Below are 144,179 nucleotides of genomic sequence, written 5' to 3' on the forward strand. Positions count from 1 at the left end.
ATGCAAGCGCAGGATAGACAGACAGAAACATTCACACATGTCTGTTAGGACAGAAACATTTTCAAATAAATAAATAAAATAGTTTGAGTTATTATTGTCTTTCTAATGCATTTTCTGTAAAAAAAACCTGCTTATACGCTTTTTTAATTTAATTATTTACGGAGTTCCTTTAAGTTATTATGTGGCTTACAATTTTACCTTGTGTCATAAATTTTCACTGACGTTCTGTTTAGCACGCTTACTAGTTATACATTATTTTTTGTCTTTTTTTAGTTATTGTGGCAACACGGTTACTGTGACTTAAAATTTACTTACGTGAATAATACAAGTAATTATATACTGGCTACCGCCCGCAGATTTGTGCGCGTGTGTGTCTGTGGGAGGGGTGTTTGATATATTTTTCCGGGATAAAAAGTAACCTTTGTGCTGTTTTAAAACATAATCGATCTCTGTGCTAAATTTAATGCAGATCCACTTATCTGTCCTGACGTGATTAAAAATTAAACATCCATCCATCAAAAAGATTAAGATGATTTACATTTCGCATAAGAGATGGTATAAAATAAAGCGTGAAATAAATAATATTGGTTGGCACGGCATACAATTATATCTTAACCCCGAGCACTTCATTCGATATTTTACATCAAAACATTCAGATGTACATAGATGACCAAATTAATCAATATAAAAACTGTACCATCTTGATAGTAAGGTCAGAAGTAAAAGGAAAAATCACTTACGATAGTGTTTTTACTTCAAATACGGAAATTAATTCCCTGATACATGACATTTACATTAGCAGACTGTAATCTTCCCACTATTGGGCTAAGGCCTCCTCTCCCTTTGAGGACAAGCTTTGGAGCAGATTCCACCACGCTGCTCCAGTGCGGGTTGGTGGAATACACATGTGGCACAATTTCGTTGAAATTAGACACATGCAGCTTTCGTTCACCGCCGAGCACGAGATGAATTATAAACACAAATTAAGCACTTTTTCTAACACAAATTAAGTGTCTTTCGATATATATTTGTGGGAGATATTATTTTTTAATCCATTTTCGGTCTTATAACACGGTTGTGTAATTGACTCAAATGTCTTTATAAGAAGCTCGACAGATGTCAACAGATTGGAAGTGGTTCAGTGTTGACGGCACTATCGGTGCACTGAACTGTCTATTTGGTGATTATAAACACTAAAATGCGCTCATCGGCAGTACTATTACGGTTATAGCATAGCAACTGTTCCTATCAAAAATATTTGTTGCGACTACAATACTCGAAATATTGCAAAACGTGGAATATAATAAAATTAATTTCCTTTGTACAAAATATTTGTTTTTTAGAATTTAGACTAATGTAATTAGATTGACTTATGTATTATATATTTATAGTTATACAAAATGCCCAGTTCACCATAATTCATATTATTAACACAATTGATATTTTGTAACAGCTGTTTATAAAAACGAGGTTAAAAAATAAGGATCCAAAGCTCACAAATTGGACATTCCAGCAAGATACAGTAAGCACATAGATATAATCTATCTACACTTTTTGACATCGCACATATAAAATAAGATTTTATACCGTTCTTATTTCAACCAATTTGGTAATCAGCTTCGCCTGGTTAAGTACCACCCATATATTTCATATTCTACAGCTAAACAGCACTATTTATTATTATAGTGTTTAGGTTTAAAGGGTGAGTGAGACAGTGTAATTATAGGCACAAGAGACATAACTCCTTAGATACCAAGATTGATGGTGCCCAGTTGATATAAGCAAATAATATTATTTTTTAAAGTTTCAATGTATATTGGCGGTGTTGATCGCTCACTAGTTGGCTCATTTAACTAACTTTTTAGAATTAGCAGCCTGTAAATTTTGCCACAGCTGGGCCAAAGGCCTCCTCTCCCTTTGAGGAAGAAGAAGGAAGAAGTTTTGGAGCATATTCCACCAAGCTGCTCCAATGTGGGTTGGCGGAATACACATGTGGCAGAATTTCGTTGAAATTAGACACATGCAGGTTTCCTCACGATGTTTTCCTTCACCGCCGAGCACGAGATGAATTATAAACACAAATTAGGTACATGAAAATTCAGTGGTGCCTGCCTGGGTTTGAACACGAAATCATCGGTGAAGATGCACGCGTTCTAACCACTGGGCCATCTCAGCTTTAACTATCTACTAATCTATAATAAAAAAAATCTATAAACAGTAATGCTCTCGTAACTTTTTAATACATCATACAGAGCATATTATCATACAGCCTTGCGTATTTTACACGAGCTTATCTAAATATTTCGTATATCTAAAATCTATGTATTAATTACTGCAAAATTGATAGGCGACATTTATCTACATAAAATGTTTCAAATTAATGAATCACTGATTCTGACGACTATTAATATGGTTAGATTAAATTTAACTAATGTTGTTATTATTTTTAAGCATAATTTTATATTTCCCTTGAGTAAAAATAATGAAAATTAGTTGAACAACCTGGGAATCACCCATATAATCCGAGTTTTAATTATATTCTGGACGAAATCCCAACACGGTCATAATGTTATATATTATAATACTAACACATACATGATACATATACATAAAGACATGGACCATCATGTGACATGGACCTAAAACCTACCTAATTGAAAGTTATCTGAAAAATTAGTACAGTTGTTTTTTCAGAACAAATATTATAATTGTTAATTGGTGAATAATTCAATTAGAATTTTATGTAAATAAATATTTTTTATTTAATGAATGACCAAATTAATTATAAATGTCATCATTTAATACGAAATGTTTATTTAATAATTGTAAACTGAATTTGTGACCATATTTCGTCGTATTATTTAAAATTAATGTACCCATTGACAGCTTTTATTGGCAATTTTACTTCAATACCAGGAAATCTGAATCGGGAGATTTCAATTAAATCGAATAAATATAATTCATTATTTATTTATGTCAATCAAAATATTAAATACAAAAGAGGTACTTTAATGTTTTTGAAAGTTAAATATTTTCAGAATGTTCAAGATATATAAGTTATACTTAAAATTTTAATAATTAATAACATTAAGTCCTTAAATATATACAAATATGAACTTAATAAATAGTTACTATATAAATCTTGACCGCGTAGAATGGTGGCAAGAATTCTAGCACCATTTCCCCTTTGAATCGCTATTCCGATCCTCTGGGCAAAAAACGAACCAGCCCTGTCACCAGGAGAGGCAATAAAGCGAAGTAGTAGTATGACTATAGTAGACTATAGTATACTGATATATATATATATCAGAACTGGAAACAAAATAAGGAAATCACAAATTAACGATAGGCCTCGCTACGCTGGAATAAGTAATTCTGTCAAAATGTATGTCAGGGTGGCTGCCAGTGGAACGTTCTAACGACTTTCCTTAATTAACCCTCAACTCCCTCAGTCATTAGATACGGATATTTAAAAAATATTTCTCCGGAGCTAATTAAATTCTCTCATATTCGCTATGAACAAATATTTATCAGTAGACTTATCTTATATTTATAAAATAAAATATAAAAAATAATCTGAGCGCGCCCTGTGTCTACACCATCCGTTTAGGCTTATTCATCTATTTGTATTAGAATATTTATTTGTTTGTAATATTTCTTTGTTAAAAAAGTATGAACGAAACAACAAAATTAACTTAAACGATGTACCTATATTGCGTCATTACTTCGTTATTATAGAAATATTCAACAGATCTCGAGTTATATTGAACCGAAGAAATTAGTTCAAATTTTAACGTATAAAAGAATTTTAACAATTATATAACCCTCACTAATTAATAGTGAAACAATTATATTTTGGAATAACAGCAGTCAGAATTAAATTAATGGGGACTAAAGGCATATTGTATCAACGAATACCAAAATCTAAAATCCTTCGATCATTCTGTCTATAATTAGCACGAGTACGTACGGTATAGTAATACCTACCTACATATATATACCTATTGTTTAAGCTTCAATGCTGAATGTTGAGTCAAAATTTGCACTTCAATTTACTCTCGCAACGCATATCACCCGTTGTTAATGCAGAAAAATTTTAGTACTTTAAATGAACGCATAAATATAATATTATTTATTGAAAAAGTTATGTACACCATCAACTTATCACTAAGCACTTAAAATTAATATCCGATGTGGGTAACATTGAAAGTGCTTTAACGTCTACGTCTATCTAAAAACACTCTTTTTGGGCTGGAGCCCTGATTCGTCTCACCTCCGTGGTTTCTGATGGGTATAGATAGCTTAAGATGGCCGTAGAAAGAAAATGTATGTATGTAATGTAAATAATAAATAAGCTTTTCTTAGTTTAGAAAAACCTTGCCAGTTCCAATTGATTTATATACGTAATGGATGAAAAGTCAATTCATTTAAATCTAATCTTCTTTTGTTAGCGCGAAGTATCGACCTTCGTAAAGTCAAATCAAGTATGACTGAGTAATATTTTGCCGACAAAGTTTAAATTGGGTTATAAACACATTAAATATAGTATAAATAAAATAATTCAAATCAGATTTGAAAAATTATTTCGTACAAGTACAATTATTGAAAGCTTAAAAAAAATATATAAATTCCCGATCAGTTAATTTTGGCTTGATATTTATTTAATTGGAAAAAGCTAAAAAACTTGATTACTAAAAATGGTTCACATTTGCATTATGGTTAAAATTATCGCAAACAGTCATCCCTATCACCTCCTGGATCACCAGAATCCCTATCAAGGGATGACTATTGGCGAGTGGTATCGATATACTCGACGTATTCCCGTTTCCTAACGGGATTTCCTAACGGGATCCTAATTACCAATAACCCTGTATATCTACAAACTAATTGTTGTCTTAAAATTTATTCTAACAAAACATCAGCCCTAAAATTGGCTCAAAGTAATATTTTACTGAAGTTGAGATACGGCACAACACAGGAAATAATAAATTTTAACACGAGAACATTCAATATGAATCGATTTCCTTATTTTGTTACACAGCTTTCCTTTTTCGTATCGCTTTTGTGATATCGGCTTCACAATAAGATCGGATATATTTTCAATTTCACATTTTATATTTGATATATTTCATAAAACTAAACCATTTGAAGTGTATATAGAAGTTCATAAATAAAGATTAATATTATTTGATACGATGACGCACACGTTAACACGAATGAACAATAATAATAAGAGGTTTAATCACAATTATTATAATTATTTCAAAGCCAATATTATGGTACAATTACAATACAAGGATACGTGAATCTTAACCAATAATTCCTAGCTAACGCGGTAGCGTAACTCGGTAGAGTTTTCATATGGATTAATTATAATCCTTCAGTTAAGTTTAAATTGAAAAATATTGGAATGACGTAGTAATATTCCGAACTTACACCCACCCTTAACTTTAAGAGGGCAAGGTCATCCTCAGTAGTGAGGAAATTTACATGTTGTTACTTCTTTAAATTGGAAAAAATAATTTGATTTTCATAACTGTTAGATAATTCGTTAACTTCTAAGCAACCACGTTACATTATGGTGCCATTACTTACATTGTCTGAGTAAACTATGAAAGAAATATCACGTTTTACTTTTCCTAGTAATGAAAATCATAAATAAAAATATTTATAGAGATTTCGGTGATGGTAGAATAATATTTTCCTTTTTTTTTAAGATAAGTCACAATGTCAATTTTATATCAAATAAAATGTGTAAAAATGGCTCGTTATTTTTGTTTAAATTATTTATCAAAATATATTCTACCTTATTAAATTAATAAAGTAATAATTTCAAGCATTTTCCGTGAAAACATTTTCCCTTTAACGTTTTTCTACTTGGTCATTATTTTGAGGGATAATAAAAGATAATAAATTAATAAACGCGTGAAAAGGCATGTGAGGTGTGCATAATACGAGCACGTATTAAAACACGTGGGATAAATCTTTATGGAGGATATTAACCTAGCCACAATAATAGTGTCAATCTGGTAGCTTATTTTGAGAAGTAGTTAAGTGCATACATACTCGTTGTCGTCCTTCCTATATACTATATATCCTATAAACTTCTATGGCCCTGCTTTATGCACAAGACAAAACAAGATTAAGTCTTCTAAGTCTGTTAAAAACGGGCGTTCCACAAGGCTTAATTTTTGGTACTTTCCTATTTTTGATATACATAAATGGCCTCCCATTTTATTTAATGTTATCTGTGATATTAAACTATTTTCTGATATTTTAATAGTTTTTTAGCTTATAAATAAAATTACATATTAATAATACCTTGTCATTGATACATAATTTATTTACAACTATTAATTTGTTAGTAGAGACCAAAAAACAACTAATGTTAAACAATGGAGATGCAATGATATTCACACTGCCATTATATGTATCCTTATAGATAAACTCAGCTGAACTCGTCAATACTGCTTGATTACTGTATGTTGTTATGTATGTTATTTTCAGTGAGCTGGTAACGCTATTGGGGCAATCTTGAATTTAATTTTTAATTTGTGCAATAAGATTATTAGGTACTACTCTTTTACGAAGAATATCCTTAAACAGCAAAATAATATGAAATGGTTTTATGGACCAGAAGTTTCAGTATAAATTATCTATATATTGTCTAATCCCAAATGTCATAATAAATTGGTAGGTCATCAACCTGACGGAAAACGTATTCACGTAACGCATACGTTATAAATCACTTTGTCACATGTCCGTCTAAATTTCGTTACGTTCACAGCGTGAATTTCTGATACATATTTAATGCAGGCTTTTTTAAAATGCATTATCTAACAAGTTTAACTTGAATCTTAAAATAGTCAACAGACTTTCAGGCAGACTTGAGCTATTGTTATTTCTTGTCCTAACATAACATTTATTGATACTGCTGAAAAAGAAAATAAGAATATGCGTAATTATTTATAAAAAGGCCTTACTATATATGGAATAATAAATAGTTCCTTTGACCCACACTTATGAACATGTATTCGGCCACGGCTTTATCAACGCAATAAAAATGTCCGCAATAGTAAATTACTGCTAATAACAAGAGAACTCGTCCGAATCGTAATATATGGCGATCGTCCCATAAAAGAGCCTTAATAGCCGATAAGAAATTTTGAGAAAAAAAATGTAACAATCCCTTACTATTTTACTATATACAATCTTGAGATCAGATATACAAACAACATATTTTAACTTTTAAGTTGAATGAAATTCTTGCTGATTTCAGTATTTTGTATTAACTAAACCTGACTTCAAAATATTTTTTATATTTTGTAAATGATATGAAAATATGTTACTTATCATTAAGCATTGATAACATCACACCGTGTATTCAAAATCTATTAATATTGTAACGTTAGCTAAGACACATTTAATATTCCAAGTATATCCAAAACTTTAGATTTGTATTTGTCCACAAAATGGTCATATTCGAGAATTATTTTCGAGTAAATAATGTCATCAAAGTGATTTAATGTCAAAGCTACCTGTTGAAAACGGTCGTCGTTATTTGTGTAGCTATTTTAATAATTAGTCCTGGCAACTGTTTACACTGTGACTTCGATCGCATTTAGCAAATAAGCAACGAGTAATAAATGGACAATTTTATATTTGAATATTATAAAATTACAATACATAAAATTGTATCCTTTGAATAAAAATATTAACATTTAACATAGTATCCTTAAATAAATGAAAATCAAAATTAAATTATACTTTCTTCAAGTAAGTCTACTTTACAAGCACCCTTGAATGGTCAGATTAAATTTTATGCAAAACTACGGCCCATTCGGAAAGTAACTGTCGAAGAGCAGGCAATAAACAGCAGTTAAAATGTATGTAAGCTTATTCATCATTGATAAAAAACTTATCTTACCTATTTCTTAATATTTTTTTTAACATTATAATTAATTATATCGGTAAATGTAAAACTGTGGAAATGAAACCTATTTCATGAGGAATTACCATTACAACCGTTGCAATCAAATTCGACCCCTAAGCCATACTTCCGACGTCTCGTTTCGCTTTAATTGTTAGCTAAAGTAAATAACGACTGCTCTATGGAATCTGTTATTTTTATATTGTTGACATTTAATATTCTTAAGTGGCCTTTATTGTAGGTATTGTGTATAAAAATCCTAGTGACTTATAAATTTGCTCAAACCGGTGAATAACTTGAATAAAAAGTGTCAGAGGAAAGAAAATTACTATTAATTCCGTGGAGAGCTTACAGTGCGCGGTCGCGGTCGTGGAGGGCGACATAAAAGAGGAAAATGTGTCCAGTGCAATTAATTCGACGTTTTACTTTCCTTTTTTTAATTCTTGTGTAGGTTTCATTTATAGGTTTACTCATTAGACAGTCAACATCAGCCCGTGTTAGTTGGAATTTAAATGTAAAATATAACAGTAATATAAAATTAAATATACTTTTAACAAATACTACGTGAACCTATTAGAGTCAAAACATGTTTACAATCGACATATTTTGAAAATGTCATTCATTTATCTGTAATAAAAATAGCATCGTTAATATGAATTTACCATATTTCATTTTTTATTATAAATGAAACAATTTCGTTCAATTCGGGATGTAACGTCGTATAAGACAATATTATATTCTAACATGTCAAGAAATTATGGCAATTTTGACGTCAAATATAAAGCTATATTAATAGATAGTGCATTTGTTTATGTTTCTTGTATGAGTTGATTTTACTTACTAAACATAAAAACGTACCAGCCTGTAAATGCTGGTTTTAATCTTACTCTTCTCTGATAGAGAAAATTTTCGAGTATAGATACTCATAGGTCAGAATATATTGAATACTAAGCACGTGATGAATGATTTTGAGCACAAATTCAGCTGCTAAAGACATACAGTTTACAAATAATCTGGATTTATGTGACGCATTGTGGTCAGGATAAACATTTCCATATAAGATCATTATGTACTAGTATTAATATATAATCAGTGGTTCTACGACTCAAAGGGAGAGGAGGCCAGCGATGGAAGATTTACTTTTACACTTTACTTTTGTAGCGATTTCGAAATAAATTATAACATAATGTCTAATATTGTTGCGTTCGTGTACAACTCAATATAAGAAGGATGGGTATGTTATATGACCTTTATGCAGTGAAATGTAAAGACATGTCACTACGAGCAGATTTATTGAATGACACTATTTTTTATCTCGATAACTTTCCAAAGCAAGTGTAATAAAATCAAAGACGTTGTTTATTTGCTATTAATCTGTATGTACATATAAAATTTCTTATTTTACTACAAACCAAATTTGAAAATAAGTATTTTTAGTACACATATAATATGTCATACATAAAAATATAAATATTTATATTCAAGCACGATTATATTTTTCGTACACATAACGAAGGACATGATGCAAAAAAATATTTAAAAAAAAATGAGATAAGACTAGGAAAGTCTTTTGTAAAAATAATCACTTCGAAGAAAATACACTTTTTACCAGCGGACATCGTATAAAAGAGCTATAAATCGGCTTCTTTTCGGACATCGTGGTGTCAAAAATGAAAGACTTTCGCCAATGATTCAAGAGCTAGCGAATACCTGTTAAAACCACGCCAATACGTATGGCATAAAAAGGCTAATGGTCGAACATTTATGAAATAATCCGCTGACTTTAACGCTTTACAAATATAAATCTCTTTTAAGTCTTACATTAGCAAAGCAAAGGGGAAAGCTTTTAAAGGAAAATCTACTATTCCATTATGTTAATAATTTACATATATAATTAACATTGTATCTTATAAATTTAAGATATACATAGCTCAGTTTGTTGACTAATTTAATAACTGCATCTAAAGATATAGACATGTGATTTTAGGTTTCACTTCAAGGTGAAATGTTTAAGAAAATATCTTGTGAAACCTTGTGTTTGATTATGATAAAACTACAGTGAGTTATTACACGTACGCCCGAAAATATAAAAGATATAATATATTTTCTTGGAATAATTGTACTTCAATTCTTTCGGAATATATATTCCGAAAGAATTGAAGTCAGGACGTGTGACTAGCTTATTACAAATTAAAAAAAAAACAACTTTAACAAAAATGTCATAGCTACTAATTATGTTGACAAGTTTGCTAGGTTGAATCTGCACTCCAAGCCGATGAATACTTTACTTTTAACTTAATCTCGTTAAGTGACGATTCTCTGTACCTAATGGACATCATGTGAATTATGAAGAAGAAACTTGTTTATATCTTCCACAAAGCGTTGTAGCTTTAAAAATATTGTCGCAAGAGTAGCATTGCCTCTTTAATTTTTTTGTAAACAAATTTTCCGATCAACTCGCCCGTCGTTTTGGTGATACTTTGCCAGGAAACTTCACGGTGTCAACAACAACTGTACAAAGTTTGATTTCGATTGGATGAACGGTATAGGAACGTGTATGGTTCAAATAAAGCAACGTTTATTTATGTATTATACATTGTTCTGTTAATCTGAGCCGAGATGGCCCAGTGGTTAGAGCGCGTGCATCTTAACCGATGATTTCGGGTTCAAACCCAAGCAGGCACCACTGAATTTTCAAGTGCTTAATTTGTGTTTATAATTCATCTAGTGCTCGGCGGTGAAGAAAAACATCGTGAGGAAACCTGCATGTGTCTAATTTCAACGAAATTCTGCCACATGTGTATTCCGCCAACCTGCATTGGAGCAGTGTGGTGGAATATGCTCCAAACCTTCTCCTCAAAGGAAGAGGAGGCCTTTAGCCCAGCAGTGGGAAAATTTAGAGGCTGCTAATGCTATGCTAATGTTAATCTCTATTACATAAAGTGTTCCACTGCTGAATTAAATGCCACGTATTATTTTTTTAGAAGAAGGTTAATGATTATTCACCACGCTGGTCCAATGCATTGTTTCCGAACATTGTTTTTTTTTTTACAATTGAGCTCAAGATTAATTATTAGCACAAGTTAAGCACACGTAAATTTAACGGATCTTGTCCCATTTTTGATCCGGAATTTACGGGTAAGATTCACGTGTTCTAGATACTTCTATATAGATTAAAAGCATGGATAAGCTTATAGCCTTACGATACACAATACATTGCACTTCGTTTATGTTACCAACATACATAAACAGTAGTAATTGACATCATAAACTATCAGCTTATAATTACAATATTCGTATAAGAACAAGGTAGTAACGAGGTACGTAAATATAATGCATTGAAATTGAAAAAAAATAAACGCTTTTAAGATTGAAACAAGCTTTGCTCTTTGATACTGAGAACAATAAAGACGCCAGGTTGACAGGAACGACAGATTATCTCAATAATGTTACAATAGATAGGCAGGTTCAAAATAAGCTGATATGTTTAAAAATAACAAATTTAAAGGATTGTTTATTTTACTCAAAATAAATGTAGAATACTTGCATATTATATTTGTAATGTATTTTAATATTGTCGGTTCTGGTACGTAAATTATATTATGATATATGGAATGAATATTTGAATATATTGTTAACTAAATATACGTATATGAATATAATGTTAATCGAAATTATACGAATATATTGTTTACTAAATTTAATATCGACCTCCGTGGTCGAGTAGTGTGTACACCGGTTTTCATGGGTACGCCACTCCGAGGTCCCGGGTTGGATTCCCGGCCGAGTCGATGTAGAAAAAATTCATTAGTTTTCTATGTTGTCTTGGGTCTGGGTGTTTGTGGTACCGTCGTTACTTCTGATTTTCCATAACACAAGTGCTTTAGCTACTTACATTGGGATCAGAGTAATGTATGTGATGTTGTCCAATATTTATAATATTTACCAATATCTAGTGAATCAGTTCCGAACATTCTTAAATGGGGGGAAGGCCTATGCCCAGCACTGAAATATTTACAGGGGTTTACTACAAAGCTTATATTTTGCAAAAATACTTATAATTATTTTATGATAGTCTAGCTCGCCGCCTAGGCTTTTTGGCTAGACTGAAGGACAAACCTTAGTAAAATGTTTTATTTCGGCAACGAAAGTTGAAATTTTCGGCTTTTCTCTACTATAATATGTATCTTTTAAAAATACTTTACGTACACGGCGGAAAGTGACTGTGTTTGATAATAATTCATATATACAGTCTATTTATACCAAAAACATTTATAAATAGCTTGTTTAAACAGTTATCCGGCTACACGTAACGACTTTCCTACAAGTTCAGTTTATTCAAAAAATCAAAAGCTTGTACATTGATTACATCGTAGAAGCGGACTTCTGTTACTCGTTTTAGGATAGTAATTAAAACTCCATGTACGAAATAGGTTTTTTAAAGTCAGAAATGTAGCAGATTTTTAAAGCAACCTGTTTATTTGTCATGCTAGTACCTACCTATTTTATGATATAAGTAGGCATACGAGCAAATTGGCTACCTGATGGTAAGTGGTCACTATCGACCACAGTTTCTGGCGATCTCAGACATATTAACCATTCCTTACATCGCCAATGCCTTGGAAACTAAGATGATGTGTCCCTTGTGCCTGTAGTATAGTGCCGTGGTTTCATTAAGTAGTATTCTACCGTACTCAGTACTGCTGTTTAGCGGTAGAATACTTATCTGATGAGTGGGCAGAGCCTACGCAGACATGCTAGACAAAGCCCTACCACGTTCCGTGACTGTTAGCTTGCTCACCTTTTGAGCAACGATGGATTTCAATGTATTTCCAACATCATTTAAATAATTTATTCCGTAAAGTTATAGTTTATGTTTTCATATGATTTGGAATGGAATTGTTCATTTCTTGTAGCGCTTGTTTGTATCGCGAAACAAATATATAAATCTACTTAACTAATCATAACTAGTTAATTTAATTTCTCGCTTAATCTTATTCCTTATAATAACATTTTAGATATAATTCATGTTTAACCATATTTTGAAACGTAAATTCATTAATTTAAAAAAAAAAATACTTTAAAAAAAGGAGAAGTTTCTCAGTTTTGCTGTTTATATGTTCGGGGCAAAACTCCGTCGTATAGAAAAAAAGAAAATTTGCATAATTATAGTTTTTTTCGAAAGAGGATTATTTTGTAATGATCCATTTAAAATTCGTAAAAGATCTGATGATGAGTTTCACAAGATAACAGAACTCTTCAATAAATGCCAGCAAGTAATCCGCTGCTGCTATATTATTTCTAATTGCTATTCAAGTTGGTTATTATTTGTTAAAATATTTTTATTTGTTTTTGTTAAATTTATGTTTTAAAATATAGACAGACACTTGCTATTGTAAGGGTGGAAATTGTTTGTAATTGTTTGATAACTATTCTTTATGATAATTTAAATAGGGCTATCCACACTGTGATGAATTCCTAATCATAATTAAAATAGTCGTCTTATGGATAGATTTTTTTCTTTAATATACAGAACCACTGTTAATCTATTGATTATAATGAGACCATTAAAATTTCTTCACAATAGGCAAACATATCAACTATATAAAAATCAAAATTAATTACTATCTACTTTTCTACTGTTACTTCACTCTTTTCTGTATTTTTATCACATAAATGTGCACCAGCCTTCGCCGTTAACCTATCGAAAAAAAAAACATCAAAATCGGTTCACATTCGGCAAAGCTATTGAGAAACAAAAACTCGAAAAGGCCGAATTGACAACTCCCTTCTTTTTGGAGTCGGCTAAAATAGAAGTCAATTTCAGGTCGGACAAGGCGGCCGTAAGGTTGATTAGCTCAGTACGGACGGAGGTATTGCTTTTTTATATATTTCATGATTCACACTGAGACTGTGGTCTACTATCTGATAGTAGGAGATATTCAACGTTTGCTTTTTTTTATAGGACCCACAACAAATCATCTTTAAAGCTATCGATTTTTTTAAGCAATTTCGTCATCAAGCAACTAGTTATGTTATGGAACAATAATAACTTTAAAGACTACGAATACTAACCAGAATTCTAAAGTAACCTAGAAGAGATATCCTTTTAGGGGTAATAATATTAGAAAAATTAAGAAGCGTTGTAATAAATAAGCTTTTATTTTTTCAGTACAATAAAGAGCATAAACAAGATTATATTGTCGCTTAAAATAAACGAAAATACTTTTATTGCACAGTCTTATAATCTACACTAAAAATGTTTTAAAATGAAACAAGAGCAAAAACCTTAAAGACATTGAATCGGCTTTACGAACTACGACCGCTTAAACCATAGAATACTTTTGTAATAGTTCAGCTGAAGGAACAATTCATTTTCACTTTAAACGTTTTTATGAAAGCCGTGTTAAACGTAACTTCAAATTAAAATGTTCAAATAAAATGCCTTACTCTACGTAAATGGTTTTTACGAAACGTGAAAAATTTCTCACGCCCGCGTTTTGCTTTGCGAGGAAAAAACGTAAAAAATATTGTCGCGGTACGATTAAAATGTACGACATCCATCGCAAAAAACAAACTCTCGTCTCCGTTGGATGTGAAACAAACATTCCTTTTTAAAAATGTTTTCCTTTATATAAGCGAACGTCTGGATTTTTTTTACTCTTGTACTCGTAAATGCTTACTTGAGCTTTGAATTAAAATAGGAACACACATGGACTGTTTGCACGTCTCAATTTACTATGTGTATGTATATCAGAATGGTATTTATAATCTCCTACCCTCCACTAGTTCTTGGGAACTATGAAATCTGCAAATTTAACATTTAGCAAGCAGATTAACTCCCAAGTAAGTACAAGGGGGGGGGGGATAAAACTTTCATTATCTAAAAATAAGTCTTTATTAAAAAAATATCTATATTAATTATCTTTTTACGTGAAATTATAAAATAATAATATTTTGTATACGTTGTGAAACTGAAACAACTACGTGTTAATTTTCGATATGTGTATAGAAAACATGTATTGGAATTTTCATCGTAGAATATTCACTTCGAGTGCACACTCCAATCAAATAAAAATATTCGTAACAACTCCTAAAAAACTAGGTCTCAACTTATTCGAATTCTATAAATATTAATTAAAATATATATATATTTTTTTCAAATATACACATGTTGCTTGAATTTCAGACTTTTACATATACAAATTACTTATAGCAACTCCCCTCTTTTATATTTGAATATTTTAATTTGAATTAGGTCTATTAGAGTATACAGAACCTTAAGCAAAAACCGCGTTTTATCGTCAAAGTAAACACAACGGAGGTTTTCTTTGTTAAATTTGCGTTGATCATTCATCTCGTTGGAGAAAAATATCTCCGGGAAGCTTGCAAGCAACGGTTGAAATATTCGGATATGTATAGACACTAACCTGCGGTGAGACAGCATAATAGATTAAGCTACAAAGATGGACGGTAAAGGTAGACGAGGCTGTTACCTATACAATTTTACACGAGATATATATATAGTAGATATTTTTTTTAAATGCTCTTTTATTAACGAATGCATAATTGTGTAATTTAATATAATGCAATATATATTTTGAAGTAAAATAAAATTAGTTATATCATATTCATTTATGTATTATTTATTGAAGTAATCCTTCTTTTGGAATGGTTTGAAATAAATGATGAGAGTGAATATTTATATGGCACGCACAGGGTGACATGAAAACTACCCTGCAGACCAAAAGTTTAAGACCACCTTAATTAAAGTAGGAAAATAAAGTAAAACGGTGCTAACACCAAGTAAAACATTAATATTGAGTGCGATGTATAAAGAGAAATAAAATTTATCAATTTTTGTAATTGATAAACTTTATTTCTAAAGCGAAAGTTACAACAACAAAATCATCACTTTCTATTAACTCAACTCTTCTTTGAAACTATACCTTGATGAAATTCTAAACTTCACAAAACATACCGAATAGTTGTTTCGTTTTTGAATCATTGCACAGATCATCTTAAGTAAGCCCGCTCACTGATGAGCGGGCTTACTTAAGATGAATATCTGAATATTCTACCACCAAACAGCAATACAGTTAGCATTAGGATTCTTGTGTTCTAGTTTGAAGGGTGACTGAGTCAATGTAACTACGGGTACAAGGGACATTATATATTAGCTCCCAAGATTGGTGGCGCATTGGTGATGGGTAATTCTCATATCGCCAATGTCTATCGGCTGTGTTGACCATTGACCATCAGTTGGCCCATTTGTTCGTCCAACTACCGGTAATAATTTTTAAAAAAGATATTATTTTTAACGGTAATATTTATACATTAAATTTGTTAGGAAAAAATAAATCTGGAACACATTTAGATCGCTGTATAAATTACCGACACATTATTTATGATCAATAGATATTCATAATAGAACCCAATGCCAAGCCGGTTTAAGAAATAATTATTGTAAACAATGAATGTCCTTTCAAAAAATTATTTTAAATAAAGAAAAACGTAGTTATATAAAAATACACTGACTTGAAAATTACAAACGAAATATACTCGTGTGCCGTGCTCGTTATACTCTTGTCGTATTTGCAAAAATACGTTTTCAATTTATTTTAATGCTGTAAAGGCTAACTTTATCAAAAAACAGTTTTTGTACAATGATTTTGACATTTATCGGATAAAACAAAACTTTTGAAATTAATAATTTACGAATTTTGATGCCCAATGATATTTTATATTAATGTACATACATTTGTTAAAATTTGCTTATATTGAACCAGCTGTATGTACCTACCGATTTGCTACGGGTAAAATTCATGCTCCACTTGTATTTGGAATTTTTAAAAAATCCTTTCTTAGTGAGCGTCTCGTCGGGAAAGGAGTGCCCAATTTCTAGTCGAGCTTATTAAAAATCACATAATGCGTATGTCGCTTGTACACAAACATATAGATTACGATTTTAATTATCATTTACCGGTGTCAAATGTTGACAGAATTTTATTAACCGGTATGAGCTACATGTTTGACAGTTGAGATTGAGTACGGTCAGCCGGTAGCACTATTGGAGTTGGAAAAATAAATATATATTCATATTTTATTTTATTGCTATATTATTATAAACCTAGTTTAATAAGCTTTTTATGAATGACAAGATAAAGGTAAATTAAAATCACCTTATGTATGTATCAATATTGTTTTATAATGATTGCCGTAAAGATAACACAGCAGTTTCCAGCGATTTGTTTAAAACCAGTTTCTCCTGTTGCGTTTTTTGTTCAACGATCTTTCTTTGGATTTTTTTAATGTAATTTTTCATTCTTACCACGAAACTACCTACTACCTAATTAAATGTATTAATCATGACACACAACCTTTTGTAGATTATAACTGTAGGCAATTCTCACAATTCGGCATCTAAATTGGCATATGAGCATATAGTTTTCACCTTAAATGTCCAGTATTTTTTTGTATGTGGTCGAGTAAACTCTCGACATGGTTGTACTTTACCATATAATGGTCGCCTAGAGATATTGGTTCCATTAGAAATATTAACGATTCCTTACAATAAGAATACGCCATCTACCTTGTGAACTAAGATGTTGTCTCTTATGATGTAGTAACATGGTTTACTCACTCTTCAAATCGGAACACAACAATGGGTACTAAACATTGTTGTTTGGTGGTAAAGCGGACAAGCCAGAACAGAGCTCTCAGAATATATTATTATTATTACAACATTAAGGAGTTCCTTTTTATATAGGTAAATGTATTTGATAACTGGTATATTACTATACTGTTTAATGAATCAATAGTTTTTAATTTTCATAATGTTCTACCAAATTGGAGAATATTATGTAATATATAATACTCGTTGTCTTACATAAGAGCTCCTAAGGACTACGACCGGTCAAGATGCTACGAAGGATTATCATTCCGCCCTACTAAGACTCCTAATAAATTGTGAAAAGGCTTAATATGTTCATGAAATAGGAATTAATATAAACTATTTCTCAGAAGGACTTTCTATGTCTTGATTAACTAACCCTCGGCCTCTAACATTTCGGTAAAATAATACCAATCTAATTTTTAATCAATGCTATTATTATTATTTTAATAGTACAATCTACATATATTGCGCCAAACCATTTTCGTGTTTAACTAAGTACTGATATAATGTAAAGTAACGTTCCCGGGACGTAAGTTTTGACTTATTTGTTTAATTTTTCAGTTAACAGCGTTCCTACGCACGTGATAAGCAGGCAAATTCCGCGATTTCTGTCTACTATACCTTGATAAACCTACTGTACGTTGACAGACAGATCTTAGCTCTATAGTACGTTCGTAAACATCTACATAAATTACTATGTATGTGTAAGTTTTACACTGTCATGATCATTCGGTTTGAAAATCATTTATCGCCTTTTATTTTTGATGGCGTATTAAAGTATATTAAATTATAGAAGCGATACTTCTAATTTTTTGGCGTGTGATGTTAAAAACAATAAAAATATGCGACTACTTTGATCATTTTTTACTAAATAATGTAATATTTGTATGTGATTGTTTTTGAAAGTTAAATTGAATTTCATCCACGAGTTTGGGCATATATAATTATTGCTAAATACAATATGCTTGATTTTTTACAGTAACACAAGAATAACAGACACATATTTTATTTTTAAGGGAGTAGAATAGGACGTTCAAAAAACATACCTTTTTTATCTGGGTCTAAGAATGTAACTCTTGATCTCGGTCGCTCGGTCGTGTCTCTCATGAGGTCGTTGTCTTGAATTTACGTGGGCGATACCGATGTGAAATCTCGGCAGTATTTCTCAGCCTGTCTGGTTGATTGAGTATAACACGTTACTAGATTATTGTAGGCACGATGCGGAACTCAGCTATGATAATAGCCGAATGATACTATAATGTCAACCAGTAGTATCTACCTACGGATACAATGTCGTATTCGGAAATTGGTATTAATAATGTTATTAGAATCAAATTCAGTTTCAGAATCAGAAATATTCGATACGCTTTTTAATAAATAAGCCGTCAATTTAAGGGCGTTGGTATGAAATTGATATGCTTAGATTATAGATTTATAATTACAGATTGTTTTATTTGATAATATGTACTTCTAAAATCTTTAATAGCTGACACATATTAATAAATATTATATAGCGCGTTACTTCAAAATTGTGCTCGGAAGTTTTACGGAACACCATTTGGATTCGAGCAATTAACTATTTTAATATAAAACATAGCACACATGAGCACGGAACTTGTAAACCTTGTTACTTGGTGGTAGGGTTTTTTGCAAGCTCAGTATTCAGTATTGCTGTCTTCCGATTTTAAGGTGGGTGAGCTATTTGCGGATGTGACCACTTACCATCAGATGGCCCATTTGCTCGTCCGCTTACCCGTGTCATAAAAAACTAAAAAACAATCGATACAAAGTAAATGTCCAATTGCAAGCGCTAAGGTCTCCTTTCCTTTTGAGAGGAAGGCGTGGGGATTATTCCACGACACGGTTTCCATGTGAATTAGTGGCTAAATATTGGACAGATTTTTTATCAGACTTATGTAAATTTCTTTCCAAATTTGAGTTGAATTATAAACACAAATTAAGCACATGATAATACAGAGGTGGTTGCCTGGATTTCATCCCACAATACTTGGTTAAGATTCACATTTTCTAACCAATTTTATCTAATATCTTAAATAATTGAAATGAAGAATTATAAGTAAAGCAGAAAATGAAGGTATAAAATACATTCATAATTTAAGTCACATTTGTCGAAATATGCGTTGGCACAGAACGAATAAATGCTACTACGCGAGGAATTATTACATATAACGGTACTTCAGGTCTGTGATGTTGATTGAGAGAAGTGCTTTACTTGCATAAGGCCACCTGACGGTTATGAATTTCACTGATGAGAGAACTACATCAGTGATTCGAGGAATTCAGTCTACTACGTTAAATTGTTGATGTGGCTTCGATCTTTTATCTACCTATATTCGTAAGGTCATTAACTTATTTTATACATTTTATTAATTGTTTTTCTTTCGGATTCACGCCAAAATTACAAATCCTATCATCGTTTCAAAATGGCTAATAGTATATTAATATGGCACTTTTTTATAATAGCTTTGTATGTCGAAGTAGCCGAAGAAATAATTGGCTTTCGAACCGTCTGCTTTTGAAGCGCTGAACGAATGCTGCCAAAACTATAATTGATACACAAAAACTTTGTATGAGTGATTTCTAGGTCTCTAACATGTCTACAACAAATATAACACAAGAATACATCTATCTTGGATAAATAAGTCAAAACACTGGTGCAGTATTATTGTTTCAAAATAAAATTATATTTTTGTTATTAATTGCTGTCATCAAAGGATGTTTTAAATATTTTTAAAAAGTTCTTATCTTAATGAATTACCTCAATATGTTTAATGGGTATTCCCCGTCGCTGTAACGGCCTCATTTGGCAAGAGTATCCGATGAAATTTACAATTTGCAGCAATTACGTTAAGTCATACACTTATTGACTGTTTTATAATGATGAAATAATAATTAATAAATGCCCGTCGTTACGTATAATCGATTCGAATTATACATCGATTGCAGAACGCTTAATGTCATTTTTTATCGAAAAACGCCCAACAGAAAACGAAGCTAATATTTTACTCGACCAAAATTAGCTAGAAATAACATAAAATACAGGGTCGAATTGATTTCCTCTATAAAGGTAAACTTTCACGTTATTTGAACGTATTTCTACAGTAATATCGCCGCTTTCGTATTACTAACAGCCCGTGATCATTTTTAAATTGTTCGATAGTTGAGAAATAATCCAAAACCTCTGTTTGTGGTGTTATTTCAATATTTGTTCCTTTAAGATTATTACTCGTAGAAAGCGATGGTTTTAAATTTAGATCGCAAAGAGATATCGGTTTTTATTTACACCTGTTGAACTTGTTCCATTTCCAAGAATGAGTTGATCCTGAAAATTGTAGGGAGCCATGAAATATAAATTTTAATCGTTAATAAGTATTAACCAAACGCGAAAATTATAATGTTTTGCAAACTAGTAATGTTTTTTTTTATAGGGTAGATAAAAAAACCACGGTCAATCTTATAACCTCTTTGGTTTTAGGCACGTGCTCAGCGGTGACAAAAAATGTCGTGACAAAATGTCTCATTATAATCTAGCACTGGAGGAATATGAGAATAATTAATTTTATTATATTAGATGATTCGAATCTGTCTGTGATGTGAAATCCGTTTATAAAAATTATATTTTTGTTCAAAAGGTCATAAATCGTTTATAAGCCTTATTTCTATCTAATAAAAAGTATCTTTAAATTATCTTATAAGTATTCATAGGTAACCGTATGGTTGACATGGAGCTTTTATATTCTTTTAGTTAATAATTATAGAAATTTAAGTTTTAAGTTAATAGGTTAAAGTAAAGTCACGTTGCTTTCTATGTTGACTTCACCAAAAGAATGACAGATACACAAAATCATAGTGCGAAGTCTTATCATAAATGACGTTAGGGTCACTTTGTAACAAAAAATTGGAATCTCATCACAAAAAAACGAGCGTGTAATGTCAGGATGTGATATTAGTCAATTGAAATGTTAAATTTTTAAACCTAAGCCTATCTTGCGTTTCTCATAGGACGCAATTTTATTTTAGGGGCATGTGATGTCAGTAAAAGCTTAACCAAAAGTTTGTGCGATTCGGTGGAATAGTTTTACCATGAAAGAGTAACAGACAGACTGAATTACTATCACATTTATAATTATTATAATTTATATAATTAGTATTGATTACTATGATAATAGGTTCTACTCAAATACGTATAACGTCAATGTTTGTTAGACAACAACTCATTACCCTTTATTGTTTTAAGCAGTGACCCGTGGTCACTCGTATGAGTGACCCAGTAACAGACAGCGTTTTGCCTGTAGGCATATAACAAAGTGACGTGTCAGTGCGTGAACTTCTCAACTTAGATACTTAAGTATAGTACAAAAAGAAAAAGCCATCAAGTAATAATCTTTTAAGTGCTACCTCCGACTGATATTTCTTTACGCGGCCGCCTTCTACGTCATAAAATATTTTTAATATTATCTTTATAATATTAAAAATATTTATAACGATGTGATAATCTGACTTCGTTAGTTATAATGAATCTGTCATATTAAATTTCTCAAATTTTTGTCATCTACAAAAATAATGGCTGGTGATTTATTTAAAAAAATCTAAAAGAAAATTTCATATAAAATTCTTTGCTACAAATATTTCGTTTTTTTTTTTTTTGCGTCATTTAGACATGTGAACTGATAGATCGTCTCTCTCACTGTCGCTATAACTAAATTATAAGATGAACAAAATAACTTTAATTATAATTACTAGCACCTAATATGAGTGATCGTTTTCGAAATTATGTAACATCACGCCACATCTAACACTACCTCCACAGATAGTGGGAGGACTAGTTGATTTCTACCCAGACATTCAGAATTTTAATTTGAATAAAATTATTTTGTAAAAATTAAAATTCTTAATCAATCTGGGAAAAAGGTATTATAAATATGTATAGAATATATAACGTACCTATATATTTAATAAACTTAATTATGTCAAAACAAAACAGCATCAAATCACTGTTAACTCAAATTTTACGTTAAAAATGTCAACGTCTCATTGGTTTTGTTAATTGTCCTGGCCATCGTCAATACCGTCATACCTATAACGATATTGATGCATACAAGACTTTTTTTTCATTTGGTGGGAACGGAACAAGTTCATGGTATTCGCTTGTTGTATACAATACGTTGGGCACGTATTTTGCAATCTCATTGTTATTTTTGATTTAGCGCTTCACGCTATCGCCGTGAACGCGTTCCGTATTACAATCTTCTCATTTTTACTTTTCATTTTATGTTTCTCGTATGTTAGTCCAGCATTTTATAGGTAAATATAAATTTATTTCGCTTTAGTTAACCTATAAAATGTATATTAATTGTATTTAATTGCAATTCGTATATATCTTAATTTTAAAATATTTAACACACATGCTACAAATAAACTATATATCATTTATAAATATAAACAATCTCCAAGCTAGATAGACAATAAACAAACTATTTACTTACATGAAAACTAATGAGAAATTATAAATATAACTTCATAATTTCAGACTTTACTCTGTTTACAAGCATTATATACGAAAATTATTTTGTTAAAATTAAATTCGTCCCCTCTTTCCGGATCACCGTGAGGCTCAGAGTAAATTAATCGCAATGGCTACTCTCTGTGTTGGGAATTTGTAGCCGGAGGCGTCATCTAATTATTAAAAATCATCCAAAAATATAATCATGAAATTAATAAAAGAGTTTTAAACTTTATGTTTGTGCGTTCGTTAAAAATCAAAACAAGAAAACGAACACAAATAGGCACAACAACTGCATGCGATCACTACTGCTCACTAACTAGATATGTGATCTTTTTGAATTAAATTATAATAATCTGCCAATTGCCTTCAAAGAACTGAAATAGATTGCGCTAAAGTCTCTTTTCACTGAGATCAGTTTAAATGTTAAAGAACTTGACGGAATAGGTAGAAAAGTTTACATTACAAAAAATATCTAGTCACAGAAAGATATGTCATCCGGACCGATTCCGGCCACAGCGGTCAATCTCAAGGGAGATCAACCATAATATAGTGCACAAAGACAAAGGTGTACTTTATATTCCCACACCCTCATAATCCGATGGGGTGGCAATTCCAACACGAGCTGAAAGAGCTAAGGCAAAGATCCCATTCGAGGCACGGGAGTGCAAATACTTCCAGACTCCGGGCTGTTACTGAGACTATTTCGTTTTCAAAAATTCAAAAAATTCTTACTGACCTGAGGCTTAAACCCAGGACCTCAAAGTCTATGGCCTTATATTTCGTCACTAAACCTACGTGAGGCAGGCAGTCGTAATAAGTACTGCCCATTCATGCTCAGTAGATGTACTAATAATATATTTTCGTAGTAAGTCAATTTCAGAGATTTTCAGAATATACTTCTGACAGGTTACAAGGTGCATGAACATACTTTGTCTCGTTAAAAAGTATGGATTTTTGACGAAGTTTGTCAACCAAACACGCCAATTTCACGTCAGCACGAACTCGACATGAAAATAAACTTTCTGAAGAATCCAAATAAGTGGATTAATATAATACGAACTATATATCAGTGCAAAGGAAAGTGAAGTGAAGATACTAAAACTAAATAGATTTGCTTTGCCACAAGTAGTGAACCAAAACAGTCTCTCTAGTATTCAGGAGCGACCCTTTTTCTAGAAGTTTTTACACAACGTGAAAAATTATTAGAGTATCGACGTAATCGTAAATTTCACCAGCATCTAATCGTTTCTGTATCATAAATAATACTGGCAGAGATTGGGCTGCAGTGGGTCAACTAACTCTAAACGGAGCCTTTGAAATGTTTCTCTTTACCTTGCTCTAACAATATGATAGTGTGCGTTTATAACGACAAAACAGACTTCACATACTGTAGGGGGATCTCCCGATAAATTCCCATAGTCATCTTCTATATACCCATGGGAGGTAAAAGGGTGGCCTATTATTTACATGGGGTAAGAGTAAAAAACTATATATGTACATTGTACATACGTAAGTAAGAACAAAGATTTAGATTTTAAATGTTAAAGTATAGCAATTGTAAGGATATAGAAATATGTTTTATATTTTAGATTGCGGCGAGACGTGGAGTCTACAGACGTCGCATTGTCTGAGAAACGACTACACTTAATAATAAGCTAAACAAAATACAAACCTAAAATTGCATGTTAGTAGCACGTGTATGAAAAGAGAGAAAATATCTTATAAAGAATTATTTTCTATAAAATGAAATTCTCGTGTATCACATCAATGGTCTTATTTTAAGCCAGGTGTTACTAGGAACCATATCTACTTACTTAATACTTTTATGCAGTAAAACCTCCTTGAACACTACATCTTCAAGAATAAATTTAATGAATATTTATTTTTCACGCTCATTTTCGCTTAGGCATTCGAAGAAAATTTGTTTTCTAAGCGACATATAAATTGACATTAAGGAAAATACACAATAAAAATGATGCGACATTTTGTAAAATACATAAATATATTTTATAAAATACAGCGAATCGTGTTAAAACCGGTTTTCTCTGTATCTTTGCCAAAGGAAGCGGTTATTTGAGATTGGAAGCTAAAACAATGAAATTGCTTTTAAAGTTATTTTTCTGCTTAGTATTGAAATTTAAAATAAAGCTACGTTTCATAAAAAAAATTCAATCGTTTAAAATATATACGAAATAACTTTTAAACATTTTACAAATTAGTACTGAATATATTATTTGCATTACAATTTTTACTTCATTCCTGCTTTATAATAGTAACAAATTGTTTTAATTAATTATTGAATGAATTAACACCAGCAGTATTAATTAAACAAAACACTGATTTCGTCCGATTGTTTTTCATTGAGTTGAGTTTTCCCGTTGGTACATTTTAAACATTAGTAAGTGTAATTATTTTTATGTACGTTGAATATACATTTAACATATTTTCATTTCAACCACATAAATGTGAAATAGTTTGTTATTTTGTAGAAATAAGTGTACATCGCAACACTATGAAATATAGATAACAATATCTAATCTATACAATACGAAACAACGTAACAATATGTATTTTTTTAAAAGCATTTATACTGTATTTGTCGCTCATAACTAGTTAAATTAGCCTTTTAATTAAGAGCCTAGGCATTTTACTAAACAGCGCCATTAAACCAGCGGGATGAGTGATATCAACCAATATATCTTCTAATGAGGTATATATAATATATCTCTACACGACATTACCTTATTCTATATAAATCAAATTTGTTTTAGAGTCTCATACTACAGATGTGCTCAAACTTTAATTTATACAAATTTATTTAACCCAATAATTATGCTCAACTACGCCGTTTCCTCATGGACCGTGACTTTTTAAAGAAGGAGGTTAAGGCCAATTCTCTGTGCCAAAACAATATCTCGCAGACGGAGGTCTCGTCCCTCGCGAACCTGGATCTGTCTCTCTACGTTCTATGCGGGTCGTGCCTCCTACGTATGCTGGGCGTTGTTCCGGTATTGACTGAATCTCAATTCAATAGCGTCGCTATGTAAAACACTAGACTGTTAATTTAATATTTAATTAAGCTTCTCTAAACATTGATGAGAAAATATAAGCGGTAATTAATTTAAAAAAAAGGTAAATACATTTTTTTTATGACATCGTTAACAAAGCACACAGGAAAATTCATGGAAAATGTTTCTAAAATTTGTATAGTATAAATACTTTTTTTAATAGTATAAAACTTAACTTCCACAAAATGGAATCGAAAAAGAAAAATAGACTGCCAATATGTTTCATTATTTAATTTCAAAAGAACGATCGAACGGAAAATTCAGAGAATTTTAGAAAATGCTTCAATATTGGCTTCATGGCTAAGAGCCAAGTTAAACGGTGAAAATTTGACTACGAAGAAAGTTGGAGTTAACCGACCTTAAGATATTATAACCTTCTTTACGGTAAAAATATTTAAACTATCTTTGGTCCATTAGGTTGAAGAATATCTCAATTAAAGTGAATTTTTCGTTGTTTTTATCTTTTATATAATACGAAATAAATTATTGTACATTTGTGGGATCATATCTAATAATACATAGATTCTTGTCTTATAGAAAAATATGACCCTTTAATTAAATGCAGGTATTCATATTAATGTCATTTTATATAACATCAATGAAAATTAATTGTCAGAAAAGAGTTGGTAGCTACTGAGTTTTTGTCGGTTATGAACGGTAGAATCTACATTCCAAGCCGGCAGTAACTTTAAATTTAGTTAATCCTGTAAAATCGAGAAAAGTCGTGAGAGCCTACTAGTTAAAGTAAATGTATGTTGATTTGATTAAATATAAAAATAATGCTATACAAAGTTACTTATAATTACTAAAACTAAACTGTTTTTTAATTATATAAATTATAAAATCCTGATAGTGCTGTTATTGTGTAATGTTTACGTTTATTTACATTAGACAAAGCAAGTTTCCTAAGTCACTACGAAAGTTAACAAACTTTAGAACTACGTGTTAGTTTATCTTGAATTTGCAAGTACGTTATAGTTTGCAATCAAGTGACGCGCATTTCCTCTAAGTGCGCAGATAAAGCAGTCCAATTTTAGTGGACCTTTAAGAACCGGGATGTTTTAGTACGAGTTTCGGGAATAAAGCGAGGTAAGAAGACCTTTGAGGTTGGAAGTGCGTTACTTAAGGCACGTGCCGGGTGAGTTAACCTGCGCACAACTTCGTGAATCAATCAACGTGCTAAGTCTACCCGGCAATCGTTTTAGTGCCTTATACGCATGCGCCAAAAGGTAGGGATGAGACTGTACCCTGACAACCATCAAGAAAATAAACTTACAACTGAGATTGGTAACGAATTCAAGGACTAAAAATTAAATAAGGAGGTTTTTTTAAAGTTTATATCATATTTTATAATAAATATATTGTCATAAATTACAACATGTATTTAAAAGTATCAAAATTCAATGGAGATTATTTATAAAACGACATCGTAATATTTTCTTATTCTATTTGTATTACTAGACCTAAAATAGTAAAATGTTTAAATTTTTCTTATATAGTACGTAAAAAAATTATACGATGAAATGCATTTTATCGTATTGATAATTATATCGATATTTGGGTTATATGTCAGGGTCCTTTGGCGGGACATCACTGTTCACGTCGTGAGAATCCCGCCGAAAGCCATCGTTTCAAACGATTCGTTTGGTACCGCCAGTATCCGCGCGCAACCGGTGTGTGAAACACGCCAGACTCATGTCGCTCACGCAAACCGACGCTCGCAAACACGACCCTGGTAAGTACGAACTTATATTTTAAAAAAAAGCTTTTTTAAAAAAATATACAAATTTTTAATTAAACTAGATATAAAACACCAAAATTTAAATACCGCGTTAATTTTTGCGTGAAACGTGATTTTGATTATTATAATTTTTTTTAATTCAATACTTTTTAGCCTTCTTAAAAATATATCAGTGATCATTTTTATTAATTTTTGTTTTTTAGTGTTCAAATAACAAAATGTAAACTATAACGAAACTAAGTATAATATAAATAAACAACGATTCGAAATAACAAAAAATTAAATTGACGTTTAATGATTAATTTTAACATGACGACAAATGTGTAAGGTACTTAGTAGCTTATTTAATCATCGGGGTGAAATATTATAGTGTTATATTCGAATTTTCTATTGTACATCCGTTACAATAGGCTATTGTTCACACAAGGATGACTGACGTTATACTTACAAAACACAAGCGAATCAAGAAAACAAACTGCGTGTATGTTGTCTGAAGTCTGAAGTGATGTAAAAAATAGAGTTCATTGTTGGTTTAATTTTAACTAAAACAAAATATAACTTAAACTTTACTTTGTAATTCATATTTTGTTCTTTTAAATAAATAAATATTTCAAAATAGTGTTGTTATACGACGCAATGACGTCTACGAATTTAATTTATCGCAAATAATTTAAATATAAATAAATAACTGTTTGTAAATAAATTTATTTTAAAACAGTTTTTTTTTCATATTAAATTATTTCGTTTATATTATTTTCTAAATATCCACAAAAAATTTTTGAAAATCGTGAATCTTAACATTACTATATTAAGTACTTTATACATTTTTAACGACGTTGTACGATTTACGCTTGTATATTTTCGTGTATTCTCGTGTGAGCAAAGAATACATTCATAAATAAATATATTATATTCAAAAATATTACAAAAATAAACGATATTGTTTCAAAGTTTACTATAAAATGATCGTAAATTTCACATCATAAATTTTCATATCAATGGTTTACTCCTTATTTCTACGTTTTGCATAAAATAAACATAATAGCACAGAATATTACTATCACCACCATAATGCACTTGTCGTATTCGATTTGTGCAGTAGGCACACTGTGTGAGCTCCATGAAAAAAGGATTTGGCAGACTTCCGGTCGCCAGTCCGACGCCAACTCGTCTTAGGAATGCTCTTGCTGATGAATTCGAACCCTGTACGGGTTGACGCTACTCGATATGAGGAGCTTAACTTAATTCTCTTCGCTGGTTCTTACGACACCGACGAATCGAGATCGTGTGATTTTTTTTTTTCGAAAATTCTATATATAAAATATTTATCAAATAATAGAAATCACGTTTTGAAAATGCATAATAATATTTGAAAAATCGTGATTACTTTCCGTCTATACAAAGAAGTATAATATATGATTACAATTCTTAAAAAGCTATACGGACTTTAAATTTCAACGAAAATATTATTTATATATAAATCACAATCATAAAGTATTTTTATACGTGGTCACAATTGCTCGTTTGCTAAAGAACCAGTAGTCGTAGGTTCGCTCTAATTCATATAAAATTCAATTATATTTAAACAGTTTTCCGATATTGAAAAATAATAAAACCTAAAGTTACAAAACATTTAAAAAATATCTCGTAATAAACTGAGATGTAAGGGTTTTAATGGCTTTATAATTATTTAAAAATCGTGACGAAGCGAGTGATAGTTATATTTTAACACAACTATCTACTTAAGTATTTTAAATTTCAAACATTAAGCGTAAACGCAAGGATTTCCCAGAAAATGACCGTTTGCTGGAACTGAGCTCACGGAAAGTGTCCATGTTTTCCCGGAACAGTTTTATTTTTCATTATATTAATAATCGTTTATTTGCGATATTATGCGATATCTAATATTCATGATATATTCTTGTCACGGCAGCAAACGAGAAAACTAATTGAATTCATTAATTTCATTCACTAAGTATTCGCGGTAATAATAATCCTCAGAATTACACCTTATTTACAATAATGTATTGTCAATTTATACAAACATAAAAAACCAAACTAAGCTAAATCGAATACTGTATATTAACTAATAGGAGCGTTATATTATTTGGTAACGTCGGACGAAACCAATTAAACGTACAGATGGTAGAGACAAGGCGAAGTAACGATCCTTGAAGCTATTCAAATGTTTATTATTTTGATACAGTTGTATTTACTCTGATACCACAGCCAATGTAAGCGTAACGGTTACCAGTTGTATTAATATTCGAAATAATTGCTGTCTATAAACATTATCCTATAATCATATATTCCAGTCCAATACTTTTAATTCCAATAAGAATAAAAAGCGATTGAACCTACCATTCGCAGTGATACAAAAATGAACGTCAATCGTTCAATATTTTTGTCTCATAAAAAAATGTTTTATTAACGTGTTACGTTTTAATACCACAACAATATTAAAATCAAGTGATACAAAATTTTTAGTTAAAACATAAATTGTCGTTTTATTTTTTCATAATTTTTACATTTTTACATAAGCAGTCTGTAAATTTCCCACTGCTGGGCTAAGGCCTCCTCTCTCACTCTCTCCTCACCACGCTGCTCCAATGCGGGTTGGTGGAATACAAAAGTGGCAGAATTTCGTTGAAATTAGACCCATGCAGGTTTCCTCACGATGTTTTCCTTCACCGCCGAGCACGAGATGAATTACAAACATAAATTTAGCACATGAAAATTCATTGGTGCCTGCCTGGGCTTGAACCCGAAATTATCAGTTAAGATGCACGCGTTCTAACCACTGGGCCATCTCGTTTATTTTTCATAATAAAACTTAAATATAACTAAACAAGAACGTTAAATGCATGCTATTTACATCAATAGTCTAAATTAAAAGCGGGCGAAACTACAGTGTTAAGCTACTTATATACTATTACAATATTATAAAACCTTCACTTAAACGCGCTGAATCTTTGGTATGAATTTTATGTATGTAAGTATAGTAGTTTTTCAGTTATTCTTTATAAAGAAGATTTCATTTATTAGTAAATATTTATTCTTCTCTCATTTAATCTTGTTTGTTGAACGACAACGTTATTAGAAACATAATACATTGAAACAAAATCATTTAGCGTCCAATTAAAACAAAAACTTATGAAATACAAATATCCATTATAGCCTTTGTTTTCGTTTCGAAACAAGAATATCTGCTTTGAATCTCGACACCTTCAATTAACTAGAGGGAAGCCTTAATAAAGATTAGCCTTAATTGTCAGCTCCTATGGCGGAAAGCGCCATAAAAATACTTGATGATATATAAATCTACTTTAGTATAGTTATAAAATATTATATATATTTTCCTTTTTTGCTTGTCAAAGACGATATACGAAACATAACGTTTATTTTACGTTTAAACACACAGGACCGTACATCAAATATTTTATTAAAAATGTTTACCTTTCAAAGACACCGTATGAAAATTAGTAACGAAGGTATTTTTGCCTTTAGTAACAACCTAATAAAAACCGGACTTTATTACACAAATACCCACACATTCTCATTTTACTGAAAATGTTATATAAAATAAATGTCAAAATAACTAATCTAAAAACTTTGAAGCTAATTATGAAAAATGTGTTTTCAAGTTAAGCAATAAAGTAAAACTCGTCGTACGTTGATATGAAGCATCTATTTTTGCGCCTTATTAGTAGGGCCGACATCATACCGTGACGGCAAACGGCCCTGATGTCACGAATATTCTTCACCACCGCTCTTTAAAATTAAAATATATACGAATCTCTATGATTTTTTTTTTAAATCTATAAGAATGCCATATTTATAAAATGAAATGTATAAAATGTATGATAATATAATTATGAATCTCTATTTAGTACTGCTTGTTATAAATAATTATTAAAGTCATAAGGAAAAATAAATCCCGTATAAAAGTTAAGGTTTCGTGTGAAATGAGCTTTGCGCCCCAAGTGCGAAATTTAAACACAAACTATCACGTCTGTGTTAAAGAAAAATTTATATAGAGAACCGTGCACCGCCCCTGGCGGATAATTTATGAAATTACTTTGCCTCCGTCCAAAATTCTTACTTATAAAAACGAACGAGTTTGTTTTTTTAACGGACTTAAAAATATATATGTTCTCAATTAATCTGTATAAACATATTCACGAGGTGTTCACTGAAAATTTTTAAATTTATTACTTAATTTTTTGTAGTTTGTTTAAAAAAAAGTTATTAAATTACACTAGTATTCTCTCGGTTGCAAGTATGATTATTGAATGAACGATAAATATCGTCTATCCCTATTTCGTACTATGTCTGTTATAACTGTTTTCTCTTGGTATGTTGTATGATGTTCGATTAAATTTTTTATTAATATTATTACAAGGAAAGATTTTCAAAATATTTCTAACAAATAAAACTAATAGCAATCAACGTAAGTCCAAAATTATTAATTATATATTTTTCAAGATGCATTGACACTTCTATTGCAGAAAATTAAATTTAATATGATCGATTATTATTGTTTTATGTCATTGTTACCAGCACTATAAGTATATAATTTAATCGGCTTAATGGAACAGACACAAAATTAATTTGAAAGATTTGAATCTTGATATACTAACATAGATCGATCGTAAAAACTAGCAAAAAGGAGTAGAACTAAATATATTTTTAAATTTATAAAAACTTTACTAATCAATAAATAAAATTGTATTTTGCAACAAAAGGCGGACTCAATGCCTGAAGGAATTCCTTTTTGTCTCTTTAGTCAAACCGCTTAAATTATATTTATCTTAAAATAGAGAAAAGGTGACGCAGATTGTTCTAGAATATACTAATCCTTTAAGATATTGGTACGTCCTTAGCGTGGTTCCATATTAGGAGTATTCGCCTGTATAACAATCAGGGCTGGATTTAAGGATTTGGGGGCCCATTTTGGTATGGACCCCGAGGCAATAGCCCCTGATGATTATTAAAATATGCGTTGTATCAACACCATCCCGCCTCTCCGTAGTTTTAGTGTCGAGAATCTTATTAACCGGGTTCTGGGGACCCGGGTACCTCTCTGAAGATATCCAATGCGTAAAAAGGTGCGGGCCCCTGACCTGAAAATCGAATTAAAAATGATGATTCGATTTTAAGCATTACAGTATTGTCTTATACCTTAATTTTACAAATTGCTCACGGATTTGCCTTTAAGATTTTATATAAAAACTTGTATTATAGTGATGTAACAAGAAATTTTAATAAACATGGGAATAAAATACGTGAGTCTGAATAAGGTGAATGTACTGGTTGAATAATATCGTATTATCTTCTAACATAAAATAGAAAACATGTGGCAAAAAAATAATTAAGTAATATACTGTCCTAAATTACTTAATGAGACATCCCGGTTTTATGGATTATGGATAAAATAGTCTCCTCGTTCCACGATATACTACTATATACATTAAAAATTAAAAAACATAAAAAAAAAACTATTAAATAAATAAAAAAAATGAAAAACAAAAGAAAATGCACAACAATATAAAAAAGAATGCAATTATGTCTTGTATAAAAAGTTTTAAATATACTACAAAAGTGTTCGAAGTCGGTGCCAAAACCTTGAAGAATTTTAAGCTTTTTTTTGTTAATTTAAATGCAAGGTTAGCTCGCTGAGTTGTTTATGTGCTAAACGAAACTAAGTAGTTAATTTTTTGGACTTTATTACGTAGTGGGAGAGACTATTTTTGTGATTGTAGTTATACTGGCTCACTTGCTCTTCTAAACGAATACAATAATATTAAGTATTGCGGTACCTACCCAGACTGGTTTGCGCAAAGAATAACCACGAAGTCAGGTAAATATCATAATTGTACTCATTACTAATAGTACTTCTAATTGAAATGGGTCGCTCGCATGATACGAACAAATTAAAAACGCACTCAAGCAAATAAGGACAGTTTCAAATCTGGTATTAATATTTCTTTAGTATTTCAGGCATTTTCTGCCTCGCACAACCACCCTTTGGAACCATCTTTTGCCGGCGGGTTTTTCTGAACCATTACGACTTGGAAACCTTCAATAAAAAAGCGTACACAGTATCTTAAATGCCGGCAACGCACCTGGATCCCTCCCGGTGTTGCAGATATCCATGGGCTATAGTAATCACTTTCCACAGTTTGCTAACTAAACTGTAAAAAAAAAAGTTCAAAATCAGTATTACCATATAATAAACAGTAGAACAGTTTACTTAAAAGAAGATAAATTATTTTCTTAAATCCAGTTACGAACGCTATAAAGGAATCCATATAACCTTCTAACGTATTTAATCAGTTTTTGTCAAACAGATTTCAGTGTTCAAGCGTTAATTAGAAACGTTTTCATTAGAAACTGCTTCTAAAAATATACGACCCGACCCTTAGCAGCTCGGATAGTATTTAACTTAATTGATTTACGAATATGTACTTAATACTATAAAGAGGAAAGATTTGTTTGCTGTAATCGGATAAACTACTAAACACTGAAACTACTAAAAGGAGTTTTGTAATTCTTCACTATAAATCAGCGACTTTAAGGCTTTGAACATAATAATAACATTTGTAAAGGTAGAAGAAAAATCACTATCTAGATGCTATATAATGTTATGGTACCTGAGTTCCATACGAGCGAAGTTGCGGGCACAAGTATTATTTTATAGTACATTGACATCAAAATACTATATAACTCATTATATATGTATGTATCTCATTAGCAGCCTGTAAATTTCCCACTGCTGGGCTAAAGGCCTCTCCCTTTGAGGAGAAGGTTTGAAGCAAATTCCACCACATGCAGGTTTTCCTTCACCGCCGAGCACTAGATGAATTATAAACACAAATTAAGCACATGAAAATTCAGTGGTGCCTGGCTGGGTTTGAACCCGAAATCATCGGTTAAGATGCACGCGTTCTAATATGAATATGTATGTATACTATTTGACATTAAAATTTTCATTTAAAAAAGGTTTCATCATTTTGTCGCCAAATGTAGATGAATGTAGGTGACTTATAGTTTTCATTGAAATTAAATCAAAACAAACCTGTAGGTTATAAACAAACCTACAGGCTTCAAAATTCCTTAAAATATATAAAAAATGTAAACCAACCACCGGTTCGGAAAGTAGATAGTACCGAGAAGAACCCGGAAGAAACTCACTAGCTACTTATCCACCATTTTAATGACAGAGTATGTCAGTAAAAAACAATTAAATTTTTATATATCCTGCCTAGAAATCAATAGACTCCACGCCTTTTTATCTTTAATATTATCTTGTATTGAGTAATATGCCTTATTTATCAATATTTTTTGACATGAACTTCATATTTTTTAATATTAGTAATTGTTGTTTAATAAAATACATATCGTTTGCCGTCACGGCATTAATATATACTAAAATTTCTTCAGATTCATTTGATTCGTAAATATCATACAGCTAAATTTAGTCTGTATTTAAAACAAATGAATACTCTTGTTATGTTAATTATTATAATTAACATAACAAGAGTATTAATTGATTTTGTATATCAAATATTTTTCTCTGAGACATAATTTGAATTGAATCTTCGTATGACAGTTGCTATTATTCTGGGTCAACGTTAAAGTAACAGCAGACGTGTATTTTAAATAATATAACAGTTCCCAAAGGATTGTAGTACTGTCTCTTCATTTACAATGCCTATGAACGAGCACAATCTTACAAGAGCATATCTAACGAGTGTACTTGGTGATAGGTCTTTGTGCAAGCTCGACTCGGTAGGTACCACCTACTTGCCATATATTCTACCGCCAAACAGCAATTAATATTGCTGTGTATCGGTGAGTGAGTGAGCCAAAGTAAATAAAACATTGATGTAATGGTTAATTTTTCTTAGATTACCAACTTGATGTGCCAGCGACTTCGTGCGCGTTTGAATTTAACAAAAAAGTTATTTGTTAATTCAGGCCGTTTTTGTGATATTAAGTCGTTGGTGGGAGGAACCCGCCGTGACGGCGGAGTTGTGGCATGCGCGAGGTCTGCGCGCTGTACTGAACAGTATTTGAACATGAGACCGTGACTTTATTATTATTTTATAAATAATTCTAAAATAAAAGTTGCTCCTTATTACATCGGCTATCTGCCAGTGAAAGTCTCGCCAAAATCGGTCCAGCCGTTCCAGAGATTACATTTGCATTTAAAAAAAGTGGTTATTTTAATATTACAAACATATACTCCAATTTTATTATATGTATAAATAACTATAGGCTATACCCTTACAATTTACTATCAGACAAAAAGTTTTCATCATTTATGATTTTATCAAATGAAGTACCAATGATATTGTGAATTTGTATCCGAAGGTTTTAGTAAATAACATGCACCGCCGACATATTCAGAATTTTTCCCCATTTCCCTCGGGTATGTTGATTTTGGACTTGAACGGTTCGCTCATTCAGCCAGAATGCGACAGCCTTGGCCTACTCCTGTTAAAATAACATTTATTATGTAAGGAAATCGGAGATGATATAATTTTATTCCTTTGCTTATAATCTGGATATGTTTTTTTTTTATCGTAGGAAGTAATATTAACACGCTCATAACTGTGTCACTCCTGAACAAAGACCTCTTAATAATAAGTAATTTAAGGACTTGTTACGTGATACTTCGTTTAGTAGATTAGTAGGATACAAATTTTGCAGAAATTAGATCGTCACGTGGCTCCCATTGTGTTTTTGTTCTATATGTAAATTATTATCTTAACCTATATTTGTTTAAACCGTAAGTGACTTAGTGTGTGCTTAGGCATAAGGGACATCATATTTTACTTAAAAAAAAGCGTATGACGTCATCAGATTAAGATCCAAGTTCTATGTCCGAGAAGGCATCCTCATTAAAATAGATAAATGCAGGAATATCTAGCACTGCATACGCTTACTCTATATCCGTTCCATTAGTCTTAATCTAAATTGTAGTTATATCAGTAATTTTAACCTAAATCTAAGATAATATTAGTAACAGCCTGTAAATTTCCCACTGCTGGGCTAAGGCCTCCTCTCTCTTTGTGGAGAAGGTTAGGAACATATTGCACCACGCTGCCCCAGTGTGGGTCGACGGATTCACATATGGCAGAATTTCGTTGAATTAAGACACACGCAGGTTTTTTAACGATGATTCCCTACATCACCCAACACGGGATGAATTATAAACACAAGAAAAGCTCATGAAAGCACATGAAAATTCAGCGGTGCTTGCCTGGGTTTGAACTCGCAATCATCGATTAAGATGTACGCATTCTAACCACTGGGCCATCTCGGATCTTATCTAAGTCGAGTCCAAATTTCATAAGCGACATTTTCATAGGCGAATTTTCATTAATATCGACAATATCAATATACGCGTTAGCAAAAAATTTATTATTATTCTTTATATTTTGTAAAGTCTGTGCTAGTATTACAAAAGTTTATGAAAATAGTAGAGTTACATAGAGTTACGTAGAGTCTAATATTTATATTATATTTTTCAAAACTAAACCCATATTGTTTCTTTCTAGGTAGGGGGCATCTCGATTATTTTTCTTTTTAAAGTCATCATATTCATAAATTTTAATACCTACCGCACAAGGAGTTGTACAGTAGAATCAACTATAGTAGATAGCTTAGACATTTTCTTAAATTTATAATTAGAAGACATACAAGGATTGACTTTCGGATAATAAAATTTGATGACGTCATACGCCGTTTTGTTAAGTAAAATATTTCGACCCCTACGCCTAAATATACACTAGTTCACTTACGGCTTAAACAAATATAAAACGCATTATTATGTAGTGATAGAGTTACTGCCGACTTCATAGAACCTACTCAACTGAGATACAAAGCCCTAGAACCACTAACTAAATTATCTTTAAGCATCTTTTACAAGAACCAATAACTCAAGCAAAATAAAAAAAATAAACAACAGTAAGAGATTTATAAAGTAACAGGTAGTTTAATTGGTATAGGGGTTTTAAACAAACCTCTCTTTGCTCAGACTTCTCAGAGCAGTTCGCTTAGTTCCGTTCTAATATTTCTTTTCAAGGATGGTAATGTTGAAAATTATTTTCTGTTCTTTCTAAACACAGGCGATATAACGCTAAGATGTTGGATATTCAATTCATAAAACATAATATAATATATTTACCTTCTATTTACTTTATATTTATTGTCTTGACTTGTCACACTTAAATTGTACAGGCTTAAAAATACATTGAAGCTTTTTTTTATCAAATACTTTTAAATATGAGTTATGTTTTTTTTTTCTAACCCAACCCTTATTTTTTAATATTAAATTTATTAATTATTAATGATATTTTATTAAGCCAACTTACACTGTATGTGCAATGTGTAATATTATAGTGTAGCTTTACTTCTGTATTATAATATAAATCTTTCACTGATTGTAATTTATAATTATTTTATAGTTATTTATTTATTTATTTCGACGATATAAAATAAATAAATAACGATAAAATAATTATAAATATGTACTTTATACACACTAAACGATCTGTTGAAGAATTACTGAACCCTGCGTTGTTGTGCATGTGCAGTACTGAGTGATGAACTGGGATAATTAATTGTGTGGTTGGCATTAGTATATACCTCGTGGATATCTTCACGAATTTTTTGAGCCTGAGATTTCTATATAAAGTCTTAAGTTATATGGTAATGTCACTAGTACCGTCGCAATGAGGGTATCTTAGATAATTCGACGAAGATCTACGACGTCGATAAGTCGACGAAGGCTTCGTCTCGTCCCTTCCAAGGGAAGACGGCAGATGGAATGCCCTCGTGCTGCCGTACTCACTAACGAGGAATATGAGGGGTTTTAGTGAGTAGAAATCCCATATGACCCGATTCACTAACCCAGGAATCCGGGTTATAGGTTTCCACTGCATGAAAAATTGTATTACAGATATACAAAATGCTATTGACACATTTCAAAATAGTAGGGTAGTTATGATTCTTTACGTGACTCTTCATGCTAAAGTTTGAATGAAATTGCCTAATATAATTAATAATATGTGATTTAAAACGTTCAAATAACGATGTGATTTTTGTGGTTGACTGATTCCGTGAGCAATTTAAAGTTTATACTTACGTTGGAGTAATAGCTTTAAGTAAAATGTGTTACTGACATATAAACATGATAGGGAATCAGTTGTAAACGAAGCATAGGATTTACATATAGAAATATGTTGATAGACATTATCATAATAAGTGAGACTACTAAGAACAACAATACAGTAAATGATGTTAAATCAATAAACCGTCTGGCGGTTGTGCCCTTGAGCTGTAATGAGACCGTTAGATTTGGCTCTATTCTTACACCTTGTGCCTTTTGTTTTAGCTTTCGATCAGCTAAGGCTAATTAAATGTTGACCTTGAATCTTATTTAACTTTTGATGTCAAAATCAAAATATATTTTATTCAAATAGAGTATATTTAGATTATATCAAGGAGAATCGGAAAGAAATGTTGGAAAAGAATCTTTTCCGATATTTAAATACAAAGTTACGTTCATTGTCAAATCAACATGTTTTAGCTCCACGCTTTTAAATCATCTATATAATCTTTTGTTAAATAATATGCCTTAAGACGAATGATCATCTTTGTCAGGATTCGCCATGATTTATGACTTGTGGGTACAATCGGATAACGAGATAAAACGTCAAATTCGATTGTAAAATCACTTTGCTTCTTCAAATAAAATAAATATCAAAATTTAGTCCAAAATTAAATTTAATTGTCTCAATAATCACTTTTATATCACAAATCAATCGAAATTAACAAAAACTATCGTAGAATATATAATATCGGCACAAAAGCTATTCGTCGTATTTATGGTGCGCTCACCATGACGGTTATTCTTCCCATCTGGATGCCGTCAACATGGCCGCCATAACCATCCACACGACGCTCCGCTAGATTTTTGACAGTTACGAGTGTAGTTGTCAAATCTAGTTCCGACATAATTCAGCAGATGGCGCCACGATTGCGCCGTCATGCCTTATTTATTTATATTGTTTTAATAAACGATTTAGATTTATGAATCATAAATATGTTTAAAGTTAATGTGGCTGTAGTAACGTAAATTTCACCAAAGATTTGGTTATAATGTCCAATCTATACTATATCAAAGGCTATACTGATTTATTGATGGGATATCACCGGTATTTAATTATTTAAAAGTATTTTCTTTAGTCCAATTAATTTATTTTTATTAAAATTTATCTAAATACATATATTTAATAGAAATGAAATTTTTGTTTAACTTAGCCAATAGATCTTTTAATCTCTTTAACTCTAAGAACGCATGACTATTGCAAAAGCAAATCCGTACTAGCAAGCATAAATCACGCATCGGTCAATTTTTTTTATTAAAAATATAAACAGTCAATTTAATTTCATTTGAAAAAAAAAAATAGTTATCTCAATTAGGTATATCACTACAATTTTATATTGAAAAAAGTTTCGGCACTTTCAACACTGTTCAAATAAAATAGCGCCATATAGAAATATATTGTAATTTTTCACGTTTTTTGGTGGAATAAAAGAATAATATAATTGTATTCAATTAAATCATTTTTCAATACAGCTAAAACTTTTGATTCAGTTTATAAATTAAAAAAGAAGTATCAATGTCGGTTTATAGTAAGTGCAGACATCAGAATTATCATAATATCATTATCAAATCAATATCAATTACATGCTGACCAGAAATTTACACATAAATGTATTCATTTAAAAGGCACCAATCAATAGTCTTATGTATTCATAAGACTGTATTGATTGTTGCATTTTATGCCGGCGTAAACACATAATAATAAATAATAAACATATAAATCTCCTTACATATCGAGTTGAAATCGATAAACAGTATTATATACTTATGATTTCATATACTACATAATAGCTTAATATAAGAACTTAGATGGACCAGTGATTGGCGTGCATCTTAACCGATAATTGGGGGTTCAAACCTAAGCAAGCACCACTGAATTTCCATGTGCTTAATTTGTATTTTGTAATTTATCACGTGCTCGGTGCTGGCACTAACTAACACCAGCGTGCTCCAAACCTTCTCCTCAAAAGGAGCCTATTGTTTTAGACGAAAATTGGCATTGTTACGATGCTGTGTCTCGAAAAACACGTCGAACCTTTGGTCAAGTACCCGACCCCTCTCCAATCATATTGGATTATCGTTCCAAGAGATCCGATTATAATTATAAGAGAAAAGAAAATGCACTTGTATGTGCACACTATAATAAGTATCTCTTCTTCAAATCGCTAGTCCTTAACATTACAAATAGATACTTAGTTTTGAATAAGCCAGTATTGTATATATAGTAATATAGATACATACAAGGGACATTACATCTTACTTTCCAACGTTGGTGATGCATTGGCCATTATTACTAATGTCCTGTGACAGTTGCGATACCTTACATATAGGTATTCCTATTGTTTATACATAACAAAAACTCGGAAACATTTTCGTTAAATAAAAATGCTGCTTAAACTTTGTAATTACTTCTGGTAGTTTCGTTCATAATGAACAAGGATGTTTGAAACAACATATACATAAACAATTCGTGTGTCGCACGGTAAAATGTACGTATAAGGTACATTCGTGAGTAAACTAGAGGGATACGGGCGAACTAATAACACAGTTCTGTAGTGATTGTTCTATATATGTATTTATGTGTATATAACGACGATTGTACTTATCATAGGGGGGGGGGGGCAGAGGATTAGCCAGCTGAAGTGGCAGTAGGCCTGTCACATCTTTCGAAGAACCTATAGCCGTTGGGGCAAGAAGATTCTAGAGTGGAGACCGCAAATCGGCAAGCGTAGTGTAGGACGCCCTGTGGTTCGGTAGAGTGATGATATACGGAAAATGGCTGGTAGGAAGTGGATGAAAGGGCCGAAGATCGGGCTCAGTGGTGCTTTGAGGGAGGATTATGTCCAACAATGGACTGATACAGGCCGATTATGATGATGAGCTTGCGGACCCGTACGAAATTTATATAACTTTACCTTTACCCATTCGAGGGATGAATTAAAAAAAAACTATGTCCTTCCCCGGAAGTCTATATATATCCGTACTAAATTTTATCTAAATTGGTTTAGTGGTTTAAACGTGACGGTTTCTTTCGCATTTACAATATGCGCGTATAATTATTTTTAATCAATATTTCTTGAGATGAAATGTTAATTGTTAGTTAATGGTACTAGGGCCAATACTAGTTAATGGTGTGTTCAAGGTATTCCAAATTTGAATTTTGCTAGTAAATATTTTTTTAAGAAAAACCTTTTTATACTCAACCTTTTTCATCGTCGTCATCGACGAATTTAAGAGAGGCAACCTCTAGGGAGTCTGTTCACTACCAGTAATTAGGGCAAGTAATTTCTACTCTTTGAAGACAAAATATTGGTGACAAAATTACGAATATAATACAAGTAATAAAATTTAACTAATTATAAATTGAGTGTTTTAATAAAGTATCGTATAAAACTGATCCAATTCTGTCGTTTAGTATTATTGTGATATTCTAAGTAAGGAACGTGTTTTTTGATGCATAATTATTACGTTCTTCGTAAACAAATAACATTAATCATATTTATTTAGAAGCTCTTTATGATATATCTGTAAAAAAAAACGTCACAATATGAAAAAAGGAGCTTCAACGTTCGCGATGAAAGAAGTCTCTAATACATTTAAAAAGGCATAAAATAAGGTATGAACTAAATTAAAATCATCGGTTATTTACTGAAGAAAAATATTTATACTTCAAACAATAGTTAGGACCACTGATTTTGTCAATTTGAAATTATTCCATTTTGTTCATGTATATCATAATTATTAAATAAAACCCATCACTACATTCTAAGAACGTTGACCTCGCAATAATGTTACGAAATATGGAGTATAATTTCTACGTCAAAGTTATTAATGTACAAAGTTTAAGTGACGTTTCTGATTTTATAATTCAAGAATAATGAGAATAAGGAAACCTTTTCTTAATGATTCAAGTTTAAGATTGCGACAGGGGGAGCAAATACGATATAAGGACTGTTATATTATATTTGAATTTCATATAATATATTTTTATTGTTTTTGTAATAATTTTAGATCTTTAAAAAAATATATGAACAACGCTACTTTGTTTATATATTCACGCCAGTACAAGTTATGCATTTATTTAAATAATAAGATAAGTGCCTCTGTCGCCGTTGGTCTAATGTTGTAGATCTTGTGCTCCTGGGTTAGAATCCCAATCAAAAGTTATTAGTTATTTCTGTGTCTTAAAAATGGCAAAATTAGTAAACTTGTACAACTTTCAGGGAGTACCGGTCAGATAGTTTCTGGACAACTTACCTAGCTCGATACATTACTGATTCCTACAATGCTATTATTAACTAAAAAACCGATAGCACCCTGCGAGATTTGACCACATTCACAAAAATAGAGTCAGTCCCCTGACTCTCGGACTATCTAATTCTACCCCAGTCTGCAGATATCTGACAACCCTAGTACCGTAGACCGTAGAAGAAAATACCCAATATTTGCCACACTGAGCAGGCGTGTTTACGAGCGCAGTAGGGGAAGAGGTATGAAGTGTTGCAGAGGGGACGATGCTGCCTTCCCCTCAATCGTCCCAGTCCCTTATTCCCCTCTTATGACACCCAGGGGAAGAGATGGGGAGTGCTATTCTAACCCGTCAGTCCACGGGAATTATTCATTCGTAAAATTTTATGTAAAACACAATTTTAATCTATACTCAATATATAAGGTAACTAACATATTTATTTTTTATGTGTCTACTAATCTGTAGTAGTTAATTTTTTTTTATAAATGTGCCTCCAAAGATAGACAAATGCTATTAACGAATTTTCTTAATGGCTTTCTAAAATCTAAAATATTTTTTACATTGTTATTATGTATATGTATACCAGACGTAAACTTTAGAAACGTACGAAAAATGTTTTTGAATGACACATAATCATATCAGACCATTTAGTAAAAAATATTTACAAATTTCTTGCTTATCGCTCTTTATTTTAACGAGAACCGTGTCAAAATCCGTTTAGGGGTAATATACGTGAGTGGATATACAGATATAGGCAGACAGTAATTTTAATTGAATATCATTTATAAAGCAACTTACCAATGTGTGTGTGAATATTACTTTACAATGTTAAGCATAATGTATATATATAATATGTTCTAATAAATTTTCACTGTAATTACTGTTTACTGTGGCTTTTATTATAATAAATAACAAACATTCATGCGCCATGTTTATCCTCACGTTAGCTCGTTATAACTGTTATTTACACACTTACACCTGGGTCGGTAATTGCCCACAGGATTTTTTTACAATGAGCATGCGGGATATAATACTTTGTTTCAAATAATTCCGTACAAATTCATATTTTATATTCGCAGAAGTGATTACTGCGTTAAATTTTATAAACATTTAATTTTTTTTTATTTAAAACTATTACTTCGAAACTTACTACAATATTAAGATTTAATAAAGTGAAATGTAAATTTATCACCTCTTTTAAATTGGCAAGCTAGTTAATTAAATTTTTTATTAGTTCAAGGAAAGAAAAAGTCCTTTCTTATCTCCCCTATCTTAGAAACAGGGTCATTTTAAGTTTGTCAGTATTACGAAAACTGAATTTTTTTTCGTTGTGTTAGAATTTTAACAAATAATTCTAACGAAAACAATAGTATTAACTGCAAATTTAATTATATCGATAAGGTATAACCCGTGACTGTATATTTTTTTTTATATTTCAATTGTCTAGTAAATTGATAAAAAGGATCGTAAGTGAAGATCACAGGTTCACATCTGGTCAAGCAATATTGTGTGTGCACTGGATTTATATGTGTGTATTATTCATTTTGTTTTGAGCGAAAACATTTTATGACACTCGTAATTCTACCAAATTTAACATTGAACTATCCTGACTACCCGCAGTTTAGAAACATGCGCACGATGGAATAAACTCCCAACTTAGTTTAGTTAGTTTTTTTTTTTTTAATTTATGAAAGAAGATTTATTAACCAGCAGAGACTCATAACGAGTTTTAACACATGACACGTGAGCTGATATATACCTAAGGTATTATTCATACACGTTGATGGTCACAGTGTATCTTTAATAAATAGTATAGAGGACATCGTCCACAAAGAGGAACGTCATAAAAGCTTCGCTTTATGCCTTTTGGTCTGCACCTTGACAGTTTCAACAATAGCGGACTTTTTGCCTTTTGTGTATTGTACAATCCGTTCTACGGTCAAACTACTACCAACCTACGATGTTATCTGAAAAGGGCATGAATATTATTTATCAACGATAAGTAGTTGCAATTATCTTTCTGGCACACAGCAAGCTATTTATATTAAAATATAAATTTTAAGTCTTTTATTTATAAGTATCAATTTATGACATACTGATAGACACTACGATCCATAATGCAATTCAATGTTGTGTAAAGTATAGTGTATTATTTTATTCCGGAAACATGTACAATATGTACGTTTCTTTTGAATTATTCAGTACTCTTTATTTACAATTAATAATATGGATTATAGGATATATTTTTTTACTTGTACCTTAATAAGTTATATGTAAGAAAAAACATTTCCACGCAGTGCATTTAAAATATAACCGCACTAGCGACTCGCCCAAGTTCTGAGAGTACGTATTTTTATATCATAGGCGTCCTGGCAAATAGGCCGCCTGATGCTAAGTCACCACGGCCCCAAGATGTCGATACGGTAAGAAATAACATAATCGTTCCTCGTATCACGTAGTAAGAAAGTCCATACGTATATTTATTCTTCGACGTGAACCAGGTTGTAGAGATAAAATTCTGTCTACCAAATTCGCCGCTAAAGAATTATTTGACTGCACTTAATTTGAAATCTTTATTATCTTCAAAAGAGTTATTTCGAATGATAGAGTAAGATACAATTTAGTCTATAATAAATGGCTAAGGTGACAACATATTTATTCGCTTAAGGACGATTAATGAATTATGGATAATCGCTTCGCACCTGTCATTTTACTAATCTGTAATAGATAAAAATAGGTATCATGATTATACTTTAAAAGGTATAAACATGCTTTTGCAGACTTTTCTTAAGACCTTTTGAAATCTACAATTATTTAGTACATTTATTTTATGTATTTACGAAGATTTAGTTAACTAGATTTATAAGGGTAAGTCGACAACTGTTTTTAGGATATCATCCATTCTTCCATTTCGTACAAAATATTTACAAATGATTCATACAAACATCACTCTTTTAATTAGTCAAATTCGTTAAGAGCTTAAGGCGAAGCAGACGGTGACTTTGTTTGATACTATTTGTAAAAGGTAATTATAATATTGAGTTCACATTTTGCACTCGGAGATTATCTTAAATATAACTACGCTAAATTGAAACCGTAATTGCTACACAGGATAACTTTATTCTCTACCCTTGCATGTAAAAGGAAAGTAATATTATAATAAAGGTATAAAAAACAACAGCGAAATTAAAAATAGGATTAGTACCGACATAAAGCGTGCGCTGGCTGCGCTGTCTGAGATTTATTTTCTTATTTTTTCTTTTATAAGAATCGAATTTCATGGTGAACGTACTCCTTGTTGTTTTGATGTCAAAGTTTGCTCTCGTCACACGCCAAAGCACTTTCAGATTATGTGGAAATATCGAGTTGTGCGTATACGAAAAACAAATAAATTGATTGATGATTCTCCGTGAAAAGCCTTTTGTGTGTGTGGGGGGGGGCGTATATATTTCACTTTCTTTGTGTCAGGGAAGCAAATGGCATACCTTATGTTAAGTGAAAAATTTAAAAACTCCGTTTACAGATATCGTAAAAAACTGAAAAAACGTAAACGATTTATTATTTAGAGAGTTATTTGTGCCTGTAATTACACTAGCTCAAACCGGTATATTCAGTCGTCAAACGAAACCATGTGTTTACAAAGCACATCGATGCTAAGCGTAAGGGTTTGATTAACCAATAAATGTAATACTAAATTCCAGACTTCGGATTGTTACTGAGAATTATTCGATAGAAAAACCCAATGATTCTTTATCGCCCCGACATGAGGCTTAAACCCTGAACCTTAGGACATATGACTATTATACATTAAGTAACTAGACCAACGAGGCAGCCATAGTTTTTATTTATATGTAATAACGTACTTCTTTCAATCTCCAGAGATTGATTATTATTAAAGTATAATAATTACGTTAAAGTAATATTAATTATGGCTGTACCTTGTGTCGCCAAGAATATTTCCTGCGTCGAGTCATAGCAGCAAAGAAAAGCGGAATGAGGCAAATTAATTGTTATTATAACTAAAGTTTCAACAGGCATCTCACGTAGCACCGCAGTTTGTGAGAACTGTAAACTTAGCACTGAATACAGCGACCCTGAACACGGAACAGTACTCTTAGGATAAGACAATGGTGCGGTTTTGTCAACTAGTGCTGTTTGTTATTTAATTTTGTAACATGGTAACAAAATTACAAAAAAAAAAAGATTAAATTGAAACTTAATGTTTAAGAGGGAGTAGGGAGGCAGATTCGGCCTCCGGGTTTCTCACATACCGTACGAAAAGCGGCAGCTTAGCTACCACTTTCGGTTTTTTGTTAGAGAGTGGTACTTCCCCGGGCGTGCCGGCCCATTTGGCTGCAGATATACAGCCTGAAGATATACAGCATGGCACGACTAAACGTGTGAAGCTTCCTGAGTTCTACAACTAAATTCCAAGCCTTGCCTCTGTGTTCGGCCTTCGGCTTTTATTTCCTCTCATTATAGCTTTATTAACACTATGATATTAATTAAAAGTAAGGTTTAAAAAATAATTCGCAATTATATGATATTGTGTTGAACAATTATGTGTCGAAAACTCTTTGTAAAAGAAAATATGAGATTAATGATTAATGATTTTACCCGTTCGTAGCCGGAACAGATGGCTTATTCACTTGAAAATCGTGTCAAAAGTTGTGACACAATACTTGAAGCCTCGAATATCGCACTCTCAGTGCTCTGCCAATTAAGCTTTACCGAGCGCTTGCCGATGAATGACATAACAATTGATATGCACGTGCGACATTTTAAAAATAATAATATCTTTGTACATAATTTTGAACCTCGTGTTTTAAATTGAACGTGGTAACTATAGTTCATAATTGACCAATCAGGGATTCGTCTAGTGGTAATCAGTCTCAGCTATTCCCACAATATCGTTGTCATTGTCTTTAATTTTTATTCATAATATCATCATCTTCGACCATCATTCGAAGACTTCCGTGGTCGGGTAGTGTGTACACCGGGTTCGATTACCGGCCGAGTCAATGTAGAAAAAATGTATTAGTTTTCTATGTTGTCTTGGGTCTGAGTGTTTTTGGTACCGTCGTTACGTGTGATTTTCCATGTGCATTAGCTACTTACATTGGGATTAGAGTAATGTGTGTGATGTTGTCCAATATTTATTTATTTTTAAATAATCATCTTTCAATTATTATATTTCTCTTTTTCACTTTATAGCCATAATTTATACTTAACACTGTTATCTGATTTATCTCTTCGTAATATGTGTACATTTAATGTCGACCATGGAAAGTTTAAATGAGGAAATTGCATTTTAAATGACATCAACTTTCACTGGAATTTTTATTTTATCTTGAATAAATACTTCACTTACTTCACATGATAGTGATCATTTTAAACATAACTCCATAATTCTACACTATCGTCCGCTTCGAACTTTAAAGAAGTTCGTGGAGCGATTTATTTTACTAACTTAAGTGAATTGTTAAAATATTTAACAGAAACTATAGAACGAAGATAATTAAAAAAAAGCGGTCGCTATTATTAAAATCTAGGCCTACGTAAGACACAAAATTCAAATTCCTCTTTTTTAATAATTACTTTATAATATTTTAAACACTCCTGAAATACGCAATGCATAATACATAGACCTATGACTATGAAATTACCTAACTCCTGAGCTTCTCATAAATTTTAAAAGGCGCGCGACCGATCGGTTCACAAAATTTAATACATGAGTCGATGATATTACCTTTTCAATTTATATTCTAATATTATATTATATTTAAATTATTGTTTGTTTTAGTCTTTGATAAACTATTGATTTGAAATTGCACAGTTGTCCTTGGTACACGGAGGTTTCATATCTTAGAAGGGCTTTTTGTTATTGACACTTTAAAAGGATTTAAAAAATGAGTTTACATAATGGCATTACACCCTTCAATCATCATCATTTTTGAGTTTTTTTTTTTATGGCATTTGTTGGCGGGCGAGCACATGGGCCACCTGATGGTAAGTGGTCACCACCTCCCATAGACAAAGGCGCTGTAAGAAATATTAACCATTCCTTACATCACCTATGCGCCACCAACCTTGGGAACTAAGATGTTATGTCCCTTGTGCCTGTGATTACACTGGCTCACTCACCCTTCTAACCGGAACACAACAATACAGTGTACTGTTATTTGACGGTAGAATATCTGATGAGTGGGTGGTACCTACCCAGACGGGCTTGCACAAAGCCCTACCACCAAGTAAATTACACAAATGTAATTACGTATATATACGTAGATTACACGTATTACGTATATCGTTATTATGTATTAAAGTAACTTTAAAGAACATTTTCCAGTGAAGTTTTCAACGAAATACCATCGCAGACTGAACTGACAAACCCAACAGACGAAGTGGTTGTATCTCTCAATCGCCTGAGCAACTCGCTTAAAATATCATTCTTTTGCAAGTCTATCTTGCTAAGATACTAATCTTAATTTACGTATTTCGAGATCAGACAAAAGCAAAGTGCTTAACACTTTGACGGAAAAAATATGTTCAATCTACAGGCCCAAAACTTTTTATACAGTATAAATATGATTATAATCATTACATAGTATAAAAAAGTCGCTTCCCGCTGTCTGGATATCCCTATGTACGCTTTGATCTTTAAAACTACCCAATGGATTTGGATGCGTTTTTTTAATTGATAGAGTTATTCTAAAGAAAGGTTTATAATATGTAAAATACACACATAACATAGTAGTTAAACATTGATAATTTTAGAGGTTTCTAATGTGATGTCGTAAATAAACACACTTTTTTTACGTTTACATTGCAAACGCTGGCTGAACTATAAGATAGATCAAAATAATGAACAACAGTATTGTACACATTTAAAAGGTCTACAAAAAAGTTCGCGATGTTAGGTATATTTCTATCTCTTAAGGATAACCCACAATAACAATTTTATATCCTTTACTTTTTACAAGAAATAATAACTTATTTACTAAGCGATGTTAAGCAATACATCATTAATCCTTATCCAATTAAGTACCTTAAGTACATTGTGCATTTAATATAGATTAATATGGTTTTTTACAGCATGTAATTTAAATGAATATTTTCGAAGATATTACGGATATAAAATGCAGGGACATAGCGGTTTGTATTGTCTAATGACAAAAAAAGCTGTGAACCTTGTATATAAAGACATTCTTTAGTATATTTAGCATCAGCATTGCATATAATACTCAACCAAATTAACAGCAAATCTTAGGAAGTCCAGTTTCTGTACTGAAACACTACAAATGAAAAATAACATACAAATACACAAAGTATAAAATATATGATGTAAGAAATTGTGTCTGTAATTATTCGTGATATTACGATTATTATTTTTTCACCAACAATTGAGTGTTTAAAATAGCAGTTCTAGAAACTTCGTCATAATCAGATATGACGAGGTTTCTAGAACTTATAATTTTTCGTTTGTTCATCCAAAGTGAGTTTGCTCTAGATAAAAGTATCTCCAATGTACAATGTTCATGTACAAAGTTTTTGCTTAATTTAACTTCAAAGGCTTTTATTCGATTTTGGTTATACTAAGGTAAAGTCTTACGTATCATATATATATGTCATTTTAAAGATTCATTTAATTATATTGAAATGAGTGTGCTGTATAACAGACACTTCCAAATAGACATTCTATTTTATCGTTCGTAAATTTCTCTTACGATAGTATGATTTCTTCCGCCCACGCTCTGAAGACTCCAATTGACATTTTTTTTTTTAATAAATTTAATCTTTCTTTATTAATTTACGTTCTACATTCAATTTTAAATGTAGCGTTTTATTTAATATTAAATAGTTTATAATTCTTTTTTTAAGTTATGTTTTTATTTACGAGGAAATATAAGGTTTTGTACTGTATTCATTACAACTGCAAACTAAATCTTGTGCTCATTATTCTATAACGCGTCGAATGAAATTAGTTTCGGATCGATATCGTATTTAATATTCGATATGCGAGGCAAAGTACATACTTTAAGATTATACGTACATACACACACTTACGTGCATACATATATACCGATAAGACGAGATGTAATCGGAAAATTCTTATAAAAGTAAATAAGCATACCGTTTTAACAAAAGAGAGCTCTCGAGCATTAAAATGGGATGATTATTATTTTGTTTTTTATTTTAATTACTCTCATTGTATGATTTAGTAATTACAACGATAAAATATCTCTAGAAACCTTTTCATATTTTGCTTTCTAGGTGATTGTTTTCGTAATATTTTTACGCTATTTTTCAAAACATTAAATCTACAGATTTTAAGCGTTAACTATATAAGTATTTTTGTAAATCTTGTATTGTAAGATTTAAAACAAAACACTCTGCATTTCCTTCAATGAATTGTAATCTTAAATTAGGTACATGAAAATTCAGCGGTCTTTCTCTGGATTGGAACACGCAATCCTCGGTTAACCCTCAATCGGAAATTGCAGACAATTATTAAAAAACAACAATTATACAAAAATTTTCTGACACTACACATATAACGTACTGTCAAATGGTGTTGTTTGTCACATTATAAAAGTGGGGTGAATAAAAAAAATAGGACACGCACACGAAGGATTCCGTACCATTATCTATAAAAACGGTAAAAAAAATCAAGTCTGTTGTCTGTATTTGTTGTTATAGTGGCAACAAAAATTTAAAGTGTCTAACTATAACGGTTCATGAGCTACCGTCTCTTGACAGACGGACAAACGGACGGACGGACAGACGGCGGAGTCTCAAAAATACGGTACGTTTTACTCTTTGGGTACGGAACCCTAAAAATTAGCAAATAATATATGTATGTAAGTAGATCGTAAAAATTTAAAAGAATTGTAGACATTGCCGGCACCAGTTTTAGGAACGTAAACATAATTTAATGAGAACTGGAATTTACACGTGCGAAATTCACAGGTGTTAATATGTGTTATATTTTTAATTACATTTCAAATACTCATATTATATTTTAGTGTTTTACTAATGGGTACGATTATTAAGCATTAACATAGGCTATTCGTAATTATATCATCTATCCAAACTATTAACACATACAGTGCTAGATCGCTTATAGATAATAGTTTTCTTGCGACCGAAACTTCGTAAGACCCAGATTTTTTATTGTACGCTTACGCTTTTAGTTCAACATAGTGTAACAACATGTCTCTTATAGACTTGATAGATTTTCATTTGTTTTTTTTTCTAATGTGAGTTTATAACGGTAAGTAATTTTACTTTCTATTTTATTTTATGACTATATTGCATTGTTATATAAGTCCAGGTTCATACTTTATACATTCGGAGTATCGAATTATAAATCACCGTTTCGTACGCGAGCGCACTTAATGAATGACAAAGCCACACTAATGTCAGGTGAACAGTCTGCAGTTCAGTTCATTCGAACAGAGTAAGTATTCGGCTCGCCATCTCTTGTGCTCACTACATAATATACATCGATGTTTAAATCAATAGGTTATCAATGTGAGAAGTGGGAATATCGTGGCTTTGATAAATCATTTCATAAATATTCATATGCTTTGGTAAACTTTTTTCTTTATAATTTAATAAAATATGATCAACGTACAGTTAAGGTTGTTATCGCCGATCATTAATACGTTTAAATCGAGTTATAATTAGCCGTAAACTACTAAAATAGGACAAACGTAAAGTAATAAATATATATATGTATAATTATTAGTGACTATTAAGGTGTTTATGCAAAAAAAATCGATTGTATTATAGTTAATAATAAAACTTTTCTATCTATATTTTGATTTATAAACCAATATTTTAAATTAAACGTTTTAATAATTTTTATTTAATCTTGATTTTATACTTACTCAGATTATATTGTTTATAATTCAATGTTTGATAATATTGTTTATAATTAATTTATATATGTATTATAAACATATATTACATAAAGATATATCCGAATGAAATAATCGTTATTTTTGTTATTTTAATAACATCTCAGATATATTTATTGTCATAAAAATTAAAAATAAATAATATTTATTCCGTATAAATGCTAACTAATGGATATGAACCAATGACTCCATAATATAAAAAAAAAATTGGACAAAACCACGTGTAAACGCTAGTATTTTAATAACCATACTCTTTTCGATTTAAACGGTTAAAAGGAATACATATTATAACGTTGACATGTAATTTAGATGCTTGGAGCCACTTTTATAATTCTGGTTGAGCAAAAGTATCAATAAGGAACATTCGTAACGATAAATCGGCCTGTCAATGCAATACTTGCACCCATATTTCATGCTGGAAATCCTAACACTCGTCGCTATTTGAGTAGATTTACGCTTTTAGGGTTCCTTGATCAAATAACTTCTGATCTTATATTTTGTTACACTTTTGCTCCAGACAGGCCTAATGCAGATAAGCTACTTGATGAAAAAGCTTTTTGCAAGCCCATTCGGGTGGGTACCACCCATGCCACATATTCTACCGTCATTAGAATTTTTATGTTGCGGTTTGAAGAGTGTATTAGACAGTGAACTACAAGCGCGAGGCATTTTACCTTCCAAGATAGGTGACGCATTGGTAATTTCAGGAATGGTACATATTTTAGCGATCCCGTGGCACCCGCCGATGATATGGAGAGGGTACCACTGGTTTTCTACTGGATTTTCCAGTGCACCGGGTAGCAAGATCCTTGAATATTTATTAATCAATATTCGTTTTGATTTTCCAAATTAATATATTGTATAAAAACAACGAATGTTATTGGGTGGTGGTGTTGACAAAATACCTGGTTAGCTAATACTGGTTGCTTGGGAGCGGATATTGGTCTATTGTGGGATGCTATTGACGCATTAGTCTCATCTAATAACAAAGAAACATTGTCAAAGACGGGAGACGCTGTGGAAAATTCTAAGGCCAACAAACAAGGCAAATATTCATCTCAAATTAAAAATTCTGTCTAGGAGAAAAATTGCAGAAAAAAACCTTAACTACACAACCATTTTACATTTACTGGTAACTAATTTTCTTATCATCATGTAACTAGTTCTTTTTCCGAAAAGAGAATTCTCTGTTCGAAAATTAAGAAAAAATCTCGGGATAAAGATTCAATAATTAACTGTTACTAACAATTTAGTCACCGTACTACGTTAGTAGTAACGATCTGTAGAGTAAACAAAATATTGTTACGTTAATAAATGATTAATATGTTAAATACATTTTTTTTTCATTATAAACGGATATACAAAACGACAATTGTGTTCACCTTTGCGTATCGCAATGTAAATTCAGGATCTATAAAAATAAAACAAAAACAACCTCAAATTCCGGGTAAATAAAATATTCGATAACTGTAACTAACCAAAATAATTGATATAATCAGTTAGTAAAATGTTATATGAATAATAACATCGACCACGTTACTCGTAATTACGTGGTAACAACGCGTTTTCAAACTGCCTTCTCTATTAGTATAGCGACTAATAGTAAAATAGAACTACCAAACATTTCAAACACCGATTTAATATCAAGCACTTAATTAATTAAGTTTTACGGCCTCTTTATATATCGTGTTATATCTATGTAATGTAATGTAAAAAATGTTTAGATCATTAAAATTATTTGTTTATTTTTAGTCAAACAAAAACTACTATAAATTTTATTATATGAAACTAAGCAACGTAATTTTTTTTCGTTATATGTAGCCGGACATGCCACCTTAGGATCGCCATCGCCCGTCAGCGTTGTCATAAATAAGTAGCCATCAACTTAGAGAACTAAGATGTTTATAATATCTATTGTAAAGTTAACTAATAATTATTTAAAAATACTACAGGATATACTTACATCGTAGTGCCTATAGTTTATATGTAAATATTTTGTACAAAGTGGCTAGTTTATTCAAAAAACTGTTTTTGTACGCTGATATGACTAACGCTGTTTAAACCTTAGGGAATACATCAAAACACTGTGTAATTGTAGGTCTTAAATAGGCCTAAATATAATAATATTACAAAACTATGGGGTTTTAACGAAGCTATTTTCTCAAATTTGTTATTAATTCTTGTGCAAATAAATATATTAGTCAGTAGGTATTTAATATAGGTTAAATTTGTGTTTGACACTATATCATTTGAATGAATAATTTAGACTATATCACCGATTCCAAAAAGGTGCACCAAAAAAAAATCCGCTCACTCCGGAACGGGCGGACGGAAACTGGTTGTAACGATAAAAATTTGACAGTTGAAATTACCAAAATTTAAATCTACAAACCGTGAACAAATTTTTACCCATATTTCACAGTAAAATTATAAAAGCAAATATATTTTTTTTTATTATTTATATTACTGATTTATGACATCGATGTAATATAAACTATTAATAAACAAACATTATAAAATAACAATATCAAACTATTAAAATCTCTAATAAATAAAATGGTATAATATCTTACCAAGAAGTAATCTACCATGTTTTTACTGTTTTTTTAATTAGTATGTAGGCGAGGGGGAGCGGTACGTGAGTGGTCACCGTCACATATCGTACTTCTATTTGGCTGTAGAATATGTGATGTGAAGATGGGATGAACCCCAGGCGAAATCTAGTGATAATGATCCCCAATGTGAAATCCAGATTTGCACAAAGCCTACCACCAAATGACTGACTGAGAACATAACTAAGAAGAAATCTTTGATCTGATGAAATGAATTTTCGCTTTATGACTTAAAGCGAAATTTCATTTATATGACACCACTCAAAACATATAAACGCTTACCAGTCGACCAGTTCAAACTCGGTCGTAAAACAAGACAAATAAACAAAAACGGTTGTTGATATTAGACAAACGTGTCGCCCGAAAAACATTCAAATCAATACTAATATATAACGCTAAAACGTGTGTTTATTTAAAAGCCGTCATAAAAGACCAGATCAATAAAAATAAAAATCGATAGGTGTCATGTTACACCCGGTTGAAACGAAGTTGCTTTTTCTATATATTACGTAATAAATAAATGACAATGATAATTTTTTTATTAAAATGGGATCCATATGACTGAAAACAAAAAATAAATTTAAATCATATCATATAGAACCGTATACAAGAGAAAGAGTCAGAGAGAAAGAGAAAGAGAGGGGAAGGTCGCCTGGAGGCGGAACAACGCTTTCCGATTCGTGACGACGTACTGTAAGCTGCGGAAAAGAACTTCGTTCCAAAAAATCGTCTTGCGATAAATGTCTTTTATTGAGTAAGGACACAGAACAGAAAATTATAATAGAATAGAAACGAATATAAAGACTTTTAATTCTCGCATTAATTAAAGTTAATTACGATTTACATTATAATTATAATATTAGATAACAATGTGCATAAATCTAGTTACAATAGGGTATAATGTTATATAGAATGCCTTCAGGCATTAAGTCCGCCTTTTGTTCCAACTTTTGTTGTTGGTCAATAAAGTTTTTAAATAAAATAAAAAATGTTAAATCGATCGATAATAATTATATAATATAAGATTCAAAAATATAAGATTAAAAGGTTCCAATAATTTATCATGCAGGCACGCAAGAACACCTCTTATGAGTGGGTGAAGCGAAGAAACAATTAATATTTTCATAATTAAAATTATGAATTTGCAATATAAATACAAATACTAGTATAAAACTACATTTGTAAGTTCTGAAACAATTTATATACATATACAAGTCTACATTGTAGTTTATTACGTTCATACCTAATATTCGTGCAAATTTGAGCAAAGTAGCAAATGATATCCATTATCCTAGCTTACATTGTACAACGGCTCACATCTTACAGAAGCGAATCGATATTGATCATCCTTTCACTAAATATTCAAGTCAAGAAGAGATATTTTCATGTAGTACTCCAGTGAAATTAAAGCGAATATACGAGCAATAACTGAAGAATATTAAAACAATAACACATTCGTTGAAACATAATAATTCTTGTGCCCTATATAAAAACTATCGACTTTACGAGTCACGGTTACGACCCTATCCTTGTAGCTGGAGTTTTATATTAGGATACTCTTTGATAATAATTCAAGTAAGGTTTAACGGCGGAAGTTTATTTGTTGTGAATTTTTTTTATATATATGTTCACAAAAGAAACGATGCAGTTGATGAGTATATGTAACGAAATAAAATAATTATTAAATCAGCAGTAATAAATTAAATTTTTCCAATTAATTAAATTTATACTTTTTCAAAAACTACTCCCATATAAACAAAGTTTGACAGCGGGGGCTCTTTAGAATAATATTTGTCTACTAATGACTTTCGGCTTAGTGCGGATCTGATACAATGACAAATGAAATATGTGAATAATATTAATATCTTAGAAACTTACGAGAAAGACAAAAACTGAGCCAAAGAGGGAGACACGTAGCGAACAGCACGCCGGGTTGCATTTATTATACCTTACATTTGACTAAAACATCCGCCATTGTAATGGAAATGTTATTGTTTTGCGTTTAAATACCAGTATTAAAAGATGATTAAGGAAATATTTTTTACCATAACACTGTTTTTATGTCACGGTTGTATTTGCTATAGGAGGTATTTATATTTTTTCTTTGATTTTTCGTACAATGTACTTTTTTCTTAGATGTTTACTTTACAATTTGAATTAGTTCCTTTTTTTGTCTGTTTCTTTACCTTTTTTTTTGTCTTACATGATGAGTTAGCCTGTAAGAGTACATGGTAATATTTTTTAAGATTGGACGTATACGTAGATTTAGACACTTTGTATATCTCGTTGGCTTCCCAAATAAATAAATAAATGATGCAAAGTTTAAAATGTATCTTGGAAATAATCTTGCAACCTTTTTTAAATTTAGATTCATTATAACTGTCGAGTTTACTACTTAATTTGTTAAAAAGTAATTAATTTTCTTGTTGTTTTATTAAGTGTAGGTTGCAATGCACATTGATATATCGTTGAATATCTGAATTGACTATCATAATATACAATACTAGTTTACGGATTTTTTGTATAATTTTACGAGTAAATAGTGTAAGTAATATTTTACATTCAAATTATTTATTTTAAATTACTTAATTGGGAAGACACGTTCTTTTAAAAATATAAGAGTCACTTCTTTATAATACTTCTGTAGTAAAACTATCTTAATATAACAATAACGATTCTAGAAAAGCGTATCCAAAGAACTAATGGTCTTGTTATTCGAGGTTATAATAGCAATTGTACTATACGAAGAGCAAGGAAATCTAAAAGTAGAATATTCCAATGTCGCTCTCCCAGAGGAAATTATCAAACCGGAATTTAGGGCGGCGCTACTGTTTTGTATTATGTAACGGATATATTTAAAAATGACCGTAATCCGCTAATCTTATAAAATATATAGATATTTAAAAAACACAATATAGTATGTAGAAAATGGTACACTTCACAGACAGACAGACAGCTTTTTTATCAGTATCAAAATAAATAACGTAACGTTGCATGCTTATTTGTAACTGAAATATTACCCTTATCTCGACTAAAGAAGTTTTACTTCCAAAAGAACAAATTCGAGAACATTCTAATTCAACACTCGTGGTGGATTAAACTCGGAATCCTTATAAGCTGCAATCACTCCAGGGGATATTTAAGCGTGCTACTTCCGTTCAAACTACACGACTTAGTACGAGATGAAATTCGATTCATGATTTTATATAAATTACATGCGTTCTGCAATAGTCCTTAGTAGTATTAGATATATGCTTTATCGAATCAGAATACATTTTAAATATATATACAAATACATTTTAAAAACGAGGCATAAAGAATAAGAATATTTTATAGAAATTTTGCTTGTGTAAGAGTAAAGTTTAATTACACGATATTTATTAATCGATGGGATATATTAATATAATCAATTTCGACTTATCAAGTCAAGCGATCCTTCCGCCCGTACTTTGCTAATGTCTTGCGCTCGACTTAGGTTTTTGTTGCCAGTGTAAACAGTAATTATTATACACGAAACTCGTTTAAGCGCATTAGTTCATTTATTATGATGACGATTAATAATTTACGAGAATAACAATCAATTTACTTCATTAAAATAATTTTTATTTATGTATAAAGCGTTCAATCGTTTAGCTGTACACATTTTGAGTTATATGTTATTTGATTCCTACAATTTTCTTATGTCATATTTACTATGTCTCTAAAATATTCAACACATAAAAATAATAGACGGTATACGTACCGAAAGTAATAAAAATAATAATAAAAAAACAATCATAATATAAAAGTTGAAACAATCGGATTAGTAGATATTGCGTGAAACCGACTAAAAAAATAAAAAATACTTACGTCTTTTTTAATATTAGAATGAGCTTTTTTGTTACTTTGTTTAAAGGTTTAACATTTTTCTTTTTTCCTATTAAGCTGCCAGTGAGTTCTAGCTGTTGTAAAAAACGTTACCTTATAAATTAAAAAAATAAATACTAAAATCGTGTAAAACAAAAGTTATTATTTGGTATTCCCGCTATTTATGTAACCGCAACGAAATAAAACAAACGATTCAACCGAAATGGAAACACATGCATAATATTATAATAACCAAAGAAAGTTTGTATTTGGATGATTGTTACCAAGTTACTAAACTATGTTGAAAGTTCTATGGTAATTCGTCTGACACGAACTTATAACAATTTATATCAAAATCTTGGATTCATTTAAAAAGAGAAATATAACTGCATCGTATGAATTAATACTTCAATTTTACGCACACAGACACACTCACGTACATACGTATCTGATATAATTGTTCTATTTACATTAATTTCCTCTGTTAAAAAATGTTATGTATATTATTTTTACCCTTTATAAATCATGGGAAAATCACACGTAAACCACAAATATGTAACATAACCTGAAATTGAACATATCATATTTTGAATTCATTAAAAATACCATACATACCATTAAATATTATATTTAATTACGCAATCAATGATTTGACGTATTGATATCCGTAATAATTATATCTTTTAACTAAAAATTGTCCAATTTCAACATATTAATATTCATAGTATAATGTTTTTGGTCAAGTGAGGATTAAATATCAAAGGTCGTAAGTACTCCTCCGTGTCGTATTCCGAAACTAGACCATAACTCATTGGTAAAATATGAGATATCATAAACAATTGTATGTTCAAATGAATAAAACCCACAAAGACATGCCTGAATACATAGTTTTTCATTGTATTTACTATAGTTTTTCAAAAACATTTTATTAACTCGTTGCAAATGAACGCTGGTTTCGTATTCATGGTAACATCGCTGAATGAATGCCATTGTTATGGGAACTAACAGAGGTTTTTTCCGGCAATTTTTATTTATTTATTTTATATTATAAATAGGTTTAATTTCATTGTATTATTAATAAGTTTAATTATTAATAATTATATATCGTTACTTAAATTTATTTAAGTACATTAATTTCTTCAGAGTTTATAGTAATTATTTATAAGATTTTATAAATGCGAAAGTAACTCTGGCTGTTTGTTGCTCTTTTACGGCCAAACCACTGTACCGCGAAGTTGATGATATTTGTTATGAAGCAAACTTGTACCCCAAAAAAGGACATATATTTTTATGCCCAAGACCAGGCAACAGTGACTGAAGAGGGATCAGATGTTACTATTTGAATGCTTTTCGAGGCACATATAATTCTTTGACTGTTAAGTTTTTTTTTTATCTACCTTCATAAGGTACATAAAATTGAATCGGCACAGCATTTCTGTCAACTAACATTAACTGATTTGGAACATTTTGTGGCTACTTATTGTCAATTCACATCAAATCACAATTCAAATCAAAATATTCTTTATTCGAGTAGGCTCATAAAATCACTGTTAAATGGTCATGTTACAATGTTGAATTAAATGTAAAACGATACCACCGGTTCGAAAGTAGATTTCCCGAGAAGAACCGGCAAGAAACTCAGTAGTTACTTTTTTCCACCATATTATATGCAGAGAATATTCATAACGTACAATTATATTTTTATATATCCTGCCTAGAAATCAATAAATAAGTACTCAGTCCACGCTTTTTTATTTAACACATCTTGAATATAATCTAACCATGTATATTATAGCTTCCATAAGTTTTATAAATTGCTATAAAATTTTTATATCTAATTTTGACTTCGACTTTATTGCTTTTAATATACTATTTAAGATTAGCTTGGTACTATTTTGTAGCTATACATTTTAAAGAAGCGCTTGTATTCATTTTTCTGCTGAACTCCGGAATGTATTCATAAAAGTTCGCTAAAAACAATATATATAAAACCTTTGCTATAATTGTGTCCCTTCTGAAAGAAAGTTACATTAAAAATAATAACGAAAATGTAAATTCTCATCCCATTACAAAATAATACTCACACTAAGTAAACAATTTATGCTGTACAAAAAAAATAATCCTTTACGTTTTGTCCGCAAATCGTTAAACGAATCGCCAAATGGCTCGGATGTTTTGTTTCCATTTTGAAAATAAACTCATTTCATATGCCAAACAGAAATCCTCTGTAATTGATTACGCTATTAGTAATTTATTATCTGAAACCGACATTTTGTGGTATTACTTAATAAGTACACTGCTTAGGAGATTAAGCGTGCATATATAACAGCTATATACTTTCATCATTAATTTCACCCTCTTGCGTGATGAATTTTCATGCTTTTATGGCGATATTTCCTTATAAACAGAAGATAATAATAATAAACTCATCCTACGCTTATAAGTGATACATTTTCAAAAATCTCCCATATCACGTTTAATACATTTTGGAGCAAAATTATCTCTTAGTTCACATAAATTCCACAAAAATTTCCAAACTATAATTTTCCGGGAGGAGGATAATTATATATTAAAAAAATATTTATATATAAACATAGTTATTTTATATTGCATTATTACCAAATAACATCCTTCCTTGTGTACTGTAGAATTTAGTACAGTTTTAGCTTAGTCTCGAACATATTCCTCAACGCCTATGTTTTGTAGGGACGCCTCCAACAACATAAAACTTGATACCGGATCGCAACAGAATTAACAAGATTTTGAGTACAAAATGAAGATAATTATAAAAAATAGTATAGTTTAAAGAAAGTCTTTCGTTTTTAATCACTGCACTATAACCGATTCATTATTTAATTTTTCTGAGCATTATTCGAACTTAAAATCTTAAACGGTAAAAATTTAAGTAGCATTACGTATCGGTAGGATAGTGTAAGTTAGTTATTTATTCTTAAACTGCACGTTAAATATTGATGCGGGTTTGATATTCAGGTAAGTTGTTTCGTAAGGAAAGGTAAGTAATAGGTACATACATATATTACTAGCTGAAAACCTTAAAATAATGTGCAGTAGATTTTTTATGTTTTCTAAACAAGCCGAAGGTGCTTTTAAATTCCGTTGCTTACGCTGATTAAATCATAAAAATTCATCTAATTAATTTGCACTTGTATTGCATTTTTATAAAAAACCTACAAAATAGGCTGCGACATAATTAATATGTAGAATATTTTAAAGCCAAATCATAGGACGCATAATAATATTTAAAAAAATGCCAAAATATAAACGATATCTTTAGTTCATCCCTATAAGTATTTTGTTTTTTTCGTTTTCTGTTAAGAAAAGCTTACACTTGGTCAGAATTTTTATAGATATTCCAAGATATTTAAAGAAAGGCATTAAAAAAAACCGCAAGGATATGATAAGATGGAATCGACGAAGGCAAGTACACTATTGTAAGATATTACCTTCATAAATAGTGATTGATATCAAACATGGCGACATTAAACCTTAATTATAATTTTTAACCAGAATTAATTCCTTGTAAATATTTGAAATGATAAAAAATTACTGTTTCTTTTGTATAAACACAATGATTACCCAGCTAAACGGCCAACGTTCTAAGTCACCTGGAATTGAGTTATGTTTTTGATGTATACGTCAGCAATCAAGTAATAAAAATTGATCCTTAGTCTTTAATATCTCAATAAACGTTTGCGCTCTATTTACAACGTACCATTTTATTCAAAGAGTTTTAGTGAATAAATCGATTTTCGCGTGTTTCTATTGAATAGATTTTAAGTTATTAGTATCGGAATTGGTTCAAATGGTTAAGGAATATAGAACGCGAAACCGATCTTGGGAACTAATATGTTTATCCCTTGTATGCAGTTGTCTTAGTCACTCTTCAAACTGGAACATAGAAATTCTAAGTATTGCTGATGAGTGGGTGGTGTCTACACAGACTAGCTTGCACAAAGTACTTTCAAGTACTAAGCTTTAGTTTTTTTTTTCTTTATTATTAACAAATAAAAATAAATTAAGCCGCTATTTTTAAGTTTTTTTTTTTTTTTATTGTTTTTTATTTTATTTAAGTTACCGCTATTTTTCTCATTCCACTTGGAGGTAGGGCTTTGTGCAAGCAAGGTACCACCGACTCATAAGATATTCTACCACCAAACTGCAGTTTTCAATATTGTTGTGTTCCGGTTTGAAGGGTTAGTGAGCCAGTGTAACTACAGGCACAGGGGACATAACATCTTAGTTCCCAAGGTTGGTAGCGCTTTGGCGATGTTTGGAATGGTTAATATTTCTTACAGCGTAACATCAGGTGGCTCATTTACTCGTCCGACCTATATCATAAAAAAAATCTAACCATAAAAGTAGGAAAAACTAAATCTCCTAAGGATATGATATAGTGAAGTAATAAAAATGACATATCATAATACGAAATTATGCTTCCAATATTTTATTATATGATTTGTATTACAAACATAAAATAAATGATATAGTTATAGTACCAGTGAATACTTGGAACTTTGTCCCATTTATTTATGGCGGACATAAGTCAGTTAACTATTTGGAGAACAATTATGGTAAATTTGAACGGTTTAGTAAACCCATATTTATACTCACTTAAACGTACCTTTACATTTAAACCCAGTTGGCCCAGTAACTAGAACACAACCACTAAGCTAACTCAGGAGCGGAACACAGCACGGGATCCCTCCCGCGGATGCGTTATACGATTATATTAACATGCTCCGTGCTTTAGACGACCATTGCAATGGTTTTAGTGAGTAAGAATCCCATATAATCCGGTCCTCCTACTCGGGGCCCGGGTACCTTTGCAAAGATTTATACTGCGTGTCTACTAACACGTCATTACGTGTTAGTAGACACGTACGAGGAGTCCAATGGAACAGCGTGGAGCTCCTCAAGGGGAAATGTCGTTTTTATTCACCAGTGGAAAATTTACAACCTATAACCTTAAATTTTAAGATTAAACTAACCTATTATTAAAAACAAACTTTAACTACAAATAAAATGAACATGCCTTCATACAACTCTCTCAACTGACAGCTTCCTTTTATCGATATCGACTTGTATGACATATTTAATTAAATTTACTATAAAAATATTTATAGAATACTAGTCTGGCAGTCTCCTGCAGTTTCGCTTTCGTTTTAGAGGTTCTTGCTTGCTTCATACCAAATTACCTTAAATTATATTCGGTAGTTTCACATTTATAATATTAGTAAATATAATACGGATTACGTGCAAAAATTTAATCTAAATATTTTCCTATATATTCCTTATTTACGCTTGGAGAATTACACACGATTAATGCTTACCCCCAATACTATTTCACCTGTTATTAATGTAGCATTCTACATGTGCACTGAGACACGTTATGCCTAACTCGTTACCCGCCTGAGGGTTATATATAATTAAAATAGGTTAATACAATCACAATAATATGATTAACTACGTGAATACGCTGATTTAGGCGAGCGAATTTTAAAAAGAAAACTTTACCCGTAACTTTAAACTTCACCCCAATTTTACTCCCTCAAGGGCTGACTTAAAAAAGTCGCCCATGTCATGTAAGTCTTTTCAGCGGATTAAGCGTATAGAGGTAAGAAAGAATTACTTTTGCCTTTTATAGTATTAGCATTGATAGAAGTGACAGTTCTTACATCTCTCTCTATCTCTATATATTATGTACCGAACAGCAATACTTTGTACAGCGGAGTTCTAATTTAAGTGGCAAATCTTATTGGATATTACATAATATATTCCAACCTTTGTAAGAAATATTTAGTGTTGGTAACCCATTTGCTTATTTGCTTTCATCCCACGTCTATTGACAGACATACATTTGTATATTCAGTCTTGATACGTTAACTGATATCGATAGCAATCAGCAATATGAATCATATACGCTTTAAAAAAAAGTAGTACTCGTAATCTCACATTGTCACTCGACTGACTGAGCTGTATTCAATTGTTATAATAATAATAATGTTATTTTTCTTTCGTCGAAAAGAAGAATTTTAAACTAATTCTTTTATACTTTATGCTCAAATCCGGTTGGTAGATTTATACAGGACTGAACCTTTTCTCAACACTGCATGTTTTCCTTACACTATTTTCATTTTCCGCAGAACATGAGATGAATTATAACCAGAAATTAAGCGCATGGATAAATCAGGGGTTTTTTCCCGAGTTCTAATAATACGTGGCTAAACCCACGTTTTTCATCTAATGTACGGTTTATTAAACAACATTACATAACCACTGCTGTTTCCCACTGCTGGGCTTAGGCCTCTCTCGTCTCTCTTTGAGGAGAAGGTTAGGAGCATATTCCATAACGCGGCTCCAATGGGGTTGTTTGATACACATGTAGCAGAATTTCATTGAAATTAGACACATACAAGTTTCCCCAGGATGTTTTTATTTACAGCCAAGCACGAGATGAATTATAAACACAAATTAAGCACATGAAAATTCAGTCAATCATCGGTTGAGGTTCACGCGGTATAACCACTCGGCCATCTCGGCTCGTTTATTAGACAATAATTGATAATATCAACGTTCAGAAATAAATTTCGATTGTTTATAAAATAAAAAACGTAATTCAGTAACAGGACACTTGCCAAGTGAGTCGAAGTAGTTTTAACTACATTGTGTCCGTTTCCGTAATACGAGTACGAGATCGTTTGAAGTAGATGTAAGTAAAACAGGAAGTCAAACAGACATATAGAGATCCTCTTGGTGAGTAATGTATGCCTCTGTCCAAGATTTCCATTACTTGATATCAAAGTTACACGCTATGCCAAGCTCTCGCCTTGATGGTATGATCATATGTCAAAGGAATTTAAATCATCTCGAATTCGATTTAATATAGTTTTAACCTGTGATCGAACTTAGAATCCCTACAAAGAAGCACGTGCCACACCTTGGTTTCAATAAATCAAAATCAAAATATACTTTAATCAAGTAGGCTTTTTCAAGCACTTCTGAATTGTTATTTAACAAACTATGTTGAGCGAAGCTACCTCCGGGTCGGAATGCAGATTCAAGCGAGAAGAACCTGCAAGAAACTTAGTAGTTACTCTTTTTCAACATTTAAAAAAAAATGTTAGTTTAATACAATTATACCTATATGTATATAATACATCATGGCTGGAAGTCAACTAGATAATATAATTAACCAAAGTAACACAAACTATAAAATTGCATTTATATATAACAATAATTTAATTTAAAAGTAAAAAAAAAACAGCTTTAAAATAATTTCCTTAACAACAATTATTTTAAATCTAAATATTATATGGAGTACGTCTATCTTCCAAGACAGTGTGTATAAATCGTGACAAAAAACCACCGAATCATTTAAGTATTAACAATTACTCATCCCGCCTCGTCTGTGAGAGAAAAAAATGTAGAGACACAATATTCTTCATCTTGATCGGGGAATGAAAGACATAAAATGTAATGAATACACATAATATATCTGTGTAAACCGCAGTAGAACAAGGTGACGAATTAAGCTCTATCTAATTCTTCCTCTAAAAGAAAATCCGAACTTGTCTCATATAGAAACAAGGTTCAATTTAACTTGAGAAAAAATTTAAATTACGGAGTTTTGTAAAAAAATGTTTTAAAAAGTATTTGGTATTGAACAGTGAATTAAAATATGATAGGCTTTGAATCAATTTTTGGACGGATCATTGCTTTCGATTTGGCATTCATTCGAACAACTTTAAATCATGTGAATTAACACTTTGGATTATGTGTTGTTTAAAGTATTTGCAACAAAGTCGCTTTGTGCATCTTTCTCTTTCTTCGCTTTCTTGCTCTTATTCACTCAACGGTCACATCTTTTAATTGATAATATTTTCATTAATTAAAAGAGCAATGGATGAGGAAGATCGGTATATAATATGTTTTTATATGTTTTTAACAAAATTATCAGTTTTTTACCATAAATTTTTTATCCAAAAAACTGTTTTCGTACCCTTATATCTTACGCTGGCTAAATATTAGGAGATACTTTAAAAGAATGTACTAAAAATATATATGTTTTAAAAAGGTTTTAAATTAATTACCTCCAATTTATTAGGATTCCCTTATTCAGATAAATATGGACATGGATTAAAATCGATTTTTATAGTATATCATTCGAGTAGATTTAATAATAACTTTAGAACATAATATCACCGATTACAAATTATTTTCATTCAAAAAAACCATTTGATGCAAGACTGATGGTCGCAGAACTATAACAATATTTTGCCCTTGGCAGTTAAAACGACCCAAATTTGAATCTATAAGCCGTATTAAATTATTTCTATCTTTCACAAAAAAAAAAATACCAAAATAACTAAGACCAATTTTATCTATAAGCCGTATTAAATTATTTCTATATTTCACAAAAAAAAAATTATGACTAAGACCAATTTTATACTATTCATATTCCTCATTTATGACATACATATATATTATATATGCAACAATATAAAATAATATACCTACTTAACATTTTCTTACTAGGACTACTTTGCATGTTCTTTATTGATAAATTGCATTCGTGCGAAGCCGGGGCGAGATATACAACCCTAGTTATAGACATACGAAATTATTACTTGAAGAGAAACAGAACTTTAATATAGAATTCCGATATCAAATATTAACTAATAGGATTCAAAGGATGTTTCAGAGATATTTCGGGAACTATGTACGATCGTTATTCCATAGGTATTTGTACTGACAAACATTGAACTGAAATATATACTTCCGTAAAACATTCAAACTGAAAAATTTAAACAAAAGCCTATAGAAATTGAATCAAAATATTTAATATAAAAAACCTGATACTCTTCATTATCGGATTGATTTCAGTTTGAACGTTATTATTATAACATATTTGTATTTGATGATAAACACTCGCATGCTGAAATGTTTTATTTGAAATCCTTTTTGTAGAGAAATGTAAAACTAATAAATAAAAATATAACAGCAATATATTTTTTATGATAACCGTAGTAAGGTCAACATAAACATGAACGAAATTGATCGCAGAGGATAAAAGTATACGTCTTGCCCTAAAGCACAAAGAAAATAAAGAAAACTGTTCTTCGATAATCAAAAATATTTAAGCCGAAACTTTGAGATTATAAAAACAACGAACACCTAACAAAGTTATATTTTCGTATAATGAAAGGCCCTGGCACCACTTTACCTAAATACAAGAACTCCGTCGAAGCGCGCTCTCCCTATTGTAGGGCGAGATTAAATTTTAAACATTAATCATAACTTGACACTGTTTATGCTACAATTCGTGTAGACAAATATTTTTCCAACCATTACCATGATACATTTCTCGTATTACTATTTAAATTATATGAATGTATATATTACTACAGTTGTAAGTAGTTAGTTAATTACAAGGTACCGACACCCTGCGGCTGGATGATTTGTTAAGGATAAAAATGTGTTATTTTATATACGTAGCTGTTGAAATAAAATATATTGAAATGTTATGCGACCTCGTTCACACGAACTTCCATTTTTTTTCTGGGATAAAAGTATCAACTACCACGCGAAGTTTATTAAAATCCAGCCAGTATTTTTACTCTGCTTCATGCGCCGACTGATAGAACAATAGCTAACATTTTTGAACAAATTCAATTTATTTTTATCACATATTTTAGATAATTACGAAATAATTTAATTCATAAATGATGTTTATATATCGAGACCAGTGCTAATAATATATATCTTTTGAAATATAATTTTATTTTTCTTGTTATATTTTCTAAGTGTTTCGCTAACACGATTCGGTTTAAAGTCGAACTTGTACTGGCCTAAGAGCCATTGAAATTCCTCGACCGGCAAACGGTACGGAAGTTGTATAAGACCAAGTGGTGTTTCACGCGACCGATTGTAGAAGCGAAATGCACTCGACATTTGCGGCTAGAAAACTAACATTATATTTTTTTCATTCATATATTGATATTGTTCAGTGGTTTTAAAATAACATCAATATTTTATATAAAAATGTATGTATCTGACAAATAAGAAATTGGATAAATATGAATGGAACAACACAGAGAAACAGCAAACGATCTATAATGGTTCTAAAATTATTCATAAATATTCGAAATAATATATTACTGAATCATGTAGACGATAAAAAAAGTTGAATTTCTTTTTATATAAAACATGAATTAATTTTAGTTAATATCTATACATTTTGGCTGAGTTTCTTGCCGGTTCTTTTCGATATAATCAACACTCCGAACCGTACGCGTAATAAAATCCTGTAAAATTAATATTAGAAAGTATTTGTTAAATCCTAGTTGAAAAAGTATCTTTAGATTTTGATATGCTATATAATAAAATTTAGATGAACTATAATCACAGTTTGTCGGATTTAGGAATATTGAAACTGAATTGTACAACTGAAGTATAAATGTGTTCAGCCAGCGCAGACACCTAAATACCAGAATTAGTATGGTAATTCGAAAGTACCATTAACGAGCTATTCTTTCTCTAACAATAGCGTCATAAATTGTGCCACCGATTAACCTGTGACCTGTATTGTGGTTAATAGAAAACTCTTAATCCGTCCCCTGGCTGTAACTCGCTAGCCTCTACTTTTATTTGCTTTATTGGACTTGCTGATTTTTTTACTCTGTTTTGATTTTCTTGTATAATGCATTAAATGCAATAAAAAAATATAAACATTTAGTTTGAAAAATCGAGAAAAATTATCCCACAAAAATAAAACTTATTGACGCCAGAATGAATTCGAGCATGAAATATATGTCCATACAATTTTCCTGACTCTTACACTATCTACCCTGACTCACTCAACCTTCAAGTCGAAATACGTAATGTTTCTGTGTTCCGAATGTATCGTGCTAAAATATTTAAGAATTGCGTTTGATATATAGCTAGAAAGCTACGCACAATTCTATAACAGTTTCTATTAAATCATAAATTAAAATAAAATAACAGAAAAATGCTTTAATTTAACATTCGCTTTATGGAAAACGGCGAGGAATGAATCTAAGAAACTCAATTCGCGAAGAATGCGAAGAATTTATGTCTTTATTACCTGGATAATAGTCTTCATAAAATAATAAAAGATAGAATCGTTAGAAGGTTTAAGTAACAGGAATGATTGTCTTTTCTTAATTTAGATTAGCCTTTTTTAATTAGAAGATATTTTCTATGTAATTATATACTAAGGTTAATATACATTAAATCTGAACATAGCTTTTGTTTTATATATACGCTCGGGCGTAAGAGGACCGCTGGTTATTGCCCTTTCTGTACTCGCTGACATTGTGTATATAAAATGATTATCGGTTGAGTAATTAAAACTCGAATTTGTAACAAACAAACACATAAACACACACACTTTCGCATTTATAATATTACTAATGATGTCTTTATTTGTGTGGTAGGGCATTGTGCAAGCCTGTCTGGGTAGGTACCATCCACTCATCATACATTCTACCGCCAAGCAGCAACACTTCCTATTCTTTTGTTGTGTATAAAGGATGAGTGACCCAGTGTAAATACAGGCACATGGAATATAACAATTTCCCAAGGTTGGTGGCATATTGTACACATCATGTAATGATTAAAATTTTCTACGACGCCAATGTCTATGGTCAGTAACCACTTACCATCAAGTGGACAATTTGTCAGTCCGCTTAACCATTTCATTAAAAAAAAATGAAATAGAATTTATAATCCTCAAGAGACTCGATTCTGTTCAAATCTTTAGCAATCTTTATGCAAAAAAAAAGAATAATTAGTCTTTCAAATTGACTGCAACGTCAAAAGGCTTTAATTTGTAACGGCACTTAACATATTTTTTCTTCACTTTTGCGCGACCTCGATCTCTCTCCTCCAGTATTTAAACTGCTGCTTTTCATTCAAACTTTTATTCCTTTAAGCCTAAATTACACCAGTTATGTTCGAAGTGAAATTTACACGTTCAATTGTAAGAGTTAAACTTTGGGTGAGCTCTGAGTTGTTGTGTATTTTGTTAAACGTAAAATAACATATACAGTTAATTAAGTTAAACAATAACAATATCGTACAACTAACATATTTAACTATAATATTAATTTAACAAACTATTACATTTCAAAAGATAATTATAACTAAATATTTAATAGTAATTTTATCAACGATCGCCATGAAAGCCACTACGCTTAGGTTTTAGTCATAATGTACATATCAATGAATACAATAAAAAGTGTTTGTTGCTAGCCATATACGCAGATGTTTAAAGATCAGAGATATCTCAGTATAGCACATACTCTTAACTAAAGATTTCGCATCGAAACTTATACAAGCATCACTGAAATTTCATTTACTAAAACTGTGTTTATAATTCATCTCACGTCATACCGACACCGACATGGGTATGTGATGAAAATTTGAACGTCAAACCACCAAATCGTATGTTAGAAGTGTGATATCCTTCCCCTTAAAAGTGAAGTAGATCTCAGGTCAGAATAATAGATACAAAAAGTAGCACATTGTAAATATACCATGCTTTTCGCTAAGACTTACGTTAAGGTTTATTAAAAAGTGACTTTCTAATAAATTAATGGAGCAGCCTGATGAAATAAGCTGCGATCTCTCAACCAAACAAAAGAGTACCCTAATATGGCATTTCACTTTAAATTTATTTGTATTGTAATATATATTAAAAGAAAAAATCAAAACTTTATCAAAATCCTTTCAACTCTTACTCTAAACGAGCATTCTCATCTTTCAATAGAACTTCGCAGGTAGTGAAACCGTTCAAAAACTTTAACCTCAACAATATGAAAGCTGCAGTAATGCTCATACATAATTCCCATTTCATAACAGAATAAATGTTACGCATAAAATAGAATTCGCATAATAAAATAGAAAGGTTTATATGGATTAAAAAGTTTGAAAATAAATATATAGATTATAATTGTTTAAAAAAAGGAGTAAGTACTTGAAGTATTAAGGATATCAAGAGAAGATAGCGATATCAAAACCGGATAATCACCACTGAATTTTCACGTGCTTAACAGCACCAGTCCGTATCAGCAATGCACCACCAGCAAGCATTGCACAGTGGTGCATTGTGGAAAAAGACTTTATTAGTAGTATTAGGATATTAGTATTAGTAGACCTTTTTAAGGTGTACTATACTCTAATACAATATTTTAATTTATCTCGTAGGGTTCAACTAGCGTTTGCAATGTAAGCACAAATAAAAGTGTTTATTTACGACATCACATTAGAAACCTTCTCTACTATATTGTGCATGTTTTGTCCTCTTGAATTACTCTATCTATCAAAAAAACCGCATCAAAATCCGTTGTGTAATTTTAAAGATCTATGCTTACGCATGGACAAACAGACAGCAATAAGCGACTTTGTTTTATACTATGTAATGATTATATCATTTACTTGTATATAAGTAAACTTCCCGTCAGTTTCATTCGACTTTAATTTTGTTTCCAAAAGTCTATCTGTAGTTTGCGTAATTGAATAAGAATAAATGTTTGTAATTACGTTATCTAGCTTTATAATTACAAATGGAACGAATACTGAGCTTCAGAACCGTATTAGAACTGAACCTAAATTCCTTTGCTTATTCCGAATCCCGTTCTCATGAAATCTTCATAAAAACATTGCCCAGCCTCTATCCTCAAAACTTCTGTAATCAATAAAAACAGAAAAGGAGATAAAACCTCCCTCTTCCAAATTTTAAGGGGGTTGTTAAATTTACTAAGTAGCATTGTACTTCAATAGATTGATAAATTGTTTATATAATTATTTAATTCGTTATAATGTAAATAATACCAAAATGGTTACGTGTTCTTAGTATTTCTCTCCTACGATAAAAACATTTCACCGTCTTAGAAAGCGAGAATTGTAGCCCTACGGCACTTAGGAAATAGGGTTCGCAAGTAGATTTACTTTTGTAGCTTGGATATATCGAATGTGGAGTGTTTGCGTAAATACGTCGTGAATTTTATTCAATAACCAGTGTTGACCTTTGTCCAGATTGTCTTAAATAATATCGCTACTCTTATGAAAATATATGAAATTAATTCAATATTATTATTAATAACATTTAACAAGTAATTATCATTTTTGGTAATTGTTCGGTGTTATTTTATAAATTGGTATTTTACTTATTAACAGATTTATTAACCCTTAGGTGATGAATTTTCAAACCTACTAGTACACGTAGATATCAAATTAAAAACAAACAATAATAATTAATAGTAATATTATACTAATAATTATTAATAAAAAATAATTCTTGGAATATATTTGCTATTATATTACGGATTGTTCTAACCGTTGTAGAATATTATAAGGATGGCTTTAATCAGAGTCAACTTTCTGACGTAAAATATTGTCTTAAAGTGGAAAAACAAGTAAAAGTATTCTTCTTTTCAGGTCAACCACCGAGGAGGATGATTAAGTTACCCAACTTTTTAGTTGGAGGTAAGTTGGAAATCATTTTTTACATTTCCTATATTTAAATCACATTTTCATTGTTAAATATTTTTTTTAATATAAATTCCTTTGCAACAATTATTATATGGACATTTAATATCTTAGAACAAATAAAAACAATATGAGAACATGATCACATTATCACAAACATGTACTTACGAAAATCTTCACTAGCTGGTGGTGGTTTTACTATGTGGTTGGTCTTTGCGCAATGCTTAGTATTGTTATGTTCTGGTTCTGGTTTGAGATTCGAGTGAGTCAGTATAACAAAAAATACAAAGAACATAACGTCTTAGTTCCAAAGGTTTGGTGGTGCATTGGCGATAGAGGAATGGTTAAAATTTCTTCTGACGCCAATAGCTGTGGAAGATGGCAGTGGCTTACAGTTAGGTGACCCATTTCAAAAGTTTAAATTAATATGGTTTGTGTTACTGCGTTTTGAAAATAATTCGTTTGACGTGTTCTAAAAACTGTTGTAACTGTTAATACATTAAAATTTCAAGATTTTAAATAATGAATCTTAAAAAAAAATTAGACAGACTCTAGATTACAAAACGACAACGCCAGTCAATGCAGTTTATATTGTTTATATATATCAATAATTATAATAACTAAAAATAATAGTCCCCATAACGTTATAAACAATTTTACATAATTGTATAAAACCAGTAAATGACATCATATACAATGAAAATGTATATTTTACATATTTTACGATAATATTAATTTCTCATCATGTCAAATTTCAGCTAAATATAAACTTTTTATATAATATAAACTCTTTTATTAATATATACATATAATTTACCTCATTATTTTTGATTTCATGGTTTATTATTCTAAAAGTTCAATTAGTTTCACTATCGTCACAATACAGTGCAACTGTGGAGAGATTATAGCGTTATTTTATTTTATATTTTATAGCCTGTTTTTTTAAATATATGACGTCGAATATGATAGATCAGCGGCACGCCTGTCATCAGTAGGAGATTCATGGCGTAGGTTTCAGGCAAATAACCACAACGGTACAATATGACAATTCTTGTACTTTGTTATGTAGGTAATTAACAATCCCAAATTAAAAAGTTGGTATATTATAACTATCCGAGTTATGTGAACCAACGGTCCTTTTGGAAGGCCCGAACTGTATCGCTCTCTATAATAAAATTTTGCTTCCGACTCATCGCTCTCGAAAGAATTAAAAATGTGACAGATTTCGATCACGTCACTCATTATGTCACGGCGTTCACACCCCACAGATACAACAAAATCAACTTAGTTAATAATTATTCATAATCGACGACATATACTCGTATATATTTTTTTTATTACACTATTAAGCTTTGAGTTAATGACGTAGTAATCTCCCAGCAATTTTACCTTTTTTTTTTTGAATTTGAAAAAGATATCCACTTTTCTATTTTCTTGTAGCGAATTTTATTATAACTAAGAGATTTCCGTATACGATTAAAATTGGTTAACGGATCGAACCTTGTCGTCGATCGAAATCAATCTTTGTATTAGTTCTATTGTTAGGAATTCAAATGTTCTGTTTGTTATTAGTATTCGAGTAGATCTTTCTGTTCTTTCGAGCAGTAGTCAATGTTTACACGATATAAATCTATTCGCTATGATTTTTGTATAGGTAAATTAATTATATTATTTAAGTTCGTTCGTTAAGGTCGATAATTGAAATTCCAAGTCAAGGATTATTTTTAAAAACATATTATATAGCGTATATAGCTTTCACTTGGTTGGTACCACACAATCAATGTAATATAATATTTTACCGCGAAACAGCAATATTTAAAAAGTAAGTGTTACTAAGTGTAGTAGGCACAACGAACATAACATCCTATTAAATATAAATATATTATATACCAAAACAACAACTAACGGGACCATCTAAAGAATTACAGATATTTGCTTTCAGTTTGAATTCATTAATAGAGGTTGATAGGCAAGGGACAGTGAGAAGCCCTGGAATTTATCTTTACTGACATGTAGCGTATCAGATAACCCGCAACACTCGTAATAAGCAAGACGGTAACTGTGTAACTTTACTTATAGCAGTAGAAAAGTGACAAAGATTATTTTATGTATTTCAACTTTAATGTGTAACGCTATACGTTATTCCTATTTTGTATAGATTTATGGAGATTTAAAGCTTATATCTTTGCGTTTTAATTTCTATTGCTAATACATGTTTATATTTTAAATTAAATCATTGACTGCGTTGTACTTACTTTTTTTTCTAAAAATATTAGTATTTCTTATCTACGATATACTTAAATAAACGTAATAAAATAAATATATTAAATATCGTATCTACTTATCTTTATCTTTTAAGTGCACTTATCGTTTTCTTTATTAATAAAATGCACCCGTGCGACGCTGAGCCGCTAGTAATAAATAAAACATACATCGCGAAAGCTGAAAGTGTACGAGTTTTAAACCACCCGGCGTTTTCATCACAGACCAAATGTATTAACTTGATGGTGGGGCTTTGTGCAAACCCGTCTGGGTAGGTTCCACTCATCAAATATTCTGCCGCCAAACAGCAATACTAGGTATTATTGTGTTACGGTTTAAAGGATGAGTGAGTCAGTGTAACTACAGGCACAAGTTGGCGCATTGGCGAAGTAAGGAATAGTAAATATTTCTAACAGGGCCAATGTTTATGGACGGTTGTGACAACTTACATCAGGTAGCACATTTCTCGGGCCGGCTACCTACGTTAAAAAATTAAAGTATTCTGAGAAATACGAATACGAAACTACTATCCATTGTTAATACATGAAAATCATCCAAGTAATTCGTACTTTACTAAAAAAAATACACAATATACACACATGTATTATTTGTAGTATTCAAGCTCAGAGTTAATGTATCAACGATAAGTAGTAACAGTTCACCTTTACAAATACATTTTCAATACATTACTAAATCGGACCATTTGAGTCATTGTACCTCTCGTCGTCTGAATGTACGACATTTGCGTGAAATATATTAAAAAGAAATCTTGTTTTTGGTTAAATTATATTTTCGATTTGAAAAGCATTTCAAATTTCGAATATGCAACAAACGACTTATACATTTTGGCGATTCAGTCAAATCCGGTCGTAATACGATTTAATTAAATTTGACTCATTTACATTTGGTTTGTTTTGTGTTGTATTTAGTTCAACTTTTTCCAAAATGTTAATATATGATAAATTAAATGTTAATAAATGATTATCAACTAAAAACAAAACTTAATCCATATACTAAAGGCAATAATAATATTTCGATTGTATGATTGTTATCACCAAAATTGTATTATATATTGATCAGCACAATAAGTTGAAATTGAGTCTTAATCCAGTTTAAAATAAGACTCAATTTAGATAGCTAGGATATTACCTCTGCCACATGGTTTAGTATTTGTAAACAATATTTTCATCCCCTATATTGATATTGCTATGTCATTATCAGTTTTATACTACTTTCATAAAGTTTGATTATTGAGTGTTTCTTTTTATTTCATTTTGAAAGAAAATAATATTTGCCGAATTATTAATCATAGTCTACGTAATGAATGAGCGTTCAGAAACGGGCCATCAAGCGTAGTCAGTGTCCAGGTTTTATCACGTCCTATAACTATCGTAAAACTATGCCCACAACTGAGCTATCTACCAAGCGCTAAATTTCTTTGCTACTAAAAATCACTAGCAGTCAAATATTTTATTGTTGATGTTGTGTTAATCTATGGATTTTTACAAAAGTCTACAATTTATTGCAGTTATCTTATTTAGTTATTGTTGTTATCAAGTGTGACTCTGCCAATGATCCCGCGTCAAAGTTATTTGGCTACCACTGTTCTTGATATATCAAATAAAAAAAGAATGCGAATATAATTCTAATTAATTGGAATAAATATGTATTTCATATCAAAAAAAAATAATTAAAAAAATATTATTAGTTAGTTTGTATGTTATATTATATTCCATATTTAAATTAATAATTCCATTTACGGTACAAAATAATATTGTCTTTGTTTCTTTTAAAGAAATGAAAATATTTTAGCCACAGATTCAAAACAACAAAACAACGATACAAATTTGACGAACGAAATGCACTCAGATAAAGTTAAAATACCAACAATTAAAACTAGCCTTAAACTTTAATCATTGGAGTAGAAGGTTACTCATTCTACGAAACATTTTCAAACCGAAAGTACCAGCGGTGTACTAACTTAATAAAACAACAGATCTAAAGTTATTTCTACAATAAAGATGTTAAGAAAGTTTTCTACTAAATTTAAAGCCACAATCCTTGAAAATTAGCATTTAGATGGCGTAGATGCTGTAGCCTCAGTTTGGCTCGTACTGCCTCGAGGGTGCCATAAAATAATACGCTTAAGAAGCCGAACTTCCTAAAGGGGGTTCTTATTGACAATACTGCCAATTGTAGTATTTGTTTATGTAGGCCATTGAGATTCTTAAAGCAATGTGCACAGCACTTTACCAGCCAAGATTTTGTCAGCGAATTATCTTCTGTTTATTGTTTCGAATTTTCTTACATAAAACGTCTTGTAGAAATATAAAGACTCGGTCTTTTTTTTTTTTTTCGCTGGAAAAACGCTTCACGCGCTTCCCCCACGTGATGGTAAGTGGGGGGGTGTGTGGGACTCCCCGGAGCCCTGGACGCGGAGTGCGCCCAGGTACGCCGGGTTTACCCACTAAAAAACCAGCGGTACCCTCTCCGTCTTTCGGCGGGCGCCACGGGATCGCTTACGCATGCTACCGTGACGCCCTGACGGTCGGCCTCCAACACCTAGAAGGGGTTCTCAGGGTACTGAGACCCTCCTAGTCCCTGCGACGCCTATTGAGGCGGGGGGAGAAGGTGCGCGTAGCGCTTCTTCCTCCTCCCTGGTCGTCTTCGGCGGAGCGGGTCTGCAGCGGCATCCTCTTCCCGCTCCCGCTCCGCGGCTTCCTTCTGCGACATCACGAACTCGGTCTTACCCCAAGGAAGTTTTACATAAAAAAAATGTTAAGTTAAGCTATAGTAAGTTAAGTTATATAAGCTGCTGAAAATAATTGCCTGTCTAGGATGTAGAAACAAAAAAAAGACATAAAACATAGTTGAACGTTTGTATTGTTGAGTTTCATTTAAAAATGTTTTCTCATTTTGGAGGAAATTTGAGAGGTATTAACAAGAGTGAAATAACAAGCGTCATTAAATCCCTAGGCATTGAAGTGATTTACATAGAAGACCATAATATTTTACTCAACATCACCAAACAGGTGTGCCACGTTTCTAATCACTTCGCATTACCTTCCATTGCCATCCATACCTGAGCTATTATCAAAATTTCAAGCGTCAAACTCATCAGAAAGTTAGTTAAAAATTAATTAAAAAATAAGACCTCCGCAGATACTGCCCAGAACTAACTACCAAAAATCTAAAATTCGATGTTTTTTAATCACAATGTTTAGAGTTGATTTTAAAGTGTTAACATGGATTACACAGTCTAATTTCTGAAACACTGAATATGGCTTAAATCTGCACTCTCGTTATTATTGATAACCGTTAATCGTGGGTCATATAACTGTGTACAAGGAGCCAGCGTCTATTTTATGTATCTAATAAAACAATTATTTCTGCCTCTATCTCGTCGTCTCTTCGTCTTATCCACTCAATTGATTATCATACGACTTGGTACGTCTATCATTTGTAAACATTTTGTACAAAGTGCCTAAACTATGCCCGCAGTTTATTCAAAAAACTGTTTTTGTAGGAGTGGCTTACGCTAATACTGACTACACCTTAGAAGATGAAAAACACTGTACTTAACTTTAAGGCCTACAGGAAAGTCCGCGATAGCATGAGTCTATTTTCAAAGGGACACTCGTAATAACTATATTTATATATTATAGATTAGTAAACCGACATAAGATTACTTGCGAAAATATTATCTCTAAATTATTATTAATCTTTATCCGATACTTTACAAGTATATAATTCAAAGGGATACTTTTGAAGATAAATTATGAAAAAAAATCGTTTGCTGCGAAACGGTTGGTCGGGCAACTGTAATAATAAAATATTGACAAGGTAGTAAAGTAAGGTCTTCTGGAGGGCGTAACACTTTCCAGAGTTTCAAAGAGATACAATGATTTCTGCCAGTTTACTCTACTGTAAGCCGCGTAAAGTAAAGAACTCCGTTCTAATAATGATACGGTTTATGTCATAAGATATTTTAGTAGGTACTCGGAATCTGCCTAGAAACGGAAGAGATACTGATAAATAATTGTAAATTGTATCTGGGTATATAGATAGTTTTATTATTAATTATATTGTATTTTTTATATTTATATATTCATATTTCTAAAGTCCTAAAATACTACGCTCACGTGGACTAAGCTATAGTAATAACTTATTAGGGCATAATGTAATCATTTTATATAATTTAAATTTTAAGAAGTGTACTTTTCGCCTTATCTTGAAATGACCCATTCGAAGGTTTATCACTATTTGTTCCTTACATCGCCAATGTGCCACCAATGTTGGGAAGAAAGATGTTAGACCCTTGTGTACTAGCACTGGCTCACTCAACCTTCTAATCGGAACACAACAATAATGAGTACTTCTCTTTTGCGATAGAATATCTGATGAGTGGGTGATACCGTCTGGATAGACGGGGTTTGAACAAATACCTACCACTAAGTGAATTCTGCTTCTTTATATCGATTAAAATACGAAACCCGATTATATTCCGATCCAACTACGACCAAACTGCAAGTTAGAAAAGGAAAACTGCTGAACCATAATGTTTCCAATTGATTGCAAAAAGTGATAATTTGCTAGTAAATTCTACTACAGGCCCAGGTAACTCACAGTCATTGACATCTTTGCAGCATCATATAGTAGTACTAGGTATTATAATTTTTCTGTCAAATCAATCTGATTCGAACAACAAAGTCGAGATAATAATAGATAAATAAATAATATTGTACATGTAAAATATACATTGACAAGGCGATAACTTTAAACGACAACACTATAATTTTCCAATAAATATAGCCTTATAACACGCATGATTGATTAACTGAAATGATACACACACAACCGCAACATTTAGGAAATTTGTCACAAAACGGCAGCTGCTGTCATATATGGCACCAATTCAGCAATATCGATAGATAATAACCCAATAGCAATCCCCATTACACGGTAAACTGGCGATAATATTCTGTACATGGTTGAATTACGCCTAAACTGGGGGGCGTCATCCTTCTGAACAATGTCATGTCAAATTTATGTGTTACAGAACCAAGTGGGTCAGAAGTGGCATGAAATTTAATAAATAAAAATAATGGTTTATTTTTTGTTCACTGTCTTTGCGATTATGTATCGTTCATCTCTTTGAGTTGATTTATTCGGTTATTGACCCCGTAGTTAAAATAAATGAACCTCGATCGATGATTCCGAATTCAAACCCGGGTATATCACAGGATTTTCAAGTACTTAATTTGTGTTTATAATTTATCTTGTTTTGGCGGTGAAGGAAAACATTTTGTGGATAAAAATCTGTCACGAATCCCACCAACCAATGTTAAAGCAGCGTGTTGAAAATAAGCTACCATCTGCTCAAGGAGAGGAGACCTTATCACAGCAGATATGTTTACATAGTGTTACTGTACTGTTATTTTATTCGTAATAAAGTACATGTAAAGACATAACATGACATAAGTTTATATTTAATAAAAATGTATGTTAAAAATTCAATGCCATTGAAAAAAGTGGTACTAAAATAAACCGCTAGCTATTCTCTGTATATGTCATTTTAATTTAAGTTCGTAAGTACTTTAAAAGTTATCTACGATTTATATACGTAGGTACTAATGAATACTTTGCAATGCTCTGATATAGTTTGAAAAAGTTATCCAGTGTAATTACGGGCCAAGAATAATGATATCTTGTTCCAAAGTTAGCGGAACTGAAGTTACACCAGTGTTATCAAATAGAATGGTGACCACACACCAGCCTTATTAGTCAAGAGGTCCATTTCATCATGGTTTTTGCTACTGGTAATAAGCAACTTCAACCTGTTAATATTGTATTTAAAATTACATTAACTGTGAAAACATATTCATAATTAAATAGAATTTCATTCGGGATCTTTGATTAAAGCGAAGTAATCTCATAATGGTCATATAGATTAAGATTTAAGTATGATTTCGTACTAATTTATTATAAATTATTCACACATTTTGGCTTTGTCGATTTACCGCAAACAATTACATGGAAAGGAATTGTTATTGAATAAATTTAATTGAAAAACCGACGTACTTTACCATATCTATGAATACTTTTTTTTTCAATCATTGGTCACATTGTTATCTGTAATTGAAATGTAATCGATTCATATTTACGCCCCTATTGATGAATATTAACAGAACCAGTTAAAAATGTTAGTCTCTGAATTGTTAACAGCAAGGATGGTGAACCGCAACGAGAGGAGAGCCGTTGCCTGCGTCCTATTGGCTGTGACGGCGGTCGTCGCGGCCGCATCATATGACCGAGAACGACTCGAAATTGCCAAGCAAATTCTAGAAGAAGTCCCTCTAACAGACGGGTAAATACGATACAAAATATAATTTACGACACCCCAACTAGATATTAGCTGTCAACAGCAGCGTCAGTTAGCAAGGAATCAAGAATATAACTTTATTTTTATATTTTAGTTGTAAAATTATCATGAACACTTCACAACCATTACACGATTTTATCATCTGTTTATTATTATTAACTTTGCATTTTGAGGTTAGAATAAATAAAATTCACAATAATCTCACATATACATTAATTCGGTAAAGGTTATTAAATTTATAGAGACGGGAAAAACTTTTGTCCAGTCCCAAATCATTACAAATAACGTTCTGAAAACAGTTATACGTATTATTATTAAATCGGATACAATAACTAAGGATATTTTTATTATTAAATAAATTAAAAAACGGCGAGGTGACGTGTGATTCTTAACCGATGATTGCGGGTGCAAATCCAGACCCAGTTTGTAAATTGTGTTTATAATTCATCTCATCATTGGTGATGCCACATTTATATCCACCAACACACACTGGAGCAGCGTGGTGAAATGTGTTTCAAAACCTTCTCCTTCAAGTTAGAGGACCCCTAAGCCCAGCGCTGGTAAATAGTAGATTGTGTCTTTCTAACTTCTACTTTCAAAATACATTAATATTTTTTATAATTAATATATTTATAATTGTACAAAAAAGTATGAAATATATATACTTTAATTAAGTAAAACGTAATCTACTGATTAGTTATTCTTTTTCATTTTCATTCGTTTGACTTTACTCTCACTAATTATTTCGAAGTAATATTATTCCTTGCAAGTACCACAGAGTTCTAGCGGAGTCATGAAATATTAATTCGGCTTTCGTAACTTTATTTACGACAAGAACCTGACTCTGTATGCCATCGAGAACTCAAACGAAACTTGTAACGCGCTGGCGTTGCGTTATTGACTAAAAACGGTATTCCATATGGAAAAACAAAAACTATTCCTAGCGCTCCGATTGATTTCATTTTTCCCTTGTTATGCGTATTCTAAAAATTCGCTAAAGCTGACATAACCCTATTGGCACGAGTTCGCAAAACGTGACATGTCACAGTGGAGTTTATCTTTCATATATTTGACATCTTTATCAAACATCTCGACCTAATCTGTGCATTTGGACAATTTAAGTAATTGGAGAACGTATCGATTTAAAAGGTTTTATGAATGCTTGGTGGTAGGGCTTTGTGCAATCCCGTCTGGGTAGGTCCCACCACCAGGTATTGTTGTTTTCCGGTTAGAAGGGTTAGTGAGCCAGTGTAATCACAGACACAAGGGACATAAAATCTTAGTTCCAAGTATGGTGGGCGCATAGGAGATGTAAGGAATGGTTAATATTTCTTACAGCACCTCTGTCTATGGGCGATGGTGAGCAATTACCATCAGGTGGCCCATAAGCAGGTCCGCCAACCAATGCCATAAAAAAAATTGTAAAAGAAAAATTTGAAGCGAGGCGAAATTTTCTATTACAGTAATAAAAATCAACTTCAAGGACTGAAATAAACGAACGCTTCAAATTAAATTATGCATTGTCCAATATTAATTAAATTGAAATGGCATCACCTGTTATACTGAACACAGTACAAAAATAAACAAAATTGGTTCGTAAATAGAAACTTTATAAACGATATTATATCCACATTATAAATGCGAAAGTAACTCTGTCTGTCTGTTGCTCTTTCACGGCTAACCACTGAACCGAATTTGATAAAATTTGATAAGAAACAAGTCTGAACTCCGAGGACATAGGGCACTACTTTTTTGCCTAGCACCTGATCGGAGCGTAACCGAGGGCAATAACTTGTAATATACATGCAAATTGAGAACTTCCTTCTTTGTTAAGGCAGATAAAAACATTTCGTATTTTTCTAGGGTTTGAAATTTGTCCATTGAATGCCTAAAGATAACTCTTGAATGGGTTAGTATGTGAGGAATGCAGCTGCAGGCTTTGTATAATCTTGTTATTTACTTGCTTGCATCATATAAACTTGTCCAGGAGCTTTGTCTTACCTAAAGACGTGTCTAATACCTTGATGGGACCGCTTTTAGAATACTTAAGCATTTTTCTGATTGTCGAGAGGGCAGTGAGATTATTGTGAAAAACCATTATTATAGTTAATTTTTTATTTTACATTTTCTAAAACATTCGCAACGAGTTTGAATAAGACGTAAATGCCACATTTCTGTATTTAATTAAATTAATGTATTTTAACAGGCACAACGATTTACCATGGAACATTCGCAAGTTTCTGCGCAATCAGATCAACGAATTCGAACTGGATACCGATCTCACGCAAGTGGCCCCTTGGTCCATTTCAAAATACTCTCACACCGATCTGCCCCGTCTCAGGGAAGGCATGGTCGGAGCTCAGGTAAGTACTTCTATTTTATGTAATTATATTTAATAATACTAGTTTTTAACGTTAGCAAAAATATTTTGGTTTTAATTTAATTCACGATTTAGCCCAGGAATTCGGCATTGTTGGAAAATATCATGTTTAAAATATTATATATATATATAATTGTATTAAACCGCCAATGTCTATGGGTAGTGGCGACCTTAACATCAAATGGACCATTTGCCGGACCGCCTACCATAAAAAACACAAAAAAAAAATACCTTACATAAAAAAAATATGCAGTATATAAATAGATCTTTGTATATAGCTAATTATTACATATAATCATAACCGGTTCTGATATTATAATATAATATTAGATTTTCAGTTTATCATTATTTCCCAAAGCTGATCTGATTCTGTAATAATTGCCAGAACGAATACCTTGATAACCCTTGCTAAAATGTAAAGAACCACTTACGAATTGATGTTATTTTCGACTTACCTTTATTTAATATTTGCGTTTTAGAGGTTGGCCGTCAGGTATTAAGGTCAGATTTGTTTAATCTCGGCTTAGTGGTTCGGTTGTGAAATGTGGACAAATTATTGATTCAATAGATGACAATTCGCAAGGACTTTTTATTCAATATTAATTCATATTCAAGAACGATTGTTAAACATTATGCACAAAGTACCTAATTATTTTTAAATTCGATCGAGCTGTACACATTAAAAGTCGTACTATTTTCATATAAAATCAGTTTATAATATTCTTGTCGTACTATAGGCGTCGTCGGTGAGATTAAGCGACAGCGAAGCGATTTCGCTTTAAATCAGCAAACAATATTTTACAGCAAGAATCAGTTAATCTTGTAACTCTTTTAAAATGTCCTAAGTCTCCAACTCAATCGACTTGGTCGGAATATAGCCGTATAATAGTATTATGAAGAAGAAAGCCATTAATACGAAGGAGTATCGAGTTTTAAATAGTGATTGGTCTTAACTTGGTGGTAATGCTTTGTGCAAACCTGTCTGGTAGGTACCTCCCACTCATCAGATGTTCTGCCCCCAAGCAGCAATACTTGGTATTGTTGTGTTCCGGTTTGAAGGGTGAGTTAGCCAGTGTTACTATAAACACAAGGAACATCATCATCTTAGTTCCCAAGGTTGGTGGCTCATAGGCTCAGAAAGGGATGATAAATATTTCTAACAGCGCCAATGTCTATGGAGGGTGGTGATCAATGACCCATTAACCGGTCTGCCTACCTATTACACAAAAAAAACACCCCATTATATATTCTACCGCTTAACAGCAATACTTATAACGTTGTGTACCGTGGCATAGTGTGAGTAAATCAGTGTGACTGTACGCACAAAGAGCATAACAATTTAGTTCCCAAGGTTTTTGGCGCAGAAGCCCTTAGTCTTGAGAGAGATTTAGTAATTCTATTTTTTTGTTTCTATTTTATTTACATTAAATCATAGTTAACGACGTCAATAATGTTATTATTGCATTACAAAAAACGCAAATAAAAAAATACGCAGACCTACCAATAATAACAATTCTCGAATCAAAGATTATTTTATATTTCGTTTCAGTTTTAATGAAAAAAATTCTTGTATTTTTAAATATGTTCACTGGTTAAGAATAAACACTGAAATTTACTGAATATTAATGAAAAATTTATCTATCACGTCATTTCATTATAATACTACCTACTTCTATTTTATTGTATGAACATTTGAAATATTTCAGACTTAGACTATAAAGTTTTCTGTTATTTGTATATATCTCGATGGTTATTGAGTCAATGCTTGCTGAAATAATTTTCGTCCTTACCAACGATTGTTTTCCAGATAATAACAGGTGAACGTTTTGTAGATCACCGAAATATCTACAGAAATAACTGCAACGACGTATTAATATAATATGTATAATGTACCCATTCTTGAAATAGCCTAAATTTTTTTTAATGTTTCAAAGAAATAAACACAATTTATTAGATAACTTTTTCTTAATTTGCCTTATATATATGTATGTATATAACACACGTACGGTTTTGCTACAGAAAATGTAATCTTAGTGTAATAACTTTGAGGAGTTAGATTTTTTATTCCTCTTACCAAGCAATATAATACAATCAAGGCATTCTTTCATTAAATACATATTAAAACTCCCTAAATAAAAGGAATTTTAATAACCCTAAATAAACGTTTGACCTCAATACATTCCTTAACCATTCATCCCATTGTGATGAAACTTTGGTGAATTGTTCTGCGTACACTCGAAAAGGTATTTACCATAGAAACATTCTTTTTCCCCTCTATGTTTTTACGCCAGTAATAAACATTCTATCTATGTCCCTAATTCTACCCATGCGAAGCTGAGAGAGGTAGCTAGCTATTCTTTAAATTTTCAAGTTTCAACAAAAGTGTTGATGTAACACTATTATAAAATAATGTTCAACAGTAAACAACTTTTTAACGGGTCATAATTTTAGTATTACACTATTTTCCTTCTGAATATTTTCGTAATAAATATATTTTATTGCTTCCAAACCAGAATTTCTCTCATCTTATTTTAAACTGCATCAGATCCGGCGACGCTTTAGGTAACAACTTGATTGAGGTTAATAGGTATAAACTTGACTTTACCTAATTTAAGAATAAACTCACAAATAGAGAAACAATCTTAGTTATCTTGTATATATCTTATTACTTTAATGATAATTTATAATGGCTGTTTTGTTTATGTAAATATAATAGTTTTTAATTTTCACACAAATATAATAATTATTATTAGAGAATATAAATTTTGGTGGCCAAAACTACTGACATAATAAGGGTGACAAATTTGATTGTGATTTTATATTAATAATAATCTCCTGTCACACTTTCTGTTCAAATTAGTGCTATGGAGTCTAACGTTATTTATTATTAATTTAATCAAAATGTTATAACTGACGATAACGCTTTCTTGCTTATTAATCTTCAAAAATTCTGATAACAAGACTACCTAAAATTATCAAACAAACTAATAATAATAATAGCAAATATAAAATTGATTTAAGAATATTAGATATTCTAGCAATAGAATACCGACATGCAATCGTTTACCTAGCAACCGAAATAAGTGATAGGATATTGAATTTCCATTTCAAGATGCTTACGAGCTGATAGGCTGAATATCCACTTATATTCATTCAAACCTTTAATGTTGGGTTCTATAATAAATTCGTTTACCCTTGGAGATTTCAGTTTGAATTCACTGAGGGCATGTGAAATAAGACGAGAGCAATGAGATTTTAAAAATGCCTTTCAAATTTTAAAGAACTTATTGAAAAATCGTATATCTAAATATTCCGGTAATTGCAAAGATAATTTGTTTTGTCTTCGTACATGCATGAGTTTTATAATTTTGTAAACTTTAAATTTAATAAGAAAGCACGAATTTATTTATAAAGTCCCATATTCTCATAGCAGCTTATAATTTGAATTTAACCATAAATTCAAATAGTTCCACATTCTGATTCTGTTTATTTATAATTATAACTGAAAGTATCCTCAAGAATAAATGATTATACAGAGAACACATGAAACATTACAATATCTAAATTTTATTTGAAAAGTTCATTTTAAATATTTCTTTTCCATTTTTAGGATTCCATAGCCAAATAGCAAAAATTGGACCCTTATACATTCGTCATGTCCGCCTGTCTGTATGTCCGTTCGTATGTCACAGCCACTTTTTTCCGAAACTATGAGAACTATACTGTTGAAACTTGGTAAGTAGATGTATTCTTTAAGCCGCATTAATATTTTCACACAAAAATAGAAACAGTTATAATATATAAACAGTAATAAACAGTTTCAAACAGTTTCAACAGTAATAAACAGTTATAAATAGTTTCAGTTCTAAGTATGGGGGTTCCCCATACTTAGAACTGAAACTCAAAAATGTTTTTTTCATCAGACCCAAACGTGTGTGGTATTTATGGATAGGTCTTCAAAAATTATATAGAGCTTTTTACTAATGTTTTTTGTAAACTAAATAGTTTGCGCGAGAGACATTTCCAAAGTGGTAAAATATATAACCCCCTAATAAAACTAAAAAAATATATTATGTCCATTACCATGCAAACTTACACCGAAAATTGGTTTGAACGAGGTGTAATAGGTAGTTTTTTTTAATACATCATAAATTCATTGAATTTCATAATCATAAGCCTTGTTACGTACTTATACGGAACTCTCTCAAGTCTGACACGCACTTGGCCGCTTTTTTTGCATCACCAATGCGCCATCAACCTTGGGAAATAAGATATTATGTCCCTTGGCTCACTCACCATTCAAACCGGAACACAATAATACTGAGTACTTGCTTGCTTAGCGGTAGAACATCTGATGAGTAGGTGGTACCTACCCAGACGGGCTTGCACAAAGCCCTACCACCAAATAAATATTGTTTTATGGAACGCTTATGAAACACTTTTTAAATCTATCTAGATACACTTCCTCGTGTGACCAGGACATATTGTACATAGTTTGATGCTCGTTTCATGTTTCTTGTTCATCCTATTCCGAGTAACAATTTGTTGATAACAACTTTCTCTAACACTCCGCTGCGATGCGGTTCATGTTCAAAATTATTTTACAGCACTTTGCTCAATATAACCTAACACCCTCGTTATTAGTTATGTTACAATATTAAAAATGTTTTTTAGTCAATAGACTATGTAAAGTCGAAACTTGTACTCTGAATGTCGAGCTGAAACTGAGCTGAACGGAAGTCGAGCTTTGTCTGTTGAGGTACCGCGTACTTATGTTATTCTACTGTAAAATATGAATACTTTTGGTAGGCCTTTGTTTTACACCCGTTCGGGTAGGTACCACTCATCATATTCTACTGCCAAGCAGAAACATGATTGGTATTGTTGTGTACCGATTTGAAGGTATTCGCAACGAAAATAAAATCTTAGGTATATTGGTAATGAACTGACGACTAAAGAAATGATTGAGAGAGTTCTTGCAGTACCAACGTCCATGGGTGGAAGTATCATCAGATGGCACATCTGCGCATCAAACACAAAATTTTGTATTTGTCTTTATATTAGAATTCGCATTTCTTTTTTCAGAATAACAATATGTATAATTATTAACCAAGCATTTTCATCACTAAATTTTAAGCCGTGGCTGAAAGGAACTGACGTAAAATCTCCGAGTGAGTTTTTTAGATAGTTTACTTACTACCCAACTAACACCGAGAACAAAAACGCTATAAACAGTATCTTATAAAACAAATGACCAGGACATTCATTTCACGATTACATGTAAAGACCGGCTTTAATATTGGTTAAGCTAATGTATCCATGTTGGTACAAAGCATAATATCCTTATTTGCAAACATTAATGAAGGGGAGATAAACGCATATTCAAACGTGACACAGTTGTGTCAAAGCAAAAATTCTTCAAAGTGATTTACGGTAAAGAGAGCAGCGCTCGTTTTGAAAAGCAACAGAAATGCTTTGAATGACTTTCATTAATAAGAAAAGCGTGTGTTTAAACCGTATGTTGTTGTACTTTGTAAAGTAGATTTTTTAACTTCGATTACAGTTCCAAATGTCTTGAAAATCTTACATGACATTAATGATATTTTTCTAATAAAATAATTACTAAAACAACTAACAACTAGCTTTGCTAGCTTGCTAACTAATATATTTTTAAAAACACCATTATATTTATTGGTGTATTATAGTTAAATTAATATTTTAAAAATAATTTTAATAATTAATAGTTCGATTTCTACTATCATCTCAAAAAAATCTTAGAATAAACGCGAAGTTTCGAGGGTGTCTAGTCTTTTATAAAAGATTCGTCGGTCGGAAATATAGAAATAAAATAATTAATTTACGATTTCTTAATGCACATTTCATAGTCGGTTAGCATACTTTGTAATATCAATAAACAATCGCAGGCATAGCGTGACCAGTCGTATGTCGCCGTAACGTAAATACCAACAAAACTATTCATATATACACGCCAAAAATTTAAACTAAGAATGTTGTGTATCATAAAGCATTATAATAATAAACATAAATATATTTTTGTTTTTTAATAATTCGACTACTTCGAACTGAATATTCATATCAAAGGCAGGTCAACGTCTGTCTGGTCAGCATGTCAATTATATTCGGTAACGTTATCTTCCTTTAGAGTGTCTACACTCGAATTAGGCCATGAAATTTTTTCACAAATTTTTTCTCTTAAAAAATAAGTAACACTCCGTAAATATCAATGCTGAATAAATACCTATACAGTTGTTAGCTGCGGATTGGCGGATAAAGATATCTCGGAATTTAAACCGAGATATTCCTTTATCGTAGCGCATGAGATGCATTGTAAAAAGTTGAACATTCTAAAACTTCGTGGGTCTTGCCTAGATATGAATCCACTCTTTAGTTAAAATTATATCAACAGGACCTACTTATTATTGTTTTGAAACGCATGCTTTAATTTAAATTTTTATTATTTTTCGTCTATCATGACAAGATTTGAATCCTTTCCAATGATTCTGAGTTCAAAGCCGGTTAAGCACCACTGATATAATATTTTATATATATTACAGTTAAGCGGGCGAGCAAATGGGCCACCTGTTGATAAGTAATCATCACCCCTAGACATGGGTACTGTAAGAAATATAAACCATTCCCAAAATAGCCAACACACCACTAACCTTGGGAACTAAGATGTTATATCCCATATGCCAGTGGTTACTTTGCTCACTCACCCTTTAAACCTCAAGACGACAGTACTAAGTATTGCTATTCTAAGAATATCTGACGTGTATGGAGAATGGGTAGTACCTACGCAGACAAGCTTGCACAAAGCCTTACCAACAATATTACTCCACTATACCGATATATTCGTATGCTTAATTTGTGTGTTTATAATTCATCTCGTGCTCGGCGGACAAGGAAAACATCGTGAGGAAACCTTTAAGTGTCTGTTTCAATGAAATTTTGCCACACGTGTATCAACTATTAGAGTAGCGTGATGGAGTAGGGTTAAAGCCTACTCCTCAAAGGCGTTTTTGCCCAGCAGTAAGACATTAACAGATTGTTACCGTAATGTTATTTATTAGTCGATAACAAAGCTTTAAGTAAATACAATTGTAAAAATTTAAACTGTTTCCCGAAATTAACTACTTACAACTTTTCACGACTAGCAAAACAATCTTTCTCAGTGTTTTATTTGTTATTACTATTTTAATAAATCTCCTTCATCGTTGTAACTTTTCCTATAATGTTGGCCCAAAAACTACGAATATATGACGAATAGTTTACACCAATGAGTTCCTTTGACTTGATTTCAAAATTCGTAGTGTTTTTATTACGTATGCATCGAAAATATTCCACAAACCCTTTCGCAAAAACTTGTCTTATAAATCTATTTCCTATTAATCGCATATTTGCTAAATATAATCAAGTATTGAAATCACCATCCAAAAACTGAAATAAAAAAAATAAACTAAAATAAATAAACCATCGTGATATTAACATGTTTTGAACAAATTCGTTTAATTATAAGTCACAACATATTTAAACCAGCTTTAAAGAAACTTTATTTATAGTAGTAATGTATTTTTTAATAAATAAATTAAGACGAGATAAAAATGAATTCTTTAAATTGATAGGTAGAAGGGTATGTCAATCTAAGGATGGGTGTGTAGATAGATGGATAAACAGAAATTATAACACCTTTAATTTTGTCTGATTACTATACCTGCTATTTTAGAATATTCATATATTTAACTAATTTAGAAATTTTTCCAGGACAATTTTACAAAAACTCGTTGTTTACTACCCTAACTACATTCATAAAACTTGCAAAGTCTCTAAAAAATTTAATGCCTAGCTTATAAGGCTACAAACCTCAATATCTTGTATTCAAGTCACGGGTCGGGCTAATAAAAAAGTCGGTTTTTCTGATAAGAAATTCTCAGTAACAGCACAAAGTTTGAAACCGGGCAATGTTAACACACCCGTGCCTTGGAAAGCTCGTAAAGCCATTGCGCCTGAACTCTCTCCGTCTTTTCGGATTGCCGTCCCTTCGTATTATGAGAGAAACGAAATAGAGACTGTACCTGTCTCTCTGCACGTAGGCGAGCACTTTTTACTAAAGCCAGCGAAATTTCAGATCTCACCCTCATATCCCTTCACATCCCTTCTTGTTGTCGATATTCCATACATATGTAAATAAAATTTGAAAAAATATATTTTTTTTATATATAAAAGTTACTTTTAATATTGACTTGGGCTTACAAATTCTAAATTAAGTCAAAGTTTTTACAGCAGTTTTGGTTAATGAGTACAAACCAAATTTGATAAATTATCTTTTATTTTAATACTTTCCATTTTACAATCCATCTAAGATTGATCCGTGTCTATTTTCCACACATTTCCCTCCAAACACAGACGGTCCCCTCGTCCCTCGCACACATAACTCGCTGGTTTCTTATGTACAAAAACATCGCTCCGCTAATCCCATTTGAAACCGAGCTGGGCTAAACGAGGCTAGGTAAATGAAATAATAATATTCGTTGATTTTTCCTCGTGCACACTGAGCGAAACGAAGCCCCTGGAGTAGTTGGTTTGATTAGAAAATCAATTACTATAATACCGTTGCGATTCTATCAAAAACTATATGTCGGCGGGAAGCCACGTATTTAAGAAAAACACGTGTACGGAAATGTATATTTTAATTATTGAAAACTGTTTGATTACTAATATTAAATTAATAATATTTAGTGGATTCTGAGATGTTTAATTAGTCTGAAATATTTTACCGTCCATAAATAGGAATATATATATATATATATATATTATTGTATTATATTATATTGAGTGAATAGTTCTCCCACCCAGTTTTGTTATAAGAGGCCGAGCGCCCGCCCTTATCGACAGGCTTGTTCGAGCCGTCGAAGCGATTGGACCTCCTCAAATTGGAATAAATCAAAGAAGAATATTTCGTGTGTTTAATTTGATACCTTCGAGTATGGGTGTAAATCCAAACCCTGACATTCGTGACGACAGCAATGCTGAGGTCATGTTTTTTAAAAATAAGCTGGACAAGCTACTTCGTCATATATAACTCAAAGCAAACGCATATTTTTAAACTATTTTAGGTAGATAAATACTGCAGCTTACTCTTCTATAGATATTTTTTTTAAATTGTATTTGGTAAAATTTTAAGCACATTATTCTGATGATGAAAACAGAATGAAGCGACTTCGTTCAACACTACTAAATTATATTCATAAATCATAACTTAAAATTTAAGTTATTTTATTTTATCAAGTTTATTTTATCTCTGAAATTGTTTAAAAGGATAATATTTCAATTCCGGTGTATGTTTTACTCATATACTTTTAGCTGATTTTAGTTACACACACATACATTATTATAATAATATTTTTTATATTTATGTGTGTGTACCCACACAACCAAATTCAGTATATATATATATATATATATATATAGACATATATATATATATATATATATATATATATATATATATTTATATATATATATATATATATATATATATGTCTAATCTAATTTTTATATTAATCTAAAATAATTTACATCTATTTATATTTACACCTAGAGCTGAGTTTGGCTCAGTGTTTAGAATGCGTGTATCTTAACCGATGATTACAGGTTCCAACCCAGGCAACTACTGTATTTTCATTTACTTAATTTAATTAATATAATTTAATTTAATTTAATATAATTCAGCCCGCATTAGGCAGTGAAGGAAAACATCGTGAGGAAATTCGAAATTCTGCCACATGTGAATCCACCAACCCGTATAGGAGCAGCGTGACGGATTATGCTCCAAACCTTCTTCTCAAAAGGGAGAGGAACTAAGGGCTAAGGCCCAGTAGTGGGAAATTTACAGGCTGTTACTGTAATTTACAAATGTAGAAGTATTCTTGTAAAAGAAACTCGGAACTGACGGCAGATCAGAGTCGTGATATGTCAGAATGTAATATGCGACATTAACTATAATAATTATTAAATATTAAAAGTATATTAATTTTAAGAAAAAGAGATTATCGGGTTGTTTTTGTTACAGTTTTGGTCTGCCTTTGTACCTTGCGCAACTCAGAACAAAGACGCCGTACAACTTACCTTGGAACAGATTGATGTTATACAACGCCTAGTTGAAAAGTACCCTCAACATCTGCAACTTGCAACATCTGTCACAGGTAAGAAACTTGTTTGTTTCTTTTCATTTCGGTTGTAACGACAATTTAAGACAAGTTTTATCGTTACTATTTGTTGTACATTAATATTTTTGTTATATTAATATTTTCTTAAAACTTTCTAGTGCTGCAGACGCCTATAAACGTCATGATAATATACTGTATCTGAGTTGAGTTGAGTTGAATTAAGTATAAAGATGTAAAAAAATCAAAGTGTTTTATATTTAGGACACTTGACAGAATAGTCAAAGCGAATCGAAATGTTAAAGCGAAAACAATTCGAGCCAACTGGGTAGACTTTCAATAAAGTTTAAGCAACAATAATCGATTTAAACTTTCGTTGTTCCGATATGAAGTTACATTTTTTGGACCGAAGTTCCTTATCGCTCGTTACACTTCAGATACTGGCGACTGAGAGCAAGGCCGAAATAAGAAAAATATCGTCACGAAATTTTTGCAAAAGTATACGTGTAATTTACGTATGTCTATGTAGAAGTATATTACTGCGGTACAGACGTGCAGATCGCGCGTCATCTGTTTTCGTTTTGTATAATAATAGTTACAAGCCTTTATTTAGCTTCACTAGTCCCGGTGTCTGTAATCTAATCGGTGAGAGCCAAAATTTCGCTCCCGCGTTTGTCTCTCGTAACAAAGCAATATTACTAAAACAATACCCTTTTAAAAAGAATAAAGCGGAGCCTGGTAAAGGTGATTTCTCATTTCCATAGTAACTTCTATGATATGGGTGTCAAATGAAAGGCTTTGATGAGACAAAATTTGATAACCAAACTAAAGTAATTCTAAGGCTAATGCCGGATACCACAAAATGGCGATTTTTTATTAGTATTTCCATAGTAACTCCTGTAACCAAATTAACTTCAAAGAGTTGATGAGTGGAATACGATAATCAAGTCACTTATTGCTATAAAATAATCCCAAAAATAAAAAATAATAATACACGTAAAAAATATATTTAAATACTTTTATATAAAATATATTCGATTAGAAACAAGTCGTTTCTTTCAACGTATTTATCTTTAACCGACATTAAAGTTTCTTCTGTTTGTCAAACTCATTCAATGAACAGAATAAAAGCGTAACACTCAGTATTTTTCTCTCTTGCTGTCATATATAACAAATATGTTTTTAATTGTATCTGTATTGTAAATTTTATTTAATTAAAATAAAATATTTAATTTCATAGTTTACCTTTAAAGTCAAACTTTACCTTTAAAGTCAAAGTTGACTTTGACTTTAAAGGTAAAGTTAATTGCAATAATTTCATATACATGATCAATGATTGTTATACATTTGTTTTATTTACGAATGATTGCTATATAGTTTTTTTTTTGTTTGGTTCAGATATTCTTGAGGCTCACAGTGCCAGGCCACGTAAGATCGCCTCTCTCATTGGCATCGAAGGCGGTCATTCCATCGCCAACTCTCTCGGGATTCTCCGGACTTACTATCAACTTGGAGTACGCTACATGACATTAACGCACACCTGCAACACTCCATGGTTAGTTTATCAGTTTTAAACCAATTTTCCTTTTGTGAAGAAATTATTTTGCAAGCTTATCAATTGTTATTGGTTACATACATATGATATTATTTAAGTTAGAAATATATATTAAGTAGATAATGTTTTTTTTTATCTAAATACGAATTTAATAATTAATGTGAGCCACATAAAAACCCACAAACATTATCATTTATCAACACCGACGCGATTTTAAAACAATGTATGATGCATTAATAAGAAATATTACAAAAAATATTTCCATTTAACTTAAAGAACCTTGGTTTTGTTATTTTTTTTTTAATATCGGATTTCCATTACATTTTCATATACTGATTGATAAAAAAGGAATTCTCATTAAAGCCCGAGCGATTTTTTTATATGTAATAGTTGTGTCGTGTAATATATCTACCGATATACGTAAAGTAGAACGCCTTACGGCGTATACTATACGTAGGTACAGATTAATATAGCATGCGCAGATTGAAGCAAGGCGAACAATGAAGGCGACTGGGAGTTTTTCGTGTACATTGTGTTTTTTGTCGCGTCATTTATTTGTATTGTTATTCCGTAGGGCCGATTCCGCGAACGAACCTCCCGCTGCGAATGGACTCACTGAATTCGGAGAGGTAAGAGTTAATTTAGATACCTTTAAACGTTGCTAAGCGATTTGTTACGCTGCGTTCGTGAATCTGCAAAAGCGATTTTTGAAACATATTTCACTGCATTTGGGACATTTTAAAACAGCCACAGCACACATTATTGTGAAATTTTAACATGAAAATCCAAGGTATAGTCACTGGAGACTTCCATTACGAATGGCCTAATGCCCGATTGTAGCCCTATCGGTCATTCTCAATGGAGACTAGACAAGACGCAAGAGACATTTATAATATATAGATGTGTGCACAAACACAGGTGTACTCCCATAAATCAATGAAATGGAAATCTAACACGACTGAAGAGATTTCAGAAATAATAATCGACGGTATTGCATAACAAATATCAATCCAACTTCCAACTCTGGGCTATTCAAGATTTTCTGACGGAAAAACCAGCACCATCTTATTTGCCTTAATGTAGCTTCAGATATAACAATCATTAGATACTCAGGTATAAATCTAGTCTTTACAACAAAGACAGCAAGCTGACGAGTAAAACTACTACTTTATTCTATGCTTGTTTGAGAAATCCTCCAAAAATTAAAATCTAAAACAAAACGGGAATTTATTCTACAAAAGTGTAACATAATTTTCAAGAAAGTCTTTTTTTAATACGAAATATGCACAAGATTTGATTATACAAGTATTTTCGATATATCTATATATGTATATGTATATTAATACCACTCACTGATTAATCACGAAATCTCAGAAGCTATAACCTACAAACTTGAAATTTAACAGGTAGGTTAATTCAGTTGTACGAAACTCCACCCCTATGGGGGTAAAACGGGGGTTGGAAAGTCGAAATATGTTTTTGCCTCTTAGGCTTGAAATTTAAAAGGAATGCTCTATAGTTGGTGTGGAGGTTTACTAATAATGTATTTTTATAAATTTTAACCCTGATCCCCTCCCTCCACCTGCCCTCATTTGGGCTTAAAATAGGAAATGCTAGTATTATATAAATAAACCCCCCATTTTCCTTGTACCTATTTATTCAGCCCTAAATACAGAGATTTTGTACGACCGACTGTAATTGATGTATATATTAACTGCAAATAAATTACAAATTTTGTTATACAATGATTAAAAACGCATCATTAGCAAATAAAAACATTAACTCACATAACATATGTTTTACATTATCACTTACCACGAACTAATAACTAGTAAATCAATATACATATATCATGTTTCTGTGACATCGCCATGATTGCGTTATTAATGCGAAGCGACCCACCTATAATTGAATCCTGTATTGATGAATATGTTATTGTCAACAGAAAGTAGTACGTGAAATGAATCGTCTCGGCATGTTGATTGATCTGTCACATGTGGGGGAGAACACGACCCGTGCTGCGATGCGACTTTCAAAGGCCCCTGTTATCTTCAGCCATTCGTCCGTTTATAATCTGTGTCCCCATAAACGGAATGTTCCTGACGATATCATACAAGCACTGGTAAATAAATTACTTACAACATTATAAAGCATATTTTTATGACTTAAATAAAGTTTGAAATTCCCTAAAGGTGAAGGTTTAGAGATGTGACTACATGTGTCGATTGTCGAGTTTTCTTATGCTTGATTTGTGTTTATAATTAATCTCATACTGAGTGGTGAAAGAAGACATCGTGGGCTTTAATAACGAATGTGTCATAGCAATTCTGCAACATAAGTTTTCACCAACTACCTTAGAAGTAGCGTACAGGAAACTAGCTTAAAATCTTCAACATTTGGAATATGACAGTATTTGTTTTTATATACGAGTATAATCATTTCCTACTCTAAAAGTTTCATGTTAGTTATAATAGTATATTTAAAGCTGTTGTTTGTGTACAGAAAGAAAACGGCGGTCTTATCATGGTGAACTTCTTCCCTGATTTTGTCAAGTGCTCCCCGAACGCTACTTTGTCGGATGTTGCTGGTAATATTTTAAAATATAATAATGTTCAACTGTGCACAGTAATGCAGACTGATATATCTTGAATCACTGATCCCAATATTATACACTTCTTGTTTACGGGCAGTTGCAATTGGACATCTATCATCCATCAGAAGCAGTTACGCGAAAAATAATGTTTCCATACAGAGTAATATAACATTTTTATGATAATATCTCATAAATACCTCGGTACGAATAAATTTACATTATTAAGCCTCGCTGATATTTATTAAAATTCGAGTTTATGAAAATTGTACTTATAGCATTATAACAAAATAAGATTTAAAAAAAACATTGTAGTCTCAAATGTATCATTCTGATAATAGTATAATTTAATTGCACGTACATATTTTTTAACGTTTTTAACAACGATTTGATGTTGTAAGGGGTCAACAAATATTGTGTTAACCTTATCCAATCCTCTCCCTTCCTTTGTAACGGTACGAACACAGCTTTGCAGTCGTAGTCTAACTTGTCGTGATACAGCCTAACGTACCTTTTGACTTAAACCTAAATAAAATATTTAAAGTATTTATCAATTAAGTTTATAAGACAATATTTCTTTAATTACTTTATTTTAATAAATGTTATTTTTTATGTATTTCATAAACGTTGACCATACCAAATACCACCCTTGTCCCTATGTAATGAACGCTTTTTAAATTCAATACTAGCTAAAGAAATTTACAACCAATTTTTTTTGTTTTTTTTTTAATATTTGACATCACATACATTACTCCGATCCTAATGTAAGTAGCTAAAGCTCTTGTGTTATGGAAAATCAGAAGTAACGACGGTACCGCACCCAGACCCAAGGCAACATAGAAAACTAATGAACTTTTTCTACACCGACTCGGAAGTCGAACCCGGCATCTCGGAGTGGCGTACGCATGAAAACCGGTGTACAACTGTACATACTACTCGACCACGGACGTCGTCGTATTTTATTCAAAACTTTTTCACAAACATTTTATTCTATAACCAACGTAACCAGAGACTAGCATTACCTAGCAATTAGCGAAACAAAACTATTCATATTCTATTTCAAACTAAGCGAGCCGTTAATTTATTAAAACTTAATTATTGACAATACAGAGAATTGTTTATAATTTTCCATCTATTTGAATTAAATTTTTAATTAAATACATAAATGTCACCGTTTCACGTGGTGGTGTCAAGTATATCATCTGTCAGTGTATTAAGAACATTATTGCATAGATAATTATGTCGGTTATATGAGCTCAATTTGAATTAAGTTCAACGTCAATTAATAAAGCGAGTTAACCAAATGACCTATGACATTTATACGCTTTCATAAAACAATATAAAGATACTTTTATGTTTAATCATATCAACTCCACGTTTACTTTGATATAATTGTATAATTTTCTTTTTTTTTTGTTTCAAGTGTTAAAACGAGTTTCATATTTATTAAATTATTTAAATCATTTATTAAACAATAAAGTACAAATATACAGTAATAGCTATTAGAGTAATTAATAAATATTTAAAAAAAAAAACATCTGAAAATATTTTAGTCATATATAGAAACTTTTTTCAATTTATTTATGACATTAAATACTGGTTGAAATATTGTACAAAAAATCTTTATTTTTAGAACATTTCCATTATATCAAGAGGATGATTGGCGCTGACTACGTGGGTGTCGGTGGTGATTTCGATGGAGTGAACAGGTAGTTTATTATGTCACAATCTCTTATATACATATAAGCTTTTATTTAACTTGCAATGTTCGTTTTCGCAGGTAATTTATTATAAAAAATAATTATTATATTATATATATATTTTGAAATAACAACAATAAAATAACCAAAAGCTGTTTCTGAACCTAAACATTAGTTACAATTTACAAGCTACTCAGCAGTTCGGAGGAATGTAATACGAGCGAAGATAGACGACCGAATTAATCAATATACTTTCGTTGCTTAGACATATAAATTACAGAACTTCGAAATATATTTCGCTGTTATATAAAGATTTCGTTTCCAGGGTGCCTCGTGGATTGGAAGATGTGTCGAGATATCCCGAATTATTTGCCGAGCTATTGCGAAGTGGACAGTGGAGTGTTCAGGAACTGAAGAATCTCGCCGGTCTTAATATGATGCGTGTAATGCGACAAGTTGAGAAGGTAACGTTACATTTCCATTACATAAGTATGTTAATTTTTTTCATAGAAAAGAAGGTAGACGTACGGATAAATGACCCTCCTGATAATCAATTAACACCACCAACCTTGGGAACCAATGTTTTGTCCTTTGTGCCTATAGTTAAACGAGCCATTGGTGAAGCCGAATGAGCCATTCACCAACTTTTTTACTGTTATAGATTAGAAATAATGTCGTCTACTAGGGCTCATAAGGGCTAATAAGGGCTCTGGAATTATATTTTTTTTTTGTTCAATGTATTGCTTATTGATTTACTAATGGATCAACTATGCGGGCTATAAAGTATAAATCAGTCCGTGTGTGGTGCTTTCAACTATAGGATCTCGTTAATAAACAGTCTCACTTACTCTTCAAACCGGAACTAAGCCGTAAATTATTGCTGTTAGGCAAGTTTGGTTCAATAACTAATAGATGGAATAAATATATGAAAGTAAAATACTTTATATCTTCAACATAATTTGGACATATTATTTGCGTTTTACCGCCATTAAACGAGTTTCGTAAAGGTGAATTTATTTCGTTTGATAATCTCAACGTCTGAGCAACTTTATTCATTTATTTATATTTGTTTTTACACTTTAACGTTACGATGTTTTCGTATTAAAACTTATTTAATACATTTCGATAATAATATTTTGAATACGAAAAGATATATAATCGATATCATATTACAATTAATTAGATTTAATCGATTAAAATTAATAATAAAAATAATGATTGATACCAACTACATTATTTTCTGAACAGGTACGTGACGACCTGCGCACTAATGGAATTGAACCTGAGGAACACCCTGATTCTCCAACCGATAACGGCAACTGTACGAGCAATGCTTTCTACATGGAAGATGTTGTTTAAAATTACTTCATAGACGTACTCAACTTACATATATATATCTAAATGAACCAGAACATTACTTGAACTATGATGTTCATAACAAAAACTATTAATATTGTTTAATGCTTGATCGCATTTATTAACCATACAAAAATCATTTTGATAGATGTACGTAAGTTAAGTACGAACGAATATCGATATGCAATCAAAACAAAATCATTTCAACGATGTTTATTGATTGTAATTAATGTATTTCATATTATATGTGTTTCAAAATAATTGTGGGGAGAATCAGTTCGGCATCAAGGGAGACTTCTCTACGTCTCGGGTGAAGATATTTTAGGAAGCGATATACAGCTATCTCATTCCATAATTTACAATAAACCGATGTAGTCGATTCAATACTTAAACGAGCGTTTTGTAAAAAGGAAATCGATTACTACACGTTTCCAGTCGTAACTCATTGTGTATGGATAACAATATGTCAAAAAATGGAATTAAACTTTTCTTTTTTTTTAGAACAAGCGACGAAACGTAAAAATTATTGCCAAGGAATGAGATAGTTGATCTTATTACAATATTTAACCGCATATAACCATTAGAATCTGATATAAATGTTTGAGTGTTGTAGACATATGGTAGATGTTGTAAAAGCACTGTCTCACTGTCTGTCGAAAACTTTGTCATTGATAAACTTTCCGTGTCTCATATCGCCCTTCTTGACTCTATCATCGTCTCATAATGGCTCCGTGACCACGAATATTATGATAAATTGAATTAAAAATACGAATTTAAATTAGTTATATTTAAATTCAACTACATCGATTGAATTGGGACAATTTGATGTTTCATTTATTGATTCGTATTAAAGAAAAATTTAATTTTGGAATAATTAAAATTAAAAAACGTATTAAAATGTAATTTTATTTACACGTTTAGTAAAGAATAATATGGTACGATGTAAGAATGTAGGTAGTGAATAAATTTTTAACGATATTAAAAATATTAACGAATAACATTTTTATACTTAAGAGTATCAAAAATTAACTTATTTTTTTAAGGAATTGAGTGCCAAATACGGACGCCATTGGATTTGTTCTTGTTTTTTCTCTCTTATTTCTAAACTAATGATAACATTCGACGATTTAGAAAGAATTTCGTCGTTCTATAGTTTCAAATAGATTTGAGCAACTTAAATTATCTTCTAATATACTTATCATTACTGTATCATCATATAGTTTTAATAAACAGTGCTGACTCATTTTAAAAGCCTCCTTAAAATAATCATATATTATATAAGTAGATTAAATTGCTGTGTAGTTTTCTGTAATAGATAAATTAAACAAGTACTTACGTCAAATATCTACGCATTTACACGTATGCATTCATAATGTTTTATCTTCTTCGAACATTTTTTTGTCTATTATAATTAATATATATTTTTAACTTGATACATAAGTACCCTTACTTATATATTATATGCTAAGTATGTGTGAGACTTCACGGATATTTATATTAATATGTAAGTTCTTTTTATAATGATGTCGACGTAAGCATTATCAATTGGCCTATTGTTTTTACTTGTTTAGAATTTTTTTAAAATGAACGTATTATGAAATTCTTTAAGGTCTAATTGCGTCGACATGTTCTCGTTTTTTGTTTTTCAAGACTTATTTGTAAGCTTCACTACCATCTGTAATTATCTAATTTTATTAAATCCCTTAAGTTTCAAAACTATTCAAAATACCGACTTCAGCCGGATCTATACAAGTATATAATTTCAGAATTACTCGGGATTGATACTTTCATATGAAAAAATAATAATATTAAAAAAAATAACTATGTTGAATTAAAAATTTAAACAAAAATAGAAAATAATATGTATTTGTTTTTTTTTTTATCAAGAAATAAATAACGATCTTTCTTGAAGTCAGATTAAAATCCGAATTTACACCAGCAATGACTATTCGATACTACAAATCGATTTCAAAAACATTCGGTATATATTATCACAGCTTTAAGAATATATTAAAACTTTATAAAAAATGTAATCTACTAAAATTCGATTACATACCGAATCTTTTAAAGGCAGATGATTCCAAAGAAACATTCCGTATATATTTTCGTACCTTCATTGATATTTTGATATGAACGTATATGTCTATACGACAATAAATCATTTCGTATTCGGTCGGAAAATCCGCTTATTCCTTTATTGTTACGTAAAAAGTAAAATTTATTGATCATTATTATAGTTTAATACACCAACCTAAAAACTGAATTATAGATATTACCTCAGACACTAAACACCTAAAGTTAAGAACGTATAAAATTGTTCCCAAAACTCAACTACGCAGGTTTGGATGAAATATTTAATATATGAATATAAAAAAAAATCATGAAAAAGGAATAAGCGAGATTTAATCTCGATCTCAATTGAGCTGTGACTCTTGTAATTAACGATATCGGGGTAAAAACGACTATTTCTTAGAAATTACGACTGAAAACTTTTCGAACGTATATTATCTAGCATTATTATTGTCGCGTCTGGCTGTTATTTTGTAATTGGTTTTGAAATGTATTTTATTATAATGTCTTTTTGCACAAGCACCCAGCTGTTACATGTATTTGACTTAAATAAAATAAAATAAAGTCTTGTACTTACACTGAATGTATACAATGGTTATTTTATTTACCTAACATTTATTTGATGTCCTGTATGTGATAATTCTTTTAAATATATCTATAAGATTACTGCATTACAAACTAACGATAAGAAGGAAAATACTATTTATTCTTTAAAGACGGATACCATAAGAGCAAACATCAGGTTTAAGGTAACAGTTAATTGAGCGAGATTTGGTGAGTTACAAAATTACATTTGGAAAGACGTTTTTAAAACAAAAGTACACTACACACACTTGTACACTACACTTGGCGCCATAATAATGAAGCCTCTTTTAAATAAAATTATTAATATCAATTAGTATAAATATTCAGTTATGATTGGAGTTTGTCGAAAACAATTTGACAATCCTACCGGCCAGTAACTTTTATTGTTGTTTGGTAAATCGTTACAATTTAGATAATTTCAATCAAGAATCCTTTTAATTTTCTGCACATCAACGGCTGGAGCTCTTCAAAATGAGACCATATCCGATTTTTATATACAGCTATCGTCCCGTAGTCACTGGGACAAAAGTCGGCTTACGCTATTAACATATGAGATGCCGTAACTATTGTGTAACATTTGTGTAGCTGACTGTAGTAAAATAATATTTATATCTGTACAGAATTTATAAAATGTCGATAACTTTCCTTTTGAAATTATCTTCGAAACCAAAAGATTCCAGCATTTGATTCAACAAACTTCAAATAAACAGCGTGGGCTGAAACTTTAAAAGTAAACTAGGTTTCGAAGTATTTACCGGTTTTGTACCTGTCCCGAGTCGTGTTTCAGTTTAATTTGTCCTTTAAAAATACAAATATTACATAGAAAATATTGAAACATTCAGAATTCAAAGAAGCTTGTGGTGATAATAAGAACTTTAAAACCTAATAATAGTGTATTATTTAAAAATACAGTTGTGTGGGTTCACCTTTTGTGCAATTGTGTCTGGCATGTTTGGGCAAGTTTCTGATAATACTTATATAATTTTGGTGAACTGGTGGTGCGGAATCATATCTAATAATTGTCTGTCTTATATCGTGCAACGGCCAACGTTCAATTTTTCTTTTTTTCCAGCAACAGATCTATATGTTGTCTTAGATTTTCGTGATTATTACACATTGAAATAAAACTAGTTTTTAACGGATTTAATCGCGTATATTATTTTATTTTAACATCCCGACGTTTCGAGCACTTTGCAGTGTTCGTGGTCACGGGTAGACTATATACTTAAATATGTGATTTGGACAAAAGAAAAAGGTGACGATTCTGAAAATACATTCATACATTTCTTTAGACGTAATTCGAAAGATATGTACACTCAAAAATTATGCTCTTGTAAAAAAAATATGGGACTCATTCATCGTGAGACCGTTTACTGGCTCTTTATAATAATAAAACAGACGAAACATTAATTTTGGGCTGTGGTACAAAAGAGTCGTTATTATACGTTATACCATCTGATTACTTATTTCAGACAATTTCTGCATACTTATTAAGTTTCACAAAAGGATCGTCTACTTAGTGTATTCTAGATCAAAATATAACACCTCGTCTTAGAGTCTCTGCTGTTGATGGGTACTTCTGTAATTATTGTTATTATTGCAGTATCTGAGTATATATGGATAAATACTTAAATGATGCGTGGGATGGAGCCAAGAGCTAATTTTATGAATTAATTGATGTGAAACTTCTAATGGCACACCCTAAAGGCAAGACCTACTTATAACGACCCCGTGACGACAAAGTGGCATCATGCTTTCTTATGCCATCACACTTCTTCTCCACCGCTACACAATGTGCATGGTGCGTATATTGCAGACTTCCTTGCTATATATTATAGCTGAACTAGCTGAACCTGCGACTTTAACCACGCGGTATTTATATAACTTTCTATATTAAAGAATGGGCTAAGTCCTTGTCCGAGACTCAAACTATCTTCTTTTCCAACTATCTATCTATCAATTGCATCTAAATCGGTTATTTAAGCGTGAAGACGTAACAGATGGATCATAAAATGAAAAACAATTTAATCACACTAAAGTACATTTTACTCCAGATTTATTCAAAGGTTTTCTTTAATTATTATCATACATTTTTTCTAAAAACTTTTCCATCATTGCGATGTATCTGGCGGGCGTCCGATTTTTTTCGTGTCTCAAACAAAAGTTATACGTCACAATTTACGGATCGAATTTTAGTATTGTGGAACAGTGACTTGGAATATGAAATCTGAAAAAGGGATTTCGCATGAACATATTAAGCTCATTTATGACCCACAATATTATGAACGTTTACTGAAACTTTATTTAATCACTGCAGTTTATAACTCTATGAAATATTTTATGCTGAAGTATTAGTAGTATTTTATAATGATGGGAAATTATGTTGTAGCCCTGCGTTGTAGTTTATAGACTTTCATGGTAAAATATAATTATTAAAGACATGTTTTCACCGTAAGATAAGTGATAAAGAAACCGCTTTGTACCCTTCCTAATCTTTTAATCTTAATAATAGCTTAGGTATCGTTGTGTGTATAATTCTGAAATGATCTGATTACTATAACGAACAGACCTTTTTATATAGGGTGGATAGTGGGCCACCTGATGGTAAGTTCACCATCGCCCATTCACAATGGCGCTGTAAGAAGGTACACAACAAAACTGGGTACTGCTGTCTGACGGTGGAATATCTGATGCGTGGGTAGTATCTGTGCAGCATATATTATAATATGCTGTACAGATACTACCCACGCATCACCATATAGCACAAAGCCACCACCAAGTGTACGTGACTTATTGAATAAATTTATTTTGTTTGAGTTATGTAAGTACATTATGTACGTTTACATCTTCATATATATATCTTCTCTGAAAACTGAAATCATAATCGTTTGGAATAATTTCAATGTATTTTTTGTGTGTATTACAGTCGGTCCATGGATGGTTTATATTGGATATATAAATATCCAATTTGAACGGGCAACTTTGAAAAATGTTAAATATATTGCAATAAGTATAAAATATATTTTAATGCAGTATTCATAATTCTAAAGGTCTGTATATACATCAATGTACAAAAATTCATCAGCTATCCATGCTTGCTCATCCATATTCTGTCTATAATAAAAATCTATCCGAATTTTTTCAACTTTCAAATAGATTTTATAATTAAACATTTTATTTGATGCTCTCGCAATCATTACTATGTATTAACAACCATACCGCTGGTATTTTTTTGTAAATTTTAACGTATACATTCAATAGTATATCTGATATACGGTTGAAACGTGACTGTTACAAAAATGAACACTTCCGTGCCTCTCAGTTACATTCGGTTATAAATTTTCAGAAACTAACTTTGAATTTTTATAATAAACTAATACACCAAGTATCACTTCTGAACAATTTTATTTATTGAGAAGAATATTCGCAGTCAAAATAATAAATTTATACACAAGATTTTATTTAACGCATTTAAATAAAAAAATAAAAAGAAAAAAAAAAACTTTTACACTAAAACTTTTACTGTTAACCTATAACGCCATTTCACATTTGAAACAATTTATATGATATCAAAGCTTGTCGCGAGATTTACTTGGGTAGATAAACAAGTAAAACAAAATTCGTTCAGGCGTTATAAATTAGATCTAAGATTCAATTTCACTGTAATTGCAAAGCACTTTGATACGAAGTATAACATCTTGGAAGGTCATTTAATGTTATCACGAAACCAAACCAAAAATCTAATTCTATTCATATCGGTTGACCAATCACAGAGTTTGTTATACGACTACCTTCTAGACGCCATCGGTCAAATAAGATGTATCCTATGCAAACGGACTTCTCCTGAGAATTCAGGGAACTATATTACCATTCTTGGTATTGAAGTTTACTTATTGATTTTTACGAAAAAAAACTACCACCGGTTCCGGAAAAAACACTATGCGTGTCTTATGTCAAATTCCTTTTTTGTCCCATTTGCTGTCAAAACACTTGGACCTTGGAGTAATGCAAGTAATAAAAAAGCTTCATCAAAAGTATAACACCTCGCCTTATTGCCTAAAATGGTGACAGGAGGGCTGGTTCGTTTTTAGGCCACAGAATCGGAATTGCGATTCAACGGGGAAATGCTGCTGCATTCGTGCCACCATTCCACGCAGTCAAGATTTATACAGTAACTATTTTTAATTCATATTTGTATATATATTTAAGCACTTAATGTTATCAATTCCTATAATAAATTGTTGAATTAAAAAAAAAGACTTAACATTATTGTGAATCAATTTCAAAGTTACTTTATCGATTTTAAAATCATGAAGATTAGTCCCTACACACTACATCTAGGACTTCAGTATTTATTGTTTTTATTTTATTTATTTTATTAGGGAAACAATCAGTATAAGTCCTTCTTAAAGCTGTAACATAAAAAAACTATTTAAAAGAGTGCAAGTGTAACAGCACCAGTACTAACCCAAAGCCGTTCTGTACCGCCTTGTGTAAATACTGAGGTAAATTTAACCCATTTTCCATGCACTCTACCATTTTCAGCTTAAAAATTGCACCTGACAATCCCGAACCTGCGAGCGAATACATTTATTCCATTAATGGATTTCAAAAGTAAATTTAAAAGTAAATCCCAGTGTACTCGCAACTTTATTAAAAATACAACTATAAATCTTTATTTTTATTAATTGTTTTTCATCGGTTGAAAATATGAAAAAAATAATTCAATTTAAATATTCCATATTCCATATTTAAATTGAAAATTTCTACAAAAGGTTTAACGTTTTATTTCATCCAAACAACAGGATAAAATGCTGATATATATATCCTATTCCAATGAAATTGAGAAAAAAGATAAAAAACCTTAGATTTATGTATTTTGTAACTCAGCTAAATTGTGCACTACTAGGATTAGTGATTATTAATCATTATCTTTATTTATAATACAACACAAACACAATTTTTTCGTAAATCCATTGTGAGTATTATGGATTAATCAAGCTCTCGACCAATGATATCGTGGCAATTTGCTGTTAAATGTAGTTAATTTGGCTTTTCTGCTCGTATGGTTGGAATGGAGTATACACCTACTTATTGTATTCGTGATATGGTGTCTGCTGACGATCATTAATTTATAAATGTTGACAAATAAAAATGACATGAATAATAAGTACTTCATAATAATCTAATAGAAGCAATAATTGTACCCAGTTGTGCTACAGAGGAGTCTGTATTAATAACATAGATACCACTTGCTTATTCTAATAATTCAGCTCCGTTCACAGTGCTATGAGTAACAATATATTCTTCGGAAAATTATTAAAACACCAGCAGTTGTTTCAACAAAATGCAAGTGATCTCAGAAGGCTAATTTTCAGATATTCTCTACGTTTGGCTTGAATGATTCTGCAGTCATTTATCTCTGAAAAATCTATCATAATAGACATATTCGCATCATGTAGAAGAGCTGAGTTATAATTTTATTATATAAATATATCTGCTTCACGGTTTCACACGCTTTAAATTTCAGGCCATTGACTTGTCAGGCGTGAATTTCATGTTCTTGTAATGTAGTGCCAGAGTGAGAAGTCAGATCGGTGTCACGAACCCGTGACTGATTGATTGATGTTTTATATTAGAAACTGTAAAATCATCAAACATTATAAAAGTTTAATGAATTGTACGAAACAGTAAATATTTTGTTCTGTGCTCGCATTGAATCCTGATGATACCCACAAAACTTATAACTACAACTACTTTATTGAGATCTTAAAACATCAACAACTGATCTGATTGACATACATATATCTTTTAATTAAGGTAGGGTTAATTATATACATACAAATATATATTGAAAATATTTTGCCTTTTTACAAAGTCTGTCCACTGCTGGACGAAAACCTCAACCATGGAACGCCAAACAACCCGACCTTGGGCAGCCCGCATCCATCACCTACCACCTCTTTAAAATCGGCCGTCCACTTCACCACACTACGGTTTGCCTCTTCAATTTTTGAGCGGTTTATTTATAAAAAAAAGATGAAGAATCGAATGTAACGAAAAATCTTTGTATGTTCATTATAGTATTACGCGTAGAATTAATGGGGTGTTGATATCATCGTAGGTGAAAAAGAGTGAACGCATGAAGGCAACTAAAAGAACAAATAAATACTTAAGATATATGTAGGAACAGCGAATAACTTAATAAAATATACAAATTCAATATATAATAGTGTCCGCAATGCGTGCAAATGCATTAGCTATAATTTGAATATTCATTTTTTTTATATTTATAAATACTAATGTAAATTAAAGTAATAAGTATAAGATGCTCCTGTTAAAATGGCGGAGCCACGCCATTTTGATGTAAATGTCAAAAAAAATCTATACACTAAATTCTTAAGGTACAGTACAGTATATTTAAACCGAAAACTCAAGTAATTAACTCGTAGTAATGTTATAGAAATCGATTTTAACATAAAAACATTTAAATAAGACAATTCTACTATAATATAGAAGTTAATTTACAAGATCGCTCGTAAAAATCAATTCAATATTAATTGTTTTAGTAAAAACCAAGAAATAAGCAGGGAATAAATTGCTCTCGGTGATCAGTCAATGTCACTATGTTCTAAGAAACGACGTGTAATGAAATTGTAGTTAGGATAGGAAAAACCTACCTAAACGCGCCATTTTAAGTGATTAATATCTTACAGTTATATTATAGCATCATTGGCTCCACCTCACATAACCCCTTAACTGCAGCTGAAAATATTGCAGCGAACAAATCGCGCAAATATCTTTTTCTAATTTCAAATTATATCTTTGGGCCATTTGCAATTGAAATACATTTATCCTCGAGTAATAATACAAAAAAAAATCAAAAACACTTAACACCCGTCTTAATGTCTCCACTGCTGACAAGAGGTATGGTTAATTTTTCACCCGGGGAATGGAAAATGCAATCGAAAATCGAAACAAAATTGAATTCGACGAGGAAATGCTACTAATCGTAGCATTCTTGCAGACATTCCACGCGGTCATGAATCGTACAAATATTTTTATTTGGAATTGTATATACTTATTTAAATCGTAAATATACTTAATACAAAAAAAAAACTTTATAGTAAATATTATGCCTATTAGTTTTGACATTTCTTGAATCAATGTGGAACGTATTTTATTGTACCTATTATAAAATTGTTAAACAACATAACGGACTAGCAGTTAGAACTCAAGCTATAGAGTTATGCACTTATAAATATTATTTTTCATTATTATAATTTACATCGCTGGCCTACTAATAATTCCCTAAATTATAAATGTACTTACTATATCAAAATGGAATGTGACGATACCAAATAACATTTTTTTTTTTATTGTGACATTAAAGTATTTTTTCCGAAAAAATAATACAATATTCTACTTTTTAACACGCCCGTTGGAATATCTGACAGAAACAATTATATTTCATGACACTACACTCGAACCGTGAATATTTTGCGTTAAAAAGAGATGTAAAACCCCTGTCTGAAAATGTGGTTGAGTATTGCAATTTACTCATAAAATTTCAACTTTCCAGTAGATTTATCAAGCTGTGACAGACGGACAGGTTAATATTGTGTTTTTGCGGTCCTCGGAAAATATAGCAATTTTATATTTTTATACACACTGCGGTTTACATTTTTTTCTTATTAATCTCTTTTCAATAGATTTAGCTACAGTGTATCTTAATATATTCAAACTTATTTAAACATAATTAAGTAGATGGACAGTAATATTAAAAATCGACCTACAGAAGAAAAAAAAAAACAAATCACCCCCTGAGCTGAATTTTAGGTACGGAAAATCTTTGAAAACGAGCTATGCGAGGAATACGCTGCCAATATAGACCATTCCTATTCTTAATGTTGAAAGTGTAAAACTGCGAATCTACTTGAGAACAATTCGAAGTTTAATATACCCAAAATATGCATGGATTAAAAAAAAAGTAAACATAAGAAATAATAATTGCGCATAAAATTAATTCTGTTTTTTTTTTTTGCTGTCCTTTAAACTGTAAAGAGTTTGTAATAAATAAGCTGATTATGTTATATGAATTATATAAATACTGCATGTTTTTACAACAGCATATCAGGACAAGCATTCAAAATGTATTTTATCAAAAGGCCGACAAAGTAGATGATATCCGAGAGTTTAAAAAAAAGTAAATCTCCCATTGTTTCTTTTGCTAGTTTTTATCATGATGTTTTCTTCTAAGCTGAAAGAATTATGACCATGTACAAATAAAAAAAATAACAAAATACTAATTTATTGTGTTACAATGATTGATTCAATAATAAATAAACTCTTCCTTACTCTAAAGGAATACTTATTCCGAAGGGATATTAACGTCAATATTATTTAAATCTGAGTGCCAATTCTTCTAACAAATTGTCCATCGCAATCGTATCGAAACTTATCGTTACCGTTCAGCCGTTTTCCTATTCGACTAACACAACGACCCAGTTGCGATTCGGTCGTAGTTGTATCGGAATATAATCGGAATTGCATCATAATCGACATAAATAAGTAGAATCCGCCCTCAGTTACTGTAACAATAACTGAGTTTAATTTTTGTGAGGAATAATCGAAGTTGGATCGGGAAAGAATCGGGAACAAAAATCAAAATATACTTTATTCAAGTAGGCTTTTACAAGCACTTTTGTATCGTCATTTAACAAACTATTTAAAGTAAGGGGGTACCGGTGGTAATCGGTTCGGAATGTAGATTCTATACCGGTATATGTTATTAGAATTTACCTCCTTTGGGTAACCTTTAATAAAAAACATTCAAGTTAATATAAAGGTAGGTGAACTTTGGTTACCCATCTTATTAAAGTAAGCCAGATAAGCAAGATCTTCATCATGCCATCATTTATTACTAGAAATATTATTAAACGCTTAGGTTAACTAAAAATATACCTATACATATACATACAAATTAAAAATAGCTAACGTACATATCCTGACCGCGTGGAGGCAATAATGCTAGCAGCATTTTCTCATTGAATAAAAGTACCGATTGTCTGGAAGAAAAATAAAACAGAAGGCAATGAGACGAGTTCTTATAATATATATTTTTAAAAATATTACTTCATTCGTGTGTTTCAACTGCAAACGGTACAAAAACATAATTTAAAATTATAGACAATTTGCAACATTTGTTCACTTCAGCGTTTTCCGCTTTGGCTCCTTCCGACCTTTAATATAGTTTCTCTGATATGAGACGGAGCCAATGTGTCAACGCATGTAATATTCGACAATGGGACCCGTCTTCGGTCCCGTGAAACCAGTTTCGGCTTTCCGGCTTTTTTATATACGCTATATATATTTTAATATGTTTTAGGTATATTTTAATGTAATAAAACTAAACGTAATCTTCAATAATTATAAGACGTAGAGAAATATATGATAATTGATTCTTAATAATAAATTAATATATGTAAAAGACTAAATTATAAATAAATAATAAATATTATGTCTGTTTAGCTTGATAATTTTATTATTATAATCTTATTTCGTTATATAATTAAATATTTTAAACAACACATCAATCTTAAATTTTAAACCGTGTATTTAAGAGAAGTGCCAAGTACCCTTTGATTTCGTTGTTATTGGCTTTTTTTCCTAAATTATCTACTGCATGATTTTTTTTATTTACATTGGTTTATTAAGTAACACGAATTAATTAAGTAATAAAGGAACCTTCGCCTTATTTTTGCAAGATATTTTTTTATAATATTTATCCAACGATTTTTTACGTAATCGATACGCACTGAACGCTGTGTAGACGCTCTGACTCCTAAATAATAATCAGTTCGGGGCGAGTCGTTGTGCTGAAAGGACCGGAGACACTAGGTCGCAAATATAATGTGGTGTGTAGTTTCTGCATAAGATTATCGATTATATATATATATATATATATATATATATATATATATATATATATATATATATATCGGTAATCGACCCATACATATATATGTATTCATAACGATCAATTGAACAACGACGACCTATATAAACCTCTTAACAATGATTACCTTTATTTTTTATTAATTTATCACCTTTGTATAAATTGACATCCATATGAATAAATCATATCAATTATGTTATTAGTTTCTATGTAAACAAAATAAATAAATAATATGTGAGATATTTATACCCTAAATGAGCCACATTCTTTTAATTGTTTTGCTTTTGAAAAACACATTGTGCAAAAACAACTCGATATACAACCTCTTTTTCAATATAATAACTTAATTATCAATATAAAATCACTTTGCTACCGAGGTATTTATGGCTCACCGACCGATTGAATCGACATAAAAGCAAGAGCCTAATTGCTCACAATTAACGGCTAAGCGAACAAAATAACTTTACTTTATTTTACGTTCTATTTATATTGCTTTATATTTTTTTAACTTTCTATAATTTAATACCACGATTACTATCATACGATCCTTTTTTAAACTAATTTGGCAGAAGAGATATATAAATTTGGTTTAAATTGTATCTTTGATTATTATTACAGCGTTGAAACTGTTTTAAATTTAAAAGTAAAAACGTAGAAAATTTTACTCAAAAAAGAGCTGGATAAAAGTGTTTTTAAAACAGGCCTTTTGTATTTCTTCTTTTAAAGGTACAAAAGTACTTCGTATTTCGTGTCGATCCGGCAAGAAATGTATCGGGGTCTTTGTTGTCATGAGAGATTATGATCTGTATACAAGGCAATTCCTCTTTCAATTTATCAGAAGAAAAGATAGCGCATTTTTGTAACACTACGATCCTATCAGAATAACAAATATCAAAACTATATAAAAATATTAAAATATTAAAATTTTATTACTTTAAATGTTTATATGAATATTTTGCTAGTGTAGTGTAGTTTGCTAGGTATTGAAATGAAAACTATTACAAATCAAATTTGAATGTTCTTTATTCAAGCGAGCTTTTATAGGGACTTTTGAATCGTATCATTAACACGTAACAATTTTACCAACGAAAATTATTGCATTGCAACGTACAAGTTGGGGCGGGGCTTTCTCTTGCCAAATACTGACAGAAATGACAGTATATATTTATTTAAGTTGTCAAATTGAATAATTATTTTGCAAAAAACATATTATTAATACTTGTCGTTAATGTTTCGACCCTCATTCAATACCGCGGTCAATTGGAAAGTAATGCCAAACTGGCATTAAAACATCTCGGTGTTCTCAACAGGGCACTTCACGTCGGCCAATCATCTAAAACTATACAAGGCGCAAATTTGGCCTCACATGGAGTACTGCTCAGTACTCAGTACCAGCTTTTTCCATTTGACCGTATTCAACGCAGAGCGGCTCAAATTATTGACGATCAAGCCCTTTCCGACTTGCTAGATCCTTTGGCTTTGTGTAGAGATGTTGGATCGCTCTTCATCTCCTACTGCATCACGGGTAATGTTCTGAGGAATTGTTTGGATTAGTCCCGGTTGTTGTTGGTTGTTGGTTGTTGCTGTATTTCACCTTCGGACATTGCGTCAAAATTCCAATTTTCATCCGCACCTAGATGTCCGAAAATCCACAATAGCACAATATCTAACGCATTGTCTGCCTCCTACAACCACTCTGTGGGGCCAGCTTTTGCTGGCAGTTTTCCGGACCGATACGACTTGGGAATGTTCAAGAAAAGGGTGTGCATATTTCTGTATCGGAAATATTAATTTAAATTACATGCTGTAAAAGGTCATATTGATCCATATGAAGTGCATTTTGTATTTAAGGCCATTATTTCTCGTAAAAGTAAAGGATAAAAAATGGTTATCGTGGGTTATCCCTAAGAAATAGACATCTTATATACTAATAGCGTAAGCCAATTTTTGTCCCAGTGATTATGACGTCGTTTCACATAAAAATTCGGATATAACCAATCAACCGTATATATGTAGAAAAATAAAGAGGATTCCTGATTGCAATTTATTAAATTGTTATGATTTAACAAAGAATTAATTTTACAGAGCAGAAAAAAGTTACTGGCCACGTAGAGAGCGGCGCTATAGCTATGTTTTATGTATATAAAAAAAAAAAAAACAATGTAAATCGTGTGAAATACGTCATCAGCTTACAATGAAATTAAATTAAAAAAAGTGTCATAGGTTTCGAATTTTGTAAAAATCTGTTGAATAAACGAGAAGTGTTGCGTGCGACCCTCTAGTATACTATTATTACGGTATTATTATTATATACGGACTTTTTTGTAAACCCCTTTAAGGTATACAATATTGTAGTAAATTATTTTGATCTATCTCGTAGGGTTTCTCTACTATATTATGGATGTATTATATATATAAACCTTCCTCTTCTCTTACAAAAAAACCACAACAAAATCCATTGCGTTGTTTTACAGAAAGCTTACACATGTACAGACAGAAAGCGGGACGCGACTTTGTTTTATACTATGTAGTGATGAAAACACACCACATACCACCACCACCACACTCATACTCACACTCACTCACACACACTTATAGTGTGTTTACAATCCATACATTTTTAAATGACATTTTTACATTTAGTACATAATTTTTTTATCAAAACTGCTTACTTGAGTTACAACTACTTTTATTTAATTTCAAAATTAAAGTAATTGTTTTACACATATTTCATATCCCAGTGCGTGGCTTCTCAATAAGCAGTATCGATAAAACAGCCCCAACTCTAGGAATGATAATATTAACAATAGCAGTGGTAATCTCTATTTTAAATTACGTATTTCATATTCATTCAATTTTGATCGAAAATTATTCGCTTTTTCGATATCATTTTGTTAGAAGATTATTCGCATATTCGGAAATCTATCATCCGTAATGAAAAAGAACAAGAGAGTACGTAAAAGCTAGCTACATAAAAAAGGTAAAAAAGACATTTGGCAACTATGTGACTCATCTTTTACAAAAATTATCCAAACAAAAATACCTCGCAATCGGATATAGTCGTACGTTTCAACTAATAATGTATACAAACTGTAATCTTACATGAAACCTTTGTTATAGATCTAAACAAATTAACATGCCAAGATTATTTCGGTTACAGTGAGCTAATTTTAAAAATTTATTATAACTAGGTATATGTTTTTTATGAGAGATATCACAAAATAGTTATAAAAACAAATATGTGTGCGCCTCGGGACCCCCGACAGAAGTGGTAACTTAAACTGTCTGAAATACGGCTAGCGCTGTAGAGATAGAGTGAGAGAAGTGAACTGTCGTATGCGTAAGAGAAAGGGAAACCAGACAGACTAGCGCCGTAACGCGTTACGTAACGAAGCGGTTTACCCTCCCATAAGAAGTTACCACTTCAAAAAATTTCAGCAACAGAGACTTATTTTTTTTATGGGTTTTTAACTAACTACCCATCTTAACTCACTATATGTAACATTTAGATCGAAAAACAATCATAAAAATAAAAATCCTTGTTTAGTTCCAGCTAGGAAAGTTGAAATTCTCGTCTTTTCTCTACTATAATATGCACATATTGTACATATAAACCTTCCTCTTGAAACAATCAAATTATTAATGAAAAACGCATTAAAATCGTAAGAAAATATTTTGAATAATAATGATCATCGAATAAATCAACCAGCAAGTAAATCGATCATATTATTTATAGCTTTTTACAGGTTTTATACTCCACATGAATTTCTATCCAGATAATAACTTGAAATTCTTGCAAAACGGAAGTAAAGTTGAAGAATAAAATGAATATAAAATTCTGTTATATAGGCATATTAACTCGCGGAGAGTGTTTTCAGTTACAAGCTCCGACGTCGACGTTTATGACACGTTCAACGTCAGGCTCAAGAAATACCTTTGAAATTATATTTCGTCATGCTATACAGCTGGTATTCAGGAAATTATAATGCACTGAAAGCGGCCATTTGAGGCCAGTCTGGCATTATATAAAATACCTTAATATTTTATAATTTTGATTCACTTTAAAACACCTCTAAATGTGCTGAGATTCATAATCATCATATTATAATTTCTTTTTAAAAATAGAATAAAATTAAAAAAAAAAACATTGCTTATTAGAATTATATAATAAACTTTAACTTAGTAAATTTCTCTAAAAAAAGCGTTTCCTCGAGCAAAATAAATCACGTGAAAACGTCGAAGGCTTATAGTGCTATATTTTATTATATGTATATGATAGTTGATTAGGAAAATTATACATAATTATAATTACATTAATAATAATAGCAACTAGAGAATTGTGTAAACGATATTAATCGGCTAATACTGATAATATATTAGTATTTGAGTCTGTGTTTATATAACGATTATAGAGTTCTGATTTATTATTATTCTGATTTTCACCCGTAGTATCGTTGCGTCTTAGGTTGGGTTAGGTTAGATTTAAGGTATTAAATAAAAAATGTCCTATATCCTTCCCTGGAGTTCAAGCTTACTTCATATCAAAATTCATCAAAGTCACCGACAGACAGAGTTACTTTCGCATTTATAGTATTAGTTGAAATAAAACAAATTATACAATAACGAACGGCTCTAAAGTTCTATATTAGGTCTGGCTTTTTGTCCTACGCCCAAAAATATACTCGTATTTTTGGATATCAACATGTATCAGGTGCTCAGGGATAAGTGCCTCGTACAATTTTAAGGAGTTTGTTGCTGTCTCTGTCGCTTCCGGTACTAAAATACATTATTTTTCATCGAGAATGAGTTTATGAGGCTACAATAAAACTCAAATGGGCGTATATATCATCATTTTTATCACGTAATCGATAGCTTGATTTGATAGAAATATACATTACATATACATTACATATTTTAAGAAGTAGACTTAGTCATCGTATTTTATAATTAATTGCTTTATCGTTTGTATTTGATCAACACATTGTATATGCCGTGTGTGACACCAACCCACCTATGCTTGCTTTTGCTGGTGGGTTTGTAAACCCTCACCGTTAATGTTTAGGCGCTTACGTGCTCAATTGCATGGTTGATTTGATGGAAGAGGTCCGTACTAAACCCGCATTATTATTATGTGGATCTTGTTGCCTCTGCATAATTAAATTTAATTAATTAATTTCAAATGTAAAATTATAAAATAATTTGTATGAAAAATTAATATAATTTAAAAATAACTTTTTTTCGTAATACTAAGACTTAGCTACTGTCTATATAATATATATTATAATATTACTTGCCGCGCGCGGCTTCGCCTGAATTTTAAGGGTTAGTCGTCGGTAATTAGGTATAAAAAAAGCCTGTCTCTTTCTATGGTGTTCAAGTTTGCTTCATACCGAATTGTATCAAATTCGTTTCACTGGTGTGGTAGAAGCATTATATTATGGTATGGATATGTATGGCATGATGGTGTGTGGTCACCGCTGCCCATAGACATTTGTATTTTAATTTTTCATATCACTAATTCGGGAGCCAATATTTTATGTACCTTGTGCCTGTAGTTACACTGGTTCCTTGTGATATATGCCGTTGAAGACTTACTAAACATTCATACAATTTTTTTCACGTATATGTTATGGTAGCATTTGCTTATATATTTTTTTTTGTAGATATCGGACGGGCAAATGGGCCACCTGATGGTAAATTGTCACAACTGCCCATTGACAATGGCGTTGCAAGAAATATTAACCATTCATTGCATAAAGCCCTACCACCAAGTAATTTTTATTATTTTTATTAAATCATTATCAAAGCTACCATCAATAGCTAAAATCTGGAGAAGACGCTGAGTTTCTATCTGCTTAATTTGCGTTTATGATTCATTTCGCGTTCGGCGGTGAAAAATTTTGCTCTTTATAATATGTGTTATTAATATAACAATTATATCCGTTTCATGATGTATATAAATAAAGTGAATTGTTATTATTGAGCTCGATGAGGTGAAAGCGGATAACTCTCCAATCGCACTAACGCGTAATTCACAATCCTTTAATTAACCATAAAATCACCTTATACATAAAATTAATGATAACTTTCGTATCATGTAAATAATCCGCGATTTATTCGTCTTTTTAAGGCAAAGCTTTGTATAGTTGTTTTTTTTATTATTGTTCTGTTTCTTGTAATTTTGAGCAAACAGGACTAATTAGTATTGTTTTATTCTAAAGGATAACTGAGCCAGTGCAACTCTAGGCATAAGAAATATCTTAGTACCCAAGTTTGCTGGTGCGTCAACGACATACGGAATAGATAATATTTCTTACGTTTTTGAGCGCTGAAGACCGAATGGTAAGTCCATTGGGTGGTTCATTTACTAGTAATTCTACCTGGTAAATAAATTAAGTAGAGATTTGTTCACTTAAGAAGGCGAATTCTACTTTAAATTTATTTATTTTAAATTTACTTACCTAATATAATCAATATTTGTTTTTTTTTTTTACTGTCTTTACTCTTAGATGTCTCACGCACACTAAGACATATTGTAAGCGCAGCGTCGCACGCAACAACACACTTCACATTCTCATGCACACCGAAATTAATTTAACGCAGTGAGGCGATTCTTCGTTAGTGAATAGTTCTATATAGTTTTTTGTTACAGTGTCAACAACATAAACATGGTCGGCGCGAGAGTATGGAATAACTGTTTACTAACAAAATTTAAAGGCCATTGCAAACAAGTGCCGGGTATTATTAATAATAAGTTATATTTATATTTAAAAAAAATATTCATATTAAGACTAGAGGGTAATAACTTTTATTAGAGGAATAACACGTGGATGAATGGAAAATATCGAAAAATTCGCTAAAAAATATTAATTATTGATCAATGCATGTCTCACGTCTATAACCTACAGGAGAGATAGTTACTGTACATAAGGTTGAATACTTACAATCTCCAAAGAAATTATTATAAATACAAATTATAGTACACTGAAAATGAAGTTGTACTTGCCCGCATTTGTCCACAGCCTTTGTTTAAAATCCACGTACTGTCGCGTGTATCCATTTCGATTTCATAGTATAGTTTATTTTTCTATATTAATTTTATTTCGTTCTTAATTACCACGAATACAGTGTGATATTGTATCGTTATTATTATATTTTCAGCAAATAAAGTGATAAAATCTGCGCGGAAACATTAATTTTTATTATTACAGTGGCCACAGAAGCGTGCTGTAATTGACAAAACTCATTACCATAATGCCGCTTTGTAGCGATTCGTAAGTAAAATATTTGTTATAGTTTACAATAATTTCATGTTTTCGTGTTAAAATAAGCAACGTTTAGAAAAAAAAGATCTAAGTGTATTTGCATGTTTTATTTACCACTAAAATTATTAAAAATATTGTACATGTTGTATTTTCTAATTTGTTTTACAAACATCATGAGGAAACATGCATATGTCTAATTTCAACGGACTTCTGCCACATGTGTATTCCACCAACCCGCATTGGAGCAGCGTGGTGGAATATGCACCAAACCTTCACATCAAAGGGAGAGGAGGCCTTAGCCCAGCAGTGGGAAATTTACAGGCTGCTAATGTGATGTAATGTATGCATGCTCTCAATCAACGAAAGGAAAGAAATTGCGAATGCGGTTGCAGGCGCGGGCGACAAACTGGCAAAATTATTTACTGTTGGGACATTTTTATACCGTTTCCATATTTTGTGTCAATAAACAATTCAGCTAACTTTTAAAATATTAAATACATATTTCGTAGTACAGTATAGTAGTGCACTTTGTCAACTATCAAATCGGAAAATAGGTAGATATTGAGTGGCGGCGATTGGTTATAACTACGTTTAACCTTTTAAATTTAAATATCTAGATGGAGTGTCTACAAAAGAACTAAAACAAACGTCAACTTTTTTATGTTAGTGTGCGTGACAGCTACGCTTGACAGACGCCAAACGTCATATTACTAAAGCCAATATTTTTTTCAACGCTTCAGCGTTGACGGTATATATAAATAATCCAAGCTTTTAACTTGATCTTTAGTCGAATCGTAAAAAGCTGAAAATATAATTAAGGCATAAACCAATCATCATCTTTTTATGTATAATTTTTATTTGTATTACTTAAAATTACTTCTTGTTTTTTAATATTATATATTTACACAAACATAGTAGTTAATAAATCTAGGTTATTAAAAACTTTTAATTAGACCGAGTTGTGCAGTAATGCAACCCACAGATACAAAAATAAAAGTTACTAAGATTTGAATGATAATTTCAATGTTATGAAACCAAAAAAAAGTTTTGATACGTCTTTAAAATAATAACACGATTGTTTGGAATAGGTTGTTGGACGGGCAAATGGATCCGTTGACAAATGGTCATCACAGACACAGACATAGAGATTGGCACTGTAAGAAATAATTACCATTCCTCACACTACATCAATGCGCCACCACCCTTGGGAGCTAAGTTACCTTACCCTTCAAACCGGAACACAACATTACTATGTATTGCTTTTTGGCGCTTGCATATCTGATGTGGTACTTACCCAGGTGGGCTTGAATATAGTCCTACCACCAAGTGAACGTGACGTAAAAATGACTCCCCAGATCGGAAGTTGAACTTGCGACCTCGGATAGCAAACAAATGTATAACTACTGACTAGGCAGTCAAATACACGATCATATTTAATTTACGAGACTTGATAGACTTGACAGATACTGTTACAAAATTAACTAAGACTTCCTTATATTTGATTCTTGCATTGAACTTATAATGGACTAGTTTCTGCCCATGGCTGCACCCACACATGAGGGGTGTGAAAGGATGCAGGCAGATAAAACATATATTAAAAACTACCTCTGTGCTAAATTTCATTCAAATCCCTTCAGCCTGTTTTGAATCAGTAATAAACACGTATTAGTACGATGAACTCAGAGATGAAATTTATTTTATTATGAAAGCTACAAACCGTTCTTTATTTTAAAAAAAGATAACTATTACTAATTCAAAAATCCAAGCCAATTTTCTCTACGATCCAGTCCATTTTGAAAAAAGTGTGTATTTGTTAAATGTTATGATTTATTTTTTGAACAATATTCAATACAACAGCACTATTTGTAATTAAAAAAAGGACATAATCAAACGTACCTTTGATTCGCCCACAACGATTGTAAAGGTCAGACAGCAATCACTCCGTGTAACAATTAGGTATTCAGCAGGTATGAATCACAATATCGTACATATGCAGGATGCAGACAAAATGTTAACAGAACAAGAAAATCTTTGATATTATGAGTACCATTCTAATTACAAAGTTATTTATTAGTATCATCTAATTTGCGATGATTGGAACAAGTGTATCTCAACCGAAGATTGTGGGTTCGAATCGGGACGCTTCTGATTTCCATGTACTTAATTTATTTCGTGATCGGCTGTGAAGGGAAACATCTTGAGGAGACCTACATTGAAGTGGCACGGCAGAATAAATTCCAAACCTACTCCTTAATAGGAGACTTTAGCCCAGCTTTGGGACATTTACAGGTTGCTTTTGGTTGAAACCAACGATAAAATGTTTCCATAACAACCATATTTATAACTCGTGTTCAACATGGTGTATTTAATATCTGGAAATATTTATTCATCTGGCTTATCAAATCTACGTGAAAATCACCCAAATTGGTTTTATTATTTTTACCAACTTCACACTTAAGTAGTTTTAATAGTGGGTAAGGAAGAGGTAAAAGATTTCCGTAGCTTATAAAGATAGAATTTGAATCAACATAAGACTTGAAATTATTTATAATAACAAATGAAGAAGAATTATAATAAATATAACACGAAGCTAATAGGGTATTTCGATAGTAAAAAATAAATTATGAAATTTTATAAAAATTAAAACTTATGTAGAAATATAAATAAATATGTTGATTTTGAATCATAAAACCATATAATTATTTTATTATATTAAAATTAAAAGTCATAATTTTTAATCTGTATGTCACGTAACCTAAAACACAAGCCGCCATGGTGTGACGTCATAAAGGCAAAAACCATCAGTTCAATGTAAACAGCTAGATAAATATTTTGCAATTATAACTTAAAGCAGTAATAATTGTGCTCTTTTTTATAATTGTTTTCTTTATACTTATTTATTTATTAAAATGCAAACCGGTTTTGTAAAAGCAGATAGTACGTCGTTTTGCGAGTTCCAACCAAAGAATCCTCGTTTCAATATCATCTGGCACTTTGATAAACAATTTTTTTGGAGTCCTTATGCTAGTATTTGTACAACTAGTGGTCTAGTTGTACAAAGAGAGTGATTGTAATTCATTATTTTCCTAAAAACACTAAATATTTATCGCTGTTAACTTTGAATAAGTGTCGTTCGTTCAAACACGACTATTGTTTTTACAAACATGACGTCACCAAAATGACTGACAGCGTTTTTGCGGGAATACAAACGGTTTAAAGTTTCATTTAATTTTACGTCAAACAAATGTGTTTATTTTGCCAAAATATTTTGTTTGTGGCTTTTTCAAAATGTAAAAGGAAAATCAACATTTTGAAGTACTTTTTAAAATATAGTCCACGGGGGTGAAACCACCTATTCAGTGATTTAGAAAGATTTTTTCTATTTTGATTAATTACTTGTTGTAAAATACACACATGTAGACATTTTTTTAAACAAAACAGAGTTGAATTTTAGGTACATATAAGATTTGTAACAATTTTGATCTTCTAAAATTCAGCCCCATTACAATGGCTTCTAAATAGAAAACTTAAAATACCAACGGCGAAAATACTAGCAGCATTTTCTCGTTAAATTGTTATTCAGATCCTCAGGGATACGAACTGACCAATCTCCTGTAGCCTACCATTTTTCTAAGCAATAAATTAACTTTTTTAATGAGTATTATAATATCAAAACGGTCTAAAATAAGAGTTTTCAGTCCCTCAGTAAGAGTTTCAGTTCAGTTGGTAGTAGGGCTTCGTGCAAGTCTGTCTGGGTAGATTACCCACTTATTAAATATTGTACCACCAAGCAGCAAGTTAGTAAGTGAGCTTGTTGTATTTCGATGTGAATAATGAGTAAGCCAGTATAATTATAGGTACTAGGAACATCACATGGCAGTGCCAAGGTTGGTGGCGCATTGGCGATGTAAGGAATCGTTAAATTTTTAACGATTCCTTACATCGCCAATGCGCCGTTCCGTCAGGTTATCCATTTGCCAGTTAACTTGCCTATAATACAAAAAACATGGCAATTCAAAATTTTAAATATAAATTTATCGTACAAATACGAACATTAACGATGGTGCAAAAATTAATTTTACACATCGCCTTAACGAGCTAAGTTTAACATTCGTGCGCGAACACTAATCACCGCATGAGAAATTGCGGTATTTATATAATCATTAACGATAATAAAGATTTTAGCACCATAAATTTATAGATTATTCTACACTATTACAACATAAATGCATATCTATACCCAACAAGTTTTGTATCATAAATAATAATTCATCCTTTTCACCTTATATTTGAGCGCAACCACGCTTAATAACGCCTACATCTCTTCGTAATAATGAATAAAATCGTTATCAGACCACGGTAGTAATGTTTGCGTGGAATCTCTCGACAAGAATGTATATAATACTGGAATGGGAGTAACAGTATGGAATTGTGTTATTCTACGTGAATTCATCTTTTTTGATTCGCATACAAACGAGTTTATTTTATGTCATAATAAAATAAATAGAAAATCGCCCAACTTCCTGTATAAGCTACATTCGAATGTAATTAGGTCCCTTTGTATGAAAGCAAACAATATTGTTCAAAGTTCCACGAACAAAGTCGTGCGTTGGATAGAATTTCTTGTGGGATTGCCAGTTTAATTTAAAATTCATAATGCTATTTAAATGCGGAGATATACCAACCTGCGCGTTATGGGAAAATACAATGCAATTTTGTAAAGTTAATTATACAAATTAATGTATATTTAATATTTAATATATACGAAGAAACATTTGTAAACAAGGATTTTTTTGGTTCACCTCAGAAAACTATAATTATTCGTCATGTAAATATTTGTTTCGGTCTGAATATCCAAATGAGTAAATGTATCGGATTAAATACTCGACCGACCAAAAATTCACGAAATAATTTCATAATAGTGTTTTTGTTCGTAGAAAAATTCTACAAAAACTTTTTCCTTCACTATATTTTTCCGGGTTGCGTAAAAGTAATCGGATCTCGTTGGTGGAGTTTTGTGCTTGGTGACAGGGTTATGTTCTTGGCGGTAGGTTTTTGTTTATTTTGGTAAAGTTTTGCGATAGCACGTCTGGATATATATTGTATTCTACCGGCAAGCAACAATACTTAGTATTGTTGTGTTTTGGTTTGAAGATTGAATGTGTGAGTGTAATTACAAGCACAAGAGATAAAAGGTCGTAGCTCCGAAGATAGGTGGCGCATTATAGCGCTCGTTGGGTACCACGTACCATCCAATCGCCCCGGATAAACAAATAGGCCTATATCATGTAAAAAATATGCACTATATATAACTTCTTTTCTACTCTTCCGCGAATAGATGGGGAGATTTAAGAGTACAAGATATCCTATAACGCATTTATTTTACCTGGCGTGTAAATCTCACTGAGCCGCGTTGTAGTACGTTCTTAGCTTTTGCCAATTCGGAAATAACAATACCTAAGTTTTGCAATAAATTTTTAGAAAGCTATTTGATGGTCTTTTATATATCTCGGAACATGAACATATTACTCCACCTAGACTACTCGCGCGATTTAGTGGAGGCGTTTATTCAGACGATTTATTTTATTCGTCCTAAAAATAAATAAATTGACTTTTATGGTTTTCAATTCAATTTTATTTATCTTACGTTTATTTGAATATTTTGCTTAGAAATATTTAGAACTTTATGATTTTTGTAATATCGAATCTTTTTTTACATCTCACTGAGGTCAGTAACTGGACTATGCGCACTGTTGGAAATAGGTATTTTTTAATTTAATTGAACTAATTTTGAACCCCCACTAGCTAAGCTTTAAGTATGTCTTGAGTTCACCTAAGCTCAAGTGGTTTCTCTATTGCAATTGTCTTACAAAATTTGATCTCCGCTCAAAAACTCTATGATCTATTAGCGAACCTATCAAAAAAATAATTCAAAAGCTACTTGCATTTTTAAGTCATATCTAATCAGGTATGTAACTTAAACATTGGCTAAGGATATAAAATAATAAGGGTCAATGGCCTGATGATTCTGAAGGGTCAATGGAATGAAAACTAAAATCGTCAGTACAAAACTCCACGCAAACTGTATCGATTTAATCAATCGAGAAAAATAAACATCTGTTTAGTCTCTTTTTCGTTTATCATAATATATTTTAAGCTTTATATTAATTTTAGGATTAAGCAAACAACACAAACAAGCTTGTTTTATATTTAAATTCAAAAGATATTGTCAAAGTTATAGATTTCTGTAGAAGAAGAGAACAAATTAGACATCGGACTGCTACTATTTATCAAAGCAAAATGAACGTTGAAGATGAATTTAATGTTTAGAAACAAAACAGCACCATTTTGTTGACATTAAGCGAGTGAGTGTTCTGATTGGTCAGCGATTGACACACATCTTTAGTTTCTTTATACTGTTACTGTATATACTAGATATATTAGCTTCTCAAAGCAATTTTCTTAATGAAATTTCATACATGTTATAAATATAGATTCAGAGTATTTTGACTGCGAAAATATCTATTTATCTCTATCTGTTATCTTATCGAGTAAAAACATATGAACCAATCATACAACTGTATAATAAAAAAATTACGAGTTTCACGGGAAAGGTATTATCAACCAGATAGAGATTTAACACAGACGAGGTCGCAGAAAAATTACTACAACGAAATAATAATTATTAGTTATGTCAAAAATGAAAATTAAATGAAAAAAAAGTCTTCGGCGTTGTACCAATAAATCTAAGCTTTTAGATAGTGAGACTCTATCTCTAAGATAATTCGAAATACAAATCGCTGATACACGGAGGCACTTAAATCATAAAAAGCGTCGACGAATCTGTATAAAAGATTATTCGAAAATCAGTTCATATTATGTCTGAAAGTATTGGATAGATATTTTTAAAATATATAAATACCATTAATATATAATAATAATAAAAAAAAAAAAACATCTATACTTACATGACTTGAATATATATACTGTCAACTTTAAACGACTGTACTGTTGGCTGATACTCCGAAACTGGTGAGATAGAACCAAAATTACGGAGAGTAAAAGCAAGGATCGGCAAACAGAATAATATAGAACCTAAATGTAAACCACTCTACATCCGTTCAAAGTGGGGCTTGTTTGGTTCATATGGTAAAATATGGTTAATTTAACACACAATATTGCTAGTTGCACATGATCATAATAATACTTACATATGATATGAAATTTTATTTACTTATTATTTATTTTATCTTTAAGACAAAAGTAAAAAAAAATTTTGTTTGTAAAATGCTGCTGGCTAAGAGAGATTTTGGAATTCTTTTCCAGAAAGGATTTTCGAAAATTTTACTTTTCTGTAACAAAAAAACAATGCATGTAGATTGTACCAATTTTCTTAAAAAAATATTTTAGCATTAACAGACCTTTACAGCTAATAATAATTAAAAAACATTTGAAATCATATAAATAAACTTAAATATCTTCTTCATTTCCAACATTTCCCGGTAAGCAAATTACGGTACAATTATATTCATCTGCATCAATGTTATTAGCTTCGAACAGGCATCTGGTGAACTAAGATTAGTCTCCTAAATCCTATTGTACAAATATAACTAGTTTTGTTTCCATTAGATATAAAGCGAAGTTTCTCACAAATGTTAAATGCAAACTTGGGCACGAATTTACTGACTGTATTTTTTTTTATTGTATCTATAGATGGACGGTTCAATAAGCCACATAAGAGGCGTGGTACGTCTTAAGTGATTACCACCTGCCATATACAATCGAGTCGTAAGAAACATTGACCGGTCCTTACCTTGCCTTGGGAACTAAGATGTTATGTCCTTAGTGCTAGTTACACTGGCTCACGCGTTATTCAAACCAGAACACAACAATAATAAATATTTCTGTTTGTCATAAGAATACGTTATTAGTAGTAGTTACATACCCAGACGGGTTTGCACAAAGCCCTACAATCATAACGGTATCGTTAGTGTATCATTTTCACACCTTTCGAATGATACTTTCTAATATCATCTTTTTATAATAAAATAGTTACGCGTTCCTCTCCTTTTACTCGTTCGGGTAAAATTAAATTTCACGCTGTTTTTGAAACACAACGCACTACACATAATTTTTTCACGCGGATATTTTAATAACTTTTAATATCACTTAGACTACTTATTTGAATATTGCAAACTGTAAAAGACAATATTTATCAATAAATAGTTTAAAATTAATGTTACTCATAATGCTAAAGTTACCTTGTGACAATACTTTAAAAATATCTTGATTGTAGTTATTCTATAAGAAGAAACTCGAAACTCACCGTAGAACACGTGCGTGAAATATCAGAATATGATACGCGACATTGACTATAACAATAATAAGGCTTCACGTATCAAATGGCGTATCAATAACTCGGTTGTCAACATTTCACGACTGAGACACGAAGTGAATTCTTACCAAATCGCACAGCCGAAAATTGAAACCAAAATAATATGGAAATTCCATGTCAATCGGATACGCGAAACTGATAAAAGTATACAACCAAACAAAACTTACCTCTCTATATGTAATATTAGTACGATGATACTAAAATATAAGATATTTTTAATGTTTTTAAAAAACTGTAGAGCAAATTGTATCAATAGAGTGTTTGGAAATTTAATACTAAGTTATTCCAACTCTTGTAGATTTTAATATAAAAAAATTTAAACACTAAAATAATTAAATACACAGATCAACTGTTACATTTCATCTTTGAATATACACGATAAACGAATCCATTTCACGTAATAACAACGTAAATTGGAGTGAACTGGACAGCGGGAACTTCATTAATTTGTTGTGATTCGTATAGCGATGTGCATTGCGCTGATTCAAATCCATGTTTGGTGTTATACTATGTGAAAATATTTAGTTAACATTTTTAATGATATTAAATTATATGTAAATATCCACTGCTTCAAGGATATCAGTAACATCCTCAGCAAAATGTCCCGCTGCATCCAATGGCGTAGCTAGGTGGCAAAGGGCGCCGGTGCATAGGAAAAGAATAGGGCCCTCACCCCCTCTTTCCACCTCCTCTTTAACTTATATTGCCCTTCAAAATTAAAGATAGAAAAAATTTAAAAATTGTAAGCAGGGTCGAGGTTTTCTAGCTTCCGGCGAGTTGGCTGTCCCGCTCTTTTCAAAGTTTAGGTTAGAGGGCCCTCTGAGCTCCGGGGCCCTGGTGCACTGCAACACCTGGCCGTACGATAGCTACGCCACTGGACACAAGATACATACACTTTTTACATACCAAGATAAGAAAATTATTTATTTAATATTTTGAAAAAATTCAATACTTTAAAAAATCACCAAAATAGTTCCCCATTATAAATCTAACAAATTAAATACCTTAAGGTGTAAAAAACAACATATACACAATATGCTGTTAATATGTATAGCGCCAATATATATTGGCAATGATGATCGTCAGATTTGCCAGTCCTTCTTCCCAATAAAATAAATATATCTAGAAAAATGTTCATACTACCCAGATATCCCAGTGACAAGAACATATAAATTATAGGCACACGCAGCTAGTCCTACTGAGTTATCCTGTACTTTAATTATGTTTATAATACTACTCGTGCTTCGAGATCAAGGGAAACTGCAGGAGGAAACCTGCATGTGTCGGCTGAAAATCTACCATGTACACTATACTATATATGCCATATATTTCATAAATTCAAATCATTTGTAAAAAATACATTGGTAAAGAAGGCATAATATTCGATACAAGATTATACACTTGATACTTGTTACCTTTCAGGCAACTCTTACTCGACTGTATTTTTAAATGTTGAAAAAGAGAACTGCTGAGTTTCTTGCCGGTTCTTCTCGGTAGAATCTACATTCCGAACCGGTAGTATCTTCACTTAATATAGTTTGTTAAATGATTCAAAAGTGCTTGTAAAAGCCTACTTGAATGAAGTATATTTTGATTCGATTCGATTTGATACATCCAAATCGCATTGAAGCAGCGTGGCTGTAAATTTCTAAACCGTCTCCACTTTTGAGGATTCTTAACAGGACCAGCAATGAAACAATCACTACATGATATATAATACAATTGTTAATTTGGTGACGTTAAATAAATAAAAAATATATCTCAATATATCACAATCTTTGGTCGCCTATTATCCGTTGATACGGGAACAATGAGCTTACCGACCCAAGGATCTCTTGGGACAATGTAGTTTAATACGTACATAAATATTAAATGGTGTTTCAAGCTATTATCTATCTTGAAACTAGAAACTACAGTTCTTGTTCAACTAATTAGCAAGTTTGGTTTATTCCTTTTGAGTTTTATGTACTTACTAAATATACTATAATATTGAGTAAGTTCATAATATACTAAATAAACTATTACAAGGTTACAAATATATATTGATATTTACAAGATGTCATTAAAAAACGGAATATTTAATGGACGAGAAGGTTTTAAGTAAACTATTTCTTAACAACCAACTAGCAGAGAGGAAGTTAGGATTTTGTGGAACGTACCTACGTATATTTAGATATTAAATCCTTATTTATTTTATGTTCTCATAGATAGTTTCGATACCTATTATTATTTCAAACATATAAGTACAGAGACTCCAATAGAAATTAGCATTGTAAGAAGTATTAACCAATCCTTACATCGTCACCAACCAACCTAGTAAACTAACATGTTTATCTCTTGTATATGCAGTTTCACTAGCACATTCACCTTTAAACCGTGACGCAATTGTGCTAAGTATTGCTGTTTGGCGGTAGATTAGGTGTTGAGTACGTCTACCCAAGCTGGTAATACCACCAATTACAAAATAAGCACCATAACACAGTTAGTCTTATATATTTCAGATACATTATGACGTTAGAATTTGTTAAGTTATATCAAACAAACGTAAACTATATGATAATTTTTATACCCTTACATTCATTTGACAATATTGTAGGATATGAAGTTCTATTTCCTATTAATATTTTTTTAAACTCCCAACACACACGATATATTAAAACATAACAAAAGGGCATATGCAATCCTTTTATATATATGCTTGAATAGTCTACATTCCGTTGAAGCATTATATTATTTTTTTTCAAAATACATTTAGTCCAGTAATAAAAGGAAAGGAAAGGAACGATATCTCAATAACCATCATAGGTATGTAGGTTAATAATGTATAGAACCTAAATTATAGGGCGTAAATGAAGCAACAAAAAATATCCTATCATAATTTTCGATTTAGCGTTGCCCATCCAATAGTTTTAAAGTCGAAATATTGTATATTTTACGTCATAAATGAATGCCAAATATACTATACTATTATATAACAAATTTATACTGCACACATACAAGTAAATGTTAAGCTGGTCAATCGAAGGTAAATGTTCTCGAAAATAGTTCAGTGTCAGGCATTTATTCCTGCGCCGGACATTGGCTGCCAGCTGCAGTCTTCACCGGATATTATCTATGCATTTGACAGTCAAGCGACATTATTCTTTAACCATAAATATCCGTAATAAACAAAAGCATTGGAGGAATATTTTACACGTTATTGTTGTTTACTTATAAGTATCTAAAAAAAAAACACAAATCATTTATATTTTAAAATCGATTGGACGCGTTTTACAGTTCTAAAGCTACAAGATAACTTTATTTAAATCGAATTTATCTGAATAAGTAATAAGATGTTTCATAAATTTTGAATATCAATTAATAATTTCTTTTGGGCAGTGGTCAAGTTCACAATCACCTCAATTCTTCGGCATTCCTTGTCACTTCGATAGTTTCACAGGCAATATTTATCAAACAAATATCTTATAGAGAAAAAAAATCTTTATTTTGCTATGGCTATTGATATACATTAAAATAATAACTTTCAGCTCTACCAAACAATGGTGTTTAAGGTGTGATTAGTTTATTTTTGACTGCGCCTTCTTCTTTTCGATGTCAAATCGATTATGAAAGAATGATATAAATAAATGTTTCGCAAATTTCTTGAAATTATTGTATCTTCGAATTCATTAAAGTATAAATATAAATTTAATCCTGATAAGCCCTTCCTTAGTGCGTAGATAGGAGACAAATTATCCTTTACTTGTTAGTTTTGTGCAGGCCCGTCTGGATAGGTACGACCCACTCATCAGGTATAGCAATATTTAGTATTGTTGCGTTCCGGTTTGGAGGGTGAGTGAGCCAATGTAACTGCAAAAACAAGGGTCTATCTATTGTTTTAGCAGTTACACCTTAGGTAACAAGGGTGGTGGCGCGTTAGTGTGATATGAGCAGTACTTAATATTTCATACACCAATGTCTATGGGCAAAGGTAAACATTTACCAATTACATACAAACGTGCCGTTAATATATACTTTTACAACATTCATCTGTCTACTTTATTTTTCTCGTACAATAAAGCATATTTGTAGTAGGATATACAATATTTACTCGACAAGATGAAAATGTACTTTAATTTGTAAAGCACACGTACAAAGTCTGTTTCCACTTTATCTGTACGCATTCTCTGTGCACTAAAGTGGCCGTTTGATGCGTCGACCGCTAGTATTAACTGTATTATTTTTATTAAAAGAATTAATATATATATTAATGATACTATTATAATAACAATATCAAACACATTCAAATTGATTGAAAGTTGAAATGAATTTTGCAATAAATTGAAATGCTGCTGGTGTTCCTGTCATCATTCCACTTGGTCGTTATTTGTAGAGCTATTTTTAATTTTACCTAAACCAATTTAAGACCTCATTGCAAATAGCACTTTTTTCTGATGTGTTGAATAATTATTATGAATATAACGTGATTTAATGTGAGATTTAAATTTATTTATTGTTAAAACAAATAAATTAATTTATACACATAAGAATTAATAACATTAAGTGCTTAAATATATACAGATATGAATTAATAATAGTTATTGTATAAGTCTTGACCGCGTGGAATGGTGGCAAGAATGCTAGTAGCATTTCCCCGTTGAATCGCAATTCCGATCTTCTGGGCTAAAAACGAACCAGCCCTCCTGTAGCCAGTGGAGACAATAAGGCGAGGTGTTATACTTTTGATGAAGCTTTTTGCACCACTACTCCAAAGGCCAAGTGTCTCGATAGCAAATGGGACAAAAAAGTAATTTGACATAAGACACGAAGGTTTTTTTGGATTTTATTAAAGTATATTATTGACTCTTTTGTTTTCTTCTGGCGTGTATATAACAAAGACAAATGTCAAATTTTAAAAAGAATATCAAAAGAAATTGAAAATTAAAAATCTAAAAGAAAGCTATAGCTCTGAGTATTGGCTTCAGTCCAAAATTGTCATTTCAATGGACGAGCGAAGTTGCTGACTTCGCGGCGAAATTCTTGACACAAAAATTTTGAGATCTTAATCAATACTGCTTTCTAAGTTAAAATATTATTATAGGATATTTTCAAATAGTATAAATAGTGTTATCTTAAAGTATTATGTATTATAAATCACCTCGAAGAAAAATTGCATTAACTTAAGCTTACAAGAGAAACTGTTAAGTAATTTTCTTCTTTCATTTCCTTTGCAATTTTCCAAGATGCTTTAATCAAATCAAAAAGGTTTCCTGATTGTTCTTCCTGGAACAAAGCATATAATAGCGATTTACAAGTCAGTTCTAATGAAGCTCGATAAGGAGTTACCGTGACCTTGGATCAACATTTAAGAAAATACCGTACTCAACATAACGGGCCATGCTTAAGAACAGGGACATATTTTTATAAGTATATATTTTCATATTTAATAATATCTTAATGTAGGCATTAATATACATTACATTATATTTATTATTATTGTGAAATGTTTTAATTTATGCAAATGGTTTATTAAAAGTTATATAATTTAATACGAGAAAAAACATTGGATTCTAACAATGGGCTTAATGTTGAGATTGCGTTGACATAGATACAATATACTACAGCCCGCTATTCACACTCTGTATGGAGAATAGTTGGGTCGTTTTATCAGCCATAGTAACTTGAATTACCTTAGTTTGCGGCATTTCCCAAGTTTGTGATTGGTGTAATAAGGCCGATTCGTTATGGCTTTAACTATTGTCACAACATAGCTGGTTCTTTTATTATATAGTAAGATAAGGAATGTTGGTTTGTTAATACGTATTAACGTAATTTCGTACTATATTAGTTAAAAATATTTAAAAAAAAAATTTTTACAAGTATTTTATACTCTTATTTATTTATATATATATATATATATATATCTCTTTTTATATATAAGAGTATATACCGTTTTATATATCTGCCTGTTTGAATCTATATATTTGCCTACGTATCTAAAATCGAATCGGCAACTTACAGAGTTGTCTATTGACGTTAGTCAAATTTTGTTTTTGGAAAAAAGTACACGCAAACATATTTGCGCACACTTTTCTGTATTTTTTTTTTTTTGTGCGTTTAATTTGTTTTGAGATTGGGCTGTGGCAGTAATTCGAACAAACTTAAATAATCTTTGGAACTTTGATCAACAACAACTCTATGCATAACGAAATTCTGGTAAAGATTAAAGGTAGCAATTAACATAATTTTGGTTGTTGATACAGTGTTGTTAACTTTCTTCTTAAGTTAACAATATCGAATCCAGTATCAGTATCATTACTCAAAGTAAAAAGTTAATCAAACCGCATGGAAATTATTTAAAAAGACATACGTTTTATTAATTTAATAAACATTAACAAAATTTTCTCGACCTGTAAATAATACAAGGAAATAAAATGTATACATATGAGCATATGTACATCATGTCACACAACCCTTTATTGTTATGTCTTTGTTTACCACTCTATAAATATTTCCAACACCATAAATTAAAATTATGATGTGTTAAAACATTTTTTATATCAAATATCATGTATAAGTACCATATAATTTATTTTAAAAAAAATCCAAACTTTTTAATCGTTACTATTGAAACAAACTAACGACAATTTTCCTTAAAAAACAATTTTCCGTAAAAAAAAAATAGTATAAGATCGCTCCTTGGACTATTTAATTCGTACTGGTACTAAACACATTTTGTCCCGTTCATATTTAAAAAAAAAATACACTAAACGTATTGGAACACCTTTATAGAATCAGCTTCACAACTTCTTTTTAAGGGGAAAAGAGAAAGGTTTTCACTCCTCAGTAAAACAAAAGCAAACTGGCTCTAAAAAAGGCCTGCTAAAAGTCTTTAAAGGAAAGCTAATGGACTGGGTTTGGATAACTTATTAGACCAGGTTAAGGGACGAAAAATGATACGTGGAGTATGTCGAGTTTCCTTTTAAAGTTTTCCTTCACAAGCGATAAATTAAAAATTAAAAATAAAAAAAGGAAATAAATTTAGTACATTTATAATTTAATGAATTCAATATTACAATTTCAAGAACAAAACTGTAATCAATGCGGGCTGACGCTGTCGTTAAGATCAATTGCAATATCAAATAATAAACCATGGAGTTTAATTAAATCTAGCGAATATACTGGCTGACATTCTCGACATGATGAATGTGATATCTTTTGTATTTGAAAATAGTAGATTGGGTTCTAAATACCAGTACATTTTTGTTTAAATAGCTTATTATTTTTGTGTTAGAGACGACGTGATGTCCGTCTGGATCGGATACCACACACTTATAACTAATTTCTAGGTTGAAGGGGTGAGTGAGTCAGTGTAATTACGTTATATGATTGGCGCATTGGCAATATAAGGGGTGATTTATACTTCTTTCATTGGTGATGTCTATTTTTATGATATAGGTAGACGGACGTGCAAATGGGCCACTTGGTAAGTGGTCACCACTGCCCATAGACAATGGCGCTGTAAGAAATATTAGCCTCGTTCTTACATCGCCAATACGCCACCGACCTTGGGAACTAAGATGTCCTTTGTGCCTGTAGTAACACTAACTCACTCACTCTTTAAACTGGAACACAACAGTAGAATGTATGCTGAGTACGTGGTACCTACCCAGACGAACTTGTACAAAGCCCTACCACCAAGTAAACCTTACCAGCAAGTCGCCCATTTGCTAGTCAGTTCCTATTTATAATACAAATTAAGCTTTTTATTTTAAATTACGCTATATTTTATTCATACAAACATCATATATTTTTTCTTTAATTAATATTAAATCACATGTTTTGTCTATGTTTAATATTTATAATTAAGGTAGTATAATTAATTTAAATGATGAAGAATAGAATTATTAAAGTTACCAAAAAAATGTCATCACGGATTAGCTGAAGCTAACTTTAACATGAAAGTTACTAAGTATCGCTGTTTGAATAATCTGATGACTGGTTAGAACACAGGCAGGCGGTCTTGGAAAAGCCTTTATTAAAAACTTTAATCTATTTATTTTTTCGGAAGTAATGAATTCTATAATTTCAAAGAGGTTATAAATCTTTTAAAATTAAAAACTAATTACAACTAAAATCCAATATATTCTGTTCGATAAATGTTTAACATTCTCGTCTTTACTGCTTGTAAATGATTCATAATGGTGCAAATAGTTTGTAAACGGTACATAGGATGGAAGTAAATTATTATCATTCCTACGTGACAACGCTTAGACCATATAATCCCACTAACCAAATAAGTACTTTTCAAACATGATCTATTTATTTAAGCTGTTTACAAAACTGAAACTGTTTACTTATATATAAAAAAACAATAGGAAAATTTATATTTACTATCGATTAAACTAAATATAGTTACTTAAATAGTACTTATATAATAATATTATACAGGTACATATACTCATATAAAAACACACATACACAAGCTCACACACAGAGAGATACAATTTTCGAATAAATTTAGAAACACCGAATATTTTAGAATTATCTTTTGAAAAATATTTATAAGGTATTTATTACGATTAAACCTTGTCATTTACGAAGTTAATTTACATTAGTTTTGTTTTATATACTTTTAAACAAACCAGGTAAATTTCTCAGCTTAACTATTAAATTTGTTGTGTAACAAATCTATATACAATTTAACTTCGTAATCCGCTGTTAATTTATTTAATAATTTACATTACCACACAATCACTGTTACGCATTCCGTACGGTTAATAACTATCAGGAAATTGCATACGTGTGTAATCGAAAACGCTCCTCAACAATTTTGATTAGTGTATCAAAAGTTTAAACTAGAAGGCAAATTAAGCACCGCTATGTCTGAAAACTTATCTGTGCTTAGCCTATTATTGAATGGCGTTTCGTTAATAAATGTAATTTAATATACACATGCGATTAGAACTCATTCAATTTAAGTCTTTTTTGTAACATCTATTAGCACGCCGTGGTTGTAAAAACCACTCGTACGCCGTGACGGAAAACAGTTCCAACGACGATACACACCAGCACCAGAAATACACCTATTCTTTCACGTGTGTGCGTGGCGCGTATACTATGTTGCTAAATTTACAAAAAGTAATTTTATGACATATTTTATAAAATAAAATTACCTTTTTTATTTCGCTGCCACATGTGTATTCCGCCAACCCGCATTGGAGCAGCGTGGTGGAATATGCTCCAAACCTTCTCCTCAAAGGGAGAGGAGGCCTTTATCCCAGCAGTGGGACATTTACGGGCTGCTTATGTCTTATGTCTAACGCATTTATGTGTTTCCCTGTGTTAAAGCATGAAGGACTCACCGGCGCCGATTACACCTGAATACCTACTAAAAACGAGTTATAACTCCGTCTCTTCGGGTATCGCTTGTGCGTGTAAGCATGACGAATATGAATATACCCACTTAATATATTCTTGAGAAACACACTTTTTATTTACTTTATTAATAAATTGCACTCGTACAAAACCGGGATGGGGGTGATATTGTTATAATAGTTAATAAGAAAATATATAACAAATTTACTTAAGAAACCTTTTGTTTATTTTACAAAATATTTATTTATTCGTTTTATTTAATTCTCTATCGTAGATTATTTCAGTAACTTTCAAAGTTTAATATCTACCCAATGTCCCATAATGACCACACGTTTTTTTTTTTATAATTTGTTCTAGTTTTGGTCGAAAGGGCTACTTAATAAATATTTTATATATTAATACATTACGTTACGTAAGCGTAATAATTGGTAGTCTGATGGTAAAAGGTTTTCAAATTAGTTCTCAGGGAATATATGTCTCCGCAGGGAATGACTTCAGTTAAATTACACCGTTTCAGCGTCTTAATTACCAAATTACTAGCTGAAGCTGCATCTGACTTCGACTTAGCATAACTGAACACATCCGATGTCAAATTAGGTAGCAAATAATCCTTTAACTAATACAATTTCAACGTCCACTTTAGACTATAAACACTAAAATATAATTGAGCATTTTCTGGCGATTCAACATTAACAGTGTCAGAGAGTTGATTATCGTTTTTGAAAAGAGTTAAAACCATTAATTAATATTTTATTATAATATATTAATATAATTTATTAATAGGGTAATTATCTGGTTTTGTCTTTTTCCATTTATATATGTGATATAAGACCAGCCGTGTAAGATATCTAACCGAAAACGTTATTCAGAAATCTATTATTTTCTAAAGTATTATAGATTTTTAGGGCACTATATTGTGTTGTTTTTCGCTGGAAAAACGATGCGGCCACCACATGAGGCCCAAGCGGTGGAGTAACTTGTGTATGGGACTCGCAGGTGCCGAGAACGCCTGGTACGCCTCAGCTCATTGGAATATCTGTTAAAAACCCGCGGTACCCATTTCGTCTCTTCGGAGAGATCACGGGATCGTAGTATAGTACATAAACTCTACTAACTCATTAAAAAAAGCCTACCGATTACCATAGTCCTATCAGAAATGACAAATTTCCATACAAACTCTAAGTCAGTCATTTTAAAATGTTGTTTAAGTAGATTACAACAGTTAATATGAAATGGATATTTGTTTTTTTTTGTTTTCAGAATCACGCTATGACTAAGCCAGTAGATACAGCACTTTCATATTATAAATTCAGGGTGAAAAAAGAACAAATCTTCTAATTTATATAATTTTGACATTACATATATCTTTTGTGTTTATCACATTCAACCGCATTTTTTCATTAATTAAAAACACAAAACTGTTTGTAATATTAAAATAATCGCGTTTTACTAAATGTATATGTATATACGTATACACGGTACACCTAAATATTTTTTTTACAATTTTTGTCTGTCTGTCTGTCTGTCTGTTTGTTCTGGCTAATCTCTAGAACGGCTGGACCGATTTTGACCGATGTAATAAGGAGTAACTTAGGCTACTTTTATTTAGAATTATATATAATTTATATATTTTAGAATTATATCTAAAATAATAATAAAGTCACGCTTTTTTAATAAATTAAACGCGCACAAAGTCGCGGGCACAGCTAGTTATATATATTTTTTAAATCTACCCCTACACTATTGGACCGATTTTAATGATCCTTTATATTATAGCTTAAAGGGTCATATAATTAAAGTATAAATATATAAGGGTCTCGTTGCGTTCACTAGATATCTATCAGACTTGTAAATTAATTTTAATGTACTGTTAGAAGCATTCTTGTAACAAAAGTACTAAATTTTAGATAATTATAATCTTTAGAAGAGGATTACAAAGCTTTGTGTTTGGTCTGAAATATATGGTGTTTACAACTGTCCCCAGTCCTCCGGGGACAGCAAGATGCGATGATATATGCAAACTAAATGAAAACTGGAACTACTACAAAGAGTAGGTACTACTACTATTCTATTTGAACATTTTATTTATTTTCAGTATGTGCAATATATCATCAATATATGGCGAAATCGATGATCCAACATCCGAGCGAAAACATAATGCGTAGATCCAAAGTCTAAAATAAAGTGGGAACTAATCGGGTACGCAAACAGCAGATATCAAGTAATACACCCAAACTTTTAAAATACCACAAAGAAAACATTCACAATCCGATGTCATGTTGATGACGTCATGACTAATGCAAAAATCCCATTAAATATTATTATATGCTATTAGTGTTAGTTACAAATATTAATAAAAACATATCACTTTTAAAAATACCAGGGGTACCATTTACCATCCTATTTCATAGAATGGCAATATTCTCGTTTCTCAGAATACCAAAAATCGAGCAAAAATCATTAGTTCGATTATATAGTTATAACTATTAAACAAAAATAATAAACAAATAAACAGACACGTAAAAAAATTGGACTTTGTTTGTGTTTTGTTCTGTGTACAAACTCATGGACGCGGTATGTACTATATGTGTTTGATAATTTATATCTTATTGTATTGTATGAAAATCTGCTAAGTTACATTTATATCCTTTATTTTATATTATAAAGGTCGACGCTACGTAATTTCCCGTGCGACGCAATTTTAACCTCCCATTCAACCACCCTCCTAGGGAGCGATGTTACCGTCTTACAGAAACATTTCTTTTGTTGTCTTTGTGACATCATAAGCAATAGAAACCTTTCTTACGACACAACGCTTTCATGGTACTACTAAAGCAGTTTATATTGTTTTCCTTTCTAGGATATTACTTAAACAAAAACGAAATACGACCGGACTGAATAAGCTATTAAGACCGAATATTTTCGAGGAAAACCATTCGACTAAATATTATTTTTTCATTCGATAAAATTAAATAAATTGTTAAATACTGTACCTTTAAATATTTTATACTAATAGAATTGTTGAAACTTGAGCGTAAGAAAAACCATTCTAAATGCATTTACTCTTTTAAAAGATTAATCGGGGCTTAGAAGTGGTTTCGTTTCAAGCAGAGCTTTATTGAATATGCCTGGTTATACAACATAAGTCGATTTCCTGTAAAGAATTGAATTGAGATCGCCGCCAAACTAAAATTCGTTTAAGTGCATCGCCGTTAGTTCCTTTTATTTAGAGTACAGTTGGATAATAAAAATAAAGACATAATGATTTTCTTAATATAAATAACTTAAACGTAATATATGTTATTTAAATCACTTAATTTATATAAATAAAAATTAATTAACATATATGTTTGTCCACGCTTCAAAGCAGTTAATTCTTTAGCTAATTATCTTTTTATTGTATTTATAATTTTCCCGAGGTTATTGAAGAAAATGTGAAGTAAATATTTAAAAAAATGTACGAAAACCTGAGTTTAAATATATACTTAATAACATTGTAATATAAATGATGACAGCATCAAGTGGAGCCAACAAGGTAAACTTATTTTTTTATATTTAATAAAAATATAACATCAGATTTTAAACATTTTTCTGCTTTAAATTTTATTTTTCAATTGGCTCCCAGCAAGAAAAACTAAGTGGGTCTCGATTGCAGCTAAGGATGAGATCAGACAATAGAAGTACAGTTTGGACACATCTACTCGTCTGGGTTTAGTAAGTTTTGCTTTTAAAATTTATCAACAATAAAGCCAAGATGGTGCAGTGGGTTGAACTCGGTAATTTTAACTGAGTATAGCGGGTTTTTAAATGAGCAAGAGTCATAAATTTTTCAAGCGCTTCGTCTATACTAATATTAT

At 31.2% G+C, this 144,179-nt stretch overlaps 1 protein-coding gene across 1 annotated transcript; it reads left to right on the top strand.

Moving 5' to 3' along the window:
* The first annotated feature begins 27,871 nt into the window (after positions 1-27,871).
* Positions 27,872-105,351, top strand: LOC125075915 (dipeptidase 1-like). Its single transcript, XM_047687762.1, has 12 exons — positions 27,872-27,936; positions 74,233-74,280; positions 82,771-82,912; positions 85,134-85,290; positions 95,398-95,530; positions 96,890-97,046; positions 97,621-97,675; positions 98,992-99,168; positions 99,549-99,633; positions 101,270-101,345; positions 101,662-101,800; positions 102,585-105,351. Exons 1-12 carry the CDS (start codon positions 27,897-27,899, stop codon positions 102,693-102,695), a joined length of 1,320 nt encoding a protein of 439 aa, XP_047543718.1. The 5' UTR covers positions 27,872-27,896; the 3' UTR covers positions 102,696-105,351.
* Positions 105,352-144,179: the final 38,828 nt, after the last annotated feature.

Source organism: Vanessa atalanta, chromosome Z (assembly GCF_905147765.1).
Source record: "Vanessa atalanta chromosome Z, ilVanAtal1.2, whole genome shotgun sequence".
NCBI lineage: Eukaryota > Metazoa > Arthropoda > Insecta > Lepidoptera > Nymphalidae > Vanessa > Vanessa atalanta.

Coding starts and splice junctions, on each gene's coding strand:
- LOC125075915 (XM_047687762.1), top strand. CDS start 27,897: ATGTCGCTCACGCAAACCGACGCTCGCAAACACGACCCTG. Junction 74,281..82,770: donor ACCCAACTTTTTAGTTGGAG/GTAAGTTGGAAA, acceptor AATTGTTAACAG/CAAGGATGGTGAACCGCAAC. Junction 99,169..99,548: donor ACGATATCATACAAGCACTG/GTAAATAAATTA, acceptor GTTTGTGTACAG/AAAGAAAACGGCGGTCTTAT.